Raw genomic sequence first — 133,192 nt, forward strand, 5'->3', positions numbered from 1 at the left:
CACAGAGTGTTTGTTGTGGGGGAGGAAGGGAAAGGAGAATGTTAGCCGCTTTGAGACTCCTTCGGGATATCAAATCCAAACTTTTCTTCTTCTTTGGCTCTTCCCTAAGCTCTTTTCCTCCTAACTTCTCATCTCTACCAATGCCCCGACATTAGTAACTGTCTATCCTCATCTCCCTTTGGATGCAGCCAGAAAGGTGAAGTTGCCACTGCTCTGTGTCTTTTTCCTGATAATGCATAGTTGTGTAACACAATGCATAATGTGACATCTTCTTGTGTGATTCTCTGTCCCTGTCCCTAACAATGATGTGAGGTTTAGGCAGGGAAACAGCATGGGGAAACCCAGTAGCTCTTAATATTGAATGAATATGCACAGGGCCATGTACAAGAACCTTGGCAGGGGTGGACTTTGGTAATATGGTGTTCTGAGCAAGGAAAAAAATTGGCACACACACCCCTCTCCAAATATTTCTTATTTTCACAATAATTCATTTTGGTACAGTTGCCCTTTTTTTTGTACTTCTCAGTAAGTACCCATATAAATATAGGTTTGGTGGTGGTGGTGGTGATGATGATGATGATGATGATTTTGTGCACCCTCGGTTCTGTGCTCTGGGCAGGTGAACCACCCGCAACACCCTAAATCTGGTGCTGACCCAGGTTACACAAGGTTCCCAAGGATGTGGAGTGCCTCTGAGTGTATGTGCTGTTGTCAGACTTTCAGAAGTCAGGGACAGGACCCATGGGGCATGGCAACATCAAGGATTGAGGCAATGATCATGGTCCTGCTTTGTTGTGATGTAGGAGCAAGTTGGAGATTAGTGATCAGATAGCAGCATGAGAACATAAGAAGAGCCATTCTGGATCAGATTAGTGGTCCATTTAGTCCAGCATCCTGTTCTCACAGTGACCAACCAGAATCCTTGTGGAAGGCAGCAATCAGAACCCAAGTGCGGACCACTCTCCCCACTTGTGACCCCCAATGACTAGTATTCAGAGGGAAGTAAGAGCCTTCCACTGCAGCCATTGATCTCCCAACAGTTTCCTTTAAAAAAAAACCAACAAACCATGGGGAGAGACACAATTTGGATCTGGCCAGGAACACTTGGGAGGATGATTAAGACCTGTACAGCAGCCATACACATGCCCCTGCTGCAAGTTCCTTCCTTTAAAAGAAAAGGGAAATGAGAGATCTGATCACAGATACCCTACATCTTTTCTGTTTGGTCCCAGCTGGATTGTGGCCTATGCGATTGGAAAGTGTAGAGTACTCGGGGTCAGTTTGTCCTTTCCGTAGTTAGTGCATACAGAGAGCATGGTGGTTTCTGGAGAGGGACTCCTGGGTTCTGCCATGAATAGAAGATGGTGTCTCACATACACACATTCCTTAATATTCATTAAGAAGAAGAAAGCCAATATCTAAGCTGGGATTAATGCTAAAAGGTTTGATTAAAAACAAAACAGCAGGTAATCTCTTTCAATTACCTTAGCAGCGGACAAAATGTAGGTAAACATCCCTTCTACTCCCCAATACAAATGCAAAACACACACACACACACACGTTCCCTTTCCACCGTGATGAGTCACTTAAGCAGTTGGCTGAAAAATAAATTACTGAGATCTAGAAGTAGTGTAAAATTAGGGACTGCAGATGCATGGCTGACGTAAGCAAACTAACAATATAGGCAAAGAACTTAATAGGAACACGGGAATTGACTGTATAGCTCTACAAACAAGCTTGCAGCAACCAGTCATCTACTGCTCCTTGGTTATTGACAAGTTCCGCTTCCAGAGGGTGACGGGGTGCATCGCTAAAGCAACAGGATTGCTTAGTTACTATTTTGAGTCATGTTTTGCTGTGCGCCACCCAGATCCACATTCAAAGCTTATTGAAGAGAAAATTGCTGTTTCTGCCTAAGAGTTATAAACTTGTTAGATGTGGATGTCTTTTGTTTTGTGTATTACTATCAGGCAGTGAGAGATTTTACTTTCTTGGGCTCCATGATCACTGCAGATGGTGACAGCAGTCATGAAATTGAAAGATGCCTGCTTCTTGGGAGAAAAGCGATGACAAACCTAGACAGCATCTTAAAAAGCAGAGACATCACCTTGCAGACAAAGGTTTGTATAGTTTGATGCTTTTGAATTATGGTGCTGGAGGAGACTCTTGAGAGTCCCATGGACCTCAAGAAGATCAAACCTATCCATTCTTAAGGAAATCAGCCCTGAGTGCTCTCTGGAAGGACAGCTCCTGAAGCTGAGGCTCCAATACTTTGGCCACCTCATGAGCAGAGAAGATTCCCTGGAAAAGACCCTGATACTGGGAAAGATGGAGGGCACAAGGAGAAGGGGACGACAGAGGACGAGATGGTTGGATAGTGTTCTCGAAGCTACCAGCATGAGTTTGACCAAACTGTGGGAGGCAGTGGAAGACAGGAGTGCCTGGCGCGCTCTGGTCCATGGGGTCACGAAGAGTCGGACACGACTAAATGACTAAACAACAACAACAACTATCAGGACCTCCCAATATATTTTGCTGTCTGAGGCAACACAGACAGCATTTTAAGCAACACACTCACTGGATAGGTAGCTGTAATAATTTAATGGCTAGATTAGTCCCATTCACTCAGTATGTTGCTGCCTTTGAGTTGGGTTTGGATGTTGCAGTTAGTGCCTGGACTTTGAGGTCATTGGGAGATTCCCTTCTGATGTTGTCTCAGTCTTGTAGGATACAAATGCCCTCCCCTCTCAAGTAGGTGTGAGCAGTATCAGCACTGATGGAGTTTTGTTGCCAAGTAAAACTAGGCAATTCACCTAAACATTTTACTAAAGTGGCCCCCATCACTTGACTGATACACTTTTGTTGTTAGTATATTGTCCATTCTTAAGTTGCATTTAAATGAAATACTGTTTTAATGTTGTTTCTCACTTTGGGGTTGTGTGAACCATGGAGAGTGGGTTATAAATAAATGAATAAATGCAATAATAAATATGTACATGTTATTGTTAATTATAGTATTCATACCGTAATTTGATTTCTTACCTGGCCTTCACCATAAGGTCCCAGTGCAGTTTACATGTAAAAATGCAATATTAAAAACAGTTTAAAACAAATTAGTCACCAGAATAAGGCAGAACTTATGAAAGACACGCATAAGATTAAATTAAAGTTAAAGGACCCCTGACAGTTAAGTCCAGTCGCTGACGACTCTGGGGTTGCGGCTCTCATCTCACTTTACAGGCCAAGGGAGCCGGCGTTTGTCCACAGACATTTTTTCCGGGTCATGTGGCCAGCATGACTAAGCCGCTTCTGGTGCAACAAAACACTGAAACCAGGGCAGCACACAGAAACACCGTTTACCTTCCCACTGGAGTGGTACCTATGTATCTACTTGTACTTTTTGACGTGCTTTCGAACTGCTAGGTTGGCAGGAGCTGGGACCGAGCAACGGAGCTCACCCCGTTGCAGGGATTCGAACCGCCAACCTTCTGATTGGCAAGCCCAAGAGGCTCAGTGGTTTAGACCACAGCGCCACCTGCGTACAGGACTGCAACCAGTTCATGTGTGTACTGTTAATATTGGTCACTGTCATCCCCTGTAGTCTCTAAACTCCATTTTAAGTAACAAACATTTGAATTGTTTCATTTCAATCCAATGTTTGTCAGGTGAAGAATACAAGAAGATAGTGGTTTAGAAGATGATTCATAAATTGTAATACAGTAATAATACCTATTTTGATCATAAAACTTGATTTTTCTGATTAGTGCTAAAAAGTTTATTTTATTAATAAATGCATTGATGGAACAATCTTTTTAGCGCCAAGTTGAATTCTACCTGATGTTGGCAAATGTCAAACCTTCCACTCCAACCATTGCCACTGCTCACCAAACACTCAGGAGTGATTTTGCCATGCAGGATCACATCCTGCCTGCATTGCAGCAGAACAACTGTTTCTGTGCACATTGCATTCCACTGCAATTGCCAAGGGGAAGGGGAAGGAGATGTTCACAGTCCCTGCAGCCAGTGAGACTGAGGCCTGACCATTAACTCAGAATTCAGGTAGCACCAATCTAGACACTTCAGGAAATCTCATGATAGTGTGATGCTATCATATGCAATTGCTCTCCCAAAGTTTTAGCATTTGGAGCTGAGCAACTGTTTGGCACAGACAGCTGGTTATCAAGAACGAAAGATGCCATTTTTCAAACCTGTTGGATGGTGAAGATTATGTAGCCCTAGATGTTGCAAGCAGGACCAGTGGTTGGGGACTATGGGAGCTGTAGTACATCAACCACTGCCCCCCAAGCCACACACACTTTATAACCTGCAGCCTTTAGTGGCTTGTGGCTTGTGTCATGGACACCTAAATTCCAGCCAGCACTTGAAGCAAACCAGATAAGAGTGCCTCCTCCTCCACCTGCCTGCCCTCGCCAGGAAAGAAAGAGTAGGTGAAGATCTACACCAGGAACAAGGGGTGAAGACAGACAGACATCAGGATCTGCTGCCCCTGTGGATACTTCCACTAGAGGTGGTCGCCTCACCTGGCCTCATGGATTGGCTGGTCCTGCATTGAAATAGGCTATTAAATATGTGGAAGGTATTTAGAAAGTAAAAGGCAGATGAAATGTTGACTATCTCTCTAAAATGGTCCCCAAAGACCTCCATCTGAGCCATCAATAGTAAGGGCTAATATGATTCATGAGAATCGGCTTGCATTTTGCCTTCATCAAGCGATCTGATAGTATCCGCAATTTTTATCCTGAGTACATAAAATGGGCTTAATTTTATATAAAGATTCCCTGTTACACAAATAATTTATGTTGGTTCCCTTCCCAGATATGTTAATGACAACCTCAATATGCACATGCAGTATTTGCATTTCCCCTTCTAATTATGTGTTTCTAAGAGGAGCTCTAGAATTGCAGCAGCACATTAGTCAATTCATGGAACTTGGCTTTTCCCAGACTCGCTTGGCTATCTTTTAGGAGCGCTTCAAAGAGTCCTTAAACAAACTTTCCTTTCCGAGTTTGGCAGCATGAATTAAATTTGTCAATATAGCTGGCTGTCTTCTGTCTGCTTTAAGCTACATTACTAAAATCTGCATTTCATTGGAGGATTTCAACTACGTCCACAATGCACTCAATATTTCTGTGAATATTACCAGCTGATACATTCATCTTTCCTTTAGATAAAGAAGAAATGGCCCCATTTTTAATTTTACACAGCACAACCCATTCACAACATTCCAGATGAAATAACTTTTGTCTTCACTGGGAATTTTGCAACCATTCATCTATTTTCAAATGATAAATAAGGATAACAGCCATACCAGTTTAGCTACAGCAATCCAACAAAAAGTGGGTCCTCCTACAGATATCTGTTTGGAATAATCATACACCTGCTTGCACATTGGCCCTAAAGACAATGCATTTATATGAGAGCTACTTTCACGTACTAGCCTTGATCCAACTAAAGTTAATTGGACATAATTGCCAGGAAATCAACAATGGGGTTTAAGTTAAGTTGTTTGATTTGCGAAGGCAGCTAACTTTAGCAGGACTGGATATCCTAGTTTCAGGACAGAGTCTGTACTGAAATCTATTACAGTGGACACTCGGGTTGCGAACATGATCCATGCGGGAGGCGTGTTTGCACTCCGCAGCGTTCGCAACCTGCAGCGCCACGTCTGTGCATGCGCGGGTTGCGATTTTGGTGCTTCTGCGCATGCGCGAGCACCGAAACCCAGAAGTAACCCGTTCCGGTACTTCCGGGTTCGGCGTGGTGCGCAACCCGAAAACGCGCAACCTGAAGCATCTGTAACCTGAGGTATGACTGTATTTGCACTCTGAAGTAAGAACCAAACTACACATTACATCCATCTGAATGTGAGTATAGTCTAAACCACTCCCTCTTTTTCCTTTGTTTCTTTTTTGACTGGGAAAAGCACTTCACAATTGGAGAGGAGGCAGCAGAGGTAATACTTCAGTCTTTCCTGTCTACCCCTGCTCCTGTGACACTAAATGTACTACCTATTTCTCATTGTTTTCTACTCTAGTGTGCCATATGATTTAGTATTATACCTAAGTTGCACTTACGTTTATTTACAGTCACTCGGACAGCCAACCTCACCCCATATGATCCTTGATCCATCCTCAGATGGATGCTATCGGGGGGCGGGGGGAGGTCCCTGTAAAGAAAGATATGTAAATGAATGTCTGAGAACTGTGGTTAAATGTGGTGTATTTTCACCTGAATACACTGAATAAGTTACATTTGCAGCATTGTTGGCTCTCTAGAGGGCCTTCTAACGTCGTGGTTTGTATGTATTACACTCCTGCATAACTAGTTTGTGTGCCTGGAACATTTTTTCCCCTTATAAATGAAAAGATTTTAATTTCGCACCATAGTTGTCTTGCTATTCCAATCTTCTGAGACTGATTTAATCAAATGACAACAGTTGTGGCGTTAGCTTAGCCTGCTCATCCCAAAGTTCATCCTTTTAAATTCCAGTTCCACGGGAATAATACACAGCGAGTTTTTGCCCTACGATGATTTGCCTGTTGCTCAAGTCGGTGACCCTTTGCATGAATGTATTTAGGGCTCCAAAGATCAGGCAGAGATAAAGGAGAAGCAGGAAATGTAGCGCTCCAAGAGACATTTATACGGAGACAGTTTTTGATTAATAAAACCATTCTGCTGCTGGCTCGTTATAATTATTTATGGAGCATCTTGAGTATACATAGCACGTTACACAACTTGTAAGAAGACTGAGTTCATGCCCTGAGTAGCTTTCAGTCTAATGGAAACACAATACAGTACTCAAGGTAATTGATAAAACACAAGAGTGGTGTTGAGATCATCCAGATTTACAAGGGTAGGACATAGGCACACCATGCACCTAACAATGGTGGTTGACAGGGAGGACACCATTATCTTGAAATCGGCCAGCAACACAATTTACTGTATTGGAATACCCTAAATGCAGACCTCTCTGAGATCTGGATCTCTTAACTTTGGAACTTAATTTTAATGGACAGGAAACTTGACAACCCATGTCCAAGAGAGTCAAACCAACAAGAAAACCACTACTTTTTATCACATAAACTATCCACAGTGGAACATGGTTATAATAGGCCTCCGAGAACACATGGCAACTTGCAGGATGAGACCTTCATTTCAAAACCGAAATGACCAAACTGATATGTAATTCAATAGATATTTGGTGTTTCTGCTGGGAGAGGGTGGGGTTGTTGAATATGGGTGGCTGCTTCTTGTATAAATAAGTGAAAACAATGAAATACGTGGAGAGATGGGATGTTGCTAGAACTGCAGTGTATGGAATATATGGAGCTGGTGGGATAACAGGAACAGAAATCTGCATAGGCCTACCAAGTATGAATTTATTCCTCCAAAAGATGCATAGCTTCTAGTGGGTTTAAAAGAATAGAGCAGCTGGACGAGTGAAGTTGTTTAAGTAGCACGCTTCAGCCAAGAAAACAACACACATGCAAAGAAAAGAATCCCACTGCAATTCATTCTCGAGTGCAGAGGTTAAACAGGGAAATATTCCAACGTTCACTAGAGGAGGTTTGCTTGAAAGGGGTCACTCGAAGAGCCAGCTTTGTACTGTCAAACATAACCGCAACAGGGGAAGTAGTGAATCAAACATCGGGGTCAACAACTGGAAGTCCCCTAGTGACCCTGAACCATTCATTTCCATTGGGGGCCAATGCATGCTTCCGATTGCTGGCTGCCTGGGATAAATGATAGCACTGCATCGTTCTTAGAGCATGTCTTGCCTGTGAATGTCCAAGGTCATCACTGGAGATAGATTGCTGTACTCGATGGATCTTCCTTTTCTAACTCAGCAGCCTAGTTACTGTGCATTTACTGATACGCTTCACAATGTAGCAGTTCCCTAATCTGGGACAAGGGATGGAAGCAAAACTCAATTCGACCCACATTTAAGGGGAAATTTGCCTAGTTTGCATTTTCTGAAACAATAAATGAACTGAAACACAGTCGTCCTTCAAAATCTGCACTTCTCCAACCAAGTAGCGTGTACAAAATGAGTGTGCCTATAAATGCATTATTGGTTTAAATAGCATACAGAAATGCTTCACATTAGGGAAAGTATGCTTTGTAAGGATGTGTATTTTAGGCAAAACTGCACACAATAAAAGTGTGTTTTAGGGGAAATTTACACAGAAATGCTGAATTTTCATGAGGCTTTTTAAAAACAAAAACAAAAAAACAACTGATGTGGAGGTGTGGAGAACTCCATTGCTATATTTGGCTCCATTGCCAAATCCTGGAAGACATTCAGTCTTAATAATCTGGATTGCACATTGCCCTCCTTGAAAAGACCTCTCATAAACTAAAAGTATCTAAACAGCAATGCTCAAATGACCACTTTTGTACTATATGACATGATTTTATTTCTTATACAAATATTGAGGCACACAGTCACTCAGTGTCACCAATATATGCAAACCTCTGGTTCATCTAAGATTTTATAAGACTTTATTTACAATAATGATGGAACCCACAGGCAGAGAATACTTTTATTTTTAAATACCTTTGTTATTTTAAAGGGAATCCTTGTATCAGTTGGTACTGTATTATTCCTGTGCACTGTGACTTTTATGGCTGACATATTCAATTCTTCGTTTTCTTTCCTTTTGCTACTTTTTCACTTCTCAACATGAAATTCAATAAAAACTATTTGGAAGGGGGGAGGAAATCTAAAGAAGTAAATTTAAGATTGGAAAAAATGAAAAACTGAGAGAAACCAACATTCTCCCATCCAGATTTAGGACTAATGTTTTTGCCTATGGGATCCAGTCCTATCATGAGACAGTGTGAGGCAGCTGCTTCAGGTGGCTGATTCTGAGAAGTGGAGAATGAACAGAGTTGTGTCTGCCCACCAGAACTAGTTTATATAGCTCGGTTGCAGTAGAGGAGGCTGTCTTGTCACCAGTGTCAAAGCCAGATTTAGCTGCTAGCCTGGCTGAGTTTTGCCTGTAGAAGGAAGGTGGGTGGCATGATTTGCTTCAGGCAACAAAATGCCTTGGGCTGGTCCTGTTGCACACCTGAAATTTTTTACTCCTCTAATAGCCAATTGGCTCAAAATGGCTAGTTTCTGTTAATAAATACCCAGGCATCTGAATCAGCTAAACTATCTTTGGAGTTTGCTTTAGACAAATAAAGAACTTCCCATCTATCAGGGGCACATGCCAACTGCAGGTGTAATTCCCAGGCTTCTCATTAGCTTGAAGGCTTTATCTCAAATTGTGTCATTTCAGAGAGCATATTAAAAGCTAACTGGGTGTGCAATTGCTGAAGAAACGTTTGCAAAGTTGTTCAAGACCAGGGCCTTATGCAAGTTCTTCCCCCTCACTGCCTCTTTCTTCCACCTTTGTTTGGTCAGAGAAGTCAAACCTCTATTCTGACCTGTAACTGTTTCCTTGTTGCCTTGAATAAGTACAATTACTCCCAAATTGACTTCATCTTTTAGCAAAATGCAGATGTGCATGCATGTGCTCCCACACACTTTCATTCTCATATCTCTCCCACAAACTCTCATAAAGATTTGACCTTCAGAAGCAGCCTGGGCTTCCAGCGGCAAGCAGGTTTCAGCCTTAGCCTCACAGACAGCTGCACAATTGAGGCAAAGGTCAAGTCAATGCTATGTGAAACAATATGAGGATTCTCACAGCATCAGTAAAGCTAAACAAAAGCAGAAGGGATGTTAAAAAAAGAAGAAGAAAGAGAAAGGGCCACAAACAGGAAGAAATTAATAAAAACAAACAACAAAATAAAAGGAGACGCAGCAAAACAGGTCCTTTTTTCTCCTCCCTGCCCCCTTTATGATATCAGAGACATCACCTTGAAAAAGTGCCAGTGGCATCACTCACTCATACATCCCATGTATAGGACTAACCATCCAAACCTGTGTATAGTAAATCGCGTATTTCACAGTAGTTTCATATTTTGGTCAAGAGAGGCTGCTTTTGAAATATGCAACTGCATTTCCTCTAATTTTCATGGAATTATTCGTAATGCGCCTTGCCTCCATTGCTTCACATGGAGATCCATATCACAGACTTTATATGGAAGAAGACGGTCCCGTCGGTGAGACTTATGAACTCGATATCTCACTGAGCATCCCAGCACATGACTATGAATTTACTCAGTGAGATTTCTTCAACCTAATGGGCAGGGCAATCCGACAGGGAGGGGAAACTTGAGGCTGAGGAACTGCCATATCCAGAGCTCTGCCAGCCTCATGGGGGCAGAGCAGAAGGTGGGGAGGTCAGGGATGTGTTTTCCCTTTGCCTCAACATGGGGACATGTTGCAGGAAAGGGTTCAGATATCAGCTGCAGAACACCCCTTCCTCTCCCTCTCCTCACCATTGGAGCACCAACAGCAGAGAAGCAAGGACTGCAGGGTGATGGAACTTGACGCTGTTCTATTGTTCTCTGGGGGGGAGAACATGTCTAGCCTTCTGGTTATAGTCATAATTATTTTTCCATACAATTCCCTCTGAGAACAATGGAGCATCATCAAGCTCCACTGCTCGCAGGGGAACTTGCTGTGTTTGCACTCAGAGCAAATGTGCCAGCTGCTCCAGAATGTGGTCAATTGGGTGTCCTGTTCTGAAAAGGAATTGAGGCAGCACATAACTCTGAAACCATCTCTTAAGTACTTATTTTTTAAAAAATAAAAAGCATACATCTGAATGGATTTTATGGGATCTTCCATGAAAGATCTGCTCAGAAATGGAATGGGACAGACTTAGTTCCCTGTATAGTACCGGGACAGCCTAGATTTTAACAGATCCATCTAGTGAGCACCTCAGTTAAATGTCTTTGATTTGTCACTTCACAGGATTTGTATATTTTGTTTGTTGTTTGTGTTTATTAAGAAAATCATGTTTTTAATGTCCTTGATTCACCCTTCGTTTCCATATACTTTCGACTGAATACACAAACATCTCCTTGCCTCATAGTTCTGCATCATAATGTTGTACTAAAGCACCATACAAACTGAGTGGAAATCACACTTTGGGTACAACCCTTAGACCACTAGTTCCAGAGAAAAATTGAATTAACTGATAGTTTAGGTCAATGCATCTCAAGCAGCGTAAAAGAGACTGGGGTTCATGGACTCTATTAGATGTATTTGCTTCATTGAGATACTTTACCCCCATTGACACAGCGCTCCTTTTCAATAACGGTAGATCTTTCCGTGAAGAAGAATATTCAGCAATTTTTAACCATGCGCTATAGTCTATTTTAATTGTTTGTCAGAACAGTTTGTACTCTGTAAACAAGAAGCATTGCATAATCACCAGCAGGAAAGAAACAATGCATAAATAGGTCCAGCAATGAAAGGTGCAGGTCTTTAGCCAGAGAAACAGCATGAAAATACATGGTGTGCCCTTTTTCCTACACAGCCGTCTCCATGTACACGGACAGCATAATAAATCTGGTGCTTTGGGATAATTCTCCATGTCAGCTGCTGAAGGGACTTTGATCTACAGTTGAACCAACACACGACCTGTTAATCAGAAGAAAAGCAGCTGTTGAAAGTATTGAGTTGGAGTATGTATGAAATCAGGCTATAATGCACCACTGTGCAGGGGATGAAAACAGATTGAGCCCAGGAAGTGAAGATGACGCTTTGCTGAAACAAAGGCCTTATCGTGGACTGGTGTCATCATTCCACCTGCGACTGCTTTTCACACAGAGAAGGAGCAAAAAGGGTACAGATTCGGATCCTTATCTATATATTTCATAAAATTTAGACACTGCTTGATTGTAAAAAAAGGAGGGGGGGACCTCAAAGCAGCTTACAACAACAACAACAACAAAAATGATAAAAGTTAAAAACGATAAGAATTAAAATCAGCAATGAATCAAAAGCTGATTAAAACACACATCAGGGTTCTACACATATCTAGGTACATTTGTCTAAACGAAAATGTTTTTAGCAGGTGCCTAAAAGTTGTGGTCTAAACCACAGAGCCTAGAGCTTGCCGATCAGATGATCGGCTGTTTGAATCCCCGCGACGGGGTGAGCTCCCGTTGCTCGTCCCTGCTCCTGCCCACCTAGCAGTTTGAAAGCACTTCAGAGTGCAAGTAGATAAATAGGCAGGCAGTAGATAAATCTGGCTGGCAGGTAATCTGCGTGTATATATTTTTCTAAATAAAAGAGTAGGTCTGTGTTAGGGAAATGGTCCTGATTGTATCTTCCGTGATGGAGCAGGTGTTCATTTCTCGGTGCTCATTCTGTAATATATATTTATTACATTACACACTGGTGAAACTTAAATTGTGAGCTCCTTGGGACAGATTTCTCATTAGGAATAATACATAATATCAAAACTCCCCATGAAAGTTTAGAGACTGTGATATTTCTCACAGCATAAGCTTTGGTAGGCAAGGACCTGTTCTGCCAGATGTAAGCTAGATATTTCAGCAACTGATGGCGTAGGTGCTTCCTTACTGAAACTCATGTCACACAAAACAATTCATAGCCTCTTAAGATGCCCAAGGATTCCCTGTTGTTCTTTGCGTCTTGCAACATAGCAACATCCTTCTGGAACTTATCCTGCTTTCCTCATTGAGTCTTGCCACTTACCAGCACAAATCAAGGGATGTGTGGTCTTTCAGAATGTAAAATGCAATGTTTCAAAACGTAAAAGGATACTCCCACACAAATCAGAAGGACTCGTTACTCTTGCAAAGCAAACTCTGAGAGAGCGGGTCCTATTGTACGTATTTGGAGTGAAATGCATCAAGGTGATATTAAAGCCACTTGTCATTGTTTCGTGTCTGTTATAAACAGCCACTCTTGTGACATAATTTGAATAACTTTTTTTAAAAAAAGATGGTCCTAACTTCTCAGTGGGAAATATTAATTAGATCTTCCCGCAATGTGCTTGTGATTGCAAAAGTCCAGCACTATTCCCTTTCTTTTCTTGATTTGGTTAGGGATGATGAAAACACTGGAGAAGGAGCCAAATTTCACTCAGCCACATAAACTGTATGAATGATTCATAAGCTCTGTCCTTAGTCTTGTACACGGCCACTCTATTTATATGATATGATAATATTATATAAATACCCTGTCCTGTTAATCATACATCTGTATGCATTTCAGCTTAATCAGAGGAACAGCAATTATTCCCCTCTTGCAGAGATCTCTTTAAAGACCTCCTAATGTGCCAGAGATAAATTACTCAATAAACAAATGTTTAAATACGCTGGCACTGTCCAAGAGCATATTACATTATGCTGATCCTCTCATAGCTCTCCTCTGCTTTGGCTGCTGCTGCCACCACCGTAAGGCAGAATGTGGATGCTCTCCAATAGGCTAGTATGCTGATAACAGAAAATATGCTAAAGATTAATGTGTGCATGTGCACATTTGTACATGCATGTAACATAGGAAGATCTGGTCACATAAGAAGACATTTTTCATTTCCTAGCCATTTTAATAGATTAAAAAGAAAGTATTTCTTTGGGCATTTAATGTGATTTTATTTGTTTTATACTGTTTTGTATTTGGCTTATTGGTCTTAGTGACCCTTTCAATGGAAAGGAGGGATAAGAAATACCTTAAATAAATAAGAGATTTCACAGTGATGTACTTGCTTAATGCTGTTTTGGTACTCATAAGAGCATGAGAAGAACCTGTTGGATCAGGCCAATGGCCAAGCTAGTCTGGCGTGCTGTTCTCACAGTGGCCAGTCAGATGCCAATGGGAGGCACACAAGCAAGGACTTTAGTACATCACCACCCTCGCCTCCTGTGTCTTCCAGCAACTGGTGTTCAGAAGCATGCTGCCTCCAACCTTGAAGGCAAAGTATAGCTACTGTGGCTAGTAGCCACTGACAGCCTTTACCTTCTTCAAAGCTACCCAGATTGGTGGCCATCACTGTTCTAAGCCTGGAGACTGTCAGGCACCAGGGGTGTGGGGCTTACTGTCAGGGAGGAGTTGCAGGTAGCAGCTCAAGATGAACCACGAGGCAAGAACTAGAAGTTGAGCAAGGAGCTCCAGGCGAGGGAACAAGTCTTGACTTATAGCCAAGGTCGCAATTAGACATCAGAGCTGACGGAAAGGTAGGGTCAGTGTCAAACAGCAGTCCAGCAGACAAAGAAAGAAGAATAGGGGACAGACCACAGAAATGCACCAGATCTCAGGAAGATATTGTTGCTTAAGCAAAACTTGACCCACAAAATGCCCAATTGTGCACCTCCATTTTTTACACTGTGGTCATGGGGGTAGTATTTTTACTTTTATCCCTTGTCATTCTTGTATACTACCTTTTCTTAAATGCTTATGTGTTCCATTTTTCATCTGAATATTCCATATCACTAATTTTTCTTTGTTTCTTTCATTTCATGTCAGCCTTTTGGCCAATAAATGGAGTCTTTCCAATCTGAACTCTCTAGAAAAACCTTCCTGGACCTGATGCCCTCACATCAACTCACATCAGCCCCAACCGACATTGCCAATCGTCAAGGAAGATGGGAGTTGTAGTCTGAAACATTGTATGGTACTAGGTAGGAAAAGACTGCTTTAGGATAGTACAAAGAACCTTGGCTCTCTTTTTTTTCACACATTGCCCTAAGAATTCATCTACAAGGACCTCAGTCCTTGTAGGACTTTCCAGTCAAAGTTATGTATAAAGTTAGGCTACTGAAGAACTAAATCTTCCTATTAAGCATGCACTTAAATCTCTCTAGCTGGAATCAGTGGACCTTAAAAGTGCTTCAGCATATTGTGTCCTAAATTATCCATTAGTAATTGAATGTACCTCAGAAATGTTACGATAGCATATTCATGTGTACAGACGTTAACACCTTTGTGAGCATGTCTTTTAAGGCTGTGTATATGTGTATGTGCAGATGTACATGAGCACACTGGTGAGTGACATGTAAGAAAACAGATTCCTCCCCCCTCCCCCACAACATTCCAGAACCAATTTAAAGCAATGGGGGGATGTAGTATTTACAAGAAGCAGACAGCAAAGTCCATCACTCCATTTGAGTAATCTCAGTATTTATTTATGGCCTTTACGTAAATTTATCCTTTCCCTGCTACTGACTTACCTACAAACTCATACATCTTTAAGTCATTAGAAAAGCTCTAGCAGCAATATTTATTTTCCAGGAATCTTCGGCTGGGTTGACATGTCTAAACAAAATACTAAAATGGTATCATTGTACAGAGAAAAAACAACTGCAGGGTGACTTTAAAAACAACAACACACACACTGAAGGCCCTGCTTCTGTTTTGGGTGGCACTTCAAAGAGACACACTTGACACCTACACAAAACCCTGCCTGTATGTTTACTGCATTGCTAACAGGATCAGTATGCTTCTGTCGAGAGTATAAACTCACCACAAATGTTATTCTGATCATATGCGATTCTACTGTTTTTGCTTGCATTGGCTGAAATCCTGCATAAGGGTGCCTACACATAACTGCCATTGATTTCGGTAGAAACTACATGCAGAGCTGTTTTCATTGATTTTTTGTTGTTGTTTTTCTTCAGCTGTCTCTTACGAATTTACATACTCTGAAAGCCATATCTTCATAGCACAGAGCTTCATAATCTTCACTCAAGCAGTCATGGCTGACAGGTACCATGGGAAAGAAAAAATCCCCTTTCTCTTGCCACTGTCTTGCTCCCTGACTCCACGTGTTTTAGGATGTTTAAGGGTCTCTGTTATCCCCAGGGCTTTTTTTCAGCCAGAACTCAGGTGGGCGCCATTGCCATGATAAGAGAACAAGAGAAGTGTTCATTGTGAGTTTTCTGTAAAATTAGCACTGGTTATGTGTTTCAAGTAGAATGTGGTCTACCAGTCTACATCTCCTTTGTGCTGAGTAAGGCAGATGGGTTGCCCACATCCAGAATGTTAGCAGAGAGTCCACCAGAGCTGGGTGGAAATATGTTGGAAGCAGTGGTAATTATCTTCTTGGAAAAGGAAAGCTTCCTCAACTGATTTAAAGGTATTGGGACCATTTCCTATCTTCTCTTTTCTGAACCTCCTTGTCTGCAGTTCTATAATTTAATTCTTCCATTGCCTGCCTTTTCGGCTGAAAATATTGATGAGGATCAAGGTGCATGTGTTCTTGGAGCACAGACAGGTGTGCCAATACTGGGTGGGACAGGGCAGGTTCTCAGCAAGAATGCATTAGTTTCCCACTAGGCATTCTGGGACACCATAAACACCAAAAGATTTACTGTGGCACCAGCAGGTTTTCTTTATATATGACATTGCCAGCAAGCACAGCTGACCAAAGCAGTAAAAGATGCTGGTCCAATGGTGCCCTACCAGAGACCAGGAGTCACTGCTCCCGTCTTCAGCTTGCTGCCTTCACTTGCCCCAAGGTAAACTTCTTCCTCTTAGGGCAAGCGTAGCAGCTTGAAAGATCAAGGCAGGCACAGTTCTGCTTTCAGCAGGCTGTAACCAGCCCTGATCCTACTCACACATGTATTTGTGTTCAAGTTTTATTAATGATGAAGTTTTCATTTCTGTATTGCTACTTTTTTTCTTTTTCTTTCGCAGTATGGACCTCAGTGGTAAATCCTGGCATGCTGCCTTAAACCCTACAGAGTTACTGCCAGTCCATGTAGACTAAGTTAGAGTAAGCAAACCAGTACTTTGACTCAGTATAAGTTCTTATAGAGTGTATTTTTTATTATGGCCTGTGGACAACGCATCTCCACTCAATTTATCATCTATCTCAGTATAAGTAACTGTAGAGCATCAAAGCTGTACACCACTAGCACCCCCTCAATGTAACCTGATTGTTTTAAAATAGCTTGGTTCTGGCATCAGAACAGTTTATCTGCTAATGAACCATTTCGAGCAAATGCCTACTGGATATCCACAGAGTACAAATGCAAAGAGATGTTCAAGTTCACGGTGTACAGGGGAAGCAATAATATTTTCACAAAATCTCCTCGGTTGATATTCAACATGTGGAACGAGAATGGAATGTCTACCAAAGTTTCCAAAGAAATAAAAAAATGTTGCTTTATCCTGAAAAGTCCTGTAATACTGAGGTGACTGTCCATTAAACAGTTGAAAACAATAGACTTCAGATAGGGCAGCTAGATATCACAGCTCATTTGATAGTGTGTTCAATTTTCTGAAGGACTGTGATGGAGCTACAATGCAAAAGGACAGCAAAGTTTTAGAATCAGCTCTGTTCCCTTTCCCTGCTCTAAGAGGTTTCAGCTGTCACTGCTGTCTTGCTTGTCTCTTACAGCTCTGCTCAGGTAATAGAAGCCACAGTAAACCAGGGCTCCTGCTCTTAGGGAGGTTTTCAAGCTCATGCATGTTAATGTGCTATGAAGCCCTCTTCAAATCTTTGCACTAATAGCAAATAGATTTGAAGAGCAGCCCGCTAGTGTGTGTGTGTGTGTGTGTGTGTGTGTGTGCCCTTCCCTCAGCTTCAGTTTTACTTATGTGTTTAGGCAACTGCTGAACAACACCATAGATTACTCGAAATGCAGAGCGCTGAATGAACTATAGTAATTTCCAGTTCCAACAACTCATTATAGATAGATAACTCGGCATTGCTAATTGTAGTGCAGGGTGGAGTGAAGCAATTTTCATTGAATTCATGGCTGTGGAGGGATGGCATAACACTTCCCTCCCCACACTCACTGGTCCCAGTGAAAATCACCCGTCCATCCTTATTATTAAATAAATAGATGTGATTGTAACACATTTGGTAGACTGTGCAAATGATCTGTCCGAATCTCAAACCAAATTGAGTCAATTTGTGCTAAATCTGGATGAGGTCAAGGCAGCTACAAATTGCTGTCAGGTGGAAAGAGTGTCTCCCAAGTGTTGCATCACAGAAAGAGAACGCCAGGGTGGGGAGAAGAGGGGCAGGGGAACTAGATTTTGCTCATTGAGAGCTCTGCCTTCCAATCCAGAGCTAGAATCTCACCCAACATTGTCTACTATATTTGGGGTGGGGTGGGGAGATGGTCTTAAAATGCAGCAAGCTCCCACCACTTTCACTATTCTATATGTGCTGTTTCTTAGAAACTGTTTGGTGGGGTTTGTGGCATTTGTTCAGTATGCATTCCGCTTCCTTCACAGTACCCTACCCAGATTTATACCTGTTCATTTCCCATCATTATGGTGCTGGAGGAGACTCTTGAGAGTCCCATGGACTGCAAGAAGATTAAACCTATCCTTTCTGAAGGAAATCAGCCCTGAGTTCTCACTGGAAGGACAGATCCTGAAGCTGAGGCTCCAGTACTTTGGCCACCTCATGAGAAGAGAAGATTCCCTGGAAAAGACCCTGGTGCTGGGAAAGATTGAGGGCACAAGGAGAAGGGGACGACAGAGGACGAGATGGTTGGACAGTGTTCTCGAAGCTACCAGCATGAGTTTGACCAAACTGTGGGAGGCAGTGGAAGACAGGAGTGCCTGGCGTGCTCTGGTCCATGGGGTCACGAAAAGTCGGACACGACTAAACGACTAAACAACAACAACAAAATTCCATCCTATTCCAGTTGATCCCAGCCCCATCCTTATATTTTAAAATAAAATAAAAACAAAAAAATGTTATTCCTGTTTTGGTTTCCCAATGGAAGTGAATGCAGATACAGTATTCTGATTTATATGTCAGGTTGGGACCTGATCCAGACCATTGAATTGGGCTCCAAATTGGATCAGGTGGGGGGTTACACAGCCCAATATTTAGCACTACGAAGATATTGTTGTTGTTGCTTTGATTTCCTGTGATGAAGAGGGAGGTTTATATGTTTATTTTGTGAATTGAGAATTTAGATTGGACTATTGGGGTTTTTCTTAAAGTATTGTTAACCTTTCAGCAATTTCAAGTAAACCCATTTCTTACTACTATGAATGGTAAACGGAATCACAAATAACAATGGCAGGACAATGACTTTTGCAAATTCTGGATGCAAATGTCCAAATTAAGATCTTTCCCAAATGTCCATTGTATAAATAGATTCATGAAAAGTGAGGGCAAGTTGAATGTGAATTTGGAGTATCCATCAGATAAAAGGTTCTGAGGTAGCAGGTAGCCTGACATCCTCCAAAGCCGCTACCAGTCAGAGAAGACAGTATTAGGCTAAACAGACAAACAGTCTAACATGATATTTGGCAGCTTCCCATGGAGAAGCATGTGTGGTGTGCGCATGTGTAAGCCAGCCTCAGCAGATGTTCAGGAAGGAGTCAAGGAGGTACTTTCCAAAATTGTTTACTTCTGAAACAAGAATATTTGCTTAGCTATCTCAGCCAATCAAGAATAGCACTGTCTGCTTAGTGGTTTAGGTTGCATCTACGGATACAGTGGTAGTTTGGTTCTCAAACGTAATCCGTTCTGGAAGTCCATTCCAAAACCGAAGCGTTCTAAAATCAAAGCACACTTTCCCATAGAGAGTAATGCAAAACGGATTAATCCGTTCCAGACTTTTAAAAACAACCCCTAAAACAGCAATTTAACATGAATTTTACTATCTAATGAGACCATTTATCCATAAAATGAAAGCAATAATCAATGTACTGTACTATAAAATAAATAGTATAGTACATGATAAAAATTTTAAAAATATTATTTTTTCTTAGGGGCACTGATGATAGTCATTGTTTGGATGGGGGGCTTTTATCCATTTCCGCAGTCACACAATCAACCAATCGGTAGCTGAACTGGGTTCCACACAGTCACACAAAAAATTAACCGAAAAAGCCTCAAAAACAAAAACACAAAGTAAATAGGAAAAACAAAAGCGCCAAACTTAATCTGTTCCAGAAGTCCGTTTGATTTCTGAAATGTTTGAAAACCAAGGCGCAGATTCTGACTGGGTGCAGGCGCCCCAGAAACAATAACCAGCAGCTGCATGGGACGTTCGGGTTTCGAAAAACGTTCGAAAACCGGAACACTTCTGGGTTTTTAGCATTTAGGAACCATGGTACTGAGTTCTGTTTTGGCTCTTTTTTGCTTTCACTCTTTCAATCCACCTCCTTTCAAAAAACCCAAATTGATATCCCCCCCCCCTCCCGATTAAAAACCCTTCCAATGACCTTTCAAAGCAGAGGGGTCCTGTTTTTCAAAACAGAAGGATGCATTGTGGTGTAAGGTTGCCATGGCAAAACACACTTGCGCACAAACATATGTAATTTCAAAGGAAACGTGTGCATAAAGAAGCATGTAAGCCACCTATTCATGACTTCTTGCTATTTCAAGAGACAATGGCCTCTTCTCTTTGCAGATAAGACTTTGTCGTTCCTTTAAGTGGAAAAGTCATTTTTGATTATGCACTAAATCTAGACATGGCTCTTTAGAAGTGATTCCCTTTACTTGCTGTTTTAAAAAACAAAATGTTTTCCACTTAATAGCAAAGGAAGGTATATATTTACATACTACCCCCAGATATTATTTGGATTAGTCTCTTATATGAACTGTGGACAATTTTAAAGAGCTGCGCAACTGTTTTTCTACTATAGTTCATGAGCCTCTTCCATTTGGTGCTTCTGTATAAATCTCCTTAATCTGCTTGCCTAATTTTACTCTAACAGCAGTGAATTGTTTTGCCAGAGGTCTAAGCTGTCATGACTTACTTGCAGATTTGCTGTATTAAAAAAAATCTTAACCCTTTGCAACCTTCTCTTGCAGCTGGGTTTTCAAAAGGAGCATCTTTAAAAATATTCAATTTAGTGCAGTAATAATATTCAATTTAGTGCATGTAACTCCCTGGTTGCTTTCAGTTACAATCCTAAAAACATCTACTTGAGAGTAAGCCCCAGTGAAATCAATGGGACTTCTTCCTGACAAAAAATATTACCTGCAAACTACATTTGTGCTGAAATTTTGACAGACCGTAAAAATTGTAATAAGTTCAAATATCCATTTACGGTTTTACCTGCAGTGTTTTAATAAAAATTCAGCACATCATATGGATGGTGAACAGAATGGATATATACAGGGTGAGTCTTTTAAAAGAGGCCTCATGGAACATGCGTATTCTTTATCCACGGGGCCTCTTTTAAAGGACTCACCCTGTATATACTTTCAAAACAAGGAGACTCATTCTTTCTCATATATGCACATACATATATGTGCTCCCTATCTGCCACCTCCCTCCAAAATCTTTCTTTGTGCATCCAGCTGCTCACTTGCTTTAATATATATAGATATATAATATATTATTGCATGCTATATAACTGTTGCTAGCTTTGCCACATAGTTTGCATGGCTTTAAATTCGATGTTACTACAGTGGAAGTATGAGATTCAACTAGAGGACCCTGTGCAAGGATAGGAATTCACCTAGCACAATTGGGTGCAATTTCCCCAGCTTGATCCGATAAGCAGAGCTGTACTTGTATAGCCTTCTGAATGCTACAGAACACACCAGTTAGCTGTTGGCGTGGGAGGGGGATGAGAGATGAGAGCACCTCAATTCCATCTATTGCCTTTCTATTCAGAAGCAAGTCCCATTGAGTCAAACATTGAGCCCTGGTTGCTTTAGTTCCCCTTTTTGGGACCAGAGGAATAAATACAATAGGCTAGAAGAGAAGCTGTATATGCGGTTGGCATATATAGTATTAGTGTTTCTCACTCATATAAAAAAAAATCTGTTTCTTAAGAGATCAGACTATGGGATTTCCCATGAATGGCAGGAAGACAGGAATCTTGCTCTGTCCCGTAACTTCAAAATACAAAAGAAAAAGCATGTACTATGGTAAAGTGTGCGTAAAATGCATATGTTCATGAAAACAACATGCTAAGAAAATATTATATTGGTGGAAACTATATTGCAAAAATGTGTGTACAGTGGTACCTCGGGTTAAGAACTTATTTCGTTCCGGAGGTCCGTTCTTAACCTGAAACTGTTCTTAACCTGAGGTACCACTTTAGCTAATGGGGCCTCCAGCTGCCGCCGCGCTGCCGGAGCACGATTTCTGTTCTCATCCTGAAGCAAAGTTCTTAACCCGAGGTACTATTTCTGGGTTAGCGGAGTCTGTAACCTGAAGCGTCTGTAACCCGAGGCACCACTGTAGTAGGCAAAGTTGCATACAAAGGGGATAAATGTATTGGGATAAATTCTCACTATAGTTGTGATGTATTTTCATGAGGACTTTGTATTTTTTTAGAAACAGGGAAAAGAAAAACCCCTCTGCTGCTGCTACTGTAGCATCTTAAATGATGGGGAAGTGTTCTTTCACTGCACTGAAAAGAATTTTAGATAATTGGGTGCTCTGGGTGGCCAAGGTTCAGAATATAGTGTTTTTCAATATAAGATGCAACTTCAAATTCGGCGTATAGAATACACGGCAGGAGACATCAGAGGATGCACATTGTATCTTCTACCCTGCGAAGTTTGCTTGTATGTCCATTGAATCTAAATATTTATTTATTTATCTATTTATTTCCCACCCTTCACCTTAAGAGCCCATTAACTTTAAGGTCCCATTAACACAAACCTTTTCCCACTCTAGAATTTAGAGATGGAACGCCAACTTTTCCGATACCCCCTGTAGTAAAAGCCTTTACATTTGGCTCCTGCTCTCTATGCATATGAAAATGGTGACGGGCTTTGCATGCAATTACTGCATGTTTCATCATTGTCCTTTTATAGATCCAGCAATGTCTGCAGGTCACTGGCTGTATTGCTTATTCAAGATAACCTATTTTTAGCTTACCTGAAGTTTGTTGCACACAGCATTCTCCTTAACAAGGTTTGGTAACTTTATTTCTCCTGCTTCATCATCAGTTCTAAACCTGCATCGACTTCTTTAGTGGGGCATGTTTTCAGTAATTACGTTCCATAGATATTAAGCCAACAGATTGCTTATTCTGCCATTTTTGTTTCTGTTTCAGTGCTTATAAAGTTATACACCCTCTATCTAACTGCTTATAAAGTTTTAGTTATGCTCAGCTGAACAAATGACTTCTCAGTTAATGAAACACATTGTAAGTTCTCGTATCTCCGTAATAAAATACTGTTCAATTATTTCACTGTCCTGTGATATGCACATCACATTTCCAGTTTTTAGCAATTAGTGTCACCGAAACAAAACCAAAAATTGCAGCTATATCTTCCACCTGGTGCCTTCTTCACACACAGTTTTTCATTTCTTAGAAGAAAGATTACTTGTCCTTCTCTTTGCTTTCCCAAATTTACCAATTTACTGATGTAAAAATTCCTCTTAAAGTTACCCTTCCTGTCAAAGAGTCTTTTTTTTTTTTTTTGCTGCTGACGTTTATTTTTTTAAAAAAGATATTTATTACAATTTTTTAAACATCAAACAAACCACCAAACATAGAAAGTACCATCACCATATAACAAACAAGAAAATCAAAGTAAGATTACAAGGTAAAGAAAAAATGAAGAAAGAAAGATACAAATAAAATAAAATTGTTCATATATCATATTTTCATAATCTTTGGACTTCCTCACATCCCCCTTCCCTCCATTCTCAATCATGTAGTTATATGCAGCAATTTGTTACCTTACTTCCATTCTTAATTTATAAATCTCAGATATTATGTTCCAACTTTTAAATGGTTTTATCATAAATTAAACTACTTGGCTTGAACATAATATTGCTTCAAGTTTCATCATTTCCTTAAACATCACTTATTCTCATATGTCTTACAATAAAAATTACTGCTGCCATGTTTCTTTCAATCGTGCATTCTCCTAACATTCATACAGTTTATAGTGTTTTTGTAGATAGTCTTTAAATTTTTTCCAGTCCTCTTCCACCGTCTCTTCTCCCAGGTCCCGAATTCTGCCAGTCATTTCAGCCAACTCCATGTAATCTATCAGTTGCGTCTGCCATTCTTCCAGTGTGGGTAAATCTTGAGTCTTCCTGTCAAAGAGTCTTATCTCCGTGGCCATTGGGGCATTCCATTTGTCAGTAAAGGCTAAGTGTTGAGACAGTTTATTTCTGAGGCTATATTGGTTCTGTTGTGTTACAGTTGTATGGAATAATGAAGAAAAACATTTAAAGGGCTGTACCCAAATGGCTGTTAACTTGAAATTTCACAAAATGATGGAAGAGACAAATGTTATGCCATATTACAATTCATCAAATGGGCGTCTTTATTGAGGCCAATGAAGCTGCAGACTGTCACGTGTTATTTCAAAAGAGGAAACGTCTCAAAAATGAGGGGATTGGTAAAAAGAATTTAAAAAGAAAACCAAAAGAGGTCAAATCTCTTCAGAACACTCAAGGGTGATTTAAAACCACAAGGTTAGAAGCTCAGCTAGAATGCATTGCAGTGAGGAAATATACCACCAAGTAAAAAGAGGTTGTCAGTCTGGTTAAGAAGCAGTATCATGAAAGCTATTGAAGGAGCGGGGGAGGGAGAGAGAGACTTTGGAAATTGTAGGTCTTGCCCAAATGAGAACAAAAAGGAACACAAACTCGTACAAAAGGAATGCAAGGAGACAATAAGGGATGAAAAAAAAAGGACTTTAAAGAGCCTATCACTAAACACATTAAGATCAACTACACACACACACAGAGAGAGAGAGAGAGAGAGAGAGAGAGAGAGAGAGAGAGAGAGAGAAGGAAGCAAGAAACAAGTTTATGAAGTGGTTGGACTACTGGATGACAAGGGAGTAAAAGGTATGCTAGGAAAGAAACAAAGATTACAAAGAAGATGGTGCATCTGTTTTCACTGCAGATGTAGGAACTAACCGAGGTAAATAGCCAGGAGAAGAGAGAAAGTTTTATTTTTATTATTGTTTATTAAATTTATACCCTTCCTCCCATCCATTTCTAGATCTTAGTGACAAACTGAAAGACAGAACACCAACATTCAGCATCACTGGACAAGTTTTGGTGTAGTGAGGGAGGGAAGAAAGCTTTTCTCTACCCATTTTCTCCACAACACACATACTTTTGGACATCTCTTTCTTGTCTCCTCTTACCTTTTCCGTAAACAGAAATGCCTCTTTTCTGAAAGAATTTGTAAGTAATAATAATAATAATAATAATAATAATAATAATAAATTTATTATTTATACCCCGCCCATCTGGCTGGGCTTCCCTAGCCACCCTGGGTGGCTTTCAACAAAATATTAAAATACAGTAATGCATCAAACATTAAAAGCTTCCCTAAACAGGGCTGCCTTCAGATGTCTTCTAAAAGTAAGTGTTCTCATCTATCCATAGTAAATGTCACAAGGTAAAATGGACTGGTGGTTGCAGCTGTATGGTAAATCCCTAGCTTGCTGGAGGTGAGCTGAGGCTTATGAAGCAAGTATACTTTCCTTAAGGCCCATTCTAGCAACAACAACAACAAAATCAGCCTACAGTAATGGTTACATTGCCTCATGACTTCCTTCTGGAAGCTACATTCCAGCAGTTTATTCATAATGTACATGGTGGCAGATGAACAGAGTTTGGAGTGGAACAAGAACTGATCTGTCTCGGGTGTTTCAAACGCCATTCCAGATACTACTAAGCATTCAAAAGTACTGTGAATAGTTGATTACCTTTGAGTAATAACATCACATTCCTGACTGTAAAAGGGGCCCTCAAGGTTGCCTGTATGTTTTCTTGTATTCTTCGCTTTTGTTGCAAGGACCTTATAATCTAAATTGTATACATTATTTCTCTTCGGATTTGTGCACTTCAGAGCGACTGTGCCCAGACAGTATATCATTATTTTGTCTTAAATCTCCTTTAGCTCACGATGGCTACTAAAAGGATTTAGGCATTTTCTGTAAACAATGCCATCTATTCATAAACCACCCAAAAGCAAATTAGTTGGTTTTGGCTGTGGACCAATGGCATTACATTGGATGACTGAGAGGAATTATATTGGCTCAACTATTCCACTTATCTTATTTGTCTTTGGAATAACACTAAAGTTTTGCAGCTCAGGTTGTATAATCCTTATTTTGGAAAAGTTTCCCTGACTGTTGTAGGAACAAAGAGCACTGCTGGTTCTGAGATGCAGAGCACAGCGCAAAGTTTTGTGGAGCTCCAGTGCACACTTGGGAGAGCAAATAAATAAATTGGGATTTATTGCCAAAGCAAAAGGATCCAAACACCAACAGTCTATATGGACAAAATATCAGCAATATAAACAGATATAACTCACAAAATTGGTAAGGCTCACTTGCTAACAAGAAATTGAGCCCTTGTGGTCATCCAGTCCTGTGGAATACTGTAATCTGACAACAGAGATACAGTAGGTGCCTTCTGTTTCAACTTTTAAATGTCTGTTGAAAATTTTTCTATTCTGCCAGGTCTATGCAGGCAATTAAGAGTACACCCAATTAACAATGGTTAACTGATGTCTGTTTTTAACTTTTTTTGTATGGTTTGAATTCTTGTTGTAAACTACTTTGATTTTTTAAAATGAAATAGTGGTATAGAAATACTTTTTGAATAAATAAATAAATGTATAACAGAACTCAAATGCTTTTTGACCTTGGTCTTCCTCAGTGGTCCCTGTACTATGTACATAAAGCAGGTGTGAATTTAACAAACAATAAGCCAAGTTTTATATATGCAAATCGAAAGTAACTCCACTAATTGGGGCTACCAATACTTAAGTAGCCTTTGAGTGCCACACGCAAATATATTAATGCATCCAGTCAAGTAGGCTCTCAAAGAATGCCGTCCTTCCAGATGGAACAAGTATCTTAAATGAGTTCAACTAGTGAGCCCTCAAATATCGCTGTATACTCTTGGACTCCTATCTGGCTCCTAATCCTCTTTGTTCATAACACCATCATTGTACACCCAAAGTTCCATATATGTATCAGAGTCCCTGGCTGCATACACAGTGCTGTTGTTTGTAGCAAGAGTATGATACATGGATGAAGGATTGGGGACCAAGTGTCTAAAAGATTGCCTGCTTCCATGTTGGCCTAAGACCTATCTCAGAGGCCCATGTGCAGGTATCCCCACCACCAGAAGGGAGGCAGAAGGTGAATGGAGAGAGGGGGCCTTTTTGAGAATACATTCCCTGAAATGGCTTGCTTTAGTTTGATCTGAGAAGCACAAACCAATGCATGTCTACTCAGAATCAAATCCCACTGAGATCAACGGGACTTTCTGCCAGCTGGTTATAGAATTTCAACTATGGCACTAGGCTATGGGGGGGGGCCACAGAGCAGGAATAAAATAAAACACTTGGCTATTGCGTAGAAAGATAGAATAAGCAGGTGGCCGCTACTGGATAACTGTGTTCTAATAATTCCTAAAGTTGCTTCCCACAGTATACACAGGTAAGTATTTTAATATGTCTTAATATACCAATCCACTCTCTTCTGGTCTTCTAACATGGAGGTCTGTGATTACCCAGATGAAGAATATTATTACCAAATGTAACATGCTTTTGAATTATGGTGCTGGAGGAGACTCTTGAGAGTCCCGTGGCCTGCAAGAAGATCAAACCTATCCATTCTTAAGGAAATCAGCCCTGAGTGCTCACTAGAAGGACAAATCGTGAAGCTGGGGCTCCAATACTTTGGCCACCTCATGAGCAGAGAAGACTCCCTGGAAAAGACCCTGATGTTGGGAAAGATGGAGGGCACAAGGAGAAGGGGATGACAGAGGACAAGATGGTTGGATAGTGTTCTCAAAGCTACCAGCATGAGTTTGACCAAAGTGCGGGAGGCAGTGGAAGACAGGAATGCCTGGCGTGCTCTGGTCCATGGGGTCACAGAGAGTCGGACACGACTGAATGACTAAACAACAACATCATCAGCAGTTAACAAAAGTCTTATCATTTCCATATCTGACATATAGATGAATGAGAAAAGTTTTATAATGGGTCTGCTGGTAGGTCGTGGCCTGTTTTGAGCTTAATTTTCTTTATCATTGCCCTTCAGGAAATGATTATGAGCAGAAATTACGCATATAAGTGTTTTGTACACTGCACCTCCAGCCAAGATTGTTTGCTCCACTTTATATACAGCTTTACAGGTGTCACATGGCAGTGAAATATTAATATCAAAGGTATTCAATTTATTTCTTCATGATTTATATCCACAGTCTGCTGTGGGATATGTTGTCATACCCGGTTCCATACTTCTAAGGGCACCAGGCTTTTTTATTTGTCCAGGTTTGTGGTATTTAATCTGATATGGTTGTGTCTTGTGACCTTATCTATGGTTTTTATTGTTGTTGCTTTTACTGCTTAGCTTCTGCTTTCATTGTTTTAGCGTTGACTTTAGAAAGCCATTTAATTTTTGGTAGGGAATCACCTTGAAAATTCTCTGTAGGTAGGATTAAAATAAAATAAATCTTAATATTTGCATGCTGTCATCTAAGTTGTGCTCTGTTTGAATCCAGGCGCTAAGAGCTTGTTGCAACTGGGTGGGGGACTAATGGGAAATGTGAACTTGTCCCCCAATAAAAAAATTCTATCAGGGGATTTGACAGATGGCTTTTGCTCATGCTTGGATTGTTGTAATTGCATTGGCTACACAAGAGATTTACTGGAAAATCTTGTGATGGCCAGGAATCGTGCTGAATGACAGTACTCTGGTGAAATTGAAGGCATTCAGCATAAACCTAAAAGGAAAAATGATTGGACTATTTGCTCATGATTACATTTCGATGATGCTTTTGTTAACTGTGTGCCCAGGGTGAGAAGGAGTTTCAAAGCAGGATGCCTCTGTTTTCTTTAGGTAAATAGAAAATGAGCCTATGGACAGAGTATGGAAATGGGAAATAAAAGTATAGTGGTACCTCGGGTCACAGACACTTCAGGTTAAAGACTCAGCTAACCCAGAAATAGTACCTCGGGTTAAGAACTTTGCTTCAGGATGAGAACAGAAATCGTGCAGCAGCGGCGCAGCGGCACCGGGCGGCCCCATTAGCTAAAGTGGTACCTCAGGTTAAGAACAGTTTCAGGTTAAGAACAGACCTCCAGAACGAATTAAGTTCTTAACCCGAGGTACCACTGTAGTATGAAATAAAATAAAGGGGGATGCTTATAATGAGTTTTTCAAAATAAAAACAAAACAGTATGTATGATAGGCAGGCAAATCAATCACTTTTAAAAAGAAAATAAGGCTCAAGGAATCAGGCTTTTTTTTAAAAAAAAAGTACTCAGACTGAATCTTTTGTTATGAGTAAATGGCATGAGAAAATTATCGTTATAAGAAAATTATAGGTTGCCCTTGTTTTTGAATGAATGTGCATAAAGAAAACGAGTTGATTTATCTAAGTTATAGCTGGAGCTGCCAGTTGTTTTGATATTACACTTTTTTCAGTGTTAACCTGTTTTTCTTTCCCTCAATCTGATAAGAATGTATTTGGGGACACTGATTTAAAATGCCCAGATTTTAATGCACTCAGTAGGCATCCAGAGCTGGGGAGATTTTCAAAATCATTTTGGAAAAATGTCAAGCATTCAGAGGCTCCAAACCAATAACTGATTATCATTCATCCGTTGTAAAGAAGTCAGGTTACCATCCTAGAATACACATACCTGAGAATGAACTCAGATGAATTTACTTCTGAACTGGCCTCCACAAGATTGAACTATAAAGGAGTGGGGTCTCAGAAGAGTAACAGATTTGTTTCAAAATTAGACATAATTGATTTGCTTTCTGTAGCGAAGCATGCAAGTGAACTCAGCTTCACCAAAGTGATGTTCTAATATGGGGACCTGTAGTTTTCTCTCTTAAAAATCTTAGGAAACTTCTTATCATTACACAATCGTTAAAATGGCGCTATATTTCCCAGCTAACTGTGATATTTGATTGCAATCCAGTATAAATCTGTAAATTCCCATCTCTCCATGATTCTCATTTTTTCCAATCTAAAGTTTGGTTTTCCACACTACCACATCAGTTTGTGAGCTTTATTTCACAAAGAGCGTGATGAAAATTCATCAGCATTTTAGTACGAAGTTATCCTAATATACACATTTTTGTGTGTATTTTTGCACACAAAATAATGCATTTCATATGTTATTTTCACTAATATATGCATTTTTAGACATGTTACCCCAGTATTTGCATTTCTGGAATGCTCTGTCCCATGAAACTAGGGCCCTACAGGATTTAACCTTTTGCCGGGCCTGTAAGACAGAGCTATTCCACCTGGCCTTTAATTTGAATTCAGCCTGATCTTTTATTTCCCTTCTCTTCCCTCCTCCTCCCCTTTTATGAAGATTACCTGCTCTGGAACCCCACAGCTAATTCTCCTCTGGCCTCCTCGGTGGCCCAAGTAGGACTAATTCAGCCAGCTAGCCCTGGTGACTATCTAATGTTTATTGGATGGGTTTCCACCAGATTGATTTTTGAACTTTGAATTTTATTGTTATTCATGCTTTTATACTGTATTTTATGCTGCTTCTATGTTTTATTACAATTAAGTGTTTTAAATTTGTTATTAGCCACCCTGAGCCCAGTGTTCTGAATCAGGAAGGGCGGGGTGTAAATAATAATAATAAATTATTATTATTATTATTATTATTATTATTATTATTATTATTGCAAAATGAGAGAAGTGTGACTTTCAAAGGACGGTCGGGTTTTGATCTTCATATTGTTTCAGATTGTGTGAATTAGGTTGGTCTGCCTATTGAATTGAATATCTCCCTCAGCCCTATTCAGGATCAAGAGACTAGCACCAGCTGCTTTCACGTCACCATTCCATAGTTTGCTAAACTCAATATAGGTACTTATAGAAAGAATCTCATGCTCTCTTTCCCCCAAGAGGAAATAACCTGGGCAGAAGCTGCTCTGAGCATCCCATGTGGAGTAGACAAAGTAAGGAGCTAAGTTTAAAAAATAACTGTCAATGGTGGTGTTAGTTGTGATCATAATCTCAAACTGCAGTCTTGAGTTCATGTTTTACAATATTAGACATCACAGCCCAGAAATATATTTAGGACATGTCCAGTGGCTTGAATGTGCCTTGTTAGGTGTTCCACCACTTAAACAGCAGCCTGTCCCCTATATTTCAAAAGCAGTTTGCATTTTGAAGTAAGGTGAGGACTGCTGCCTGAGAAACGCACATCCTTCAAAATATGCAGGAAGCTGCCTTATACTAAGCCAGGCCTGTTTGCTGATTGCTGGGCACTGCAGAGCATTGTGCATGGGCTTCACAAGCACTGGTGGTAGGTGACTATTGGGGTTTGAGAAGCCCAGTACACAGGGCTTTGTGTGGGGCTTTGCAATTCCCCTTTTGGCCCAGCCATGTCTTTGCCTGCTTCACACTTGACATCATCTCTGATGTCAGATATAGGCCAGGTAGGTGTGACTTGACTGAAAGGGCCTCTCCATTCTGCCTGGTGCCTGCCGGGTTCCACTCTTTGTCCTTGCCTAGGTTAAAAAATCAATCAATCAAAAGTTGCACTGAAGTAGGGCATACTCTCCAACATTTCTTCAATGAAAATAAGGATGTCCTATTCCGTAATGTTAATTTTACTATTTATATCCACCATCTTACTGGATTGCCCCAGCCACTCTGGGCAGCTTCCAACATATATAAAAACATAATAAACATTAAAAAAACTTCCCTATACAGGATTGCCTTCAGAAGGCTTGGGGGTTAGATAACTCCATACTTTCCAAAATTTCTCCAAGGAAAATAGGGACATCCTAAGGAAAAGTGGAGGGATGCGGGTGGCGCTGTGGGTTAAACCACTGAGCCTAGGGCTTGCCAACCAGAAGGTTGGTGGTTCGAATCCCCGTGATGGGGTGAGCTCCCGTTGTTCGGTCCCTGCTCCTGCCAACCTAGCAGTTCGAAAGCATGTCAAAGTGCAAGTAAATAAATAGGTACCACACCGGCGGGAAGGTAAACGGCATTTCCGTGCGCTGCTCTGGTTCATCAGAAGCGGCTTAGTCATGCTGGCCACATGACCCGGAAGCTGTACGCCGGCTCCCTCAGCCAATAAAGCGAGATGAGCACCACAACCCCAGAGTCGGCCACAACTGGACCGAATGGTCAGGGGTCCCTTTACCCTTTTGAGGAAAAGTGGGACATTCTGGGATCAAATCAGAAACTGGGATGGTTTCTCTAAATCAGGGACGACCCTGGCAAACAGGGACACTTGGAGGGCCTGAGTGGAGAATCGTGTGGTTGTCTGGAGGTAAGTGCCAGGAAGGAAGAGGACGTGGGAAAGCCGGAGTGGCCAGGGACCCTCCAGTTATGCACAGAGGACTTAAAATATAGCAAGGGGCTAAGGAGACTGTTAGGACTCAGGAGGAACATACTTTGCAGGGCACAAAGTTTGCTCTGCTGCAGAAAAGGCTTCTGGAAGGACCCTTGTTTAGGACTTCTGGATCTGGAGGTTCTGCCAAGTTATTTCCTATAGGCACTTCTGAAAAGCATTCTTACCAACAAGCAAGCCTCTGAACGGAAGGGTTAACCCACAGGATATTTTCCACTGCCTCTCTCTGTTGTAATGCTGACCTGAGCTGTAAATCCTCCCATTAAGCTGAGGCAAGCCTTTCATGCACAGTTTCTTGAGCAAATCATTGTGCCGTTTTCTATGGGAGTGGTTGACCCCCCACCACCACACTGCGGTTCAGCCAGCGTGCGACTTGATCATTAACAATTGAGCCAACTTGAAAGGATTGTGGGCGTGATGGCATTTGCTGCACGTTGGACTGCCCCTTTGCGTCTCTCTGTTCCCTCCCTCTCCCAACTTGAATGCATCCCCCATCACGGAAAGCTGGATTAGAAATGCAAAACTGAGCCATTCCTGCCAGCAGAGAAGCAGTGCAGTGCAATTGTTTGTGTGTTTGCTCAGACATTAACCTCGTTCAGTTCAGTGGAACTCCGTTCTGTATGCCTGGGATCGCAGCCTCAAACTATGCACTGTAGCCCCGAGTTAGCAGAACTGGTAGTAAATCAATCACTTAAATGCTCTCAAATCAGTTTAAACAGATGCATGGCTTGAAACTCTATATGTGTCTGTTTGTGTGTCTGCATGCAAGTGCAGTGTGACTGACTGACTGACTGACTGACTGACTGTGTATGTGTGCGCGGCTGCATATACACTGCACATTTAAAGCACATCATTGCATGCCCAGGCGGAGACCCCCAACCCCAACCCCGAGAGACCACCAGAAGGCATAATAACTTGTGACAACATGTTATGGAATTAAAATTGGCTGCAACTTTATGAAACCTTTCAGATGTAAGAAGACCTTGGCTTAGGCATTGGGCTTGTATCCCTTCCAGCCCCACAGTTGGGTGACTGGGGCTCCTTGGCATTAATGGGATAGGGGAAGGCGCACTGCAAGACGCTTGTGTAGGCAGGCAGCCCACCCCATTTCCGCACAACGCAGGGAGGTTCACTGACAACCTTTCAGTGTATGGACAGTGACTCCCTTTTCACAAAACCCCTTTAATGGGGAACTCTGGAATCGCTCCCCCCCCCCATATAGGGAAGATAGACTAAAGGACCGCCCAAGTTGTGACAATTGCTATGGGGAAGGCAAAACCTACGGAGCAGGGAAATTCTTTCCCGGCTCTTTAACAGCAAAAGACCGTAGCAACGTTTGCTGACCTGAAAGGAAAATAGTTAAATGGTTAACCTGCAGTCAAGCATTAGACAAAGGGAGGGTTGGGTCGGCGAAGCTCCAGAGCCGACTGCATGCTTGCTGCCGGCTCCGCTGTGCATATATACATCTCAAGTGGACCAGAGGGAAACCTGCCCATACATGGTCCGCTCGGCTGACCCTGCCTCTGAGTAAGCTGCTGGTTGGATAGTTTAAACTGGGGTTTGGCAGGAACCACCAATGACTGTGACGACAGGGCCAGCCCAACCAGCTAGTGAGTCCCATGTGGTTCGGGGGTCCTGTGTGTGGTCCCGCAAAGGGAGCCCACAAAGGGAAGTGTGGGCATTCATTTGTCCCAAAGAATCCTGGGAGCTGTAGTTTACCCCTCATGGATGTACAAACTACATCTTAAATCCTGGTGCTGTCTGCTTCCTGCAGTGAGCAGAAGAGGAGTGTAGCCGAAAAGGCTGGTGGAGCAAGGGTTAGTGCAATATACTCAGGAGGTCCAGTCAAGACCAGGACCACAATGGGAGCAAAGATCTAAACCCTTCTTTTCCCCATGCCAGAGTCTGATCCAGATCAGGGACTCCTTATTGGCTATTTCTAAAAGAATAATCCTGTATCTGGAGTGCCAGTAAATTGCACTGCAAATGCAGTGGGGGTTGGTCTGAATGATTTCCTCCTGCCCTGACCCTGTAACATTGGTTGTAAAAAGAGTCCAGCTGAGTGTGTCAAACCAGTTGAACAAGAGTAACTTGGCCGGTACTGTTGTGTTGAGGGGATTGGCACCAAAGGGCTTCAGTGGCTGGCCTTTGGAGAAGGGATATGTCTTTCCACTCTGATCTCCCATCCTCCAGGGCAGATGGCGTTATCCAGCTGTGTCTGTGGGACAGTTTTGGGGTCAGATTGAATTAGTCAAGGAGGAAAAGGAGAAAGAGAAGGAGAGAGTTGTTCTTTGTAAGAATCTGCTGGTGGTTTCCCTTGGACTCTGATGAGTAATAGTGAATTTGGGGCATCTGTTAGAGTTAAGGTGTATCTTCACTAGGGATGGAGAAGAAATTCAATTCACATTTAATTTGCACTTACCAAAACACTGCTATCCTTCAAGATTCGCACTTCTCTGAATCTTGTCAGCCAAGTAATTTGTCGAGAAATGCATATACTGCGGTAATATAAATGCATATGTCAGCAACAATAACATACAAAAGTGTATTCTATTGGGGGAAGTTGCAAAATAGGGGGTATATTATGCAAAATTGCATATGGAAATGTACGTTTAAGAATAAATTTATACTAAACTGTTAATGAATTTTCTCGAGAGCTTTTTAAAAAAACAAAAGAAAAATGCAGATTGATGTGGAGAAAAAATGAGGCACTGAAATTAACAGATTCACCCATCCCTAAATTCAACCATATAATCACAAAAATGCCATAAGCCTCCAGTGACCTCATTTAAAAAGCAAGTGCACCTGGGTAAACACTGGAGTGCTCACCTGGGGCACATGTCACAGTATTGTGCTGTGGCTAGATTTCAGACATTCCATGAAATCTAATTTCACTGACATTCAGGAAAGGCTGGATACCTCACTTCCTCATGTCTTCTTTGGAAATGCATGCCTTGCTAAATAGAGAGAGTCTGGGCTGCTTACTTTCCAGGGAGGGAAAGTAACTAGCTACTAGTTTCTCTCTCTCTCTCCATTTCTCACACTTCCACAAAGTTTGTTTCAGTTGTGCATTCCCTAGCAGTGAAGATCACATAGCCCATAAGTTGGGTTTTTAAAAATGCCCTTTTTAGAGCTAGCACAGCTTATGTATGCAGTTCTGTGTTTTCTTCCATTTGTGCTTGTCACTGATTAAGGCAAGTGGCAGATGGAAATTATGTATTTCAGTTGGGAAGCAGAGTTGTTTTATCTGGATTCATAATAGAACATATTTTCTTGAACATTAAACATATTCCAGCTTCATTTAAGTCCACAGAGCAGCCTCTTTGACAACTCAGTCAGCTACAGCACAGCTGTGACCGACAAGAATATACACTATATCTTCACAAAATGGGAAGAGGCAGAAAATAATGTTCTTCTTTATTAAAAGAGATGGGAAAAGATTTACACGAGCGATTTTATGTGATTACGAATTTTATTGTGTATAAGCAGTTCAGGAAATACGCAATGATTTGGCATTCAGACAAGTTAGCAACATTGTCAACTAGAGGAAGAAAGTTTTCCTGAGATGTATGTAAATGGTTACATCAACACTCATATGTTCACGTATCTGTGAGAATGAGGAAATATTCAAATGTACAGTGCCGAACTATGAGCTAACCAGAGTTCTCTATTATGTATAAACTTGGGGAACTGGGTTTCATTTTAACTGTGGTTAATGAACAAGTCAGGATCTCTTGTTCCTGGTTTGTTTTAACAAATCACAGTTTGAACAAAGCAGAATTCAAGCGTAACCAGAAACACTGTTTAGTTTGAAGTGGGAGAGCCAACAAAGTACCCACCATATGTTTTGAACTACTGTTTCTTCCATCCATGACCATTAGCTATGCTGGCTAGGACCAATGGGAGTTTTAGTCCAGAGCATCTAAAGGGTACCACTTTGACTATTCCTGCTCTAGACCTTATTTTTTAGAGTTATGCCCAAACAATTGGAATTGCAGCAGGTGGTCACATCACATCTGAGGATGGGAATTGGGAGGGGCGAAGGAAGGAGTCAGAGCAATAAAGAGCCAGGTGGTTGATCACTGGATGGTAGGGATAAAAGAATTAATAATTTTTACAAGAAAGAGCTGAGGCTGCCATCTGTTCACAGTCATTATGTACAGTTAATATTCTGGGAGATCTGTCCATAATAAGCAGCAAAGATTATAAATAGAATTTTGACCATATTTTCTGTGATAACAGAATTTGTTTTCCTGAAACAAATTGAAACAAACTTCACTTAGTGCTATGTTTGGTTTCAAAAATGTGTGTGTGTGGCAGGAAGGGGGGTCTGAGAAAGCTAAGAACAACAGCAAATATGTTTCTTCTTTTTTTAAAAAAAAAAAAGGATGTGAGTTGTTTGCATAAATATAGTTCTTTTTTATGTTGTTTGTCCCTCACAATCTGAAATTTCTGTGTGTGTGGAAGTAAAGCAGAAATCTTACAGCCATTTCCTTAGAAGTAAGCTGAAATGAGCTCTGCGTATACACAGATAGGACTGTACTGTAAAAGGCTCCAATGACTATTAGGGACCTGGCCCTACCGTTAGGCAGAATGAGACAACTGCCTCAGATGCTGATGGATGTGGGCAGAGCTGTATGTGCTAGCTAGCCTGCAGTGAAGGGCACTGTCCTTTTGCCAGTACTGAAATACAATTCAAGAGGCAATCTGGGTGACTTCTGGGTGTAGACGGGGAGGTGCCACCTTGTCTTTTGCCTCAGGTAGGAAAATTTCTGGGATTACTGACAGCTCATTTCAAAAGCTGGAAGATTCGTGAATTATCAGCAGCTGGAGTTAAAAGGAATAAGCCCAGCTACAGACATGCCATATCTAGTGCTCTCTGCTAATATTATTTTCCTCCAATTCCTTACCAAATTCCACTACAATGCCCCACTTCACATGTAATGCGAATCCCAACCATGGCTTAGCATTAATGTGTGGACTCATTAATGCTTTGTTCCTCAGTTCTGCTGCTAATGTGCTTCATGGTTTGACTTACTGTATTATCCAAACCCCGGCCTATGGTTTGTCTCACTCCAGGCAATCCATGATCTGTAGCTAAGGTTTGCTCTATGGCTTACTGCTTGTGGTTTGTCTGCAGGCAATAAACCCTAAGCCTGGGTTTGGATGACATGCTAAGTCAAACAATGGCTTAGCTCACAGTGGCACAGCAGCAGCAGAACAGAAGGATGAGCAAAGTGGTCATGGAGCTCACACATTTGTGCTAAGTCATAGTTTGGCTTTGTGTGTTGTACAAACCATGTCAACACATGTTGTGGATTCACCAGATTTGGTCATTAATGGAGAGTCAGAAATGTTGTCTTGAAGTGATCCTGTCCAGCTTCTTTTCTTCAGCCTTTGATAGAGGTGAATAAATAGGATTACCACAAACAGATAGCAATGGAAATAGCATACAAGGGCTGGAGAACATGCGGCCCTCCAATTTTGTGGGACTCCAGCTCTCATCAGTCCCAGCTAGGATGGCCAACAGTCAGGGATAATGGGAGTCAGAGCCCAACAGCAGCTCCCCATTCCTACTATACAGTACATGTCTACTCATAAGTCTCATTAAATTCAATGAGGCTTACTGCCAGGAAAATCTGAATACCGGGGGGATTAAAGTTTGTTGGCCTGAGGCCCACACTCACTCTTGGCCAACCCTCCAGGGGCTACATGTCTGGGGGTGGCCAGCCCACACACTCACACACACACTCACACACTCTTTCATATGTGCATACACACATAGAGACATACAAATAGGATTTGTGCCTCTCCTCCTTAGCTCACCCATGCAAATCAGCTGAGGAGAGAGGTTACTGCTCCCACTCATCAAATGACTGATGTGATGACCAGGAAGGTGTGACATTGGGGCACTGGGCTCCACTTATTTCAATGTTGTGTCTATTTTTAACGTATTTTTGCCACAGTCACTGACAAAATAAGTGGCCTACTGTGAAGGATTTGCTGGGGGGTGGGGCAGATTAGCCCACCATTGGAATATCGGATTGCAGCCTAAGTGTGGTATAAAACTAAATTTTATTGTTTAACGGTAATTTCCTAGCAAGTACTGCAATCCACTAAGAAGGGAAATAAACAATTATCCTATCGTTCAGCTAAGTGATGCCTGGGAAACACTGGTCATTAATGGAGGGCCACATCTTATTTGGTGTTTTGTACACAAGATAGGGAGTTGCCTTCAACTGAGCCAAACCATTGGTCCATCTAGCTCAGAACTGTCAGCACTGACTGGCAGTGACTCTCTAGCATTTCAGACAAAGGGCACACCCAGCTCAACCTGGAGAAGCCAGGGATTGAACCTGGGACCATCTGCATGGAAAGCAGAAGCTCTACCACCGAGCTGCATACATAAAGACAAATACACATGACTCTTATGTCAGCAGTTCTAGTTCTGGTTTGATGCCAATGAGCTTGCGTGCTCTTTGCCAGGATGGGCTGGCCGACTGCCTTATGCTGCTGGTCTGGAAAGTTGCTTCTATTCTTAAATACATGTCACCTGACTGTACTGGACTGACTGAAACTGTGTGTTAGGCTGATACAGAAACATCAGAGAGCACAAGAAAAAACATCCCATGCCAAATCTTCCAAAAAGCAGTTTTGGAATGTAAGCACACAATTTTGTACACAAGGAGAGAAATTTTAAGTGGTTTGGTGGCTGTAGAGGTGTTAGATGGCAGCAAGGGCAGCTGTGGCTGAGGTGGAGCTGGCTCAAGACATTTTACTGCCCGAGGCAAAAAAAACAAGATGGCACCCCTCCACTCCAATTTCACAGACAGAAGACAACTCAACCAGCAGCTGTATCTTATTCCAGCAACAGCAATGGGACCGTGTCATCCGAGATACCTCAGGGAAATGGAAGAACAGGGCATCTATGAAGCATACACAAGTCTGTTTTCCAAAATCTCCCACTTCTCCCCAACCCAAGCATGCCTTATCTAAGGCACTGCTTCAGCTTGGCTAATGGTACTCAGAGTAGAGATCAGAGTTGTTGGAGAATACTGACAAAAACAAAATGGGGCTGGGAGGCCGGGATTGCTGATTTGTTCCTCCCCTGACTAAAATGGAAATCAACCCATTCCACTATGTGAATATGATCAGTATTCACTGTTGTTGTTGCTTTCAGTCCACAAACAATACACAATTGATTGCATTCCCACCACCGCTATTTGCATTGAGTTTACTTTGCACTGAAATGAATGGAGTGGAATAATGTAATGACAATGTAGCTTACATAATGTACGTAATTTATGTAATTAATTATATAAATTGCATAATTTTGCCACAGCAGTCAGTTATTTCAGCAGAAGATGAACTGCAGCAGAACAGAAACAGGGCAGCATGCAACCAATAGAAGGCATAATGAAAAACAATGGTTTCTTACATCCCTAGTAGAAGTAGAGTGCCACAGTGAGTAGAGCCGCTTTTGCTTCCTGCTTGAGTTGTGAAAGGCTATCATCCTGATCAGTCACTCCTGGAAATACAACAAAGCATTTGAGGTTATTCTTCTTTAACCTCCTGTATCCTCTCTCACTATTTCTCACTCTCATATTTCTGGCTCCTGCCTCTCCTCTGGTCCTGGTGCTGTTACTGTCATTATTCCTATTCTGCATTTTGCTGACAGTGTTAGAGGAATGCCTGTTTTGCAGGCCTAGTAACCTGCCCACCAGCTTACCAGCAAATCTCTTGTTCCCAAGGAGGTAAAGGCAAGCAACAGACCTACCCAAACAGCTTCTGAAACAGCTGCTTTGTATGTGCTGCTGTTCTATGCACTCCAAATGTGTGCATATATTTTAAACAGATGTGTACTGAGTTGAAAAAGCAGAAATAAAAATCATTGTTCAGGGTCGGCTGCAAATGCAAGGGTGGGGTGTAATAAATCTCTTTGCCATTTCATACTGCTTTCTTTCCCTCTGGTGTTTTTCCAATTAACATGCAGCATGTTATAGCACATACTGCACCTTCTCCCCCACCCATCCCATGTCCCTTCTCATTTGGATCCATGAATATTGTTACACGCCACCACAATCTCTAGGAGAGGTGTAAGATCCCAGGGGTTGCAAATGCTTACCAGAGTCTGTGTTCCCTTTTGAGACAATGAGGCACAGCAGAGTCTGTGGTATCTTTATGATACAGTATACGGTTTATTTATACATATATACAATCTGCATCTAGATGGAGAGAGTACAAAGCATTCACATGCCAATAGGGCCCTGCTCCTTCCATTGCTGCAGCTTCCATTTCCAAGAAACCCCCTAAATGTCATGTCTGACCCTCTCTGCAGCATAAAGCAGACTGCCCCCCTCATGCTCTGGCCCTACTTTCTCTGCTTTCAAAACTGACACTTTCCCCCTGTTTTCTTGCATCATCCACCCTGAAATCTTAAACTCCTTTGGTCTCGCAGCTGGAGGATGGCAGCCTTCACTCTCTCTTGATGCTTTCCTTGGTGGACCATCACCAATCTTTGTTTCTTAATAATTGACACATCTAGCCAGGCTGAGAGTTCTCCAACCCAAAACAATAACAATCACTGGCTTGCTCCGAGTTGCAAATATTTTCACTTTCCACAATGAGGAAATATGAAGCAGGGTCTGATCTGACGACCACAACTAGAGGTGCATCAAGGGAGACATGGTCCTGCCCTATGGCTGTGATGGGCTTTCAAGGTAGGGCTTGTAGCAGCTGCTGTCTGAAAACTGGTGAGCTCTCACAAGTCAGAGTCAACAATACTGGTGGACCAAAGATCTGAGCACATAACAAGTTCCTGAGGTTATGAAAGCATAGATCAGCCTCATGGGATCCCTACTCTAACAAAGGGCAGAGTCTGGTTAACATGCAGCTGATGAAAGGCACTCCTGGCCCACACTGCTACCTCCATATACAGGAATAAAGTTAAATGTGCTAATTTTCCAGCATTCCTTTTCATTGATTGCAAATCCTTCTTTCACTGTTTTGCCAAGTAAGACACAGACATTCTTTTTCATAAGCCATTCGTCTTCCTGTCTTAGCCAAACTGTTTTCATTAACCTCCAGCTTTCCATATTTAACCTTGGTGGCACAATCTAGAATGGATAGCATTATCTTTTCTATTCATACATCTTACTATGTTTAAAGACAGAGCTGCCTTTAAATCCGATTATACCTCTTGATTTCACTTAAATTATATTTGAAATCAAGATCAGAAAATTTAGGGGCCAGTTCAGTAATTTGGATGATAATATTATTTTGCCTCTGTAATTCAATAAGTGCATTGATTATGTTTCTGCACTGCTGGGCAGCAATTATTGTTTTTAGGCTGTTAGTATCACACAAGGGGTGGGGAAAATCCTATGCCAAGTGGGTTTTTTTAAAGCTCCAGAGATGGCAGCTGAATGCTTTCCACTGGTTTATGAAGCTGCAGAATTACAGCCTTATTAATCTTCCCCACTCAGCAGTCTGCCTAGGGATAGATCATATCCTTCAACAATCAATATAGTCCATGTTTGGATAGTGTTGTCATGCAAGCTGTCAGTAGTGGAACGATGCACACCACATGATGTGATTTGCAAGCATTCTTATCTATGTAGCCTAAGCCTCTTTTGCCCCATGATGTTGACGTAATTTATATTTCTTATCTTAATCTTAAATCCACAGCCCAATTTTGTTTGATGCTAGTATGTGAACACTACTGTTGTTAGTGCAGAAGGATTCCTGAAACAGATTCTATCAAACCTGAAAGTGAAGGTAAGGGGTAGCCTATGGCCTCACCAGTGGCAGAATTTTGTTTGTGTCCTCTGGTCCGTATTGTTATCTGCTTAGTTTCTTCTTTGTTCCTAAGGGCTATTCAAGGTGATGAGTTTAATCTATAAAGCCCTGCATGGTTTGGAACATGGTAACCTCAGGTCCCCTCTTCCACCATGCATCTTAACAGTGTCCAAAGTCTGTATGTTCAGATCACGGGGAATCCCCTTCCACCAGGACACCAAGAAGCGAATCATGTTATCACACTCAGAGTATTTTGCCTTCTAAAACAATCCTCCCAGTTTAACTGAAGCTCTTTCTGCTATAATAGAGTTGGCTTGGGTCTTACCCCCTTGTTTCATACAGACAGCCAACATTTTTATTAGTTGTCTGCTTGATTTATTTAACTGTGGTTATCATTGAGGCAATCTGTAGCTTCAGAACTCACTTTCGAAGGAGGGCTAGCTATTTCTGAAACCAGTGCTCCTGCAGCACCCTCTTTCTTCTCACTCCCCTCTGCTTCCCCCTCCTGCCATGCTTGATGCTGCTAAATAGGCTGTCCTCGGCCGATCAGATTTTACAGCAGTTCTCACACACTGGGTACCCAGTCCAGCATTTTGATTGGGGGTGGTGCTGTCCTCTTTGAGGACAGCGTTTTAATTGGCATGGCATGAAGTTATCTGATTATGCTGCCAACAGCCTTGCCCATAGCTACCACAACCACCCCACTGGGCATGTTTTGATTAGATCCAGACCCTCACTGTGATCCAAAACATGGTTGCTGACCAACAAATATACATACAATGCTAAAGAGCAGTTTCCTTTTAATTTCAAGCTGCCGCTTTCAGCAAGAGCTGAATTCTATAAACCCTGTGACCACTCTAGTTTTCGCAGTGCTCCAATCCAATTTCTATCAATGTATCTTTGTAAATTGAGCTTCAAAATGCAAAGGTATCTTTCAAGAGATTCCTTACTTTCAACAGCTAAACTTGACCTCTTTCGAACGTGTTAATTACTGCAGTTTAGCGCAGAGGATGAAGGGGAGTCTATCTTATTAGAGCTGAAGGCTTTAATGAGCAATAGACAGTCTTTGCAAGCTATAGTTAGAAACTAGGAGGGATAATCTATTTTGCCATCCCCGGGTCTCTAATTTTCTTGCCTCTCATCCGTCCATACTATTAAAGGGCTGTCTTAAAATGATGCTCTGGTAAGAAACTCTTTGGTGAATGGCCGACTGTTTTCATTTGCAGCTTGGCTCAAACCTTGTGCCCCATTACATGGTTACAAGGCAGGAGTGTTCTGACTTGTCAAGAAAGCATGAAATGTCCATCTGTGGCCAAATACTCAAATCTGAAATACCACTGTTTTCTTAAGGCCTCTGCATAAAAATTAGAATTAATGTTCCACTTTCCCCCCCTAGCTATTCCTTTCTTCATCTTGGGGCAATTCAAAGAAAAATTCCACAGGAAGCTTTTAATATTGCCTTACTCATTATTCATTATCATTAAGTTTGTCATATGTCTTTGGACACCAGAGCAGTTAGTGAAATGTAATTAATAGAGACAAGTCAAAATACTGCAAAAGTAGCTATTCCCCCCCTTTTTTTTCTTTTTTTTTGCTGTGTAAGGTATTGAATACAGCAGTGGTTATCGTTGCTATTAGTATTATATTATGTATTTACAAGCTAGCTTACAGAGTTTTTCCCCTCAAGGCAGCTCCTAACATGTTAAAGAACCAACTATAACATTACAAATCATAGTATAACCTAAAAACACAACAACACAATCTTAAAATCATCACAGAGAGTGAAAATTAGATCAGCAACAGAAAAGTACCAGCATAAGTGCCAACGGGGGCTGCTAACAGATGATGGGGCACGTGGCAATAGGGCTGGACAGGCCAATAAACAGGACCTCAGGTACACATTCTCCTAAATGGAAAAAAGAAGAAGACTTCTATGGTTCTATGAAAACCATGGAAACATTCAGAGATCCACTAACCATCACAGCCCTAGTCAGCTAACCATTATGGACCTGCTGCCATAGTGCCTGTTTTGTCAGGGCTAATGTGTGTCATTTTGTGTACACAAATACAGTCACAAAATAATACATAATCAACAAGCCATAAAACAACAGCACATATATATAGTGTCTTTCTCATTCAGGGCATGCATAGAATACCCAAATGTTTTCACAGTGAAGGGTTTCAACCTTACTCAGGTACAAAGGATTCCATAGAGGAAATGCTTAAGAACCCTGCACACGAGACGTATGTGTTGGTGTCTAAGAAAGGGGAACAAATGTTTGGGACATATGGGTAAGGAAGAATGGAAACTACAACAGGAAAGAATACGGCGAGCTGGCTCTGAGGAAACACAGGAGGAAGCAGGAGATATAAGCAGGAGCAGCCAACAAGGTCGGGTGATGCCCTGTCACACTGACATTACTCCTGCTTACTGGGATAGGGCAGGATGGCAGTGACCAGATGCAGCCCTGACCTCACCCTGCCCCACACCCTCCTGGTAAGCAGTTGCAATGAGAGTGTTGGGAAGGCAACCTTGCAGCAGCAGCACCCTGCCATGGCAGTTGCTCCTGAATATAGGTCCAGGTTCCTCTGTGGGAGAGATAAAAATATCAAGTCCACCAGGGTTGGTGCCAGAGTGCAAATACCCGCCCAGCGCCCCCAAATTACTACAGATGGGGGGGAGCTGCGCACTGCCAGCCATCGGGGTGAGCGCAACTCTCCCCCATGCCACTGCGGGAGAGCAATCCCCACAGAGGCCTGGGAGGGAAGCTGTGCCATATGGCTGGCAGGTACGCAGCTTCCCTCCCAAGCCTCCTTGGGAGGAGAGCGATCCCCGCAGAGGCTTGGGAAGCAAGCTGCACAAACACCAGCCATATGGTTGGTGGGGCGCAGGTGGCAGGCATGCAGGGAAAGGGGAGGCTGCTGGCAAAGCCATGCAGCTCCCCCACTTGCTGGGGCGCCCCTGAGAGGCTGACGCCCTGGCGCAATGCACCACTAAGCCCTATGGGAAAGACGGCTCTGAAGCCCACCAAGCAAAGCTAACCATTTATGTTTCATTCAGGGTCCCCAAAGCAAAAGTTTGGGATGGGGAAGCTGGCAAAAGATTGAGCAGGGTGGTTGCCTCTTGAATTCAGTCACAATAAAAGGCCAGCATACAATAGTTATTCCATGCTATGTGGAGCAACACTACAGCTACAAGAGAAAAAGAAGAAAGGCCCATGGTGGGGCCTTGGCAGTCTCACCTGGATGAGGCATGCGGCGCGCTCACTTCCCTGCCCCATGAAACGTACCCAGGGATTCCAGACATATAGTCAAGTTATCTCTGTGGCTCAGCAGATACAGGCTTAGCATATACAAGGTCCCACATGCAATCTCTAGCCAAAGGCTGCCTAGGGAAAGACTTTCATATGCATCTTTGTGCAAGAGTGCAAGATGGATGAGTGGCCTACAGATCAATAGCTTCCTCACTCGGGTAACTGCCCTGCTGCAGGTTGCCTTTAATTTTGATCAGCCAACATCTCAAGCAGCAACTCCATGTTCAAGAGAAAGATTGCCTGCTGGCTATTGTCCCAGCACATCTTACTATCCACCTTCCCTCCAACCCTCCATTTCATGAAGCCCAACTGCTGAGTTCCTTTTATACTTGCGGTAACCATCAGAGTGCCAGGAGGCCACTGAGCTGCTGAGACCTCTTCCCTCATATTTGCTGCTGCTCCAGTAGCAGGTCAAGAAGCAAAACCCTCTCACCATGGCAGAGTGTTGTGGTGCGGCGAAACCCAGTGCCACCTCCCTCCCCTACTTCCCAACGTATATGGCCCACTATGGACACCTGTGATCTTTGCAAAACAGCAGTTTGCGTATAGAAGCTGTTTGCAATCATTTTCTGCAATAACAAATCTAGACCTTTTCCCTGCTGTTGCGAGCCTCATAAATCATTCCCTAGCATTCCTTACAACTTAGTGTATTGTAAGTGCAATTGAGCAACCTCACCCTACACGCAAATCAACCTATCTGTTTCACACAAAACAGGATGAACAATGGCACACAATTTTCCTTTCCAGGAAAAGACTCCCCCGCTCTCTTTAGTGAACCACCAAAACAATTCTGCAGTTCAGGCTGCATACAGATAAATTGTTTAGGTGTACAGTGGAAAGAAGAGCATCCCCCTTATTACCAAGACACTAGCCCTGAGCTTGTGGGGGGTCTGATGGTAAGTAGAAGCCTATTCGCTCCAGTTGCCTAATTCCAGTTGCCTTCTCAAATCCTATACAAGTTAAATGGAAGAGGTGATGCTCTCAAGGCTAGCTTGCAGTGACTTTATTATCTAGTGAGTCAATTTCATTCCTTAAGGGGTACTGGAAAAGGAATATCCATTCTGTTGAATGAAAAACAGCTCTTTAAAAAGTAAGAAAATGTTCTGGAAATGACTGGTTTGTTGCTGGGAGGGGGGGGGAGCATTGCTTTTTGAAGAACCAAGCACTCAAGTGGAGTGCACTCCCACGGGGATCTTGAAGCATGTTGTTTTTATAGGGTGGGAAGGTTGGTCTGGATGATATCGGTGGGTTGCTTCCAGGCCTGTGGTTCTGTATCCATAAGGCTTAGAATGTAGCAGAAGAAGCTGGTCAAAGCACTTCCTCTTTTAGGCTAATGGCTTTAGGCAGCCCAGCAAAGTGCCATCATCAGCATTTGAAGAGTGAGATGTGTTGCCATAGTGACAGCTGAAGATGCTTCCAGCAAGAGAGGGTGGTCCTTTCACTACCTCCTTTGGCTGGATGCCACATCTTCCTCTAGGAAGGGAAGCAATGGGCTAGCGGGGCAAGTTTTGTGTGTGAGTTTTGGCTGATGCTGGGAGCTGAAAGGAGGCACAGAACCCTGGGTAAGCTCAGGAACCCTTGGAATCTCCCTTCACTCAGAGATAAGGGCATGAACAATATCATTTTTCTGTTGCTATTATTTTAAGATGTCACTACCTTTGACAACAACTCATTCTGTGCAACAACGTGTTTGAGGTTTGCTTCTGTACTTAACTGGCAGTGAGAACTGAAAACTATATTAAGACAGTGTTATCACACACAATTAAGTCAATGATCTATTTTGGGGTGTACATCCAGGGCTGTGCTTTGTGTGCTGTGTGTTTTACAAATTCTGATGATAAATATGATTCTGATGCTGCAATGTATCTTCTTCTCCAAGCAGGGATAGACTGACTGTGTTTACTTAGAACTGTTTCTTTTTTAGTGCATTAGTATGGTAGTAGAAATATCCAAAAATACAACATATGTGGGAAGCTTTAATTTCTTGACCTCCTTACTTACTTCTGACTCCCATTCACAGTTTTGAAGTATGATGACACATTTAAAAAGTACACTGACTCTAGAAACTGTAAACTGTACTAGAAAACATCTGCTACAGCTGAAGTACAGAATTAAACTAAGGCTGCAATCCTGTGACTGAGAGGAATTGTTAAGTGTTGGCATGGGTAGGAAAACCATAGCCTCTTAGATGGGTGTATTTTCCTGTGTCATTTTCATTTGCTCTTATGATGGGATAGCTCAGTCAGTAGAGCATGAGACTCTTAATCTCACAGTCCTGGGTTCAAGCCCTACATTGGGCAAAAGATTCTTGCATTACAGGGGGCTGTACTAGATGACCCTTATGTTCCCTTCCAACTCTACAATTTTATGATTCTGTGATAAAACTGTTAGAAATGTTTTAAAATTAGGGTAACTTCACTGCATAGTATTTTCTCAATAAATATTTACATTGTGGAAGCTAAGTTTGTTTTGGTTTAACAATCTGAGGCATTGCTATTCACTCCACACCCAATTGCCTTACCACCCTAGTCAGCACAAAGAGTCAGCTCAACCAGAATGTAGGTTAAAAGGCTGTTTAGTGGGGTGTTATGTACTAAGCTTGGATCCTAGAACAATAGGGAGGTAGGATCCTAGAATGCAACAACCTGATTGGCCTGCAGGAGCAGCCCAATCAGGCTCCAGGAGGGAAGCAGAATCAGCCAATCAGATGGGACTCGTTGTGTAAATAATGTATATAAAGCCTGAGGTTTGGGGGGAAATTCATTCACTGTGTTACGAGCTACAATAAAGAGCATGAAATCACTACGCGACTCCAAGTATATTTCATAGAGGCAGGAAGGGATTTGTCTTAGGGGCAGTGGTGAGAGCCAAAGATGGGGCTGGATAGTTTAGTTGGCACATCTTGCCTCCCCCTCCTTCTCACAGAGCAGTCTGCTTCGCTGGTGTAATCATTCCTTTCCTGGTCCATTTGTAGCCTTATTGGAGTTCACCGATTGATATAAAATAATAATATATATTTGTATACATTGTCATGGATGGATCGTTCCCTAGTGTAGTTCAGGCTGAACATTTCTACTTCATGCTGCAGTGGTAGGGGACCTATTAAAATGGAGACAATGGAATCTGATAGATTCCCGAATGATTCGGTGGATGTTCTGGCTGACATGGCTAGCATTTCTGTCGAGGCTCTCATGAGATGTGTAGAGCTGTTGACACGATTGCTCCTGAGTGGCAGAGTAGGTAGGCCAGGAGAGGGCCTTCTCTGTGGCAGCTCCTAGGTTGTGGAATACCCTCACCGCTGAGGTGTGCTGGAACCTTCATCATACAGTTATTATCTTCTCTTTCCTATTGTATTGGTTTGAGCGGCCTTAGAATGAATTTGGTTGCATAAAAAATGAAGAATTTAATTGCCTCTGAAAGGAGAATAATAAATCATAGGTTGTTAGTGGTCTGATGAATGATATTCCTGAGAGAATTTCAGCATGAAGAGAAGGATAATTGGGGAGGGTAATATTGGTCTTATATACATACAGTGGTGCCCCACAAGACGAATGCCTCGCAAGACGGAAAACTCGCTAGACGAAAGAGTTTTCCGTTTTGGAGGTGCTTCGCAAAACGAATTTCCTATGGGCTTGCTTCGCAAGATGACAATGTCTTGTGAGTTCCTGCTAGTTTTTTTTCCTCCCCCCCTTTTTTCTAAGCCGCTAAGCCGCTGATCAGCTGATCCGATCAGCAGATAAGCTGCTAATAGCGCTAATAGCGCTAATCCGTCAATGGGCTTGCTTCGCAAGACGAAAAAACCGCTAGACGAAGAGAATCACAGAACGGATTCTTTTCGTCTTGCGAGGCACCACTGTACAAGTATTTCCTAACAGATATTACATCTGCATATCACTGGAGATTTTCATCTGTATTATTCAGTGCATTGTTCCAAGAATCTGCCTTCTGCAGAACATCCCTTCAAGGTTAGTTATACATCATTGTATGCAGCATATTCACTGGCCTATACTGAGCCTTGATAACATGTTTTCATGTCAATTCATATGAATCATATGAATCATATGGTGTTATGAAAGGTCTTTTTGACAGCCAACCTACCCTAGCCCAGTGCAGCCATATAACTCTGCAAAGCATATGTTACTACCATGGACAGGCAAAGCCGGCAACTTTGGTTTCTCATTCTGTCTCCCTATTTTGTTTTGTTTTATTTTGTAAAATTTGTATGCCGCCCTTCATCCACAGATCTCAGGGGAGTTCACAACGTAAGTATTGGGCTTGGACCCCAATATTTCCCCAACAGAATCACATTAGAGGGGTCTTGGGCATGGCTTCTACTCAGGCTCATGTCACCTCTCCTCTCCCTAGGAGCTGGTGGTACTAGCTTGAGGAGTAATGATGCCCTACATCTCTCTCACAGGGTCTTCTCATTACACACAAAACCAACACAACTACACAGTTGGCAGGGCCCAGGTAATCATTTAGGTTCATTTCTCCACATTTCCACATCAGTTTGCCTTTAAAAAAAAAGTCACCATGATAATTCATCAGCATTTTTGTAGGAATTTCTTTAAATAGGCACGTTTTCAATATACTTTTGCCTAATAGAAACATTTTTGACAAATAATCTTAGGAATATGCATGTTGTGTGTTATTTTCCCAGATAAATGCATGTTTACACATACTTTATATGCATTTGTCTGCACATTCCCTGTGTACCGCATTGTGAAGTTTGATAAAAGGAGAATTTTTGAAAGATGGCTGTGTTTTGGTTTGCATACTGAACTGCAAAGTGCAAATGAGGTAGGTTCACCTTTAAATGCTGCATCAATTTTTGCCCCCATCCCACATTGTTATAGCAATGAATATATGCAGGGGGGGCACATTGCATTCAGAAGGAAGGTGAGGCTATCAAAGATGTCTCGTTCCTTGATTTGGCAAAGAGGCATTGGAGCAGTGCTGGAGCATGTGGTATAATTGCCTCTGGATCACAGCATATGTTGGAAACAGAGAGGGGTTTTTAGAAACCGTTCCAGACCCAGTGCCATGGGTACCCAGCACTGGCCCCTCATAGCCCATAGCCCATAAAAACCTCTTCTAAATCACCTCGCCTTACTCTTTCAAGGCCACCTTTACCATAATTCTGCACACTGAGCCATTTATAAATTGAAATAGCAGTCTGAGCATATTAAATGGAAACTATGTTTGACTCTGGGGTGAGGGACAATGAAACTGTGCCTTTCTCCCTTTCTTAATGTCTTATGTAAACTTTCAGTTACATCATGCATCAACCATAATTACATTGTCAAATATTGTACTTTTTGCATTTCATTGCCATTTAATTCCAACTTTTTCACACACGTCCTCTCCTTTTACACTCATGCACATACCTGCCAACTGAATCACTGGGCTGAGATACAGTCCATCCATCTGATGAAGTAGACTCTGGTGCACAAAAGCTTGTGCGTTTCTGCTGCAACAATACAATGACTTCCCCTCTGGAAACTGCTTCCCATGGTGTACACTCAGACTGCTTTTGTTCTTTTGTCACCTCTGATCAAATAGCCTTTGTAGGCTTTTGAAAGAAGTACAAAAACCTGTTTTCAAGAGGTGAAAGTGAGATGACTGTACACACCATGATGATCGCTTTTTCAAAAGCATTTTCAGCCTTCGTATTCAGCTCTATTTACAACCTGTCAATATTAGTCTTGGCTATGTCTGCTATCACATAGACCTGTATTTCTATTCTGTTCTCCATCTCTGTGAGGCAGCATTGCAGTGGCTGGATCTTAGGCAGGAAGCCATTAGTAAAGGAATTCCTTGGCTTTTCCTGATATCTGCCCTAGTAATATAAGTTGGTCAAGGTGAGGCAAGATCAAAGAGAAGCCCAGCAATATATGATACCCAAATAGACGAACAGCAGGATCTCTGTCTTAAATACACTGTACTGAGGATGCATATCCTTGCCAAGATCTTTATCGCCTTCAAATTTGTATTCTGATCTGCAGCTTTGGTTATAAATCACCACTGGGTAATGTAATGTGCTTGGACAATAAACAAGTTCAGGAAATCTCACAGTTACACTGAAGGCCAGATGTATGAAGAACCCAAGAACCTTAGGTTGCTCTTCACATTAAAGGAAGCAAGTGGCTCCGGAATACTTGTAAGTTCAGTATATCTTGTAAATCACATATATGTTTTGGCGTGGCAAAGGAATGAAGGATGGTAAGATACCCATGGCTTGCATATATCTGGGACACATCTTGGTGACACTAGACCAGGCTTCCTCAGATGTTTTTGGCCTACAACTCCCATGATCCCTAGCTAGCAGGCCCAGTGGTCAAGGATGATGTGAATTGTCGTCTCAAAACATCTGGAGGGCCGAGTTTGAGGAAGCCTACAGTAGACCAATGAAGATTTGAACTGAATAATTCACCTAATAATTTGTTTATAACCCTCTCAGCCTAACCTACCCGTGGGGTAATTTAGGCTGAGCTTCAGGGCTGAGTGGGGATTCAGACCCTATTCTCCCAGCTCCTAGTCTGATGCTCTCACCACTAAACCACACTGGCTCTCTCAGTGTCATACCTTAATATAATCTGGCATATAGGATGGCCAATAAATTGGGGAATTGACACAGAGTGCTCTGCCAGGATGCTTTATGATCATTTAAGACTTGGACATTAATTTGGATATTAATTTGGACATATTTACTGTTGAGCAATTTGTGTAGGAAAATGCCTCTAATATTTGGCATGCATCCTAATTATACAAAAAAGCCCCCCTTTTCACTAGGGATGGGTGAATATGTTGATTTTGATTTCTCTCATTTTCTCATTTTTCCAATCTTGTATTCAATTCTTCATATTTCAATATCTGTTTGTGATTTCTTTTCTTTTCAAAAGTCCTCATGAAACTTAATCAGTATTTTACTGCAAAATTCTCCCAATAAACATGTTTGCATTCAAAGTTGTCTATTATGCACATTTTTTGCAAAGCAAGTTATCCTAACATAATGCATTTTTGCAGGCTATTTTTTTGCTGATATAGACATTTATATGCACACTTTACCCTAGCACAGGGTTTCCTGAACTTGGGCTTCCAGTTGTTTTTGGACTACAGTTCCCATCATCCCTGACCACTAGCCCTGCTAGCTAGGGATAATGGGAGTCCAAAAACAGCTGGAGGCCCAAGTTTGGAAAACCCTGTGCTAGCACACAAATTTATATACTGGAGAATTGCATTGCATTGCAAAATTTGGAGAAGTGACTTTTGGAGTGTGGCTATGTCTCAGTTCATATCTTGTTTTGGAAAGTGTGAATTAGCTAAGTTCGCCTTTAAATGTAAACTGAATCAAATTTCTCTGTCATCCCAACTTCCCATTGGCAGAACTATACATGTAATTGCTATTGGAGGGACTACACACACACACACACACACACACACACAGAGAGAGAGAGAGAGAGAGAGAGAGAGAGAGAGAGAGAGAGAGAGAGAGAGAGAGAGAGAGAAACTGCTGAGGTTTCAATTTGTAGCAGAAGACCAGAGCAGGAGGAGTGGAGCTTCTTAACTATTTCCTCTCATGCTGTTTTCCTGCTGAAAATTGCCTTCTCTAAGCTGCTTTGACCTCCAGTGGGGAAAAGATACAAGTTATTATGAAGGACTACCACTGAAACAACCACTCTAATCCTTTCTAACATTTTAAAACCCTTCCATTGTAATGAACAGAAACAGAACAACTCTGGCGATGTGGTGACAGCTGCTTTTGAATTCAGTTTTTCCCTTCGATAACAGTGCTCTCTTATAATACTCTAGAAACTATTAAAAGAGCAAAATCAAAATATCACCTATACCTTTGTTTAGCAGTTTTGTTGCACATGGAAGATGCGAGGCAGGAACGAAGAGGTTTTAAGTGGGTCAAGGGTTAAAGGAGAGATGCAAGGAATGTAGGGTGTCGACAGAGGAGAGATAGCAGAAGACTGCATCCGCGTTGCACTGTGAATATCATACAGATAAGGCTTGTTGTACGTCCAGGTACCTGCATAAGAATTTGGCTGCATAAATAACAGGAGAGGGTAATGTATGCTGTTTTTTTTCTTCCTAAAGAACGTTGTAAATAGATAAGTAAACACCATCAAGGTTCTCCTGTTCTTGAAGCACAGCGCCCAAAGATTCAAGGTGCATGGGTTTTAATTGTATAAACTGCCTTCGTTAAACATGTAGCCATCTCTCTGACCACTCCTTCAGCCTGACAGTATCTGAGACTGTTTGTGGACAGGACACAGGGGCTAGAGATAGCCAATAGCTTTTTTCACAAAGCGAAATGTGGTAGAACAGAGCTAGAGTTGCCTGTGGTACGTGTTTCTTCTATCTCACAAAATAATAATAATAATAATAATAATAATAATAATAATAATAATAATTTATTTATTATTCTCTGGGCAGCTTCCAACAAAATATTAAAATACAGTAATGCATCAAACCTTAAAAGCATCCCTAAACAGGGCTGCCTTCAGATGTCTTCTAAAAGTCTGGTAGTAAAGCTTTCAGTTAAAACAAATTTTGCAATGCTTCACAAACCTGCAATGTCTATTTGACCAGAGAAGATACTGGGATGAGGCAAATGGGTATGTACCACGGGCCCAGCCTTGTTGCTGCCCTGTGCTGCCCCTGCAGCAACCCTGGTCTCATGAGGACAGCTCCACAACTCTGCCTCACCAAGCCAGCCACTACTAACCGTGGACCATTTGTCTGACTCCAGGCATCATCATCCCTTACATGGATTTAACTTTGAACCTAACTGCACCCTGAATGAATTGTGTGGACTGCAGTCACATCAGGAGATTGAAACTATGTAAACTTAGGTGCAGGGAGACGATTTCCCACAGGATTACAGTGCATGGGCAGCGGTGTTGGGGTCAACCCTGCACCCCAATTGTGATCCTGATGGAAATCTCTCCCCCCCCCCCCGCGGCTGCTGCAAATTGCAAATGGAACTAAAGCTCCCATTGGCACCACAAATAGTGTTTGAAATCTTTTGAAAGTGGAGTGGATAATTCATGAGTATGCGCTATAGTGATCCAAAATTCCTAATATCCAGAGTTCTTCCTTTCTTATGCATTAGAAAACCATTGTTGTTCTTTCTTTATAAATTCTGAATTTTGTAAAAATGCTGCATGTGAATACAATTTGCCACATCTTTCTCTTCGTTACACCCTTCCCTCCCTTTACATTACATTGCATGTGATTGTATCAATATTCTGTTTGCACTGTGTTCTATAGATGCACATGTGATACGCATATTGATAAAATGCAGCAAAAATGCAACCCTAGTATGATCAGTTGCATAAATACCCTTTTAGTGTGGTATTTTATCATTGCATCCATGTGCATGTGCGCATCAGTAAAACACTCCACAAAAGGAATCACGCCAGTATATATTTTCACAGTGTTTTATCAGTCTGCATTTGTGAACTGGTAGCATACAGGACAGAAAATATTGAAATGAACTGAAGGAACTACAAGCTGCAGCAAATTTTGCACATTCCAATTCCAGAATTAATTTTACAACTTGACCTAGTTAGATTGGAATTCGGCTAGAGTGGATTGCAGGGCAGCGTGACCTTACCGAACAATAAAGAAATGGAACTGAAAAACATGCTCGTGCTTATAGTTTTTATTATTTATTATTTATTACCCATTCAATGTATATACGGCCCTTTATCCAAAAATCTCAAGGGAGTGTACAACATTTTAAACATAATTTATATAGCATGATAATAAAAAAATGCAACAATCACAGGGGGGAAATTACAACGATAGACATAGAATCATTGAATTGTAGAGTTGGAAGGGATCCTGTGAATCATCTAGTCCGACTTCCTGCAATGTAGGAATATGCAGCTGTTCATATGGGGATTGAACCTGCAACCTTGCCAAAGGCCTGGGTAAAGAGGAAAGTTTTCGCCTGGTGTCTAAAGACATGTGATGGTGGTGCCAGGTGAGCCTTTCTGGGGAGAGCATTCCACAGATGGAGAAGCACTGCAGAAAAGGCCCATTCTCGTGCTGTCATCCTCAGAAGCTCTTGGGCAGAGTGGACATAGAGAAGGGCCTTGGATGGCAAGTGCAGGTTCCAGGTGGGTTCATATGGGGAAAGGTGGTCCTTAAGGTATTGCGGTCCTGAGCCGTGTAAAACTTTATAGGTCAGCACCAGCACTTTGAATTGGGCCTGGAAACTAACTGGCAGCCAGCGCAGTTGAGGCAAGATTGATGTTAAATGCTTAACTCGTCTTGCCCTGGTGAGCAATCTGGCCATCGAATTTTGCTTTAGTTGCTTAGACTTTATCATTGCCACTAGATAGGATGCGGGTGGTGCTGTGGGTTAAACCACAGAGCCTAGAACTTGCCGATCAGAAGGCCAGTGGTTCGAATCCCTGCAACGGGATGAGCTACCGTTGCTTGGTCCCTGCTCCTGTCAACCTAGCAGTTCGAAAGCACGTCAAAGTGCAAGTAGATAAATAGGTACTGCTCTGGCGGGAAGGTAAACAGCGTTTCCGTGCGCTGCTCTGGTTCGCCAGAAGCAGCTTAGTCATGCTGGCCACATGACCCGGAAGCTGTACGCCAGCTCCCTTGACCAATAAAGTGAGATGAGCACCACAACCCCAGAGTCGGCCACGACTGGACCTAATGGTCAGGGGTCCCTTTACCTTTTTTTAAAGATAGAAATGGCACGGCATGTGGGTTGACTCCCCTAAAAGTTAGTGCAGACCTGAAAATATTTGTGTCTAGAGCTCTTAAAATCTCCAGTTATTGTCGTTTGCAACCTTGGTCACAGGGGTAGCGGCAACTATGCTTGCTGACTCTCCCCAACAGGAAATGGTTCTACCTATCCCACCGGGAGCCTCTCCTTGGGTCTCAGGGTCTGAACCTCGGGAACCTAGCATCTTGCCCTAAGAGGGGTGAGGTGACAGAGAGGGAAAGATGACCTTCACTGACCCAAGACTACACTAAACACAATGGAAGGACCATCAGTGAGTGCTGTCTGCCAAAATGGGATCCACCACATTCTGTCTTCACTAGCTTGAGCTTTAAGGTCCATGAAGAGATAAAGCCTATTCTACAGGGAAAATAAAATTGTGGGAAGCACAAGAACAAGGAAGTCACAGATACATTTCCACTGGCAACCCAATTTTCTTTTTTCTATACTTCTCCAATAGCACTCCTGAAACAAGCTTTAAGGCACCTCTCCAATATGAATACTCATGAGAGGCACAAGACAAGAGGCTATGTTATGTGACCCCTGACGTTTCCTCATTCAATCTTTCCCTCCTTTTTTTAAAAAAAAAAACATACCAATTCCGCACTATACATTATTCCCCTTGCTAACCAAAAGAGCAGAAATGGCAGAGGGTACAATCTGCAGTGACTTTGAGAGGATCAATTGCTTGCCACAGAACAAATTGCCTTCTACACATTATTTTCCACTGACTGGTTTTTATGTATTACTTGCTGTGCTATCTTTGCGATGGGAAAGGGTGAGAAACCATACTCAAATCTTCTTGTTCTTTCTCCCCCTGAAGAACAAGGAGATGGAGAAAGAAAAGATTGTGCATTATTACCTATTCTGCACGAAGTTTCTGTGTTCCACAAAACTCCCTATGTTGCTGTTTGAGGGTGAGACCATAAGCTCTGAAACATTTCTTTCTCTTTCTTTACTTACCATTCTCTCTGTCCTCCTGCCCACTGCATGAATATACCGTATATGCTTACTTTAGCACAGAGAGGAAGACCTTGTACCTGCACCTACATGAACTGAAGAATTGCTCAGTCTGTGACGCAGGCATCCCTCAATGTCACACTCTGGATATTGTGTTTTTGGTGGGCACCAAGAGGGTGATCTGAAAGTGAGGGATATTGAAATCAGCCCCTTGTCATTGTCAGATCACTTCCTGCTGAGCTTTAGGCTTTCAGCACCCTTTCCCCTCTGCAGAGACAGGGGACCTTTTAGGATGGTCCTCCCTTGAAGGTTGATGGATCTGAATGGTTTCCAGGCAGCTCTGGGGTTTTTTTCCCAGTTGATATAACTGGCACTCCTGTTGAAGCCCTGGTTGATCTCCAGTTGGCTCAGGCTGTTGACACGGTCACCGTTAAGCACCCTCTCCTGCTTCGTGGAGCCCTTTTGGTTCCATGGTATAATCCCAAGCTGAGGGCAAAGAAGCAAGCTGGGAGACAGCTTGAATGCAAGTGGAGGAAAACTCCAGTTAAATACAACCAAAGTGTGCATTTTCAAGCTTACTCAGTGGCAGTGGAGGCAGCAAAGAAGGCATAGTTTACTACCTCCATTGCATCCTCACTATGCCATCCAGCACATCTTTTCCAGGTGCTGTAGTGTGGAGCCTTTTGCATACTGGCCCAAATGAGGTGGTAGAACCAATGGTAGCTTGCTGCGACTTGTTTGGCAAGCATTTTGAGAATAAAATCACTTGCATTCATCGGGACCTTGACTCTGCAGTTATAGTGGTTGAATCTCAAGAGATGTGCAGGAGATGTCTAGTACTGTTTTGTTGGATGAATTTCAGTTGATGCAGCTCAAGGCACTTCCATCAGTCTGGGTGACTACCTGCACTCTGGACCCTTACCCCTCTGATAAAAATCCAGCAGGGAAGAGCCAGCTGCCTGGAGTTCATCTCCTGGCAGCTCCTGCCTGTTTGAAGGAGGCAGTGATAAGGCAGTTCCTTAAGAAACCATCCCTAGATTCTGAGAATCTTAGTAATAATCTGTGGCCTGTTAAATGTGGTGGATGGACTGTGTTAGTATGATTATTATGCTCTGTATTATGTTTTTTTCATTATGCTGAGAAAATTACATTCTTAATGTTCTACACCACCCTGATATCTTTATCTAAAGAGATCAGGGTGGTGTACAACATTAGGAACATAAGGGCAGTATAAAAACAAACAAACATGCTCTTGCACCCCCATTTTGTGAATGCAGTTCATGATCAAGGAATTTTCCTTTCTGGAGGCACTAAAAAAAGTTTCTCCAAAGCTGCATGTTGCTGCCAGATGTTTCCACAAGACTTCAAAACATTGAAGTTATTTGTGTGCTTTGGCATACATGACTTCATCCCCAAGGACTATTTCAGGAGGCTCCTCCTCCTTAATTAAGCTAATTAGCACTCTGCGGTGTCCTTTGCAAAGCTATTCTATTGTCTTCCTCCTCATAGCATTTCAACTATTCATGAATCTTACAGTGTTTTGAAAGGTTCTCTTCAATGAAGCTTAACACCTTTGAGCATGATCTCACTCTGACCCTCTGGAAAGGTCTTGGTTTTGCTACAGAAGAAGTACAGAAACCTGCAGTGTTTTGACAGTACAGATCTAGCAACTTGGGACTGGTGTCACCAAAGGAAAATGTTCAAGGGTTTCCGTTGGCACTACATTAAAGGAAGAGTGGGAGATATCCTAGGCAGACTGACTCTTCAGGGTAATCTTCAGATATTATAGCATCCATATCAACTGTGGCTCTGTCCTAGATAACAGGATGTAGAAGATCTGATGAAACCTAATTGTAAGGAACAGATTTTAATCTGATGTTACGCGTTTGTCTCCATGCAAATTGGGCCAGCGGGACATGAGACACAGTCGGCTCTTCTTTCATTACGCTCTCTTCAGCAATCCTGCAGCAATCCTGAGAGCTGTATGGATTCCAGAGGTGGTAGCCAATGCCAGTCCTACTCAGAGTATGGCCACTGGAATCAATGAACACAACAAACTTAGGTTCATTAATTAGAATGGATTTAACTGGATGCAACCCAGGTATTCTATATCATCACAAACAGCATACCTGCAAAATTAATACACATAATCTCAGGTTTAAACCATTTAACTTCTAAAATTAGTTACTGGCTTTTTGCATTACATCGTTTAGATCCAACTATCTTGTGTGTACATTACAATAGTGAGCACAACTTACTGCTTTCAACACCTCTCTTGCTTTTAAGAATGAGTAAGGTTCAAGAAACAGTTTCACTTTTGTCCTGGCTCTTCCTGTCCAATGAAGCTCACAACTCCAGTTTTGCCAAAAGCTTTGCAGGCAAGGCAAGTGGGGGACTGGGTAAACAAACAGGCGCTCCTTCTGGTGGGCTGGCTAGTTGAGATTCATGTGCAATGGCATTGCCATGTTCTTGCCAATGAATGTGGGGTGGGTGCCACTTTTGTATTTTTGTAATGTTTTGTTTAAGTTTGTTTGCTGCTTCTGTTTCCTGCACACCGCTTAGATATATATTTTTAGTATATTAAGTGGTATACAAATTGAATAATTAATCAATAATCAACCATTCTGTTCAGCATCAGATTTACTTCTGGCTCCAGAAGTGGGAAGCCTGGTATGACAGTGAAAATATTTGCCTTTAGTTTGTTCTTTTGGTGCTCATTTTCATCTTGCCTGTATACAGCTTCAAAACAATTACCATCATCAATTGGGGAGCTGAGGTTAAGAGATGTCTGAAATGGGGTTTCAACTAAGATCTCTCAGGATTAGGTTTGCCAGTCTGCTGAAGCACATTGGCCAACATCCAGAAGTCACAGACTCATGCTTTTAATGAGGTTCTTCAGATTTTCTACATTTGCCCATCACTCTTAAAATTTTATAGTTATGTATTTACAGAGTTTATCATGTATTGCCTGTCGCCCATCAAGCTATCAATGATGCAGTTTCCCACCTGTGATAGTTCAGAATTAATTATATGTATGACTTTCACAGCATCAGCCAAATAATAATTAAAACAGGAGTCTTTGAAGCATCATCCAATCAGCAGAATACCTGTGCTCAGTGCTTTTTTTTCATTAAAAAGTGTTTAGGGGTATTCTCATTTTGACTCAATAAAATCACCATTTTATAGTTCAAATCAGGGAAAATAAATACAGTAAATGGACAAAGTACAAAGACTCCCAAAATGTTTAGGGGTATACATACCCCTGCGTACCCCCAGGAAAAAAGCACTGCCTGTGCCTCTCTAATGAAGTTGTAAAACTTTGTTTCCAACCTACACATCTAAAAGAGGGGTACCTAAACTGTGGTCTTCTTGACACTGTTTGGCTCCCACACTCACTAGCCCCAGCCAGCATGACCAGTAGCCACTGATTATGGGATTTGGAGCACAACAACCTCTGGAGGGTCACAGGTTCTCCATCTCTGACATAAAACACAACGCAGGTTATTTTGTGGAGTGAGTTAGTTATGAGCAGGGCTTTTATTCAGCCGGAACTCACCGGAACTCAGTTCAGGCATCTCTCAGGTGGGGCGCCATTGCCATTATAAGAGAATAAGGGAGGCATTCATGGTGAGTTCTGGCACTGCTTTTTCTAGAAAAATAGCAGTGGTTATGACACTTATAAACTTTCATTTGCTCAAAGGTTCCAGGGCAAGTTACAAACAATTAAAAAAAAATCTATATGAAAGCATGCAATCTAAAATAAGAATAAAAATCTTACTAAATGCAGCAGCAGCATGATATAGTAGAGGGAGGAGCACCAGCTAAAAATATCTCACCTCACCCCTTCACAAGCCTGAGCAAATATCATATGTCATCTGATTTTTACCTTTGCTAGTTTTCCCCCAAACCTCAAAATGTACCCTTCAAATGGCTTATCTAAAAGAAGAAAACAGGAAAGAAGGACACAGACAAACACATACAAAAGATGGTAATTACTGATTTGCAGTTTTCTAGTGAACTGTGAGCTAAGCGAGCAATTCCTTTAACAAAGGAGACATTTTTAATAGATTAAAAAGTAGGACACTGGGCAGATATGCAGAGCTTTGGGGCCCATTTTGGCTTTGTTTTAAAGTCTGCAGCCTTCACACAGAACATGACTTAAGCTGGCTGTGTCATCTCTGGTCCGTTTTCAAAGCCTCTCACGTGCTCTCCTTTCCTGGTCAGTACAGGTAAGAGGCTGCAATGATGTCCCAAAATATAAGCATAGGAGAGTTGGTGATGAAGGCTCATAATGCAAAGGCAGAAACTCCTATAAAACAAAATTCTCCTACTGTGGAAAAAGTATGCTTGGCCGACTGCTGCCTCGCCAGGAAAGGGCGGTCGGAACCCTGAGTCAGCTTCAGGTTCTCATATCAGTATAAACAGTAGCATCAGGTGCCAGAGAAACTGTAATAATGAAAGCAGGATGGGTTGGGTGTTTCTCCCCCCACTTTTTTGTGAGTGTCTTTTTCCACATGTCCCTGGTAAGATTGCCAGACAAGAAGAAAAAAAATTCTGGCAGTCATTGTGGCTGTGAAGTAAATAAATATGGTCAATCAGACCTTAGAATAATTCGTCGGCACTACCAATGGAAATAATTTTGGATACAGTCTACCAAGTAGAGCTCCTTCCCAAAATCCACTGAAATGCAGCAGAGTTTTGTGGGATCTGTGGGAAGCTGTTCCACCTCATTCTACAGTTCCTCTTTATCCAGGCTTAGAACATGCTAGCCTAGGAAAAGGCATAGTAATCCCAAAAAAAGTCTATTGCTCCATGTGTGTTTCACAACTACCCTGCCATGATGCTTTTCAGCATTTTTTATTTGCATTGCCTTTCAGATATCCAAAATGTGAAAATAAATATTGCACCTGGAAAATGTCAGCAATAGACAACTGCAGTGTGATGTCCATTCTTCAACACCTGCCCTGGCTGCTACCTTGTTTCTGGGCACAATTCACTGTGCTGGCTATGACTCAGAATACAATGCATGATTTGGGATTGGTTTACCCGAAAGACCATGCTCTTTCATTTGCGTCTGTATGCCCCAACATCTGAAGCATGTTAGGTAGGTGCCTGAGACAGGGCCTTCTCAGTGGCTGCTCCCACACTCTGGAGCTCCTTGCCAAGACAGGCCCATCTAGCCTCATCCCTGGTAATAATCTACTGGCAAGTGAATGCATTTTTATTCAGTGAGACTTTGGGTCTCATGTTTGGATTACTGTAAATGTTGCCATTTGATCACCTGACTGTTCTTATTGGCTTTGTTAATGTTTTGCCTGTTTTGCCTGTTTTGATGTTTTCATTTTTACTTTGTATTTTACTGTTAGCTGCCTTGAGCATCATTTGCTTAAAATATGGGGCGCAAATTTAATAAATAATTGTGTGGCCATTGCTCTAGAACCTTTGGCCTTCCAAACGCTGCTGCCATCATCACTGGTCATCGGACGTGCTAGATAGGGCTGGACTCTTAACATCAGTGGAAATACTTGAAACAGTCATCTTAAAATATCAACACAGGTAAGGGCAAAAAGAGCAACTGCTATAGAATTCATGCTCTTCATTTATAATTCTTTGGCCATTCACAGCAAATCTAAGGCTCTGCATTCAGTTGTTGTTTTCAGAAAAGTAAAGACCAGAAAAGAACTTCTTTAGTCTTGGAATATTGGTAACTGTAGTTTCATGAGTGGAATGAACACAAGTCCCCTTCATACAGCTAGATTTTAGAAGAGAAGCAGTAAGGAAATCATCACAGTTCTAGCACACCTGTGGTAAAGCATGTTACGGATGATTTCTTTTTTAAAGGCCTAGGTGAATTCCAAGCATTTGCTATCTGTCTAGCTGTTTGGGGTTTCTTTCTATTAAGATCGAATAATCACTCAAAACTGGGTACAGAAGAATGCTTGGATCACAAGAAAAAATGCTGGAAGATTCCAATGAAAGTGGAAACAGGAACAAGAACTGCTGATGCTCATTTATTTGTCCCATCTCCGGAAATCAATCCAGCGAATCAGATCAGTATTCACTATTGTTGCTGCTTTCAGTCAGCAAAAGATACACAGTTTCCACCCATTTGTATTGCGTCTCCTTTGTATGGAAATGAATGGGGTGGAATAAAGCAATGTCAATGTAATTATGCAATTTCACCAACAGTGGAAAGACAAATAATGTAGTTTGGGGCAGAAGACAAACTGCTGCGGAGGGCATGCAACAAATAAGCAGAATAGAAAATGGTGCCTTCTTACACCCCTGATCACAAGAGACCTGTTCTCATTGAGATAGTAAACCACTGTCTTGGCTGTACTGTTTCAGTTTGTAGGTGAGGGCTTGGCTTGTATGTCTGAATGTTCGTACATAAAAATAAATAAATATCCTCCCACAAAATAAATGTTTCAGCTTCAAGGATTTAAACACAAAATAAATATGGGAAAGCATTTAACCACGTGAACCACCACCAGCAGTCTGAAATGGTACAGACCAGACCAGCAGCGTAGCGTGGGTTGTCAGCACCCGGGGCAAGGCAAGTAATTTGCACCCCCTAACCCGGGGCAAGGCAAGTAATTTGTGCCCCCTAACCCAGGGCAAGGCAAGTAATTTGCGTCCCCTAACCTGCCGCCGCTGCCAGCTTCTTCTTGCTGCTGCCTGGTCTGGTCTGGTGTGGTTCTCTCCGGCGCTCAGCGCTGCGCTGGGCGGCTGCTGCACTGTCCCTCCCCTAGATAGTCCCTCTCTCTCTCTCCGCACCGCACGCCTGGCACCCACCCCCTCCACAGTGGGCGGCGACCCAGCGGCTCGGATCGGATTCGCACAGCCAGCACTGCAGTGAGAGTGAGTGAGCCAGGTAGGGGCAGAGAGCTGCGAGCGCGCCCCCCCCCCCCGATGTTGCGCCCGGTGCGGCCCCCCCCCTGCACCCCCCACACTACGCCACTAGACCAGACACATCAGCGTTGCTTCTCACCTCTGAGGCAGAGTGCATTTGGCACCATTTTTCTAACCTGCTGTTAGCCAGTTAACCTGTGTCTGAGATACCCTCAGTGTGAGAAATGAGTAGAGAACAGAAACCTTGTTTGCTGTTGCTACCATCAAGGGATCCTATTCCGCTTCAGTTGTGGGGAGCACCTTCCTGCAGGCAGTACATGAAGGGGCTTTTCACAGTTAAAATTCTAACAAATGTTTTTCGTTTTTCTTTTTAAATATTTTTTTTAAAGATTTTCTTTTCTGTGAAGTCAAGTGATGTGGCCCTATTGAATGAATAGAATTAACAGCAGCCCTCAAAACTGTTTTGAGTTGTGCTCTCCTGGAAGCACATTGTATAAGCAATCTTATTGAAATACACACACATCCAGCAAAGTAGGCAAAAAGTCATGTATGTAATAAATATTAGATTTATTAAGACCCCAGAAGTTTGGGATGAAGCACATAAGGCTTCCTTTCCATTTATCTCCATTTGACAAAGTTCCTCTTGATTCTGGAGCTTCAGCTAAAACCTTTCCATGTTGCTACCATGCTAAGAGGAGCTTTACAGAAACTTAGCCAATCTGCACTCAACTTTGAAGTTCTCAAAATGTGGATACTTTGGGATATATGTTGTGACAATGCCAGGTGCTACTCCTTAAGTGCGAACCATAGGCACATTTCTATAAAGTAAATCCCACCATCTTCCAGTAGGGCTTTCTCCTGATTAAAATGTGCCTAGGGTGGCAGCCTTTGCCTTTACTAAATGTGAAAGTGTTTTCTAAGCTGCAGGAAAATATAATTTGAACCATTTCACATTATCTTTGGTCATAATTTCCCACTGGATCTCCCTGGAAAGTGGAATTTGGCTTGCTCCTCACAAAACTGGGCAACCCTCCTTCACTTCTCCTAAAGGAAGACCTATCATACACAGGGTGGACCTATATCTATTTATATATACAGTATTATATGTATACATCGCACTGTGCTGAATGAAATTTGTTTCCAAGTTGAAACCTGCCGTCTGGCTGCCACCCAGCGCAGTTACATAGGGAGTAAACCCCGCCAAAACGAGAGGTCCTTACTTCCGAGTAAACACGCCTGAAAAGGAGCGCGTCGCACAACAAGCGCCACTTTATTTTTCCTTCCTCTTTTTTTTCCCCCCTCCGCCAAACGCGGGGATAGCAAGCACAGGAAGGGTCGAGCAAAGCAAAAGAGCAAGAAAAGTATTGGTAGGTAAATGGAGGGTAGAAGAGAGAAAGCGAGCGAGCGAGCAAGCCAGCCGCCGTGGCCAAAACGGGGGATTGCGAAAAGCAGGAGACTGAGGCGGCGGCGGCGGCGGCGGCGGCGGCGAAAAGGAGGCCCTTGTTCGGGGCTGCAGTTGCCGCTCTCAGTCAACAGGTTGCACCGTTCCCCCTCGGCTGCCCCGCAATGCGCGCGCTCTCCCTCCCTGGACACGCGCTCTCTGCTATGCTGCGCCCGCGAGCGGCCGGGCGGGCGCGAGCGCCGCTTCCCTTTCGTCTCTCGCTCGCTCGCGCTCTTTGCATGTCTGCGGGGCGGGGGAGGGGGAGGGGACGGAGGGAGCGAGGGAGAGAGAAGGGGGAGGAGGCAGCAGCCTCTGCTGCTAGCGCCGCCGTCCTCCATTTTGTGGCTGGGGCAAAGCCGTAGAGGGGAGCGCGGACGGTGCGGCGGCTGGGAGGAGAGGAGGGGAAGGGAGGAGAAGGGGGAGGGCGGGACGCTGGGTGGGTGTGAAGTGCAGAAGGGGGAAGGCGGGGATGCAGAGGGGGCAGAGGCTGGAGGAGAGGCAGCGGGGCGCGCCAAGTGGGGCTTTAATTAATTGAGGGGGGACAGGAGAGTGTGTGTGTGACAGACAGACAGACAGACAGAGAAGGGGGGAAGAAGAGGAGCAGGTGAGGGGGCCGCCTCTGCTGCTGCTTCTGGCGCCTGTGTGGGGCGAAGGGAGGGGGCGGCTGCATTCCCATCTGCAAAGGGGCGGCAGCTTTCGCCGCCGCCCCACACCCAATCCCGTCGCCCCGTAACTCTCCTTCCTTCCAGTCTCTCCCCCCCCCCCCAACCTCCGCCCCGCGCCTTCCAAGTTGTTTATTCGCTTGGCTCTGTGGTGCCAGAGCCATGGAAGTTGGCGGCTAGAGGAGTCCCAGCGCCCCCACTGGATAAGGTAAGGGGTGGCCTCTTCTCCATGTCCGTCTGCCTGGCTGGCTGTCGAGACGCGGCGGGGGCGGGTGGGGGCCGAGGAATGGCTTCTACTTTTAGGATTCTCGAAGGGAGGCGGAGGGCGACGGAGGGAGGGAGAAGGCGGCGGCGGCGGCCTGCTCCCCCCCCCGTAGAGGTCACCCCCCTCCGTCCCTTCCTCAGTAATGTCTGCCCGTTTCAGCTTCTCCTCACCTCCCCCCCCTCCTTCGACCCGCTTCCCACTGGCGTTAAGACCAGGCGATTTGTTGCTGAGGCGTGAGGCCAGATATTTTTTTTTGGGGGGGGGGTGGTTGGAGAGAGCTGAGGAAAGGAAGATTGGGGGGGGAGAAGCGCTGCTCCTCGTCTCAACTTTAAAGTCGTCCACGTTAAATTTGGACGTCAGAGAAGGGGTGTGCGTGTGTATGTGTGTCTCCCTCTCGCACACACAATATGCGTGTGCGTGCGTGGGATGGGAGGAGGGGGGGTGCGGAAACTGGTTCGCTATCCTATTTCACAACCTTCTCTGGCCAATTTCAATCCCAAAAGGATGATATGCCCAATATAGTATCTCTTTTCTGAGAAATGAAATTTTGCTTAATGATAAAAAGTGCTATAATTTATTGCCCTCCTCGCCCAACTTGCTTCCAGTTGATTTGTGTGTGTATGTTAAAAATGAACATCTGTTGTTGAGAATCGGGTTTTGGGTTTGTTTTTTTTAATTTTTAAAGGCTCTCAAAACCCCACCACCACCGCCGTGCTTTTTTGTTTTTTGTTTAGTTGACGGGGCCCCAAGGGTTTGGAAACCAAGAAGTCGTCGAAAACTCGGAGTTGGAGTTTTTGAAGCAAAGGGCTGGTGGGCGTGCCAGGCAAAATGCTCAACAGGTCCCAACACATTTTTCTTTTCTTTTCGAAATCTGCTTTTTGAAAAGGAGAATTTCAACTCAGAAAGAAGGTGCTTAGATATATTTCCTCGGGGGCGGAGAAGAGCTGTATCGTGATAGATTTTCCCCCTTTGGCGTTGCTTATCATTTAATGGCTTTTGCGTCTGTGCAAGAGAAACCTGTGAAAATGTGGTAACTCCAGTTGTTCCCCTTTTCCCCCTCAAAACTATGCAACTGTGTGCTTTTTTTAATTACATGATGGCCTTTTTTTTTTAAAGTCTCATGCAACTTTTGACAAGAGTAGGCTGTTTCTCTTTTGTATTATGCCTTTTTTTTGGCTTGGGAGAGAGCTGTTAGGAAAGCTTCCTATCCTTTTAGCACCTTTTACAGCTTTCAGTGTTTTGGGGAAATCTATGCAATGCCCTGAAAAGGAGAACTTAAAAGAAACTAAATACACATTGTTAAATTTCTCTGTTACTTTAAGAGTAAACTTTTTTCCATGTTGGCTTCAATGTCCTTTTGACACCTGGTCATTTTTGTCCTAATTTGACCTCCTGATCAATTATTGATGGGAATGCAATTATTTCTACACAAGCATCAGCAGTTTTTAGATACATCAACATATGCCGACTTTAGCTTTTTCTCCATGCAAGTTGGTACAAGATATGGAAGGTTTAAAATTTAAAAGGAAACTGTCTGTCTCATTTCTTGTAAGGATTTCACTACAAATGGGTTACTTTTTATTGAAATGTAGAGGATTAAATGTGTGTGTTCTTCTCCACACACTTATTTTTAAATATACATGTCTACATTTTACAATCTACTATTTGAAACTGACCATGGCCTTGGACTAAAGTGGAACAATATATTTCTAAAATTGTATTTTTACAAAATCCTGGGTAAAGGGAGGGGGGAGAGAGAGAGAGATTTGGAAAGTCACTGGTATCACCTGGGAATTTTCCCCCCTAGGCAAAGTTGGTACATTAGGCAGTATTGAAAAACCTGGGTTGGTGTGTTAAGTGAATGGGAATGGAAGTTGTCAGATAGATTTTTTGCAAGTATGTATGCAGTAGTAAACAATATTTATTGCATCAGGGACAAATATTACTGGTGTGTTCCGGTTGTGATGAGTTGATGTTATTTTTATTAGTTTAATATGCTTTTACTATAACCTAGATTGGGAAAAGCTTGGAAAAATTCCAGCCCTTTGGATGGATTGGGTTAGAAATTCATTCCAGTGTTGGAAAGTGTTAATCTAATGTCTACCGTTTTCTTGAATATGTGTCTGTTCTTTCAGTGTTGGAGCTTCAAGGGCTTTGGATTTGCACTATTCAAGTTTTATGCTAATGGTGAATATTTCTCTTTCTTTATAACCAGTATTAAAATAATGGAGCCCAAAGAATCACTGAAGTCCTCTGGAGGGGAGGAAGCAGGGAAAAGTGCTCACTTCCGTGACAAAGGAGGAATTGTGATGGACTTCCATCCATCCTTTAGGGGAGGAGCTACTGCCAAGACTCCTGCAGCTACGTCTCCCTTGCCTACCCCTTCTCAGTCTGATTCCAAGCAACCGCCTGCTGTGTCTGACTTGTCAAAGGGATTGGGAAGCAATGTGCCGCAGCCAGATCTGTCTAAAGCAGTGTCGCTCTCCATGGGACTGTATATGGGGGAGACAGAGGCAAAAGTGATGGGAAACGAACTTGGATTTCCTCAGCAGGGCCAAATCAGTCTCTCTTCGGCAGAAACGGATTTTAGGCTCCTGGAAGAAAGCATTGCAAGTTTGAATAAATCCTCTAGTCAGGCAGAAGGCTCAAAGGGTACTGCATCTGTGGATGTGCCTCTAGAACAAGAGTTCCCAAGCATGGCTAGTCATGATCTCACTTTAGGGCAAGGGGCTTTAGCGCAAAGCCAGGTTGGCACTAATGGTGGCAACTTGAAGCTGTTTCCTGAAGACCAAAGCACCTTTGATATTTTGCAGGATTTTGATTTGCCACCAGTGTCTCCAGGAAGAGAAACAAATGGGAGCCCTTGGAGAATGGACCCCATACTGGATGACAGCAGCTTGCTTTCACCTCTTGGTGATGAGAGTTTTATCCTGGAGGGAACTGAAATGGAGGACTGCAAGCCTCCGATTTTACCAGATACTAAGCCTAAAATTAATGAGTGTGGGGATCTGTTGCACAGCTCCACAGTGAAGTTGCCACAAGTGAAGACTGAAAAAGAAGATTTTATTGAACTGTGCACCCCTGGGGTAATAAAGCAAGAGAAAATAGGCACAGTTTATTGTCAGGCTAACTTCTCTGGGTCAAATATGCTTGGAAGTAAGACATCTGCTATTTCGGTTCATGGTGTCAGCACGTCTGGAGGACAAATCTACCACTATGACTTGAACACAGCACCTGTCACTCAACAGCAGGATCAGAAACCAGTTTTCAATGCCATTCCATCTCATCCTGCTGGTTCAGAAAATTGGAATAGGTGCCAGGGATCTGGGGATGATGCTCTTACGTCAATGGGGGCTTTGAATTATTCTGGCAGACCTGTCTTCTCTAATGGGTTTTCAAGGTAAGAGATTTTTTCCCCTAAACTTATTACAAGGATAGTTATTTCAGCAATGTTCATTTTGTCTCTTCCTGTAGTTAGAAAGAGAATAATAATTTCTCGTGCTTGTGTGCATGAATTAACACATTGCAATAAAGAAATTACTTTTATTAAATAAAACGACCCATCAGCAGTAAAGGATGCATCATGATTTAAAATATATGTCAGGGAAATGTTAAAATATGAATGTTAAGCACAAATAGATCTTAAATCCAAATAGTTCATCCAGAAGGCTTTCTACAACTAGCAGAACAGTTGGCATTTCATTAAAATGGTGTGTGCAACATGCACAGCTTGGTGAATTCCCATCATGTTGTGTTGTGCCTGCTTTGGTGTAGTAACTGCAGCCTACGAAACTTTCAGCTCTAGTGTTCAAAGTAGGATTCCCCTCTGCCTTCCCCTTGATCAACAGTATTTAAAAGAGAAAAGATAATACATTATGTTTCAATCTACATTTTGGTTACCATTGAGATATGAATCATAGGAAGACTTTATTCTGTTGATAAAAAAACGTGGAGTAGTCTTTCTTAATAATGCTAAATGTGGAAAATATTTGGAGCAGAAGTTTTTTAAAAGTATGTTTTCATTCCAAGTCTGTATGAACAGAAAATTTATCCAGAACCTAGAAATGTGAAATGTGGTGATAGCAACTTACATTTTTTTCATTGTTGCCTCTCTCACTTTTATTTTAAACTTTCATTTATGCTTTTGTTTCAAGTGATTTAAAGCCTGCACCTTGCTTAAAAAATTATCCTACGTATTGAAATTGCCTTAAAGCTTATCTGAAAATCTTGATTTGTTCTGCATACATACTTAACAAAATGGTATACAGGTTTTTATTTTGCAATTGATCTGGGACTTCCCTTATTACACCTGGATGTGCATATGCTGGTATGCATGGAGGGGTAAGACATTCTAGGAATTTTGGGGCATACACCAAGCTCCTGTTCCTTGTAATGTCCTATTTTCATTCTTGCCCATCGATTCATGCTGCAGGGATGGATAGGGAATCTCACTGCTCATGGGAATCTCATTGTGAACACCATACTGTACCCCTTCACATGGAATGTTTGCAACTAGTATGTTTTGTTTTATGATATTACAATGAGCAACAGTTTGTACTGCATGTTTTTGGAACATTTTTGAGGAATTTCTGCTGAAGAAGAGGGGACTTGTTGCTAGGCTGCTTTTTATCATCAAGTTACTTATACAGTTACTACAGTAAATGTCACTCAAGAAACACAGTGAGAAACTCATGAGACTTAAATACTGTAGATACTGTGATTTGAGTTATTCCTTTTGATAAGAATATTGGGGGGGGGGGAGAATTAGATATATATTTCCAATATATTTTAACATGAATGCAATGTAAAATCTATAAAATATGCATTAAATGGTAAACTTGTACCTAGGAGTTGGGGGGCGTGTTTAGTGGTAATATTTATCCAACTGATGGCATTGCCTGGCATGTCTGAAATTCTTGCTTGTGAAATACTATACTTTGAAATATGAAAGGTAATGATTGCGGACTCCTTTTTTTATGCCATCCCAATCTATTTCTGATATTTAATTTAAACAGTGTATTTAGAAGTTGCTTTTATTTCAGATTGTTCTGCAGTTTATTTATAGGAAAGCAGCACTAATATATACATAGTTCAAGCAACAAATACGTTTTTCAGAAAATGCTAAACTGCTTGTGCAAGCTCCTTAGGTCTCCATAGCGCTCCTTCTTCCTTCCTTTCTTCCTTTCCTGCGTGGAATAGGAAATGAACCAGAGACTGGCTTATATATGTGAACCATCACTCATTGTTTGTTTCTCTCCTAACAAACCATGATAGTGATTCAAGTATGAACATTGGTTCACCATCAGTTTGCTAGGAAAAAAGTGTACGTAATGACAGCTCAGCCTCTAGTTTGTTTCCTCTTCCACGTGCTGGTGGAGCACCATGGTACTTTTGAGCAGCGTACACCAGCACACTACATGCTTGCTTCAATCCTAATGATTTAAGGTGACATGCAAACCAGGCCAAAGATCCTCATGGCACTTTAAAGGCTGACTAATGTAGGACGGCAGGAGTGTTTCTAGGCTGGAATATATTTCATCATCCAGAAACTTTGACTAGGATTTGCTCATGACATGGCCATCTGATTCAGATAAAATTGACATAGCTAACAATATTTATACTTTTTAATGCTGCACAGCTGAACTCTTGACTAATACAACCTTTAGAACAAAGTGAAAATAAATTATGTAAAATTATGAAAAAGTTTCTTTTGTAGGACATTGTTGAAACAGTGAATGTACTTGACTGGTTGACGTTTATTCCAATTAGAAGTTTATTCCAATTGGTAGAAGAACTAAAGAGCTCTACAAAATCAATAGCAGTGTTTTGATGAATAACTTGTTTTTCAAGTGGGATGTGCATATTGAGCTAGTAACTCATACTTTCAAGTTTTTCAGCATGATACAGTTGCAATCCTAGTCCTAATTACCTGGGAATAAATCACATTAAATTTAATAGAATATCCTTTTGAGTATAGGCTTACATGGTTAGGAATATAGTCTACTGGAGTGGCAGTCTTTAACTAATTGCTCACACATTTTCATTGGCAAGGCTGTAAGTTAAGGAAGGGCACAGTTTGATTTGATATTTGGTAGAGAGCTATTTTGTGTTATAATACTATATTAGGAAATTTAAAAAGAAAATACTAAATATGGTTTTATTCCTAAGCTTACAGAGCATTTTCGTGGTTTAAATGTAAACACTTCAGACATCATGCCAACCCCTCATTAAGGATGCTGTAGTTATGGTTTGGTGTGATGTCCAGATTAACAACTGTTTTAACAGTAAGCCTGCCTTTAAAGGCAGTTCCACCACAGAAAAGGGACACTAAGCAAATGGAAAGAGAAAGCCTATAGTAGCTCTAGACCAGAGGTAGCCAACACAAAGCCTTGCAGATGTTGCAGGAGTTGAACTTCCATTATGCTAGACCATTCACCATGCTGACTGGGACTAATGGAAGTAAGGAGTCCCAACAATATCTGAAAGGCACCAGTAAAGGTACCCCTGCCCGTACGGGCCAGTTGTGTCCGACTCTAGGGTTGCGTGCTCATCTCGCTCTAGAGGCCATGAGCCGGCGCCGTCCGAAGACACTTCCGGGTCACGTGGCCAGCGTGACGAAGCTGCTCTGGCGAGCCAGCACCAGAGCAGCACACGGAAACGCCATTTACCTTCCCGCTATAAAATGGTCCCTATTTATCTACTTGCACTTAAGAGTGCTTTCGAACTGCTAGGTGGGCAGGAGCTGGGACCAAACGACGGGAGCTCACCCCGCCACGGGGATTCGAACCGCCGACCATACGATCGGCAAGTCCTAGGCACTGAGGTTTTACCCACAGCGCCACCTACGTCCCTTAAAGGCACCAGTAGGGTATTGCTAATTTAGACTAAGCTGTGGCCTTCATTTTAAACAACAGTTGCTGCAACCAGTGGTTTAGCATCTTTCTTAACTGAATTTCAGCAGAAATATGAATGCCTAGAGGGGCTGTTATTTTCCAGTTTCCCCTCTTTCCTATTCTGAAGTGTCTCAGGTTTAAGTAATTGTAATTCTTAGCTGTGTGTGTACTGTTGCAAGGATGATATTAAAGGTTTTATTCTGTTGAAATGGGAAAGCCATACGGTAGGATTACAAACCAAATAAGACATGGCTTGCAAAATAATGGCAAGATTTAGTTTGTAATTGAAATGGGGAAAGAATAAGCCTTCAAATGATGGATTGAAATTGTGTGTGAATGAGGTTCTGCAGCAAGGATAGTGCTCTCCAGAGTTTGTTGGAGTACAGTTCCCATCATCTGGTTCATATGAACACCACAGATTTCCCATTTCTGATCTATACAGCAAATACTAATGATTGTATATGCATTTTGGAACATACCTAGAAAGAATAAACCAGTATCATTGTGGAAGTATATAGCTAATCTGTCTATTATCAAATATACTTTTTTAAAATTTCAAATACAGCTTTCATTTTAAAAGATTTCTGAAGGTACTCCGAACTTGCTAATTGCTAGTTGTGTAGATTTCTGCCACATGTGATGTATTATTTAGACTTAACATTTCATGATTTGATATCTGCTCTTATATCTCGCCTGCTTCTCCATGTATTAATTTTTTAAAAATAGTTATTCTAGTCTGTCATTATGCTTCTCACTTCCTATTCAAGCACATCTGATTTCTCTTGTAAAAGTCACTTTGACAGATTCATTTTGGAGCCCTTGTGAAACCTGATCAGATGCATGCTTTCTCAGAAGTAAGACTGGGCCAGTTCAGGCAGAAACAAACCGCAACAACCCTTAGGGTCTCACACTCTCTCTTATCTCTTTCAGTGCAGCTGTGATGAGACTGAGAGCTGCAGCATGTTTTTTTGATTAACTGAAGTTTAATATTCAGTTTAAACCCTAAAATGTGTTTTAAACTATGGTTAAAAACTATGGTTAATCTTAACCTAATGTCTGGCATTGACTTGTTTCATACAAACCATAGTTTCATCATGTTGGTTTTGCACAAAACAACAAATAGCAGTTAATTAAAACTGGGACACAAGCTTCCAGTGCCCTCTTTGCAGTTGTACTGAAGGGGGAGGAAACATGCATGAGCCTGAGAGTTGCTGGAGCTTTTCCTACCACGATACACATCTTACTGAATTAAGTCTTGATCCCAAATAAAAGTGCAGCCATAACTAAATCTAAATGAAGACTCTTGTGGCACCTTAAAGCCTAAAAAAAAATATTATATAAATTTCATGGACTGTGTGCATGCTACAATAAATCTGTTAGCAGAAACAACAGTCTTTTGATACCACAAAGGCTATTACAGATATGAGTGCCCTATGAGAAGTTGTTACATAGTTTGTAGGTAAAGCAACAAGAGTAACTGCTATGGTAGGTTTCATGACAGTTGTTAGCCATTTGAACTCTTAAGAGTTGTTGGTGTTATACCCATTTTGCCCCATGGCATGATAAAGCCTGAAGTGGGCTGTATAGAACACTCAAATTCAAGATGCATTTCCATTCCAGTGTCATTCAGATGTTGTTTAACCACAACTTCCATCAGCCCCAGTAGTTAATAATAATAATAATTTATTTGTTATTGTTGCTGTTGTTATTCCCCGACCATCTGGCTGGGTTTCCCCGGCCACTCTGGGCAGCTAAATAACTGAAGAACACCAGGGTTGGGAGAAGAATATTCAGTACCACTTAGAAAGAGTTAGGAAGAATAAGCAAGTGTATGTGTGTGTGCGTCTGTTTATATTCAAAACAGTATCATTAATATCCATTTAATACCCGAAGCTTAATACCAGATTGGTATTGCCTAGTTTTAGCAGGTGAAAATCTTTTCATGGAAGTCCTAGGATGTACAGATTTGCATTTAGACTTTTATTTGTGTTGTATTCTAGATGTGCTACTTTGTTTGCCAGGAATTCACAAAAGGATAAGGGAATGGAGAGACAAAATAGTGCAGATGGAATGTGCCCTGCTATGTGAAAGGGGCACAAAGTTTTCCCAAGTTAGTATTCTATACAGGACAACTTCCTGAAAATGGCTTCAACTAATCTGAAGGTTTGTAGTGGATACTAGAGTGGTTCCTGTGTAAAGACAAACTAAAACAATTTGTTCTACTATGGCGAGCACCATTCTGGTATCTGGACATATGGAGGAATACTCATTTTGCCTGTCAAAACTAAGCATTTAATAATTTTCGTTTGGAGATTGTGACTGGATTTTCCAAATCCATTTAATCAAACACTTATACAGTGGTACCTCTGGTGACGAACTTAATTCATTCTGGAAGTCTGTTCTTAACCTGAAACCGTTCTTAACCTGAGGTACCACTTTAGCTCCCACTGCTGCCGCACTGCCAGCACGCAATTGCCATTCTCAACCTGGGGCAAAGTTCTTAACCTGAGGTACTACTTCTGGGTTAGTGGAGTTTGTAACCTGAAGCGTCTGTAACCTGAGGTGTTTGTAACCCGAGGTACCGCTGTACTTAATTCTGTAGGCTCTACCATGGCTCTACCTTTGAAATAAGTATGTCTTATATGTAGGAGCTGGCTACAGTATAATTTTGGGTTATTGTTTTTGTTTCTTCTGATGACAACTAATAGAAAGCACTGCCTCTTTTTATCAGCAATCTACTAATCTGTTTCTCTGAAGCATAGGTATTTGAACAATTGCAAGGGTGCATCAGTACAATCAGGAGGGTAGAGTGTTGGTTCACCCAGAGTTAGGTATAAATTTGGTCAACAGTTTCCCCCCCCCCCCGATATTTTTTAACAATGATGTGAGAAGTTGGTACACGTTTCATGACACTAGCCATTGATTTATTGACTTTCAGGCATGTTTCTCATACACTGAGAACAAAATTCTCATTTACTAATTTTACATTAAACCAGGTGAGAGTAGCCGATGGGTCTCAAACCCCTGCATGCTCCAGCAGATTGTGGGGGGTGATACCAATAGTGGGTCAAATAGCCAAGAAGACCTTTCTGCACATGCTGTAGAGCAGGCGTGTCCAAAGTCCATTTCGGGGGCCTAGTTCGGCCCCTGTGGCAGTTTATTTCCTGGGGTAAAATCCTAAAAAATCCTCAGGAAAAACAATTTCAATTGTAAAAGAAGCTCAACAACTCCAACCTTTAAGAAAAAGCTCAACAACTTCAATCCTTAAAAAGGGTCAACAAATTTGGTCAGCCCCCACGACCCTTCACTTCATAAAATCTGGCCCTCTTTGAAAAAAGTTTGGACACCACTGTGAGGGAAGTGAGGGGCAAATGGGTAGCCCATCTAGGAGAAGGAAGAAACTGATCCTAAACCTCTGCTGCCTTGTGAGAGATCTTCAGGAGAATATAAGGCTAAGAAAGCTTACACAAATCTGCAGTGGAGTCCCTAAGATGGTTTGATGGCGCCTTGTATGTCTCTGTAGCAGACTCAGCCCTGTAACTGCCCTCAGATTAAATATAGTGGACCCACCACACAGTACACCAATTAAGCCAATTTATACATTTTACCACAGGCTATCTTGTGGGAGGTAAACTTCGATTCAGGGGGTCTCAGGAGTTGATCAATGAAGAAAAGTATTATTTACAAAAGTGGAACAAAGTTGGGTAGGGAGATGCATTCTTTCCGATAGAAATCAGTTTATTACTTAAACCCAAATATAAAGATGTCACAGGTTAAACACAGTAGTATGTGCACAGCTTTTTTTAAACTTCAGCTGCTAAAAATCAGTTGTTAAACTTCAGGTAGACGTTTAGGTTTCTAAAATAGGTGGTAAAATGCTTAACTCCATTTCTGTTACTTCACTCTCATTCCTAAACTTAGTTATTATGACAGGTGTTAGTTAAATACTTCTGACACAGCACAGCTTCTTTCCCATCTTAATACTTTGGTTTATGAGCGAGGGGCACTTTTTGTCAGTTACCCACTCTTAACAAACCCACTCCTAAAGTATTTCAATTAGTATAACAGACCTCACCTCTTGTTACTGGCTTGGGAGTTGCCTTTCCTAGAACAACTCTCCCCTCCTGATTGGAATGAGACCCAGGTAATTTGTATTCCAACAGCTTCATACTTCCCTTGACTCAGATTCGGCTCTACAGTTAACTCGTGTCTGTATACCTTCCCCAGACATTCAACCCGGTCTTCCTATCTCAGCTGCAAGGCTCTCTTCCTCTTGCTATAGATCATTTCTTCAGAGAAGATGTTCATCTCAAATCAGAACCAATTCTCTCAGACAAACCCTATCGTAATCACACTGTTTCCCATCTCAAATCAAGCCCTATCTCTCAAACTAAACTCTAACGCCAGCTCTTTCCCTTTTCTATACCTGTCTAAAAACTCAGAAGCTGCTTCTCTTTTTCTCCCTCTCCAAAGTTTTGCTCCTCCCCCTCTAGCCAGCTGTCTTGGGAGCCAATCAGAGCTAGGCTCCAGCACTCTGGTGAGATTTTGAGGAATTTCATCACCAGACTCTGGTCTGGCTCTGCTGTCCATCACAGCCTCCTTCTGGCAGCTTCTGCAGCTGAGCTCCTGCCAAATGTATTGCTCTGCTTTCCTTTGGACCACATCAGCAAGGCCAAGGTCGTCTGAGTAGCCCAGGACCTCCATACACACTGCCCAGGCGTATGCCCTGGGGAGGTCACTTTGATACTGCTAACACAGTGGTTCGACTTCACCCTCAGAATGCTTACTGCAGTGTCTCTGGAGCAGATAGGTGCCAACAACATTTCTAGCGTTGAGTTATGCTTAATGTGGGTGACATAGGCTACTTGCATAGGGAGAAACTTCAGAGGTGTACAAAAATAGTATGATTGGAAATGGTTTGAGATTTGAAGGAAATCTCCTGCAAGGTGTGAAGCAAAATGCCAGTCACTTAGGTAGAGATTGGAAAATTCTTCTGTTGCCCATTGCCTTGGTATGTTTAAGCATTGAGAAGGATAAGAAACGTTTCTGCAGGAAGGAGGAAGAAATCAGTGACATTGAGTACAAGCCAGCAAAATTTTGACTGACTCACAGTCAAGGCAATGGGGCATAGCTGCAGTTGACCATTCCATTTGATTGAGGCAATTAATGAGTAACATTTTGCTGGATTATGCACACTTGTTTTAATTCTCAGAATTTCAAACCCATTCTGTTGGCAAATGTGCCAGTTAAACTGCCAAGCAATTTCTAAGGGAGAAAGTGTGCAACTAAGCCTCTGTCTTCTGGTCATTCTTTCATAGCTAATACCCATAGTTCAAAGTTAAAAACTTACATTTTGAGATGATACTGGTTTAAAGATGATCAAAGAAGCTCTGTGTTTGAGGGGATGTGAAATTTCTATATGTAGCATGAGACAACACATTGGCTCATTCGCCCACAAAAGTTATTATTTGCTGACAGCATCATCAAGTATAGAATAAGTGTGAGACAATCTTCTACTAGTCTACTGTGTTTCATTTCACTATTGATCTTGATCTGTTCACCTACTACGGTATATTGCATAGATTTGAATTAACTGATCGGCATTACCATCCTGCATAAAATGCAAGAGGTGAAGATTCCCCAAATATATTGTTTGTTTTCTGCTTCATATGGGCAGGGTTGTTCCAGAAGAGTTACACTCATTACTCACTGTTACCACACTTACTCGGAACATGTGTCTACACATCTGCGAACTATTTCTCTGCGTTTAGGGAATAAGCCATTCCAAAATATGAATAGTTTGAGAGAATTTAGCTCAGATATGCTAGAGGAGCAGTTTCTCACTCCAATCCTGGCTTTCATTTACAGCAGACTGAGTAACTTCAGATTGTTTAGTCGAAGTAGCAAAATGCCTTCACAAGATACACCGCAGAGCAAGAGAGATGCAGTCACAGCCATTTCAGAAACTGAGGTTTATTGAGAAAGTACATTACAGTCATACCTCGGGTTAAATGTGCTTCAGGTTGAGCGTTTTCAGGTTACGCTCCATGGCGACCCGGAAGTAATGGAGCGCATGCGCAGATGCTCAAAATGATGTCACACGCATCCATGGAAGTGGTGAATCGCAACACACAGTTGCGGGTTGCATTTGCTTCAAGATGTGAACAGGGTTCTGGAACGGATCCCGTTCGCATCCAGAGGTACCACTGTATAACATTGTCACTTTAATAGTTAACTGTTAAGGCTGTTCCAGAGATTGGGGTGGGGGGAGAGAGCAGAGGATTAGTAAGATGGCTGCCAGCCACAGAGGCTGTGTAGTGATCTGCTTGGCTTTGGAAGCAGTCTAAAGTATAAGACACAGAACGTTTCTTCCTTACATGCTGTGTGAAACACTGGAAGTGGGAATGAAGATTCCTAACATTGGAGTAATATCCAGAAAGAAGGTAAAAATAATAGATTTTCCTCAGCTACGCCAATACTTTACTAGACATAATCCAGAGTAGGGCTGTGGACAAAGAACAGTCAGATGGGAGACCAGGGTTAGTCAGGTTGAGTCTTTCTTTGCAGGGGGTACATTTAGAACCACCTGGAATTAAGGGATTCGGAGATTTAAGAATGGACATCTAGCCAGGGTCTATAAATGTTTAGTTTTGCTGGCAGACAATTTGGCTAACAAAAAAATGTGCAGAGGAAATCCTGGGAAGGACAAGTATGACTTTTGGAGCACTTTGATATTCTGGCATCCCACTTAGTTCTGAGGCAATTACAAAGATTCACAAAAGAGTAGTGTGGTCATGGAACTGAGATTTCTAGGTGCATAAAAAAATCCTATGGTCCTGTTTCTGCTTATCAAAAACAATTAGGCACGTTGCTTCTAATTTGGCCCACCCAAATCATGCCCACCTTCCAAACACATCAGGTGTAGGACAGATGCTGACACAGATACACAGGAGCAATCCGGAGCTGATCAGCACTGACAGAGTCCTGCTGGGATCAGGTGCACTAGGGTATTCCTTATAACCACCAGTTGCTTTCACCATTAATCAGCTGCTGTCATCATGACATGAGGCAATTGACAGGTGGGTGGTCCAGCACAAATATTGGCTGGTGGGGGTATTTGGGATCCCGTCCTGGTATGTAGGGGGGTGGAGTCTTCTTTGTCCATTTCAATAGATGTGTTTTGTGGGAAACTTCCAAGGCACCTTTGTCCTGGTTTGCCAGACCTTTACTAGCTCACCTTTCCAAACAAAATGTAATGTTACAATCCAAGGTGTTCATGAGGAGACACACACAATTGTTGAATATCATACTGGCAATATCATACTGTTTAAAATTGAGGTGGGGAGGTGAGGGACTGATATGACATTTTTCCCCATCTATAGTACCTACCTTGTTTATACAAAGAAAATTACATCCTTTTATTTGACTGAGGTTTAAACAAATAAAAAAGTACTCTTTCCAGTACAGATGCTTCGTGGACCTAACTGATTACATCCCTCCATTGTGAGAATAATGTTCACACAGTTCTTCCACTCTCCTTCCTGTTCTTCTCTTATTCTATTACTCATAAGTTTGTGTAGGAGTCTTTGGTAAGAGACTTTGTCAAAAGCTTTTTGAAAGTCCAAATAAACAGCATCTACTGGATCACCCCATCACCATGCCTTGCATCATGTGCAAAAATTCTAAAGGTTTCATGAGATAGGACCTACGTTTGCAGAAGCAATGTTGATTATTCCTCAGCAAACTTAGTATCTTTAATCAGTGCTTTGCACCAATTTACCTGGAACAGGCTTTCAGCCAATCTGTCTGTAATCTCCTTGAATCTCTCTGTATCCGTTTTTTTTAAAAGGTGTTACACCAGTCACTTCTCAAAGGCCAGTCTTAGGACATGTTGATCAATAAAGTTGAGTCAGCCACAGGAAACTGTCCTACGTCAAATCATTATTCTAGAACAGTTTTTTTCTATATACATGAGTGCATTGTCATGGGCATAAACATCTCTAAATTTGCATCTTCATTTTGAAAGTGTGTCTTGCTTCAGAGAGTCTGAGGCATACTAAAACATACATTTTTTTAGTCTATGATGTTTTCTTCAGTTCTGCATGAAAATGGCTGTTCTGAGGAATAGAATTTTGTCACGACATACCGGTTTTTGTTTGGTTTGATTAGCAATGATAAAAGTGCCTGGTTAAGGAGCATAAGAGTATAAGAAAAGCCCTGCTGGATCAGGCCAGTGACCCAGTTCAAAATCCCAGGTAAGAGAATTTATAGTTTCATCAATGAGGGTTTGGTCTGCTATGGTTAGACATTGTGGATTACCAAATGGGATAATAGTAACAAGCACTGTCTACAAATTTGTTCTGTGAACAACACATTTTGGAAATTCATATTACCCTTATTTCAGATTGACCAGATTACAGTGGTACCTCAGGTTACATACGCTTCAGGTTACATACGCTTCAGGTTACATACGCTTCAGGTTACAGACTCCGCGAACCCAGAAATAGTGCTTCAGGTTAAGAACTTTGCTTCAGGATGAGAACAGAAATCATGCTCCAGCGGCGCGGCGGCAGCAGGAGGCCCCATTAGCTAAAGTGGTGCTTCAGGTTAAGAACAGTTTCAGGTTAAGAACTGACCTCCTGAACGAATTAAGTACTTAACCCGAGGTACCACTGTATGGTGTAAGGTGGTGGCATCTGCTTTCCCTGTTCTGTCCATCTTTGCTGTTTTTGTTCTAGCCAAGAGCAAACAACATGCATAACAACACCTGCCATTAAATTTCTACTTTAATATAAAGCTAGTTTTGCAAGCATATGGGAATCGGACAAGATCTTTTACAGATGTGAGTTAATTCCTCAGCCCTTTAATTTTCTTCAGACAAGTAACTTTTGCACATGGATAACTTTTATTAAAGTTCTTGTGTTTCAATAGTGTACTGTTCAGAACTTGACAGCAATTTGCTCAACATCTTAGAGGGTCTGCATATGTTCACTTTCTAGCAAACTGTGACATTCTGCTTCTTCAGTGCTTTAATTTTTAGAAAGTCAAAATAATTTCCTGACTCATTAAAATGAGTGGCTTTTACACGCCGTAGAATCTTGGACATGTAGTTTGTGGATCCATCGCTGGACAGCAAGTGAACTTGTAAATAAGATTTGTGCCAGCTGGCATGCAAATATCCTGAAACTTGTGACTTGTACTTTGGGTTAGAAAAATGTCTTTGTCTTTTTTTTAACCTAGTCTTTAAGGTGGTTCCAAGAAAGAAGCTCTTTTGCTTTGGTTATAGTTGCTTTGTCATGCATGCAAAAATCTCAATTACAGTTAAATGTATCAATTATATAGTGTATGCTCTGATAATTTGCTATTTTAAGTCAAAACTCTTGATCTGCTACACCTTTAAAAGTATACCTTACCCTGGTGCTACATATTTTGTCTGCTAAAAAAAAAAGTCTTTCTCTTTCCCCTACCTTCCCTCTGGATCATGGTTTCTTAAAATAAAAAAACTTATTCAGTCTCCTCCTACAGTTCCAGTTATGACATAAGAAAATATTTTTATTTTATAAATTTACTGAACCACTTTTTAATTAAAAAAACACACTCTTAAATGACAAACATAAACAACTACACTAAAAACCAACCACAAAAATATATCCCACACTTAAAAAACAACAGATTATTTGTTTGTTCATTAAATTTAAACCCACCTTTTATTCCAAAGGAAGAAAGGCAACAAACAACAGGGCAGCAAACAACAAAGCAGCTAAACAATATGAGTAAAACAGTATAAGTATAAATACAATAAAACATATATAAAACATTTAAAATCAGTTTATATTTTGGTTAAATCAGGATGTAATTTAAGATTTCATCATAATTATGTGTATGTGCAGAAAATATGTGAGCATCCATTCCATTTAATTTGACAGTTTAGTCAATTACAAGTCCATTAAATGTGAGAAATATTTCTCAAATTCTGTTTGCTGTAACAGTATTGCATACAGAAATGATATCTTGTATTTTGAATTATGTGTTGAGATGCACACATACCTGCCATTATCAGTTTCATGTTTCTTGCAATGTGTGTGAAGTCTACCATACATGTGGATGTGATTACCGGTAGTTTATTTTCAGCTAATCAGTTTCATAGAAACACTTGTGAATATCACACCACCAAAATGTGTAGGTTAGTAGCATGGCCTCTTCTTTATACTGTATACCAACCAAGCATGTAGAAATGATAACAATGATGCTGTGTATGTAGTTGGTGTGCGTATGACTTTACTTTCACTTTTTTACTTGACTTGAAACTATGCACTTGTCATGTGATAAGCAACCAACTATCAAATTCCAAAGTGGGGTGATAATTTTCCTAGCACTTACACAGCAGCCCATACCTTCTCTCCAGCTTGGACGAAAACTTGGGAGGTGGTTCAGTAACCGCAAGGCCAAGGTGCCTGGAAAACCTTCACCATAATAGCTCTAAATGGTAAGGAGCTTCTTAAGTTGCTCCTTGACAAAGGGGTGCTATTAACCCCCTCTTTGAGCATCAGACAAGCTAGAAGGGGCAGGAAAATAGAGATAGTTTTGACCTGCAGCTTAGGCTAGCCAGAAATTGTGCATTTGTGTTTAGAAGGATGTAAGAGTTGACTTTCTTGAACATACTAAAACTTGAATGCAGTAGGGCTGTATGCAGGGGGTTTCCACACACACCCTTCTAGTTACAGTCCCAACCCTCACCCCTGACTCTGAAACATTTCACCCAAAAATTAGAGAATACTAGTTCCAGATTCCAGGGACAAACAATGGGGAATGGCCTTCATCTTTTTTGCATCCTGTTTGCAAGTTTCTCCAGTGGTATTGGACTGCTGTTGGAATCAGAATGCTGGACTATGTGAACCATAATTTAATCCAGCAAGAAAATCCTTACATTTTGAGGACTTGGTCTTTTTGAATTCCAATTAGTTACATATTTTGTCTGGATGATGACATAACAGACTTTGAAAAACAAAACAAAACTGTGGCACATGGTTGAGGTTACTTAAGCAGCAATTGTGGTACAAGTACTATTTTTCGATTCTCAAAACATTAGTTCGGAGCAGCATAAGGTACGTTTGGTCCACAGGAAATTGGTAAATTGGCAATAAAATTGACTCCATAAAATTCTTTGAGGTTTGTTTCTTTCTCTTTTTACAAATAAGCAGTGCATAAATCTTATGAAATAAATAAGGCTTGGGACCTAAGTATCTGAAGGATTAGCTTTGGGAAGGATGTGCCCAAGTGTTATATTCCTTATGACCTTCTCTGTGTCGTCATCCCCCACCACCTTCAAAAGTTGGGGTGACCAGAGAAAAAAACTTCCTTAGTTGGAACACTCCATATGCCAATTGATGTTCCCAGGGAGGCTGGCCTGGTATTAGCTTAGGCTTTTGAGCACCAAAATATAGACCAGGGTTCTTCAACCTTGGCCCTCCAGATGTTTTGAGACTACAATTCCCAGCATCCCTGACCACTGGTCCTGCTATTTAGGGATCATAGGAGTTGTAGGCCAAAAACATCTGGCGGGCCGAGGTTGAGGAAGCCTGATAAAGACCTTTTGGTTTTTTCCAGAACTTCCAGCACTTTAAATTCTTATATTGCTGCTTTTGTGGTTGTTTCTATATTTTACTTTATTTGGTTTTATCTTGTGCTTTACTGCTCTTCTGTTATATACTGTTTTACATCATTGCTTATATTTTGATTTTTAAAAACTTGTTACCATTTTTATTTAACTTTGTAAGCTACCCTGAGAGCTTGTGCCTGAAGGAAGGTGCAACAACTTGTAAATAAATGCTTGCATAAATTAAAAACATTTGGTGTAATTGCGTGTGGAACCCTTCACGATGAAATGCTATTTGTGGGTATAAGCAGGACAGGAGTTTTACAAGGAATACATATTCACATAATTTACCATTGCGCTAAAAGTACAGCCATAAATTTTGTTCCTGTGTTAATCCCTCTAAAAACATGCATTTAACCACAGGTTTTAATAAGAGCTTACCGAAACAAGGAGCTAAGCCTAGTAGCATGGTTTGCTTTGTTCTTTACCCACAGGCTTTATCGTTTATCAATTTGACATTTTTTAAATATTTCTGAGATGAAACGTAAAATTAGTGGTACAACAGAATCATCATACCTTTGCTTCTAAGTCATTACTTCAAAGACTGTGCCTTTTAGCAAAATTTGACACAAACCAGGCATAATTGTACGTGCTTGTGTGTTCTTAAAGCTAGATTAGTCTTAAAGGGATTGTATAAGGTCCGAGGCGAACAAAGGTTATTTTGCTTTTAGGATAGAATGAGGAATTTCTTGACGGCCTAAGCACAAACGTTGTATTGTTTTAACTTTATCTAAGGGTTTGTATCCAATTATGTCCTTCTGCTAGCAGGCGGTATTAGAAACTGAGAAATGAAAGTTAGGAGCTAAATGGTACCTTAAACCTAGGTTATGGGCACAACAGAATGTCTATGTGCACTTTTTTATAACTAGAATGCAAAGCTAAAAATGAATGAACTGTAGCTAAAATATTATCTTCATTTTTCACATGGTCTAGTCCTTCCCCTGCCCACCCTCCTAATATTCTTGAGAGGGTCTCTTCTCCAATCTTCAGAGAATAGATGGAAGTGGGGAGGCAGAAAAAGGTCCTCTGTTCCTTCCACTCTGCAGTTTTAATCGCAGTACTGCACCCAGAGCTCAGAAACTGCTTGCGCTAATGAATTGCCCTCCTGTAGAATGTGCCTAGAGCAATGGGAGTCTCAAACACAGCTAGCAGAATGTTCTTTCCTTTTGCAGTCCCACTTCACCATGCTGTTCCACTGGGACAAATTTTGGGACCTTCCAAAGTGGTTGCAGAAGGAAGGGGAAACTATCTAAAACAGCCTCACCCTTTGTTTTCCCTCATGGAATCCCAACCAGGATCAAAGAGCATTCTGTCACTAGAGAGACATAATTGGAAACCATCCTGTATCTTCTGCATTAGGCTCTCCAAAACCAACAGCATGCTACACTGTTTGTTCACTTTCCTCAATAAAGGTTCAGTGGGTTTCCAAATGCTTTGGATGTGGAAGACCTCAGCAGAAAACCATTATCCTCACCTCATACAAATTTTAGTAACCTTATAGAATAACCTTGCAATAGTTGTTGTTTTTTGGATTTGACTCCCAATTTCAAACTTTACCCCACCCACTTGATCCTCTCCCTTTAATATGCTAATCCCTCTAATCTAGACTAGTGACTGAAAACTTCAGAGTATTTCCTGGAAATATTTGAGACGCTACAGTCTGAAAACAATATGGTCTACTAGCCTCTATGGCAAAATATAGTTAGGAAAAGATGCAGCAGGTCTCTGGGTCAATAGAAATCACAAATCATAATATTGCCCCAGTGTGACAAAACGTCAAGGACATTGAACTAGTGGTTCAGTTCAGGGCAATGTAAAAATACTCTGTGAAAGGTTTTGCATGAGTCAAGTGTTCTGATTTTTGTAGACAAGGAAAAAGGTGACTAGAAAGAAATTGTTCCTCTAAGACAGCCTTTCTCAACCTGTGGGTCCCCAGATGTTGTTGAACTACAACTCCCATCACCCCTAGCTAGCAAGGCCAGAGCTCAGGGATGATGGGAGTTGTAGTCCAACAACATCTGCGGACCCACAGGTTGAGAACCACTGCTCTAAGAGATATACCCTAGTATTTTCTTCAAAGACATATTATTTTGTCAAAAACTGTGCTTCTGTTTTTGACTACTGGTATGAATTTCTGTAGTTTAAAAGCATCCCTCCTGGCATCTTGAAAAGAAGGACATTGTATATAAACATGCTACCCAGCTGATGCTTTAATAAAACTAAATCACACCATGATAATAATTATACCCATTTAACTTGTTAGACTTTTAAATATTTGTGGTAACACAAGTAGACAGTAGTTTTATATTAAATGCATGCTATATACTTGCACAAAGAATGTGCAATGTCTAAGATTCCTGTGGGCTATCTTATAATAAGAGAGTGATCTCCTAAGCAAGTTCTATATAAATAGTCTTCATTAATAAAGACCTGTTGGTTTCCTTGTTTGAAAAGTAGTAAACTGGCAGGGACTGCCAGGGCTCTGAAGAGTGTGTGATGGGACCAGGGGCAGGAACCAGAAGAGGGGACGAGATTTATGAGATATGACGTCGCCCACAATACAGGAACCAGGGAAAGAAGGATAGTCAAGGCAGATTGAGATGGAGGAAGGTGCAGTGGATGTGGTGGAAGAAGAAGAGGCTGTTCAGCAGGCAGATGGGTCAGTAGACTCCCCACCGTCCCCTGCTCCACTGCCTCCTCGAACCAGGAGGGGCTTGAAGCAGGAAGAGCAGTAGCACCTTCCATACAAGAGAAATCTTAGGTTGCAGGTGTGCAGCCTGTCAGGGGAGGGTACATAAGTCGGCAGAGGGGCATGGTTTCCTAGTGTCCTAAAATCTGATAACAGAATTAAAGAAATTCACCCTTGAGGCATTGCAGGAGATTATGGTTGATATAACAGACTGATCATACTTAGAAGTAGACCAGTAGCATACCTGCTTAGCATTAGAATTAATTTTTGTACTCCCGTTTTCAGATGGAGGTTAGATGATGTAAACTGTTTAGAGGTTCCACATACAATCAAGTGGTATGGGAATTTTATAAAGTTGCTCATTTAGGTCGGCAACCTAAGGCCCATCGGGGTCATTTAACCAGCACATGGACCCCCACCACCTACTCGGTCGGCTTCCATGCGCCGTGCTAAACCGGAGCAGAGCAGGGACCGGCTTCCGCGACGCTGGCTGGCTTCCCATTGGTTGCAGGAAGCTGCTGCAGCCAATGAGAAACTGTGCATGCCTCCTCCGCGCCAGAAGGAGCGTTTACGCATGTGTGCATGCACTCCGGCTCACCCTGGCGTCTGCGGGACCATGAACCAGCCCAAGTCACAAAAACTCTCCCGACCCCTGCTTTATGTATTGTGTAACAGCAGTGTACCTGCAGCAATTGCATAAATCATGAAGCTGCTATTAATACGTACTAAATTACAGACATAGCTGTCTTCTTTCAGTCAGTAGGGAAGGTACAAATTAGTTTGTCTACTTGTCATATTCTAAGCATTGTATACAATATTTATCATTCTTATATTTCATTCCATTTTTCTGAAATGTCCCTTCTTGAGTACCTGCATACATACATACATACATAATATTATTTGCACGCCACCTTTCCACAGTTCAAACCATGTTCATGGTGGCTTACAACAAGAAAAAAATACATAACTTCAGCATAACAAAACTCATCAATAAATAAATAAAACATCAAAAAAATACACAACCAAACTGAACAATTTTCACGTAATCTAAAATAAAAGACAAAGTGTGTTTAGAGAGTGCACCCCACATTACTCAATTTCACTTATGTGTGTGGCGGCCCAGAACATAACCTGCCCATAATAGGGGAGTCGTCTGTACTGTAGAAAGAGCCTTTTTTATTGCAGGGACTCAAGACGCAGAGTGCTTAAGACAGTAATAATTACAGTTCATGAAGCACAACCTGTATGATAGAACCTTTGTGTTCTTTATACCACATTCCTAAATGAGGAAAGCCCCATTAATTGGTCATTTGCCTATGGCAGGGCAGTAAGAGGTGTTCTTTGAACATTGAGGAAATGCTCAACTATCATTTTACCTAATCTCAAAATATCATAACATTCTTGCAATATCTATAAAAATGAAACCTAAAAATAAGGTATTGTAGAAGCAAAATTGCTTTCTCTCTGGCAGTAATAGTAATTATAATCTTGGCTTAAACTTTCTAAAAATTCCCTTGCAGGCTGCTGTGATTTTTTTAAACAGTGATTTAAACAATAAAAGTGAGTCTCTTAAGAATTGCTGGAATGTTATTCCTGGAATTTTCATTTTTTTCAGCACAACTCTTTTCGCTTCGCATGTAATCCGTTAAGAGTTAGAAATGTAGTTGTGCATTTCAGGGGTGTGGTTTAGAGTGCAATCGTTTTTTAAAATGAGATTTCTTTGGAATCTTACAGGAAGTTCAAAACTTCAGTTTTCAGACTTTTTATTTTAAGGATGTTTGTTTAGAGTTTTTGAAATCGATAGCAATAGATTGTTGTGATGTAATTTAACTTACCAGTTTCCCTGCTAATGCCTCAGTCTATGTGAATAATTTTAGTAGCTGTATCAGTTGTTTTTCAGTACTGTTAGTTGACCAACATATGACTTAGCGTTCTGCCTGGCATCCAAAAGTTAAATATGCCCATCTCTCTCACCTTGGGAATTGGGAATTGTTGTGCTGTATTTGGCAGTGATATATCAAAGGCAGCCAAACCTACTCCATGTCAAAAAACACAACTGAAGGAGGGGAAGGTCAGCGGAGAATGAGCTAAAACGAAAGCCAACCAAAAAAACACAGCCAAAATCAGGCCAAAGTGATGTTTTGGTCCATCACCTTGTTTCAAAATGGTGGCTAGCATCCAAACATCAACAAAGATTGCCACTCCCACCTTCGGACTTCTCCTGCCAAGTTTGGTGATGATATCTCGAGTGATGTCTGAACGTATAGACGACAAACAGACAAAGCATTTTCTAAAATATGTAGTAGATTGTATGGCATAATTATTTTCTGTTCAGGTTAGGTTTTATTGACATTATCATTTTAAATTGTTCTTTTTATGTTATATTTATTATTATTCATGATATATTGTGATCCACCCCGGGCATAGTTTTGTGGAAGAGTAGCATACAAATAAACGCATGATGCTAATGACATTTCTCCACTTGGTGTAGGTTTCTTAATAGCTATGCACTGCATGACCCCATGCAGCCACTGCCCTTTGATTACTATTAGAAAGGGCATGCCTCTTTCTCCCATTAGTTGCCATTCATCATTGGTAAAGAAGCATGATCTCCAGCCCCACTCAGTGGCAGACATATCCATAAGATTCATGTAGATGTTAGGAGCATTAGGGACAAGACTGGCAGTTTCTTCTTGTAGTTGAAGTGGAACTGCAGTTCAGATTCTGTATAGGCATTGCCATCTCATTTAATGAAACAGGAAGAATTCATAAACCAGCAATAAGAGTTCATAATGCCAAAATAGGAGCGGTTCTCTTCTTACTCCACCCCTACTCCCACCCTGTAATGTAGCATCTATATCAGCTGTCCCAGAAATAAAACAATTTGAATATTTTCTTCTGCAAATGTTTAAATATTCTCCACCAAGCCTTGGAAACTTGATACAGTCAGACCCTTGAGCTGTGACAGAAGGTTTGTGACACTTAACCTTTAGCTTTCAGACCTTCAACTTACTTTATAAACAGGCATCCTAAGTTTGCTTTTATTTTAAAAACTTTCCCAAAACAATGCAAAAATATGTTCTGAAATATGGAATAAAGCATACCTTTACCTTTAAAAGGGGCAGGGTCATACAGAAAACTTGAAAGGCAGAATTTATTACATGGTGGTTAGCATAAAAGTATGGTGAAGCTGAAGGCCTGTTGGTAGATGAGAGAAATTTCTTCTGTTGCAATTTCCTGAAAACTTTCCAAGCTAATACAGAGTTCTCAGGTTAGCTTGCAACTATGTTCAGTACCACTTGCACACTTTATTTTAGCCATAATGTTATCTGTTGTTTCTCATAGACCTTCCTCCCAGTTGTACTGAATTCTTTCGGTGAATGTTGCTCCTTTCATTTTATGCCTGTGAGTTCCACTGAAAAATAGCATTTTTGAATCCTACCTTTTAGTGCAATATTAGACAATTTATTCCGAACATGCAAGTTTGGACCTTGTGCTTGAGTGAAAGACTTTGGCAAATCATTAATAAACAAAATTAGGTTGGGTAACATGGTTTGTCAACAGAAATTGTCCTCTGAACTTTCAGAGGACCCTTATCTTTGCCTTCTGGAAGTAAATACACTTATTTTATAATGGGGTATAAACCTGCTTTTTGAGAATAAAAGGTAAAAAGCATTTTAAACACATGCTGTTATTGGATAATAATCGTGGTGTTTAACAACCCAACACACCTGTATTTTATAACTGCTGCATTTTTTCATCTGCCTAGTTCTGGGCTGTAAATCTGATAAATCCTGCCTCCCACTTCTAGCTTTATGTTTGCAAAAGTAGTTTTACTCTTCAACTTGTTAAAATAAAAAATGGACTGTAAGGGAAGTATTAGCAGTGGGCATCACTGTAGTGAAGCATTTTTGTTGTGCTGAATTGTATTTTTAAAGGTTATGAAGCAAAGCTAAAACTTACTCAGGGCTGAGGAACCTTTTCAGACCATGAGCTATATTCCCTTGTGAATAACATCCTTGGGACACATACCAGTGAGGGTTGGGAACAGAGGCAAAAGTGGGTGGAGCAATTAATGTAAATATTACCTTTGCGCAGTACCCTAGTTTTTACGCGCAAACTAGAGATGCCTGCTGTATAGTTTCAGACAACTGGAGGAGGGGTAACTTTGTTCTAGGGGTACATTCTCTGTCATCAGTCCAACAATCAGCTTTGAGTGTCTCTAACTGTTGCTGGGTTCTCATGACGGTGTGCTAAGAGAAGCCCTCATCCTATGTCCCTCCCTGAACTTGTGGTCTTGAGTGTTGTGTTGACAACTCCAAGTCTTGTGGGACTTAAATGTTCATGCTGATGCTGTCTTCTCAGGGGCAGCTCAGGATTTCATAGCTGCCCTGTCAACCATGGACCTGTCTCAAGACCGGAACCAATACTTGGCAGGGTGTACCTTGGATCTTGTTTCTCTACAGAAGTAGAGGGAAACAATATGTGGGTGTGAGAGAGAAACAACTCCATTGGTATGTACAGATCATTAACTGATCAGATTTGGTATGGTCTACTCCCTGGATCTGGATGGTTTTCTGGAGCCAATTGGAGATTTTCTCACAGCTTTAACTGGCAGTCTTATTGAGGTCTCTGCTTAGAATGAGGATATGACTTAGGTCATCAGTACAACTACTTCAAAAAATTTTCTGCCTGTCTGTAGATCTGGTGTCAGTTCCTTGGTATTCAGAGGAACCTTGTTAGTTCTCCTGGACCTCAACAGCTTTCAGTACCGTTGTCCATGGTAACCTTATCTGGATTAGTTTGGAAGGCATGGTTTTAAAGTGATTGTGGTACTTCTGAAGGAGAGGTTCTGGAAGATGGTGCTGGGGAACTTTTGCTCTACTCTACAGCCAAAGCCTTACGTCCTGCAGAAGTATTATTTTGTAAATACAGTGGTACCTCGCAAGACAAATGCCTCGCAAGACGAAAAACGCGCAAGATGAAAGAGTTTTCTGTTTTTTGAGTCGTTCCGCAAGACGAATTTCCCTGTGTGCTTGCTTCGCAAGACGAAACGTCTTGCGAGTTTGTTTCCTTTTTCTTAAGCCAGTGTGGTGTAGTGGTTAAGAGCGGTAGTCTCGTAATCTGGGGAACCGGGTTCGTGTCTCCGCTCCTCCATATGCAGCTGCTGGGTGACCTTGGGCCAGTCACACTTCTTTGAAGTCTCTCAGCCCCACTCACCTCACAGAGTGTTTGTTGTGGGGGAGGAAGGGAAAGGAGAATGTTAGCCGCTTTGAGACTCCTTAAAGGGAGTGAAAGGCGGGATATCAAATCCAAACTCCTCCTCTTCTTCTTCTTCTTCTTCTTCTTCTTCTTCTTCTTCTTCTTCAAGCCGCTAAGCCGTTAATAGCCGCTTAGCCGCTAATAGCTGGGCTTCGCAAGACGAAAAAACCGCAAGACGAAGAGACTCGCAGAACAGATTTTGTCTTGCGAGGCACCACTGTACTAAAGAACAAGGGAGCCATGTAAGCCACTGGGGGGAAGTCTTCCAGAGATTTGGGTTGCAATGTCATCAGCATGTAAATTACACTCAGCTTTACCTCTCATTTCAAGCTTTCTTGAATATAGGCATACTACCATGTGCCCTAGGAAAGTTAATTGAGTAAATTTTTATATGTTATGGGGGTTAGATTAATTAAGTGAAGGAGGGTATCTCGAGTTTGATCTTGAAAGTGCACAGAGGCAATACCACCTCTGAACAGAACTAAGACTGTTGGTTTAGCTAAAGTCTAAATATAAATATAAAGGACAACAACCAGGATAGTGGTAGAGTTCATACTTGGATTGTAGGGGTGTTCTACTGGTGCTTTGAGCACTCATACCAATTTCTCCAAGGAAGGGGCAATGAAATGGATTTGTTTGCGCCCATGAGGCCAAGTGCCTGAGTGAAAGTTGGTTATCCACATTGGCCTGGGCCTCAACTTTGTGGCTGGTGGATGTAGCACATAGTGGCATAGACCTACAGTGGCTTCTGTTTTTGGTTGCAGTCCAAACAAGCCCTGCATCATCTCTTCATTTGGAGCTTAGGATTCAGTTACCTAAAAAGTGTGCACCTTGTTTTGCTCAATTTTGCTGTGTAAGCTCAAATGTTAAGATTCAGTTGCATCACAGATTCAAACTTCCTTCAGCAACAAGCTTAGTTCCAGTTGTAACTGGGCCAATCATTATGTAATGTTTCATCCCACAGAAAGTGTTGTGTGTTTTTTATCCCATTGAAAGTATCATGTGTGCAAAACGAAGCATTAAAAAAAATGGTTGATCCTAATGGCCTCAAGATAATACTTTTAAAGAGCATCTAGGCTGACTTCCAGCTGACATCCAAGCACCATTTATTGAAATAGAAATTGCATACATTAAATACAAGTACATAGCATGCATCCACAATGCGTTTCCCTACTTGTTTTTTCTTCCAATTATGGAATAAATAGGGTGAAAACATACTTTTAAATATTGTGCCTTTTAAAATCCCAGGCTCTGCCTTCAGTATTACTGTAACAGCACTTTCTTTTTATGGTTTTAAAATGTGAAGTACTTTACTGTGAGTATAATGAATTCAGCAAAAACTCAAGATGCTTTTCTTGTGTTTTGGTTAACAGAGCAGAGTAAGAGTCAATGTTTTTGTAACTTAGTATTTCTATACTTTTATTCCTTTCTTTAGTTTGGTCTGTGTTTTGTTGTTTCCTTAGCCCTGGAATGAGATCTGATGTAAGCACTTCACCATCTACCTCTTCAACAACTACGGGACCACCTCCCAAGCTCTGCCTTGTTTGCTCAGATGAGGCTTCTGGGTGTCATTATGGTGTCCTAACTTGTGGCAGCTGCAAAGTGTTCTTCAAAAGAGCTGTGGAAGGTAGGATAGTTCACAATTGTTTAAAACGTATAGTCTATATCTCACCTCAAATGTTTGTGGGTTTTTACAAAGGTTATTGGAGTTCATTTCCATGCTATTTCTTCCTATCTCTTGCAAAATCCTTGGTCTTCAGTAGCCATCTTCAAGTATTTTTCTGTGTGGGTGGGTGTATGTGCGTGTTAAGTAAGCACGTGAAAGCAGCCGGTGGGAATAAGCATTCTGGCTCTACCTCCTGTTCCCATTCCATTGCTTTTCATAAGTTGGAGGGCAGACTTCTAAAGTGGGAGCCTTCTATACTTGTGGAAGCTACCTTCTTCAGATTTTCACCCTCCAAATCATGGGTGGTGATGTGGGTGGAGCCAGAACTAGCTTGCTCTCCTAACTCTTCTTCATGTATTTACTTAACATGAAAGAACAAATAGCCAAAGAGGGCTGTTTTGTTTATTTTTATTTACAATACAGCCCACTCTTCATTTATGGTATAGCTCACTTGTCACTGAATATTTGCAATCCCAGAGCATGGAGCAAAGTAATAAAAATAAACAGAGAAAAATAATATACAATATTGCAAAAAACATATAAACAGGCCCAAGAAATAGAAACTTAACAATTATGTCATGAGAAAAGCAAGCAAAACTACATTAATAAAATTAAAAATTTCCAATTTAACCAAATACCTAGGTAAGAGCAAACACAAGATGTTCAAACAGTTTAAACAACCAATGGTTTTAGCAAGTTCCCACCCTGTTTTTCACTAATGGTAGCCCACTCTTTTCTCTGTCTCCCCACACAAAGAGGGCCCCACTCTGTGCCAGAAGATTCTCAGTGTAACTGCTTACCCAACCTCCAAGATACCACACCATAGTGTTGTTTATGATCCTTGCACACTAGGCATTGGAATCCCCCCCCCATTAATATTAAGCAGGAACTTTTCCTGTATGGTTTACAGCAAACTAAGCCAGACATGTAATGTTAAACATCCATAATACAATAAGATAATAAGTTGTTTTAAAACTTTTGATTTTATTTATATATTGACAAGTTTTAGGTCAAGTTGTTTTCAGTGTTTGATTTTATTTGTAAATAGATTCTAGTAAATAGACCCTGGTAAATAGATCTACCAAGGTTCACTGTTCTCCTATTGCCGCTCATGTTTAACACTGCTATTTAATTCAATATGGAAAGAATCTGCTCTTTAAAAGTTATAGTTGACTTTACTTTGCTTCCAAGGTTTGCTTATACTTGGATCTTTGGTTCCATAAAAATTCCAAAGGATTTAGTTTGCCTGCTTCACAAGCTCCAAAAACCAAATAGTTTCCTCCCTGTTCTTTTAAAGTGGTAAAATCAATATGTCCTAAAGCAGCATTTCAAAACAAAATTTCTCAAACTGGATTACTGGCTGCTTGCTCTGGTGGTACCAACTTTAACCTAAAAAATGCAGAGAATACGTAATTCTGTTCCAGGAAAAAAGTATGGATAGACATTTTATAGTGAACTATTCCATAGCAAATTTTGAAAAAGCAGTTTACTTCTTTCAAAAGTTCTGTGTTGGAGAAATTATACAGTACAATAAAATGACTACTTGGATATATACATTGATATAAAAATGTGAGTGGTCATAAAAGTACTCCAGTTCCAGACTGATTTTCCTAGCAACTGACATTCTGTTACAGATGTTCAGCCTCTTTCTGTCTCATCCATATCAGATTTTCATGGACATGTACCTATAGAATACTGGAACAATATAGACCTTCCTTATATTCACTCCCTCTCCAATACTTCTCATCTGACTCTTCAATTTTTTTGTGTAACCCCCCCCCCTTTCAGAGAAAAAAGGGGAGTGGGAGACTTGCAGATGATTTAAAAAACCTCTTCCTACTCCCCTTTTAATTCACTGATATTGGGGTCTTAAAAGGGAAATGGGAGGGGGTTTGCAAAAAAACCCTTTGCAATTCTCTTCCTTCCCTGCTTAAGATTGGATTTCAAGGGATTTTGTAAAGTGGGCAGCCTGCTCACCTGTCAGAATTTGCCTGTGAGTAAGATCTTGATAAAGATCTGGCCCATGGAGCCAAAAAGGGAGGGGGAGCTTGAGACCAAAATTTGACACACACACCCTTCATGCCCCTTAAGCAAGACACTGCATTTTGGGAAGGAGGTGTTCCCACCCTGTGAAAAACAGGGTGGGAACACCCATCTCCTTCTCAAAGCTGGGAAAGAGCTAACTAGGCTTTGGGAAAGGGACGGACGGACTGTAGAACCCTGTCGGAGCCCTCATGCATCCTTTCCAAAGCCCAGCATCTCGCTTACCTGGCTTTGGGAAGGCAGTACAAGGGCTGCAGGGGCAAGGGGTGTCCCCACACATTAGACCATCCTGGTGTACATGGATAGGATAGATAAGTCCATTTGTTTCTTCTCTTCCCCAACCCAACAAGTGCATGTTAGAAATTAAATGCTCATAATTATAAAGGTGTTGTGCTTTGTTTGCAAATGCAGGGCAGCACAATTATCTCTGTGCTGGAAGAAATGACTGCATTATTGACAAAATCCGGAGAAAAAACTGCCCAGCTTGCCGCTATCGGAAATGTCTTCAAGCTGGCATGAACCTGGAAGGTAACTTGCAATGTTTTAAAGCTGAAACCTAGAAAATACTTCATTTTTGCATATATAAAAGATGGAAAGCCTCTTTGCACATTGCTCATATGAACATGTCCCAAATATAGAAAAGGACAGTGGGGACATGTTGCATCGAATGCCACACATCTTTTTCCTGGCCTTTCCTATGATGTGCAGCTGTGATGGCAGCCTGTACCCATAGACTCAGAAATCCATGCCTAATATGTGAACATAAGGGATGGGGGAAGCTGCATGATGTTGAGTGGAGGACTGGTGGCCTAGTCCCTCTGCTTCATTCTACACATTGATCCCATCACTGGAATAATGCATGAAGTGGGTCAGTATAAGTTTCAGTAGTGGGAGTGGTCCCTACTCACAATTCAATAGTCAATAGTAACAAAAACTAATCCATTCAAAAGTATGTATTATTATAAAGATTACAAACTCAAATAGAGAGTATAAACTAACAGAGATTACAAACTCAAAGAGATATGTATAGCACAATAATTTGTTACAAAGATTTTCTCTTTTTCACTCAACAATAATGTTGATCCTTATAATTTATCAGCTTGCAGATGGAGACTCAGTTTCAACCATAGAGCAGAAGTCAGAAGTCAATTATGGATTGGAAACCAGGACAGGGCCCTGTTTCAATGTATTCACCTTCATCAGCTAATTTTTAAGCTTGAAGTTTGTAAGTTTGAAGACTTTCAGATAAATATATCCTGTTATTTTCTATATATCTATATATAACAGGATATATTTATCCAAAAATCTTCAAACTTACAAACTTCAAACTTAAAAATTAGCTGATGAAGGTGAATACATCAAAACAGGGCCCTGTGTACCTGTCCTGTTGACTATTGAATTTTGAGTAGGGACCACTCCCACTATTGAAACTTACATTGGCCTGAGTTCTTGTTGTGCTTTTTTCTTGGTATATTTAATAACAAGGACTCCAACTTATTTAACTTATTTAAGTGGGTTAGTGGCAATATATGCAGTTGTTTAATGTTTTCTGAATAACTATTTATCACTGTATATGTTTAACATATGCACGTCTTTCTTGGCAGAACTTAGATATTTCTTTCAACATGCATTTCCAATCTTTCCCAGACTCTCATAAGAACTGTATTTTGCACTAAAGTGTCACTGTAGTATGATTTGTATGCATGCTAATCTCTTTTTTCCGTTTCTCTTCTTTTTGTTTTCACTTTCCGATTTCACGTATTTGTGCACTCCTTTTTTCAGTAAATACTGTGGTTGGGAAAACCCCACACTTGGAGTGTACAACAGTTTGAATGCAAATCAGGAAGAAACAAAAATGTTGACTCATCGGGTGGTATTCTATACCAGTTCTACTCAGAGTTAGACCCATTGAAGTTAATCAGCACCACTAAACTTCTGTTCACTAATTTCAGTGGGTCTACTCTGAGTAGCACCTGGTTGAGTGCAATCCATTGTCAACAATATGAAACTTTTAAAGTATGGATAGGTGATAACATTCAGTAATACTGTATGGCAAATTCATAATGAGCAAATTCACATGTTTGGTCCTTTCTGGCTGAGGAGAGGTAACTGTTGCAGGCTTGTCATTGCAATCCAGGAAGTCTTGTAGTAGCAATGTTAGTAGTGTTTGGCAGAATGAAGACTTCCATTTGTGTGATAGGAAAACTGACCTGGCCTTACCATTAGACAGAGTGCAGGTGCTGCTCAGGTACTGCATTGCTGGGGTTGGACTAGATGATCCCCAGGCTCCCTTCCAACCCAGCAGTTATGTGATTTCTAGCTCAGTAGTTAGGGAGGCAAGCCAGCCTGCGTTGTGATCTGTCTCTGCTGCTCCATGTGGCGTTATATTTAGGAGCAAAGACATTTTTCTCTCCCCCCCCCCCCAACATTCAAACTTTGTAAACATTGCTAATTATTATAGCAATCTCATAATAATTCTGTGACTATATAATTCTAGAGGCCCCTGAAATATTACGTGTTTCGATTATTTTAAGCCCTTATGTCTAACAATAGAATGTCTTTACCAGAAACTTCATTTAGAGGCGGTATGTTTTAGGCCTTTGCAGATAACAAATTTAGTTGGACAAACAACTAAAATACTTGGCTGCTTGTGCTTTTGCATACGTTTTTGTCTCTGTCTTACAAAACATCTAAATCTCTGTCTTACAAAATATCTAAGGAAGGGCAATCCAGAGTGTGGATGCTATCACCAAGAAGACCCACTTCCACATTGTCACCAAATGACAATTTGGTGGTTGTGGAGCAACCAGCAGAGTCTCCTTGGAAGATCAACTTGGTCTGTACTGGGGAAGGCAGTCTGCTAGGTATAATAGTCCCAAGTTGTTTAGTACTTTAAATGTCAACCACATCACCTTGATCTCAGTAGGTAATAGGCAGCCAATAGTATAATAGCTAATAACGCAACTAATGATTATGTTATTGCATGTATGTGTCTCCAAAAACACCTCTAATTGTGTGCTAACTCAGGTATGGAGTAGGCAAAATCACTGGTAAGCTCACAAGTGCCTCCACATTTGCTGTGATTTCTGTAACAGCAGCTGCTGCCAAAAGCACTGCTGCAGTTGGAGGCATCAAGTGTATAGCACCACATGGAAGCACTGCTGCATGCAAGTGATCTGGCCCTTTGCTATCTTTTCAAAGTCCTAGTTGGCTAAGTGCTTTACAGCTCTTTGCTACTCATAGAATTGTGAAGTTGGAAGGGACCAGTATTAACTTTATAATTGCTGTTCATTATCTGGTACTCTATTTTGTCCATTTTTGTAATTCCACTGTAAGATAGATTTTATATACAGTATTGCAAAATTTTCAGGATATATGGTTCGTATAAGTAAAAAAGTATGCAGGCAGCATAGATACTGTGGAAATGTGAATAAGCACAGTATATGGAGTGTATTTTAAGCAGTTTATCTGGCATATGTATTCCATAGTTTAATTATAATGGCAAGCAGTTGTCAGAAAAAAATATCTTTTTTGGTCCAGCTGTAGAAGAAACAAAAAAAATTCTGGCTATGGGGATTCATGTCTAGTAATGCATTCTATGATTCTATGTGCATGTAGACATAATTCCATGGTGTGTATGTAGTTTTGCTCATCCATTGCCAAGTTCTGTTGTCTTGGTTTTAGTGCAATGCAAAGGCCTCATTGAAACCATTCCATTCCAAAGCTGTAAATGGAATAAGTTTTTTAGTAATTTCCCCCAGGTGCACTACTGCTTTTTCTTCCTTTTCACATTTAATCCAAGGTTTCATTTTCTGTTCATACAAATAAAACCATAAAGGAAGGGCAGGAAATCTCTGTGGCCCCCAACTCCTCTCTGTTCCAGCAAGCATGGCCAACGTTTGGGGATGATGAGAGTTGTAGTTCCAACAAGATTAGGAGGCCACAGGATTCCCTGCCATAAGGAGTCTGTTGTATGCCTGCAGCATAGAAGATGGCATTGGTTGTGTTAGCAACGCTTTCTGGTTTTATTTTTTAATGTTGACTTTATTTTCTTAAAAATTTCTAGCACGAAAGACAAAGAAAAAGATAAAAGGAATCCAGCAATCTAGTGTGGCTGCAGGAAGAGAGACTGCAGAAAGTCCCACAAATAAGGCTGTTGTTCCTGCCTCCCTGCCACAGCTAACGCCTACTCTGGTTTCCCTACTGGAAGTCATTGAACCAGAAGTGATGTTTTCAGGCTATGACAGCACAGTACCGGACACAACTTGGCGTATTATGTCCACTCTCAATATGCTAGGAGGAAGGCAAGTGGTTGCTGCTGTGAAATGGGCAAAGGCAATACCAGGTTTGTATATGTATTACATGAATATAGACTATACTTCCTTAATGTAAGTGTGTTTTGCAAGGCCATATTCTGCTCCTAACCATGGTAGGCCTGGATGATGAATCAGTACATTGCCCAGGACCGGTATGAGGGCCAGTATACCCAGTGGTATGTTGTGGGTGAAGCCGCTTCTGCTGCCGAGTCCCTCTGCTGTCAGTGCCCAGTGTGAGAGGGAGGAACAAGCCACAGTGGGTCTCTGCAGCAGCAGTGATTTCACCTGCAATATACTGCCAGGTGAATCAGCCATTGCGCTCTGGCCGTCATGCAACTTGTTCTTCCCTCAGCTGCCTGTGCAGGTAGGCAGCTCCTTTAAACTTCTCTACTTAGTGGCTGCCTGCCCCTGAATGGAGAAGTTTAAAGGAGCCTCCAGCTCACACAAGGTGGAGGCAAGGTTGGGGCTCCGTTACACTTGAGGGAGCCCTGCGAACGGAGGCTCCCTCCATCTTGGGGCAAGCAGGAGAAAGAAGCCTCCGGCTGCGCAGGTGGGGGTCCCAGCTGAACAGCACAAACAAGCTGAGTTGTCCCTGCCCATGAGGCACTGGGGTGAAAGTGCCTCTGCTCCCATGGCAAGAACTGCAGCAGTTTCACCCTGTGCCTTGCGGGCTGGGGCCAATGCAGCATAGTTCACAATCGTGGTTTATTGCCAGATTGTGATGTTGAAAACCAAACATTGTCCAGCCCTAAATCATGGGCTTCTTATCTTACACCATAGAGAAAGGTTCGGTTTCCTGGTTTCCAGCATACAGTTGTACCTCGGGTTAAGTACTTAATTTGTTCCGGAGGTCCGTTCTTAACCTGAAACTGTTCTTAACCTGAAGCACCACTTTAGCTAATGGAGTCTCCTGCTGCTGCCGCGCCGCCAGAGCACAATTTCTGTTCTCATCCTGAAGCAAAGTTCTTAACCCGAGGTACTATTTCTGGGTTAGCGGAGTCTGTAAACTGAAGCATATTTAACCCGAGGTACCACTGTATAGGTTGCAGTTCTACCTCCAAAATGACACAGAGATAAATTATTCCCTTACTGTTAATTGTTATGGCTTGCCATGAAAGGAAAACAATGAAACAAGAATTAATACTAGGATTGGAAAGTCTCATCAATTTTTTACCTGGCAGGGAAAAGATTAAACACTCTTTTCCTTAATGTTCCTTTTCCAGTGGAAATCGCCTCTTCCAAAGAGCATTATACAAAGGAGAGAGCTTGGTTACATTTCACTGCAGTATATCAACTGTAATTTGCATATTTGTAGATATTAATATGTCTGTTATTAACATTTTTTGCTATTTAGCATTACTATTTCATAAAACTATTTTGAATTTTATGTCCCTTTACTGAATTTTTGATGCATTTTGACTCTGGACCCTCTCAAGAAGTCATTCTGAACTTTAAGATTCAAAATAACACTTTGGACAAGCAGTACTTTAATTGCAACAGGAAATGTGCTAGATCTTGTACCTTTTATTTCCAATCAGGTTTCAGAAACTTGCATCTGGATGACCAAATGACACTTCTGCAGTATTCGTGGATGTTTCTGATGGCCTTTGCCCTAGGATGGAGGTCATATAAACAGGCTAATGGAAGTTTATTGTGTTTTGCACCAGATTTGATCATCAATGAGTAAGTAGTATTCGAGTCCTTCTCTCTGTGTTTCTTCTAAAGCTTGGCTACACTTGTAGAAATGTGTTCTTATAACTTAGGTGCACAATTAGTACTATAATTGTGTATAAAGACTTAGCTTATAAAAAAACAATTCCTTATTTATTTTTCAATTTGAATATTTCAGTAACTTGTACTGCTTATAGAACTTTTGGCTTTTACTTTAATAATGCATAACTACATCTGTCTGTTGAAAATGATAACACCACAGTGGTGGTCTTCCTGTGCAACACAAGTTGGCAGGATGAGAGCCACTGTGGTGCAATAGTTAGGAAGTGTCATACTACGACAAGGGGCACCCAGGTTCAATTCAGCATGAAGTTCATTAGGTTCATTAAATTTAAATTACCAGAAGCAAGCCAAAGGTGAGGTGGGGAATGATGAGTAGGGTTGGTTAGATTTGTTTTGCATCGTGATGGTGTCCACAGCAGGATGGTAGTAGTCGGGGGGAGGGGGCACAAAATATGTTAGAGATGTCTCCCAGTAAAATAGTTGTTAGAATATATGCGCAATCCATCTCCACTTTATGATGCTTTGAATATATTAACAAGGTTACTTTTGTGAGTACTAGGGTTAGGTCACATCTATTAGAATGCCTGTCTACTATTAATAATTATTCAACTAAGCAAAGAATATATTTAGATTTGTTTGTTACTGTTTAGGCTTTTCGTTTTGCTCGTTATAGCAGTATGCTATTTGGGTACCCTGCACTATTAGATTTCACTATTAAATGAAATAACTGGTTAAAGTAGGGGTGCTATGCACAGTTGCGCTGAGAATCCAAAATGGGGGAGGGTAGGCAGACAGTAGAACAAAGGATAATATAGGCGGGTTGCAATGGCATAACATTGACCTTTTACTGAAATTATACAAATTGATAAAGGCTGAAGGCCACAGAGGATACACTCCTCTGGAGACTAATTTCTCTCTTCCCCTTTGACCTGTGAGATTTTTCCACAGACTCCACTTCTCACATTCTAAAACTGCCATCTTTCATAGTGCATGTTTGTCTTGTTTAATTCTAATTTTGAAATGCTCTAGCTTACTGACACCACAATAATAATAGTTCCATTAACATACCTCTATATTTGTCTAACATTATTTGTTGACAACTATAAACTGATATTGTCTGGCTACATTGACCTTGTTTTTGCATATGTGAATCCTTTTGTCATAATAAGTTAAGAGCATTAAATGTTCCTTCCACTCAAATAAACTCTTCCCTTCAGATGCCCTTTGCAGACAGTGTTTCACATAATAAATGGTGACACTTCTAATACATGTGATACTGTAGCACAGAATCCTAGTAACACAGTAAAGGTATTTGCCTGGCACTGTAACATTGCACAATTGAAAAAAGCTCTGAAACAATAAGTAACTAAGTGCTAAATCTTAACACATCTATTATTTCTGTATTTTAATATTGTGTGAGAACCGTTGCTTCCCAGAGAGTCTGTATATTTATTCCTCAAAAGCAAGCCTTTTTACATTTTTGTAATATTTCTGATTGTGGTAGATATTTTCTGCAGCAGGGCCAGAATAGTCAGTTGTGGGATGTTCTCACCACTTTCTGTAGACACTTAGTGCAGTTTCATGAAAAAAATTACATACTGTAACAACATAGGTAGATTCAGTTTACGGCAAACCTGGATGCCCTACAAGGAACTTGATGAACAGAACTTGACCTGGCTATTAAAAAAAAAAAAAAGCTTTCTCAAGTGTTGTGTTATTCCAGTCACCCAAATAGAAAACTTGTATCAAATTCTACTGAGCAACTACAATAAGGATGGACTATGATCTCATCCTTAATGACTTTGTTCCTTCCTGAAGAAGCCTGTCTTGCATGTTGACCTACAGCACTGTAATCTTTTGTGTTCATTACTTGCTTTAGTGGACAAATATTTCTTCTACTTTGAGGCTTCTTCTCTTTTGATATAGTGCATTTTGACTGTTTTACCCTTTTTTAACCCAATCTTGACCTGAAAGAAACAATGCATCAGATTGATATTGCTTGTGTCAAAAATAGATGCTTAGTATAACCACCTGTATACTTTGAAATATGACAGTTTCCCAATGAAATACAGTATGTGGAAATTCTATATCAGTCCCTGTATTGAATGCAAACAGTGATTTTTTTTATAAAAAAAAACTGATAAAACATCATAGCTAATTTTATTGGTTTTTATTCTGTTATGTGGATTGAGAAGGAAGCTGAAAAAGTAGCTTACAGTGGTACCTCGGGTTACAGACTCCGCTAACCCAGAAATAGTGCTTCAGGTTAAGAACTTTGCTTCAAGATGAGAACAGAAATCGGGCTCCGGTGGCGCAGCAGCAGCTGGAGGCCCCATTAGCTAAAGTGGTGCTTCAGGTTAAGAACAGTTTCAGGTTAAGTACGGACCACCAGAACAAATTAAGTACTTAACCCCAGGTACCACTGTACTGAGATATACTGTGCTCTTCCTGATTCTGATTATTGTATTCTAGTTGCATTTCATGAAAGGAGATAGATGCTGAGGTTTTCTGGTTAACCCACCATATATGTGAGGGCGATCTGGTTGTGACACCTGTCACCCTGTTGATCACCAGGGTTGATTTGGCTGGCTAGGCAGGTGTCACCTTCCATATATAGGAACATAGGAAACTGCCTATACCAATCAAAATGGTTTTATTTATTTCTATTATTATTAAAATTGTATACCGCCCTATACCTGTAGGTCTCAGGGCAGTTCACAGGATAAACTTCATAACTTAGATGCCATTTAAATAAAGCATATAAGTTAATATAAACCCTCCAAATAGGTAACCACAGAAGATTGATGCCTGTATGAAATGAGCTCTTCAGATCATAGATAATGGATTTTTGTCCTTGCAATCTCAAAGTAGAAGTCTCTTAGCCACCATAAGAGCTAACACAATCCACTTTTTCTGCCCACCCATTAATGCTACAGGGATATAGTTTTAAAGTACCTGATATTCTCAAATACCAAGGATTTCACCAATATAAAATTGATAAGGGTAGCAACTTCAAACAAAAAGGAATATATTATACTACAAAAACACATAAAAGGTTAAATAACAGGAAGTATCGTAATATGGGAAGGCATTTATTTATCTATACAGTGGTGCCTCGCAAGACGAAATTAATTCGTTCCGCAAGTCTCTTCGTCTTGCGGTTTTTTCCTCTTGCGATGCACGGTTTCCCATAGGAATGCATTGAAAATCAATTAATGCGTTCCTAGGGAAACCGCCTTCAGACCAGGTCCGGGGACAGTCTGTCCCCGGACCTCTTCTGAAGGCTGGGGGGGGGGACAAGGGCTTTTCTTCCCACCCCCAGCATTTTAAAAAACCCTGGGACAGCGGAGGACTTCTCCGCTGTCCGGGGCGATCTTAAAATGCTGGCGGGCGGCATTTTAAAATCGCCCCGGACAGCGGAGGACTTCTCCGCTGTCAGGGGCGATTTAAAAGCCCCTGGGAAGGCAGGCAGGGGGGACAAAGACTTTCGCCCCCTGCCCGCCTTCAGAAGGTGTTCCCGCCCCCCTCCCCGCTTCGGAACAGCTTTCCGAAGTGGGGCGGCTGGGGCAGGTGTCCCCGCCCCCCCTCCCCGCTTCGGAACAGCTTTCCGAAGTGGGGCGGCTGGGGCAGGTGTCCCCGCCCCCGCCTCCCCGCTTCGGAACAGCTTTCCGAAGTGGGGCGGCTGGGGCAGGTGTCCCCGCCCCCGCCTCCCCGCTTCGGAACAGCTTTCCGAAGTGGGGCGGCTGGGGCAGGTGTCCCCGCCCCCCCCTTCGGAACAGCGTTTTAAAATGCTGGGGGTCGGCAGCGAACGCTTCGCTCCCGACCCCCAGCATTTTAAAATCTCCCCGGGACAGGGGGAGATTTTAAAATGCTGGGGGTCGGCAGCTAACGCTTCGCTCCAGACCCCCAGCATTTTAAAATCTCCCCGGGACAGAGACTTCTCTGCTGTCCCGGGGAGATTTTAAAATGCTGGGGGTCGGCAGCGAACGCTTCGCTCCCGCCCGCCAGCATTTTAAGATCGCCCGGGGCAGGCGGGGGGGGGAAGGCAGGCGGGGGGGAGCAAAGACTTTTGCCCCCCGCCGGCCTTCAGAAGAGGTCCTCTTCTGAAGGCCGGCTGTGGGCGAAAGTCTTTGCTCCCGACCGCCAGCATTTCCCTATGGGCTTTCGTCTTGCGATGCAAGCCCATAGGGAAATTCGTCTTGCGAAGCGCCTCCAAAACAGAAAACCCTTTCGTCTTGCGGGTTTTCCGTCTTGCGAGGCATTCGTCTTGCGGGGTACCACTGTAAATGAATGCTTCAAAAAATACCCACCACCTTTCATTAACATTATTTCCAAGAAAATACTGCTGCAGCCTTTTAGTCTGCATCTGCATTTACAAGAGACTATGAGGTGCTGCTTACCCAGCTGACAGGAAACTGCATGCAGAGAGACTGTAGTCTTAGCCAGCTCCATGGTGCCCTGTGCTGTTTTGCTGACTCCACATACATAGTCCTTTTTATGCAGCTTGATGGATATCTATGCACTTCTAGTTCTGTGAAGTGAAGGTCTGGAAATAAGTGAGAAAAGGAGAGATACATGAATTAAAGGTTCACCACTTTCAGTCTCATTTAATGAGGTTAAATGAAACATCTGATAAGTGAAGTTGTGAGAAATATAGGTGCTTCTCAGAGTAGATTGCGTATTACGGGAGGGTATCTGTCTTTTCAGACTTTCACTGTAATGGGAATGCAGAATAGATGTATTGGCACTAGTTCAGGAATATTGGCTGGCACTTCCATTTGAGCTTGGGAGGAGGGTCAGACCTCTGTGGAAGAAGTAATCTAGTCTCCCAGTAATTTTTACTCCTTGGAATGCTGATCATTTCCCTGAGCATTTCAATTTTCTTAACGTCAGTGTTACTGGTTTAAGGTATACATTGCACAATGAAAATGTGGCTATTTCTGAACTACCAATTCCTGTATCAGTCCATAATAGGTTTTGCTTTAGTCAGTCATGGATGCAATATCTGAGCTTATCTCCTAGCCAAGTGTTGTTTGCTAAAATCCCTTAACAAAGCGCTCACTCTGTGCGTGTGTCTGTGTACAAGAGAAACAGGAAATACAAGTTGGTAGGCTACTGTATCTTATGAGACTTGCAAGTGGCATGTAGTACAGCCTGACTTGCATAAATTCTGTATTGCACAATATAAATTTCCCATTAGTGATGGTGTAAATCTTTTCCACCTCCCATTTGCTAATTTAATTTCACACCTATGGATAACTGTTGGTTAACCAATAATTTTACTAATGGAAATAATCTATGACCTCTCATCTATTAAGCAAATAATAATTTCAGGTAATTTATCTAGCAAAATAAGAATATACAGGGCTTTATATAACCTCTTCTACCAAAAAAGCTGTAGCCCTCATAAACTAAAGTTACTCAAGGAGCTTGCATAGTAGCCAGCCGTCTCATTTCATTAGTAGGGGAACCAGGAGAATGACCTCTGATGAGGCATTGCAGAAGTAGCTTTGACCCAACTCATTTAGGTTATTAAAAGTTAAAATCAGCACTTTGAATTGGAACTGGAAACTGACTACAAGGTACTACAGATGATCAAGCACTGGTATGATATAATTATATTTACCAGTCCCATTCACTCATTCATGCATTCATTCATTCACTCACGCATTCATTTTTTTACTACTACTTCATTTATATGCCGCCCATCCATAACTTAGTCAACCTATTTTGGACCAACTGAAGCTTCCAGACTGTTTTGGAGGGTAGATCTCTGTAGAATGCATTGCAGTAATCTGAGTGGTAGGTTACCAACCTATGGCTATAGCAAGTTAGCTGAAGCAGATGTAAGGCAATTGTAGAATGAAAAATTGGACCACCAAGATTATATTTATGTTCTGAATAGATAGCTCTGCTTAGGAACCCATAGTCTAAGCTATTCAAAAATAAATATACATACTCAGAATAGGAGCAAGTGTATTCACATAACATATACCACAGGGAGGAAGTGGGAATTGTAATTGCAGGGTAGTTATAATGTAATTACACTGCAGATTTGCTGTAGCACCATATCATTACTAATTATTCATTTTCCTAGAAGAGAAGGTTAGCTGTAGGAATGTTACTCACTGTTCATGCTTATTTTATATAATTATTCTCACTTGTGCACTTTAAGGCCACAGTTACAAGTAGCCCCTATTCCCAGTGCTCCTTAATTGCACAGTGCAGCTATTTAGCACAATTTAATGGTCAATATCAACTGGTTAGGAAACATTAGCTGATGAAGCTTAACAATCATCAAACACTTCTCCAGATTCAAAGTACTCATTAAAACAAAAGCTACCCATTAAATTTAGCTGCCAGCTTTCCCCAAGCTGATGTCCTCCCCATATTTTGCACTTCAGAACCCATCGTCCATGACTATTGGCCATGCTTGCTGAAGCTGATGAAAGTTGGAAGAGCCAAAGGTCTGGAGACCATCAGATTTGGAAAGGCTGACTTGAGCTATTCTGATCCCTCTGGAAACTCATAAGATGGCCATGAAGGAAATAGGCTTTCCATGTTGGTTGTCCATAGCATCTGATAATTTATTTTATTGGAGATATGCTTGTTCTGCTTTTTCAGAAAATCCTTCACAAAGCAGCTTGCATATTTCATAAAAGTTTTTCTTTAAAAAGCAGCTGTTAAGTGTGGTGTAGTAGATAAAGTGCAGGATTAGGACCCGGCATATCAGTTTTCAAATCTGTAATCAGCCATGAAGCTTACTCGGTGAACTTGGGTATAACTGACTTCCGGTGGTTATGTATGCCACGTGGAGCTGCTTGCAGTCAATAATACATAAAATTAGAATAAACAGTAACATTAAAATAACCAGCACAGCACAGAAATGATTTGGCCCTACCCCAGTTAACTACCATCAATCCATATCCTCACCCACCTGGTGGGTGCTGAAGCGGGCCTTCTGAACTACGGTAGATTTAAGATATAGACACCACTACATGGGTGCAGGCGATTCTTTGAATAATATTGAACTAAGCTGTTTGGGGCTTTAAATATATTAATGAACACTTTGAATTGAGTTTAGAAACACAGTTCAGCACAAAGAACACTAGAGCAGTGCGTATGTTGGGCCAGTAGTTGGAACTTTTGGAAAGGGATTTTTTTTGTGTGGATTTTAAGTTTGGGGCTCAGATGGAACCTTCAGCAAACTACTTCTTCCTCTGCTTTTAGTGTTGAGTTGGCTGGTTGACTGATTTGATTTTAAGAGATTGCCTAAAGGTGGAAAGGCAGGATATCATTCAAGGTGGTTTGCAAACATAATGCCATTTACAAGGGACTCTGCAAGGTCCAGCTCCCCACACCTGATGTTCGTTCAGGTTCTGGCAGCCTTGGAAATAGCAAGTCCTCCTCAAACCAAATTGGAGAGCAGAGCCAGAAAATGTGTCCAGGATCAGGAGGTCATAGCAGCTCCTGTCACATTCTTCTTCCTACGTTGCAGCAGCAAATGTGGGGTCACAGAGTCAAAGAATTTTGGAGTTGCAAGGGATTTAGTCCAACCCCCCTGCAATGCAGGTATATGCAGCTGTCTCATACACAGATTGAATAAGCAACATTGCTGTTACCAGCACCATGCTCCAAACAGCTGAGCTGTGCTGAAATAAGTTACTGCCCAAGATTACTAAATAAGTTCAATGCAAGTTACTTGTCTCCATCTACTCCAGCAGTCTATTTCCAATAGTGGCCAGAAAATTGCCTCTGGGCAGCTGACAAGCGAGGTGTTATGGCACCTGGTGTCACTGGCACCTGGTATTCATAGGTGTGCTGTCTCTGAACAAAGAGGTTCTATTTAGCCATTGTGGCTGATAGCATCTTCAATGGTCTGAGCAGCTTTGGGTGAATTGAACCAAGGAAAGGTATAGTGGGAACAGTTTATCAGGGTTGGATATCACCCCATGTTTTGGAAGTGCAAGTACCTCTCCCTGTTCATTTGTATTGGGGAGGAGTCATACTAGCTCTCACATAAAGTGTGTACTGCATGATAATTGTGGCAAGTAATGATACAGGATTCTAAAATTGCAGGCTTTCAAAGCATCTAAAATATGACCTACAGCTTAGCACATCTTGAGTCTGAAAGCTACGCCCCACATCCTCTTCAAGCAGAAACATATCACAGGGTGTGGGCCTTTCTGCTAGCTACACCCTGCTGTCAAAGTGCAAAAGGGATATAAATTTGAAAATAGAAAAAAGCAATAATAATTCAACAAACACAGTTCTAAAATTGAACTGATCTTGCTGTTTTCTTAGCCATTAAAAATAGCCAGTATATAAAATATCCAGCCCAAACATTTAATAAGGTGAAATAAAGTCCTAAGAATTGGCTTAAACTTTCTCTAGAGACAAAGGGGAGACACTTACCGTATTTTTCGCCCCATACGGCGCACCTAGGTTTTTTTTGGGGGGGGGAATCAAGGGGGGATTTATTCCCCCCCCCCCACAGCCATCCCCAAACTAGAAGAGGGAGACGGAGTGCTCAGTCTCCCTCTTCTGCCTTCAGGGACAGCCTCCCTAGCCTTCGTGGGGCAGCGGCTTGCCCCGTTGTCCCCCGAGCTTGTGGGGCTGGTGGTGGGGAGAAGCTTGCTTCTCCCCACCGCCAGCCTCCAAACCAGGTTGGGGGATAGCAGGATGGCGGCGCTTCACCTTCCCACTGTCCCCCGAGCTTGTGGGGCTGCCCGATATCTGCCCGAAGCCCGGGGTGCGCTCTGGAGCGTGCTTCGGGCTGCAGGCTGCTGCCCGCAAGCCTTGCGAGCCCGGTGGGAACTCCTGCCGGGCTCGCAAGGCTTGCGGATAGTTTCCTGAAGCCTGGAGAGCGAGAGGGGTCGGTGCGCACCGACCCCTCTCGCTCTCCAGGCTTCAGCGAAAGCATGCATTCGCCCCATTGGACGCACACACATTTCCCCTTCATTTTTGGAGGGGGAAAAGTGCGTCCTATAGGGCGAAAAATACGGTACATTAGTAACCTACCTTCTCCTTTGTGGCCAGCCTGGAAATTCAAATATCTTCTCAACAGGCTAGTAGATAAGGGAAAGCACTAATAAACTGGCTTCCTTCCTTCAAAGCCATCCCCAATCCCATGGATTGTCAGAGAAGGAGTAGAGGATTTTGTTCCTCCTCTGCCAACCCACTCTGTCATCGGTATGAAATTCCTTCCTGGTCATCTATGGCTAGAAGTCTAGTTGTTGTATTTATTGTGTTGCCTTGTTAATAACTTATGCCTAGACGATTTGTAAAGCATGGAATACAGTCATACCTTGGGTTACAGACGCTTCAGGCTGCGGGGGGGGGTTGGGTTGCGGACCTGTCGAAACCCGGAAGTACTGGAAGGGGTACTTCCGGGGGTTGCGCATGCACAGAAGCACTAAATCATGCTTTGCGCATGCGCACCAAATCGCAACCCGCACATGTGCAGATGCACACGTGCATCCCGCATGGAGCACGTTCGCAACCCGAGCATCCACTGTATAGGAGAATCCATAAGTGCAATAAGTTTTAAAAGGAAAAGATTGTATACTTATATAGCAAAAAGATCAGAAGGGAAATTCTGTAAACATCTATTTTACCCTTCATGATAAAATACCATTTTTACTATTATGAGTAAACCTTTCACGATAGTATTAAAAACTGCAGTTTATTTAAAGGCATTGCTGTGCGACTTCATTTGGAAAAAGTATGCGTATCTTACCAGCCTATAATTTCTGGAATTCATGTAAATAGAGGCATCTCCTTACTGGTAAACAAGGTACAAATTAATTTCTTTTGTACTGATTCAGATGTGTATATTCTATTTACTCCTCAGGCAGAGAATGAATTTACCCTGTATGTATGAACAATGCAAGCGTTTGCTGATGGTTACTAATGAGTTAGCACGTCTTCAAGTTTCATACGAGGAATATCTCTGCATGAAAACCTTGCTGCTTCTCTCTACAAGTACGTGAACATTGGTGATTCCTCTTTTAAAAAACGAAACCACATTTTAAAGAGTTCTCCTTCAACACTGATCTGGGAACTGAATTTAGAACTCTCAGATCCAGTGTATTAGAGAGTTCTGTGACTACCACATTTTGTCAGTCTTGGGTCAGCATTTGTGTACCTCATAAATGATAGTCCAAAAAAGCATGTTAAAATTATTTTGAAATTAACAATTTGTCACAATATCTGTTGGACCAAACCAGTTTTGCCACCAGAAATAACTAAAATGTTAAATTCTTAAATGGGTTCAGGCTTTGTGGTAGCTGGAGAGCTGATGAAAGTAGCAGTTTGCACATAAATGCTTGGACAAGGAAGCTCTGTTCAGACTTAAGTCAACTCTGATAATAGGTATGAGTCTCTGGTGTGATCAAAGCCCAGGAGTGTCCTGTGGAGGAGAAATTTGCAGAAGCTTTTTCAGTAGAAGGGAGTTTTATTTTTCTAGGTACACTAGAAGAATAAATAGAATCAATAGCCATTTATTTCTTCCTGGAAATACAACCATTTGGAGACACGGTTGATGGATGAATCCAGGAAACATTGATCTCCATGGTGCAAAATCTTACAACCATACTATTTCTATGGACAAGGTCACTTAGAATTTCCTATAATTTGAGAGGTATGTGCACAAGTGTGGGTACTGGTTTTCCTTGTGCTACATACTGTCTTAGACTACAAAACCAAAACGGCCTTTTAATGGTGTTATTCACAATACTTATTTTATGCAGAAACTCTGAACTCTCTGCAATTGTCTGCATAAATATCCACAATTTAAAATCATGATTCTAACTTCTCTTGTCTTGGTTTACGGTAAATAGAAACACCCTGTTGTAGGACGCTTACAAACTCATGTGATCTAAAAACTAATCTCAATATTTCAGTTCCTAAGGAGGGCTTGAGGAGTCAGGCTCTGTTTGATGAAATTCGTATGACCTACATCAAAGAACTGGGGAAAGCTATAGTGAAGAGAGAGGGAAACTCGAGCCAGAACTGGCAGCGATTTTATCAACTGACAAAACTTTTGGACTCCATGCATGATGTAAGTTTTGCTTCCATACATTGATTCTGTGCAATTTGAGGATAGTACCAATGTGGATGAAACCTGGCCAATGAAAAAGCCATCTAGGCACAGCTTTCCTGATTCTAAAGCTAAGGTTCTTCAGAAAGGTACCTTTCTGGACTCCCACTGCCCCTTCTAGGCCATTGATTGTAAAGTATTCCAGTAAGTAGGGATGCGGGCAAAGACGACATCAGTGCGTCCCTCACAGGGCCACTCTGCCACCAACTGCCCTGTGGGAAGGATCCTGATGGCATTTTATATGTCAGTATTGTTCATTGTGGATTTTTATAACAAGAGTTTTACTCATAAGCAGCTTTGAAATCTGATTTAAGCCAGCATTCTTTTGCCAGTTTTAATTTGTGCTGTGATATATTTAAGGTCTTGCAGCATTTTATATATGCTACACTGTATTGATAATTAAGGCTTCCTTTAAGAAATTAATTCTCTTATCATTTGCAGGTGGTTGAGAATCTTCTAAGCTTTTGCTTCCAAACGTTTTTGGATAAATCCATGAGTATTGAATTTCCAGAAATGTTGGCAGAAATCATCAGCAATCAGTTACCAAAATATTCAAATGGGAATATCAAGAAACTCCTATTTCATCAGAAGTGACTGCCTTAATACAGAAATAATGCCTTAAGGAAAAAAAAGTCAATTATAGCTTCTTTTTTTACAAACTAAAAGACTTGTTAATTTTGTCCTTGCAACTATATTGGGTGTTCTTGTTTTTGTTTTGTAATTATGCACTACATGTGGTTTACAGAGGGCCAAGACCTAGGTTTCAGAAGCAGATGCCTCAAACTGAATGATTACAGGAAGAAGGAAAAGAAGGAAATATGATTTGGGATTTTCCCTCCAGAAACACCATCATATTCACAGGATAGGATATACCAAAACAGCAGTGTCAAGTTCAGAATCTACATTGTCAACATTCTGCTAGGAATTTCTGCAGTTGGCTGGATAAAATTTTCTAGGTTTTTGTTTTGGTATAGATTTTTTGTATAGTTAAGGTAGCATTTTGATTTATGCATGTAACATGAAGAAAGTTTACAACTGTATATCGGAAAAGGGAAGTTGTGCCTTTTATAGCTATTACTGTCTGGTTTTAGCAATTTCCTTTAACTTTATATACAGTGAACTAAGCTTGCTCATTTTTTCTTACATAATTTTTGTAAAACGTCAAGATGCCTATTGTACAGCTGTTTTTTTAAAGTGGGGCAGCTCATAGCTTAATGACCTCTAGATATTAATCTTTTAAGTATACTCATGTGAATATAGGTTGACTTTTCTAACCTGATCAAGACTGTCATAGTCACCTTTTAGATGTCACCTTTTAAATTTGGCCTATAAAAATCAGCTTTCTTCAGTGGCGGGGGTGGGGTGGGAGGGATTGAAATGTAATCCAAATCTAACCTGAACACTGGACATGCATACTTTTGATATTGGTCAAAGATTCTGTGAGCTACTTGCAAACTAGCTCTGTCTTAAACAGGTTTGTCAACACAAACTTTTTTTTAAAACAAAGCATACTAGATATTTACATTTAATGTGATAGCCATAATTGTAAGATTCTTGGGCTGGATTGACAGTAAAAACATCAGTCTTGACTGCCCATCAGGAAACCTTCAGGAAAATATGCATAATTGTTTAAAAGTTTACTTCTACATGGAAAAATTAACTTTTTCCATACTCAGTCTATTGCCATATGAGTGTGTACTTCTGTGTGCATCAGTGTATATTATATATACAGTGGCCACAATCCAGAGCAGCTGTCATAACGCAGAACAAAACTGATGTGCACCAAAATTGGCATGTCTGCTGTTCTCCTTGGATATAACTGAGAAGTAGCAAAACCTGTGCTTTTTTAAATTATTTGGAGGACAATATTGATGATCAGTTCATCTTTTTTCCCCACAACAAGTACAAAGCTGTGCAATTGCCTCCTTGGGTTTCTCACAATTGTTGGATTACAGCCAGTGTTGCCATTCTAGAGAATCTGCTCCCTCCAACCTAAGATGTGATTGGACCTGCCGCTTCTTATAACCTATGGGGAAGGGGTTGGAGGATGGCAAGGCTGCCTTATGAGATGATAGTACTGCAGCTCATGCCTCACCAGTGCAGTAGTGCCCCGAGTCCTGAACACACACACCCGAGCCTACCTTTGCAGCAGCTTTTTGTACCCCAGTAAAGCAGAACAATAAGTAGAAAGAAGCCAGTTTCTGCTTATGGATCACTCCCTGGATTGGGCAAAATCTTGACTCTATTTTAAGTTGATGGTTAATTTCTGTTGACTTCAATAGTCAGGAACTCCATATGTGTATATACGTACACATATACATATTTTATATAAATACATATACATAAATATCACTGAAGTACAAAAAATAAATGTAATTATGCCCAGTATATATTATGTTTAGTATTATAATGATTCTTAAAAGATTTTACTTCAAGTAAGATTTTTACCTTTATGCAGAAAATAAAATAGACCAAACTACAGAAAGAAACAAATCACTTCTGGAAAATAAAAACCCTAAACTTGTGTTGTTACACCCCCATTTTCACTTCATTCGTCACCCAAACAATCCTATCTTGTTTCCTGGAGAACATGAAAATTCCGCTACTGATTTAGTGGTGTAGACTAGAGCTTTGTCTCTGTACGTCTCCCAACCCTTCTGCATCAAACTACTAGTGTGCCATAAAAACAACCACCATATAAGTCTTGTGAATTTACAACCATGTAAGTCTTGTGAATTTTTCCTTGTCATCATTGATTTATATTTTAAAACAATTTGCAAGCTGTAGTAGCCTATCCTCTGAGCAGCTTAGGAATTCTCAGAAAATTGTAAATGCTACGCCACTCAAAAGAAAGAAAGAAAAAATATTTTTGTTCAAAGTGGCCTGGATATTTCTGTAAAGAGAAATTAATGGGGGTTTAATTACTTAACAGGAGTTAACAATCAAAATGTACTATGATGCTACTAATATTTTTTTAGTTATATTTTCAAATAGATATCATTTGGTAGAGTTTGAAAAGGAAGGAAGGGCTACTACAGCTTTAAAAGCAATTTATCAAATTATTGTAAAATAGCTTGTATAGTGTATCATAAGAATGGTTTTTAGATGACAGATTGCTTTATCATGACATGTGATATATTTTTTCTAGGGGTCACAAATGTGTTAAATGGTAACCCATACAAATTGTGGTTTGTCTGGAAGTATTAATCCTGGCAGCATTGTTCTGAAGTATCTAAAGAGGTACTCTAGTTTTACTTGGTGTGTTTCTATCGTTTGTTTGTTTTTATCCTTTTCCTTTTGCTTTCCTTTTTGTTTTAAAGGCACTTACCCATATTCGGTGGGAGTTCCTCGGGCTGAAACCTAAATCCATTAGTCCGCTGTAAGAAAAACACGGGAGCTGGAGGTTCAATTTAATTGCCCAGCCCGTGCGCTTGGTCCCCTCACATTCCAGGACTAAACCTGCAGCAGATGTGCAGGTTTATTTGACCCTTCCCCCATCCCACCCCCCAAAAAATAAAGTAGTGTGTTCGTATGTCCACACTTCTCTATGTATGGGGTTACTTTCACATATAGCCTCACAGAGCACCGCAAAACAGTGAGACAAATTTGGCAGTTAAAATGCATACAGGTACCAGCAATATGTAAATAATAGCATAGGTTGTTCACCGTCTACTAAATACATTTCTAATTATTCAACAAAAATGTTCCTGGTAAAATAGGAGTTTTACCTGAACTATCTGTTTTTAAATCTTTTTTTAAAAAACAAAACAAAACACCAACAACAAACGTTAAGCTTATAAATGGAAATCCCCAGCTACTTTCAAGTAAAATACTACCTTTTAATAACAGTAATCATTCTTTTTGATCTCTGTGCAGTCCCACAATTGGGTGCTGCACCTATGCATAGCATCTTGAGAACCTTACAGAGCTTTTGTCAAGTAACTCATCCTCTGGTGCTGCGAGCCTCTTTGCAATTATCTGGGGTGGGGAGGGGAGGGGAGGGGGGGATAGGGCAAGCGCCACCTCCTTGAGAATGTGCTGCCTGTGTTTCTCTCTGTGAACTTTTCCACAGGAGCACCAGCTCCCTGGCTAGGGCTCTAGAAGGTTCTAAACATGTTCTGCATAGAATACAGTTGTGTTATGCACAGATGACCACTCAAAGGATACTAGAAACAGGTAAGAAACCTGTCTCTCTTCTTGAATAAGCTCTTTAAAGTATGTATGTTTTAACAGTTAATCTAAGCTTCAGAGAGTATTTTAACATTAGTTTGCAAACCATTGGGATGAAAACGTGTATTCTGCCTGATTTTAGTTAATGCTAAGAGACTCAAGTATTTGGTTTCAAAAAGGTTCCTGAAAAGATAAATCATGACACCCTGTCTTTATTTCAAAGGAAAATTTGGAAAGTTGAACTTGGGAACTGATGTGTAGTAAACATTTTAGTCCCAAGTTTAAGGAAGCTAGCACTGCACCCATGGACAAATGTATGTGTGGTGGTTTACCTATACAAGTGAGGTATACAGAAATCAATATTATGACTATGTGCAAACAAGTAATTCAGCGGTGGAAAAGAGGCTCTAATTCTTTTGATTTCATGTATTTTTGCTCAGTTTTTGGACTTTGATTTCACTTTTTAAAAATGCTGATTCTGGAAAAGAACTTTCAATTTAAATGTGCTGTTAAGAATATAAGTACAAGCCATTTAAAGTACATAAGCATCAGCAAAAGGTATGTTGTTTCTTGTCTGGCTAGTCTTTTTCATGCTGGGGAAAATCAGCACTTCAAATAAAGCAGGGAATATTCTGACTTCTGTCTCTTCAGTGCCTTGCCACAACATGCTAACAGAAATAACATGGGTAGCCCCAGATATGCATGCTGTATGTTAGAATTGCACTTGGAAACTAATAGGAATGGCCTTTCATAGGATATGTTAGGGCATGCAAATGGAGAGAGGAAATTTTATCACTTATACACCACTAAAGTAGCTGAGAGCCTTAGCCTTAAGCCTGAGCACACTTTCTTTGAAGTAAGTCCTATAAAGTCTTTGGGACTGACGTCCAGGCAAATGTGCTTAGGATTGGTTTGCCAATCTTGCCAGCCGTACCGTATTAAACCAAAAATACAGCATTGAGTTTCCTTGAAAACAGCAGAGGCTGAGAAAGTGCGCACAACTGGGGGAACAAGTGCCAGCCTACCTTTAGAAACACAGCCACTTAACTTGACAAAATAACAGCGTATTAGGAACAGAGGTGGGAAGAAAGCAGATGGTGGAGAACTGAGAACCAAGGCTAGTCCCATTTACCATATTCATATACGCACATCATGTGGAGCGATTACAAATATGCAGGCTCACAAGATAGGATAGCACATCTTCATTTTGTTCAGCATGCAGAAACTCAGTGGGGCCTTAATTCTTCAACATAGTGTGCATTCCGATGCTGATTATGCAAAGAACTTAACCCTTCTACACTTGCAAATAATGAGTTAAATCAAATGCTGTCAGGCAGAACCCATTTTAGTTTTTAAACAAAAAAAAATTAAGTACTATTTACAAAACCATATTAAATGTACAGGTGGATGGTAGCTGGTGGGGTGGGGGGGGTCTGTAATTTTTACAGCTTTTAACATCTCCTTTGAGAGATGCATCCCCCCCCCCCCGCTCCAACAGAAAAGCTGGGTCCAGAGCTACAGTTGTGTCTGCAGAAGGTGTCTTCTGTTGACAAGTAGTGTTATATACTTTAGTGCCAAAGTAAAGTGAAAATAAATCCAAAGACGTTCTTCCGCTTCGTCAAGCAGAAGCCCGAGAACTTTTCTAGAACCTACCTGACATACTGTTACACAAATACTTTCCCTGGTGCTGTGTAAGCTTTTGGACATAAGAGTTAAATTTTTAAAATTAACTTGGGTAGTTAATGCCTCCTTAGCTTTACTGTTGCATCAGCACTAAGTTGCTGTTGTGGTGCTTACACAAAGCTTTTATCATGATGGGGCTGTTTATGCCCTGCATGACATGTCAGCGAATCCTTTTGGAACGCCCATAGAAACATGGGGTGATATTTGGACATCACAGAACAACAGGCTCCCATTATTTTCAGCAAATGCATGGCAAATGAAATCGATGTCAGGGGAGGGGAAAGCTTTTGCATGTTTTGGCTAGCCCATGGGGCCAGTTCTGGCCCCTCAAGTGTAGGAGGGTTGAGACATCCAAGGAATGGGTGGCAAGGCCCTGGCGTTTTGAACCCACTGCAAGATAAAGTATGTGCTTAAGTACTTTGTGGAAAGGGACCAGAGTCTCCAGCCTCTTTCAGAATTGAGCCTCATCCACCACTGCCTGGTCAATATTAAAACCAATTGGGCACAATTGCCCTGAATGTACACACATTTTTATGCTACTGCTGTCAACGTAGGAACTGTACTTTCAAGCAAGAAATAGAGCCTCATGTTATTGGAAAACACTGAAGGGCCCTTTTTGAGGCTTTTGTTTGCTGGTAAAAAGGCTGCGTGTGTGAAAATAGCCTCCTTTCTCCCCAACCCCCCAAAACCATACAAGCCCAGGCTTAATAGCACGGATTCAATAGTGTGTCAACGTTCTATTTTGTATATTATACAAAAGATATATAATGGGGACAAATCCTATATTATGCTGGTGTATGGCATTATTAAAAAGCTTTTTTTGTTATTTTTATCACAGTAATTTTAAACAGTGTAAAAAAAAATTAAAACAAGTGACTCCTGTTTAAAAATAAAAAGTTGTAGTTTTTTATTCATGCCGAATAACTCTGTAGTAACCATGTCTTTTCACCTACACAGTGAAATGTTGGATTGTAAAATCTTGTGTGGAACTGTTGAGCATTTATTTTTCATTTTAAATTTTGCTGTTCTATTAAATTCAAAGCCACACGTCTGTACAGAAGTTGCAGTAAATGTAAGCCATTTACAGCAATGCTGAATAATGGACAAAATGACATAATAAAAACCTGCTTTTTCATTACATGTTCAAATACCCCTTGAAGTAGGGTTTTTCGTTTTGTTTTGTTTCTTGTACAGTGTGTTGCAGATGGAGTTCAGCCTTCTATTAACCTACAAAAATTAAGGCTGCAATCCTATAAACATTTACCTGGGAGTCTGTGTGTGGTTGCGTTAGAGTACTGTCAGTGAAAATAATACAAGCAGAAGCATGCCAAAAACTTGACTGAAAATTTATTTTTATCTTGCACACGAAACCCCTCCACCATCTTCTCCCCACCTCCCCGCTCCGAATTATCAGGGTGGTGACAGATTCTTGGAATTTCCAAGAGGGTTGAGGGAACAAGCACGAACAGAACAGTTTTATACCTCCTGAGAGCAGTTAATACCTTTTAAATATGACGGCAGTGACCTGACCCACCCTTCCTTATCCCAGTGGGGGCAGATGAAGAATCCAGGAATTAAAGACGAGCAACCATTCTGCTTATTCCCCAAATTGAAGCGCCTTCTGCTCCTGAAATAGCCTTCTGAGAATACAGTAATTCACTAAATGAGGAAGGCATGCAACAGGATTTTAAAAGAAATGTGTGTGTGAATGACAGAACCTGAGCTCCGTTGCCAGCTAAGTGAAACAAAACCTCCGGTCAGGGTTAAAGCAGCAGGGTTCACTGCAGAAGGAGACAAAGGACTTTCTTGGATAAAATAAAAGCATTAAGTCACAAATGAGAATCTCACTGAAGCCACAGTTTTAAATTAATGGATTGGAACCAAGGCAACCAGAGCTGCTGAAAGACCGTGCTAATGACCTAAGTGAGTTGGCAAAACAACTTAATTTGTTTTAGAAAGAAACAAGTGGACAAATGCAGTTGCGCTTCTAATGAAATAGTTTGGTGAAATCTATAAAACAGTTGCCTTCAACTTAGCTAATGCCGCATTTAAATTGGAGCAGCACCTGCACTGAAATGCATAAAAAGAATGACAAAAATTCTATTAACTTGGGAGATTTGGGGGCTGCAGCCTAAGTCTCGCTTTAGCCTCCACAGAGATCTCTGCAGTGGCTTTCATTTACCTGGGAGTCAGACCCAATGACCTGTAAAGGACAGGCATGTGCAGCAGATTCAGACAGATCCCCCCCCCAAAAAAAGTGGGGGCACTTTGGACAAATTTCAGGCTTGTCTGAGCTGAAGGGGGATCTCTCCAAAGCACCAGAACTGAAGTTGGGGACCTCTAAAGTGATTCAGGCCAATTCAGATGTTTCAAAATCTATACAAAAGGTGTGCTGGTAAAAATCGCCCTATTAGGCAAACATCATGGTGGTGTGAAGAGGTGACCATCTAGCTCTATTAGAAGGATTCCACCAGGTCTCCGCAATCCCCATGCTTCGTGGAAATGTTCTTGAAGTGACATATCATCTTGTTCTTGTCTATCATGTGTTCTTCGCAAGTACTGCTTGTTTCTAAAATGCTGGACATTCAAGTCCTTTTGCCCTTGTGCCACATTTGTTCCTCTCAAATCAGCATTATGAGTCGCTTGTGCGACCTTTAGTCCCATTCATCGTTACTTCCTAACCACTACATCCAGCCTCCTGAAATCTTGCTGCTTTCTTTCCTAGAGACACATCCATAATTTTTGCTATTTCCATAAATTCAAAACATTCTGGTTAACCTAGGCCAGGCATAGGCAAACTCGGCCCTCCAGATGTTTTGGGACTACAACTCCCATCATCCCTAGCTAACAGGACCAGTGGTCAGGGATGATGGGAATTGTAGTCCCAAAACATCTGGAGGGCCGAGTTTGCCTATGCCTGGCCTTGGTGTTTGATGGCTGAAAGAACCTGGTCACCCTGAAATGATGAATTCTGATAGTAAGGTAAAGGTAAAGGGACCCCTGACCATTAGGTCCAGTTGTGACCGACTCTGGGGTTGCGGCACTCATCTCGCTTTATTGGCCAAGGGAGCCGGCGTACAGCTTCCGGGTCATGTGGCCAACATGACTAAGCCGCTTCTGGCGAACCAGAGCAGAGCACAGAAATGCCGTTTACCTTCCCACCAGAGCGGTACCTATTTATCTACTTGCACTTTGACGTGCTTTCGAACTGCTAGGTTGGCAGGAGCAGGGACCAAGCAATGGGAGCTCACCTCATTGCGGGGATTCGAACCGCCGACCTTCTGATCGGCAAGTCCTAGGCTCTGTTGTTTAACCCACAGCACTACCTGCGTCCCTGTTACGATAGTAGGCGATTGCTTTTATGAGTTTAACTCTTTTTAGAAGTTTTGGTTGTATTGTTTTAGTATCGATATGTTAGCCACCATTGTCTGCTTTGCAGGAAGATTGGGATATAAACACATTTAACGAATAGAAATACCTTGCAAGTCTTTAGTGGAAGAGGATATAAGTGGAGGGGCTATTTTTATTAGAATATTTCCTTTTGAATTCTAAATTTCCTTTTAGAATATCTTTGAGTCCCTCCCAGAAAAATCAGTCAGGTCAGCTAAAGCACCATTAGTGATCCTTGAAATATTTGTAAAGCATGCTACAAATTCAAACATTATGCTGCAATAAGAGGAGTGGTTTCTCAAGACTTAACTAGGCTTTGAGAGGAGGGTGTGTGGAGATGAAACTGAAGAGCTGACTCATTCCAGGAAAAGACTTCTTGTTGATTCTTTATCTAAAACCAGATGGAATGGTTTGAGAGAAGCCTGCTGTAGAGCATTTAAGCCAAACACTAAGAGTACGGGGCTAATGTAACAACATGTGAGCTGTTCCTTCTGCCTAGTATGGTATGTCTAAAAAGCCAAAGACTTGCACCCTGGTAGATGAACCAGACATAATAACTGAACTGCATTCCTGTTCTAAAAACATGTATAAAATACAAAAAGCTGCCTTCAACCTTCCCCTTTTAAAACAAATTCCATGTACTTGGCCCTCTTATCTGCATTTTGGCACTTTGTCAGGGCTAGTTTTGGAAAACAACAGGTTTTCTGGAATACGGGTCATGAGCACTGTCCGATCTTTAGAATATTTTGACTGGAGCTGCAGTCATTAAACAAACAAAACATATTTTTGAAATAAGAACTATCCATACATTTTAATAATATGCTCATTAGGTAATGACAGAGGAAAGCTAGTCAAGCCGTTAATCCATCTATCTCAGTTTTGTATGCACTGACTAGAAGCAGCTCTCAGCGCTCTCTTGAGTGCTACCTGGAGATGCCAGGAACTGAACCGAGGACCTTCAGAATCCCCTGCAGATGCCCTATCACTAAGCTGCAGCCCTAAATTGAAGCCTCTGTTTGAGGCAAGACAGAATCTTCATCCAATCCATGTGTCAATGATCCGAAAAGGCCACACCCTCAGCAACAGCAAGCCAGAGTCCAGCAAGCTACTCCAGGCAAGCATGACCTGTGTATTCCTTTCCGCTCCCCCCTTCCTACACTGCATTTCCTTGCACAGCTGGGGCTGCTACTGAACTTTGACTTTTATTTAAGTTCAAATCCTCTTACCAAAAAAAAAAAAAAAAAAGGGAAATGGAAAAAAAGACTTCTTAGCTGTAAACTAAGGACAACAAATAAGCTCATCAGTACTTCTTCGCTTACATTTTCCACCAGGCTCAGCTTGTTTAGAGATGGAAGGGAGGCTGCCTGCTGGAAGAAAGGGCATTCCAAGCTCTGCTCTTTCATCCTACTCTTTGGAGGAGTTGGGTCCTGAATTTTGCAGTGGAAAGCAACTGAAGGCCGCTTAAATTATGAGGCAATCTGTCAGTTCCATTTTGAGTACAGCAACTAATGCACCTTTGCCATGCTAAATAAATATTCAATAATTATCCCTTCATAAGGCAGTGGGCTCCATGGTTCTTTTATTATTTGGGGAAAGAAGTCGTTTTTGCCAATGTGTTCACTGTGCCCTAAAACTCACATCTTCCCTGATTATTGGCCATGATGGCTTGGGTAAGATGGGAGAGTTGCAGGTTCACCATTGCTGCTTTAAAAGCCTCCACCCAGCCATTCCTATTAGCACATTAATCACCAGCAGCCATTGGGAGCCAGATTATATTGCTTCATCTCTTCCCCAAGGTCTCCCCACTCTGCTAATCTTTCTGTGCAGTGTGGAGAGGGAGTGGAACAACTTGCCTCGTGAATTCTCACATTGCATGAAGCCTTATTGCACCACCACCAACCCCTAGAAACCTCTGGAAGTGAGGAACAAACTCCATGTGAAGCAGATCTATCTATTCTAAACCATGCTATAGTACACGAGCAGTGTGCAGATGTTGCTACGCAGAATCTATTTCAGTTGTGGCTGGGCTACACTTTACGTCAATCCAGCAGACACACACAACTAAATACTAATTAAAAGGTTATCACAATTCTTGGAAAGCACATGTTTATATATTAAAACCAGTCATGTTGATTGAATTCATGGAAGAACCTATGATAAGACCAGTGAACAGAGAGGTTCATTAAGCAGTAAATTCCTAGCCTTCTTGTATGAAATAAAACCAGCCATTATGAGAACGAGATCTGACCCCAGGAGTGAGCTGTGCTTTGATAGGCAACAGAATGCAATTTCAGCAAAATTCAGGGTGACTAACCTATGGGCTGCCATGTTATTGAACTCCAGCTCATTGATCAAGGATGTTGCAGGCTGTAGTCCAAAAACACCTGGTGGGTAAGGAGTCACCCTGGGATTGACAGAATTTCTACTGGATCTGATGAGATAAAAATTATGGACACTTTGAAATTTGAGAAAGGCAATTATCAAGCAGTAGATAGGATTGGAGTGGTGTTATAAGACTAGCCACTAGCCAGAATCTCTATTGCCAATATGTGGGTGATTTGCATGCTATATTAGCAAAGCAAAAGCCACAACACGGATGATCATTATTCACTGACCGTATGTGTGAAGGACCTATCACAAATTGATACTTCAATACAGAAATTCTGTATCATCATCTGAGAAAGATCTCACATTTAGCTGAGCATTGGCTGACCAACTGATGTACAGGTGCCTTGTTGTGTATATAAACTTTCTTTACATACAATGTATATATAATGACCAACCCTTTTTCTTTCGTCTGCTGTACCAGATTTGAACACTAGTAAACCTGAATAATTTTAAAGCTAGTGAGCTGTAGTCCATGCCCAGGGCCCCTTACTAGTCAATTTACTTTGCCTCTAAAATAATCAGGGAAAAGTCAGGTACAGCAGTGCCACTGCAGTGCCAGCCACAAATAAATAATAATAATAATAATAATAATAATAATAATAATATTTTTTTTTATTTATACCCCGCCCATCTGGCTGGGCCTCCCCAGCCACTCTGGGCGGCTTCCATAAAACCAAAAATACAGTAAAATCGCACGTTAAAAACTTCCCTGAACAGGGCTGCCTTAAGAATGTCAGGTAGTTGTTTATCGCTTTGACATCTGCTGGAAGGGCGTTCCACAGGGCGGGCGCCACTACCGAGAAGGCCCTCTGCCTGGTTCCCTGTAGCTTTGCTTCTCGCAATGAGGGAACCGCCAGAAGGCCCTCGGCGCTGGACCTCAGCGTCCGGGCAGAACGATGGGGGTGGAGATGCTCCTTCAAGTATACTGGACCGAGGCCGTTTAGGGCTTTAAAGGTCAGCACCAACACTTTGAATTGTGCTCGGAAACGTACTGGGAGCCAATGTAGGTCTTTCAAGACCGGTGTTATATGGTCTCGGCGGCCGCCCCCAGTCACCAGTCTAGCTGCCGCATTCTGGATTAGTTGTAGTTTCCGAGTCACCTTCAAAGGTAGCCCCACGTAGAGTGCATTGCAGTAGTCCAAGCGGGAGATAACCAGAGCATGCACCACTCTGGCGAGACAGTCCGCAGGCAGATAGGGTCTCAGCCTACGTACCAGATGGAGCTGGTAAACAGCTGCCCTGGACACAGATTTGACCTGTGCCTCCATGGACAGCTGTGGGTCCAAAATGACTCCCAGGCTGCGCACCTGATCCTTCAGGGGCACAGTTACCCCATTCAGGACCAGGGAATCCTCCACACCTGCCCGCCTCCTGTCCCCCAAAAACAGTACTTCTGTCTTGTCAGGATTCAACCTCAATCTGTTAGCCGCCATCCATCCTCCAACCGCCTCCAGACACTCACGCAGGACCTTCACCGCCTTCACTGGTTCTGATTTAAAAGAGAGGTAGAGCTGGGTATCATTGGCATACTGATGAACACCCAGCCCAAACCTCCTGATGATCTCTCCCAGCGGCTGCATGTAAATGTTGAAAAGCATGGGGGAGAGGACAGAACCCTGAGGCACCCCACAAGTGAGAGCCCAGGGGTCTGAACACTCATCCCCCACCACCACTTTCTGAACACGGCCCAGGAGGAAGGAGCGGAACCACTGTATGACAGTGCCCCCAGCTCCCAGCCCCTCAAGACGGTCCAGAAGGATGTTATGGTCGATGGTATCAAACGCCGCTGAGAGATCCAGCAGAACTAGGAAACAGCTCTCACAAAGCTCTCTCTGCATGTTCTTGGGCCTTAGGCATAATGTATCATCACACCTAGGAACAATTTACTATGAAATATAACTTAAGTAACAATGGATTTGCATGGGTACTTTAAGATATCTATCTTTTCCAGTATAAACCTAGTCTTCAGGACTATGCCATGTAACAGGCTAGACATCACAAATACCATGGGCGGGGTGAAAAGTAACTGGTTTTTCTTTTAAATTTTTTTTAATAAGAAGCTTGTCCTCCCCTCCCCTTCTTTCACAATTCTCAGAAAAAGTGCTTCATGAAACCAGAGCAGTTAGGAGTTGTGGTCTCATTATTTATTTTATTCCATTTGTGAACCACTTCCTATGGAACATCTAAAAGTGATTAGCAACAATATTGTTATGAGTTGTAGGTGCCAGGGTTTGTGGTGCCAGATTCCCCTACATTACTGGGTCTGATAGGTAATGTAATTATGTTTGGGGTGTTAACATTGCCTGCCAGACACTGGATTTAGCAAAGTGTTAAAATACAGGCCAAATCAGTTCCCCATGTTCACGAGATCGACTGAGAGATAGGCTATTAACAGACAACCAATACTGGGACGATGGGCCATCAGCAAAGTCTTTTTCCCAGCCAGCAAATGGATGGAGCCCGTCTCTGAACTCTGAGAGACAAAGCAGAGTGGAGAGTTTTAGGATTACAGTTCGGAATGATGTGGGCTGGGGGAAAATAGTGGCAATCTTTAAAACATAGCAAGCTTGAAAAGAGATTCAGAAAGCAATGGCTGATTTCTGTTTGGATCTAAGAAGCAGCAAGAACCTCTTGGGAGTGTTAATGCTGTGAACCCCACCATCGTAGGCTCAGGTTGTATATGTGTGTAAAAAAAACCATGTATCAGAAAGACCCTACAGTCTCCACTGTGCCTTATTTTCCAAAAGGAAACAGACCCTGGGTAAAGCGCTCCTGGAACCCCCTGGAGATTGGGGGTGGCATGTTATCCAGCACGCCACAGCTCAGGCCTAAAATTGTAGTTGCTCCAAAACGAAATATAGGGACCCTTGTGAATTGCTCCCAGCAGGTAGTGGTGCAGCTTGGACAGACAGACCAGACTGTGGGCCTGAGTCTGTGCCAACAAACTGTCTAGTTGTGCCACCACAGCCCACGCTAGTTGCGCAATTTGTGGTGCATGTGGCGCAGGATGCTCTCTGCCAGGTCATGGATAAATCGCTACGCACAGCTCACCTTAGCCAGGCTTGCTTTCACCACCTCCTGCTTCCATGGCTGGGAACTCAGGAAAAATGAGGGGCCGCCCCAGTGAATTGCACTCAATGACAGGGGAGTCTAGGGGTGCTACAGAGGTGCAGAATGATCCCAAGATGGTGCCACTCATGCTTCATCCCAGTAATCCTATGCCTGAGGAACTCAGCAACAAAAACAGACCACTGAAGGTTCTGCGCCCATTTTTTATGGTACATTAACAGTGAACATAATAAGCTGTAAATGGGCCTATTTAAAACATTTACAATATTTAACAAATAATCAAATGAAGAAGTAAGCACATTATTCTTCCATTTCTATATACAGTTTAATATACCTACCGGGTTTTGCAGAAGACTGGATGACCTAGCACTACAAAAATGCTCAAAAGAGATGTACTCACTAGTTCAGAGAATGTGTTCTTTCTTGGAATTACTTTAAACAACCAATATTGACAATTCTAGAAGAGAGGGTCACGGTGCCTCAGACCCAGAGGCTTAGGGGAAAGGGAGGGAGAAAGATTTAAAAGAATCCTATCTCTTTAGAAACCAGCCTTGAAGCTTGAGCATTTCTGGCATGTTTTTGCATTTGGGAAAGCACATTACATATTTTTTTCAGAATTCACAACTTGGAGATATAAATGTGTGTTCTTATACATCACTGGATCACATCCGAAATATAAATTTTAAGTATGCACATGGACACACATAGCACACATTTGGGTGTGATTTTTTAAAACCAGTATTTCTGAATTATTATTAGCAGTTGGTTAGTGAAGAACATTGTCATTCGGGCCTTCAAAATAAACATAAAGCCAGTTTCTGTGTAATGCAGCCTGTTGCTATCTAGATGCATTTTATTCACAGCAGATTAAATTTGTATTTTAGAAGATTTCTGGCTCTCTGCCTATCCTATTCTTTGCAATGAAACAGTGGACACATACACTGCAGTTGCATTAAGTACTTAGTACCTAACTGAAAGCCTTACCTTGGTTAAGAATTGTTGTCACAATTTTTGTGTGGGTTCCTGCCAAAGAAACTGTGCATTACACAGAAGCAGGGCCAGCTCAAGACATTTGGGCACCTGAAGCCAACCACAAAATGGTGTCCCCCATTCTCCAGGGAAGAAGGGGCGAGTGAAAATCAGGGACAAGGAGGAATAAAGACCTACATTTGGAACAAGGGGGTGGGAATCAAATCAACCTTACCCAATGGCTGAAGTGGGAATCAAAGGCCGTTGTGGGGTGGGTGCAGACCCCAGGAGGCCCCAGAGAACTCTTTCTATTTCCTCCCTGGGGGTAAAAGGAGACTAGCAGCACTTCCCATTCGCCAAGAGGTCACTGTAGGAAGTGACATGCTGGGGGGGGGGGGCTTCCAAGGATGTGGCAGATCCAGCCTCCAAGGTGTGGACCACACCACACCACAGCTGTTGCTGCCACTGTGGCAGCAGCAGTGGGCAATGTATTCCTTGGAGGCTGATCTGCTGTCCTTGTGGATCCTGCTTGTCAGAGGCAGTTGCCTCACCATGCCTCATGGGTGAGCCTGCCCTGCACAGAAGTAATCCCTACTGAATTCCATAAGGACTGCTTCCTATTATGGACAGGGCTGAAGCATGAATCAGTTACATCTTAAAGGTGCCACACAGAGCTGTTAACAAGGACCCTATAAATTTCTGGAACTACAGAAAAATGTTATTTCTCCTTTGTAACATTCTCTGCACTCTCCTACCTTTTTTGCAATAGCATTTTAAGTTTACCAAACTGTTTTAGTAGTTTTGGCCTCACAACAACCCATGATGCCTGCTACTAACTACTAGACTCTGGGCAACCTCAGCCCGCAAGGCTAATGGTCAGATAATGGGAGTTTGGGTTCAAAAACATCTGTAGAACACCACTTTGGCTACTTCTATACTAGAGGGTGCTGATGAATGAATCATAAAGTATTTATTTGACTCTAATTATCATCTTCATAATTGGTATAGAATGTGTTATTACAATAAAATGTGTTGTTACAATAAAACTATATTCTAAATATCGAGTAGTTCTTTCCTACAGCATATTTTTACTCAATTTCAAAGTTTGCTATCTAAAAATTCAGAGGGAATAAAAACAGCTGCACATCTACATGTTCATGATTTATATATTAGATGCGTATGTGTGTGCATTTTAACGATATAGATATGGGTTAAGTCATAATGGAATTACTAGCAACATTGTTCAGCAGCACAATTTTCTCCTTATCCAGCTTTTGGCATTTGATGTGTTGCCAATTCGTATAGAAAGCCAGTGGAATTTAATCATGCAAGGGGAAAAACCTCTCCAAGGTTGAAGAATGAAGCACAACAACGGGGGAAAGATAGCCAGTATGTTTAAAGGTCAATTGCAAGCAACAGATTGGAAATAAATGGAGATTCCTAACTTTTACAAAATAACATTCTCATTTCCTTTAGGTGCTAAACTGCATAATGTTCACACCAAGGTTTTTTTTACTTGACCTCATAATTTCTTATTAATGCTGTACAATGCACAGTGGGCACTAACTACCATGCTACAAGTTGTCCACTGGGATCATTTGATAGTATTTTAACCTATATTTAAAACAATATTATTGGTTCACGAGAGCCAGGCAAGGCCTTCACTTCTCCACTGGCCTGATACTTACAGCAGCAAAAGAATGTCACCAGGCCTTGTTTAGCCTCATGGCAGTACTAGCGTGATGGAAGAGTCAACTGCCCCTTCTTCCCAAGCCCAGATCATCTTCTGTTAAGTGGCCCCAGGAATTCTCCCCCATAATTCAAAAGCTGATTCTGATTATTTCCTGCATCTGACAACTCCTTCAATTGCTTCTCTGATTACTGTAGTTTTTTCAGTTTAGAAGTTTGGGAGATTATTGAATTCACATCACAAAATTAATATGAACAGGTAAGCATTTGGGCTATGGGTTCATCTGGATGAAGGCAATGTCTAATAAGAAATTTCTGATTAAAATTGCCCAGTGCATACTGCAATGCTATTTGACCTATAAGGAATTCAAGTGCATTTCTTAGATTCCTCAGAAAGGACTGGTATTTGCAGCTTAAAACAGAAAATAATTTATTTGTACCCCACCATATGACTGGGTTGCCCCAACCACTCTGGGTGGCTTCCAACATACATAAAAACATAATAAAACATTATAAATGCCTTGCATGGTGGTTGCTTTGGGGTTGTTTTTAGGATATCCTGATGGAAAAGGCAGAGAGGGGAGTAGAATCCCAGAAAGCATTGAGAGACCACACTTTATCAGGCTGTTCTGAGAGACCATAGCATTTAGAAACTAGTTTATTAAGCTCTACTGAACACATGGAAACTGGATACTTGGTCTGCAAAAACACAGAAGCCCCAAACACTTTGATGGTATTTATATCCAATGAAAATAGAATAGCTGCTTGAAGCTTGTTTCCGCCAAACAAATCTGAGGGAAGCGTTTCATTTAAGCAAAGACAAAACAGACACAAAAAGACAACCAGCCCCTATCCCGGCAAAAAGTCAAAAATCCCAAACCACTCTGATTTGATAGTTCTGAATTTAGATCTCAGTATTTTGGCTTTTATGAGCAGTCTCCTTGTAAAGAGAGAGGTTTCTATCAGGTATGACAGTCCTACAAAAGCTATTTTACCAGAACACCTGGGAAGGATTTAAAGAAATGTCATTCCCCTTGCCTTTTTCCACACGAAGAGAAACAGCCTGCCTAGCAGTAGACGCCCTCCCCTCCCACAACAGTTTATACTTCCTTAGTGCATCAGTGAGTTTTAGAGCATAGTTGCCGTTTCCATGCCATTTTTATGTGAGGTTTATAAGCTAGTAAAAACTTCATTAGCTGAAGGGAGGATTTGCAACAGGCAATTGCTGGGTCCTGCCTTGCGAGTCTCCAGACGGCTTGTGTTAAATTACAAGCTCCTTTGTCAGACTTTGCTTCAGTATCCAGGGAGTAGAATGAAAAGCACAGGTTTAAAACAGAGAAAGGATTTGCCTGCTAGTTGTTGAAATTAATTTCTAATTAGCACAAGCCTATTAAGCTATAATTGCCTGAAACGTTCTTATTTCACTCATTAAAGTAATTAACGCACAATGCACTTTCTAATCATAACACTGGGTTAGGATTTGGGGGGAGTGATAGAAATTTGCCACCATTTGAAGCTACTGGTTAAAAAATAAATAAATCTGTGTTACACTGCCCGTGTTGGGATTTTTTGAAATGAACACTTTTTCATAGAATCATAGAGTTGGAATAGACCACAAGGGCCATCAAGTCCAACCCCCTGCCAAGCAGGAAACACCATCAGAGCACTCCTGACATATGGTTGTCAAGCCTCTGCTTAAAGACCTCCAAAGTAGGAGACTCCACCACACTCCTTGGCAGCAAATTCCACTGTCGAACAGCTCTTACTGTCAGGAAGTTCTTCCTAATGTTTAGGTGGAATCTTCTTTCTTGTAGTTTGGCTCCATTGCTCCGTGTCCGCTTCTCTGGAGCAGCAGAAAACAACCTTTCTCCCTCCTCTATGTGACATCCTTTTATATATTTGAACATGGCTATCATATCACCCCTTAACCTCCTCTTCTCCAGGCTAAACATGCCCAGCTCCCTTAGCCGTTCCTCATAAGGCATCATTTCCAGGCCTTTGACCATTTTGGTTGCCCTCCTCTGGACACGTTCCAGTTTGTCAGTGTCCTTCTTGAACTGTGGTGCCCAGAACTGGACACAGTACTCCAGGTGAGGTCTGACCAGAGCAGAATACAGTGGCACTATTACTTCCCTTGATCTAGATGCTATACTCCTATTGATGCAGCCCAGAATTGCATTGGCTTTTTTAGCTGCCACGTCACACTGTTGGCCCATGTCAAGTTTGTGGTCAACCAAGACTCCTAGATCCTTT

At 41.6% G+C, this 133,192-nt stretch overlaps 1 protein-coding gene across 4 annotated transcripts; it reads left to right on the top strand.

The window, feature by feature from the left end:
- The first annotated feature begins 65,572 nt into the window (after positions 1 to 65,572).
- Positions 65,573 to 120,574, top strand: NR3C1 (nuclear receptor subfamily 3 group C member 1). Of its 4 annotated transcripts, none has more exons than XM_083487797.1 (10): positions 65,573 to 66,164; positions 66,956 to 67,060; positions 68,437 to 69,621; positions 94,185 to 94,348; positions 96,842 to 96,958; positions 100,497 to 100,775; positions 102,285 to 102,429; positions 112,334 to 112,464; positions 113,385 to 113,542; positions 114,023 to 120,574. In XM_083487797.1, exons 2-10 carry the CDS (start codon positions 67,050 to 67,052, stop codon positions 114,173 to 114,175), a joined length of 2,343 nt encoding a protein of 780 aa, XP_083343923.1. In that variant the 5' UTR covers positions 65,573 to 66,164; positions 66,956 to 67,049; the 3' UTR covers positions 114,176 to 120,574. The 4 variants fall into 4 exon arrangements, 3 of the variants coding, with proteins under 3 accessions (XP_083343923.1, XP_083343924.1, XP_083343925.1); XM_083487799.1 differs by having other exon boundaries at positions 65,585 to 66,164; positions 66,956 to 67,130; XM_083487798.1 differs by lacking the exon at positions 66,956 to 67,060.
- The last annotated feature ends 12,618 nt before the right edge of the window (positions 120,575 to 133,192 follow it).

Source organism: Podarcis liolepis (genome assembly GCF_965112155.1).
Source record: "Podarcis liolepis genome assembly, chromosome: 2".
NCBI classification, from domain to species: Eukaryota; Metazoa; Chordata; class Lepidosauria; order Squamata; family Lacertidae; genus Podarcis; species Podarcis liolepis.

What these genes read in the sequence shown, in the direction of transcription:
- NR3C1 (XM_083487797.1), top strand. An exon ending in CTTCAAAAGAGCTGTGGAAG is followed by an intron (nt 94,349 to 96,841) that starts GTAGGATAGTTC and finishes TTGCAAATGCAG; the next exon opens with GGCAGCACAATTATCTCTGT. An exon ending in AGCTGGCATGAACCTGGAAG is followed by an intron (nt 96,959 to 100,496) that starts GTAACTTGCAAT and finishes AAAAATTTCTAG; the next exon opens with CACGAAAGACAAAGAAAAAG.